General features: G+C 36.8%; 1 pseudogene; it reads left to right on the forward strand.

The window, feature by feature from the left end:
• The first annotated feature begins 42,967 nt into the window (after window positions 1–42,967).
• On the forward strand, window positions 42,968–101,704 carry LOC120882889 (annotated as a pseudogene).
• The last annotated feature ends 42,475 nt before the right edge of the window (window positions 101,705–144,179 follow it).

Consider the following 144,179-nt stretch of genomic DNA (forward strand, 5'->3'; position numbering starts at 1 on the left):
TTTTTAGTCTCCTCAAGAGGTTCTTTAATTCTTCCTCACTATCTGCATATCTGAGGTTATTGATATTTATCCTGGCAATCTAGATTCCAGCTTGTGCTTCATCCAGCCCAGCATTTCACATGATGTACTATGCATATAAGTTAAATAAGTAGGGTACAATATACAGACTTGATGTACTCCTTTCCCAATTTGGAGCCAGTCTGTTGTTCCTTGTCCAGCTCTAATTGTTGCTTCTTGACCTGCATACAGATTTCTCAGGAGGCAGGTAAGGTGGGCTGGTATTCTCATCCCTTGAAGAATTTCCCAGTTTGTTGTGATCAACACAGTCAAAGGTTTTGGCATAGTTAATAAAGCAGAAGTAGATTTTTTTCTGGAACTCTGTTGTTTTTTCAGTGATCCAACGGATGTTTGCAATTTGATCTCTGGTTCCTCTGCCTTTTCTAAAACCAGCTTAAACATGTAGAATTTCACGGTTCACATACTGTTGAAGCCTGGCTTGGAGAATTTTGAGCATTACATTGCTAGTGTGTGAGATGGGTGCAATCGTGTGGTAGTTTGAACATTCTTTGGCTGTCTTTCTTTGGCTTTGAAATGAAAACTGACCTTTTCTAGTCCTGTCGCCATTGCTGAGTTTTACAAATTTGCTGGTGAATTGAGAGCAGCACTTTCACAGCATCATGTTATAACATTTGAAATAGCTCAACTGGAATTCCATCACCTCCAGTAGCTTTGTTCGTAGTGATACTTCCTAAGGCCCATTTGAATTCACACTCCAAGATGTCTGGCTCTAGGTGAGCGATCACACCATCGTGGTTATCTGTGTCATGAAGATCTTTTTTGTGTAGTTCTTCTGTGTATTCTTGCCACCTCTTCTTAATATCTTCTGTTTCTGTTAGGTCCATACCATTTAATATTCCCTTGGTATCTCTAAATTTCTTAAAGAGATCTCTAGTCTTTCCCATTCTATTTATTTTCCCTCTCTTTCTTTACATTGATCAGCGAGGAAGGCTTTTTTATTAAGCATAATACTTTCCAGGTTTATACTCTTGGTTACAAATGGCAAATTTGTTTATGCATATGAATATTATATAAATGATTAATAACAAAATGAATAATATTCATTTGTATAATATACATTTATATATACATGTACATGTCTAGACATTATCTAAACACCAATACCATTTCATTTTTATCCATTCATATGTTTACTGACAAATTGCTTTCATATCTTGGGTATTGTAATTAATACTGCCATGAACACAGGGTGCATATATCTTTATGATTAAACGTTTTTGTTTTTATTTATTTTATTTATTTATTTATTTATTTATTTTTGCTATATATCCAGCAGTGAAATGCAGAGCCATATGATACTTATGGGCTTCCCAGGTGGACTAGTGGTAAAGAGCCTATCTGCTAATGCAGGTGACATAAGAGCTGAGATTCAATCCCTGGGTCAGAAAGTTCCCCTGGAAGAGGGCATGGCAACCCACTGCAGTATTCTTACCTGGAGAATCCCATGGACAGAGGAGCCTGGTGGCTACTGTCCATGGGGTCGCAAAGAGTTGGACAAAACTGAATCAAATTAGCACAGCACCAAGAAAAAGAGCTCAAACACACGTGTTACTTCTAGTTTTACATTTTGATGAAGCTCTATCCTGTTTTCCATAGTTACTACACCAATTTACACTCCCACCAATAGTTTACTAGAGTTTCTTTTTCTCTACTTTCTTGTCTTTCTAGCCATTCTGACAGGAGTGATATCTCATTGAGGTTTTATTTTGTATTCCCCTGATGATTAGTGATGTTGACCATTTTTTTCATGTGCTTTTTGGTCATTTTTTTCCCTTTGGAAGGATTGCTATTTCAATCCTCTACACATATGGGTTATTTTTTATGTAGGAATATATGTGTTCTTTAATTATTTTGATTATTAATACTTTGTCAGACATATCTACATATATTGATATCTTCTTTCTTTCAATAGTTATATGGGTTTTTTTGGGGGGAGAGATGAGTTCCTCACTGTGCAAAAGCTTTTGCTTGATTAAATAACTATATTAATATTTATTTTGCTTTTGTTTCCCTTGCCTGAGGAGCTGGATCCTATATATAGAGAGATATGATCTATGTCAGCCCCACTTACAAATATTTCTCTTGATGTCTAGTTGTCTTTTTACTTCTTTAACAGTGTCTTTCACAGAGCAGAAGTTTTAATTTTTAATAAATTCATTTATTGATGTTTATATCATGGATTATCATTTTGGTTATGTAGCTGAAATGTTAGTGCCAACCTCAAGGTAACCTGATATTTTCTTTTTTTTTTTTTCTATTAGTTTTATAATACTGAATTTATTTTTTAAGTATTTTTTTATTATACTTTATTTTACTTTACAATACTGTATTGGTTTTGCCATACATCAACATGAATCCACCATGGGTGTATGTGAGTTCCCAATCCTGAACACTCTTCCCCATACCATCTCTCTGGGTCAACCCAAAAGCAACCTATAAACTATTGTTCCAAGTCATTTTTTTATGAAGACTGTAACAACTTTGCTTAAATTATTGATCAGTTGATTGATGACTGGCATGTAGACTCCAAGAAAAAAAAGTACTATTATTGAAAGGAATTGTGTATGTGTATGTGTGTTTTAACCAGATACTGGGCAGTACATTGCTGGGCACTTTATTTAATTCAACTGACCTGTTAGTATATTATTTTGCACTTCCTACCTAAGCTCTCTTCAATATGGTAGCTTTTTATAAACTATGAAGCTGGGTAATGTCACTCCTCCAACTTTGCTCTTCTTCCTCAATATAGTATTCATTATTTGGAAACCGTTTGCCCTTCCGTACAAATTTCAGACTCTTTGTGTCTAAACCCACAGAAGAGCTTGCTGGTATTTTGACTGAGATTGAAGTTTCATTTTAATCTGGCTAGGAGTTGAGCTGTATTTAGCGTTTCTTATAACTGTGGTAAAGACTTAAACTCCTCTTGTCTTCTGATATTTTTTCCCTTGTTTCTTTGATTCTCTAACTACCCCTCTTCTTTAGACTGAGTCTTCATCTTATAGGTCTCTTTGTTTGTTTGTTTTTGGCTGCAGTTCAGTTATACTGAAGCTCTATAGGTGTGGTAGTAACATGTCAGAAGTGTAATGTTCTATAACCTTATGATTAAATCTCAGGACTTGTATTACTGGGCTCCACTTTTCACAAATGTTTCTCATCATTTATTTATTCTTTTAGTTAAAACAGAAACGATAATGTATACTGGGCAAGGTAATTTTCTTTCACCCTGGTTAAGTATCAGTTCAGTTCAGTTGAGTTGCTCAGTTGTGTCCAACTCTTTGCGACCCCATGAATCGCAGCACGCCAGGCCTCCCTGTCCATGACCAAATCCCGGAATTCACTCAGATTCATGTCCGTCGAGTCAGTGATGCCATCAAGCCATCTCATCCTCTGTCATCCCTTTCTCCTCCTGCCCCAAATCCCTCCCAGCATCAGAGTCTTTTCCAATGAGTCATCTCTTCACATGAGGTGGCCAAAATACTGGAGTTTCAGCTTTAGAATCATTCCTTCCAAAGAAATCCCAGGGCTGATCTCCTTCAGAATGGACTGGTTGGATCTCCTTGCAGTCCAAGGGACTCTCAACAGTCTTCTCCAACACCACAATTAAAAAGCATCAATTCTTCGGTGCTCAGCCTTCTTCACAGTCCAACTCTCACATCCATACATGACCACTGCAAAAACCATAGCCTTGATTGACAGACCTAAGTCTGCAAAGCAATGTCTCTGCTTTTGAATATGCTATCTAGGTTGATCATAGCTTTCCTTCCAAGGAGTGTCTTAATTTCATGGCTGCAGTCACAATCTGCAGTGATTTTGGAGACCCAAAAAATAAAGTCTGACACTGTTTCCACTGTTTCCCCATTTATTGGGCATGAAGTGATGGGGCCACATGCCAAGATCTTAGTTTTCTGAATGTTGAGCTTTAAGCCAACATTTTGCTCTCCTCTTTCACTTTCATCAAGAGGCTCTTTTAGTTCCTCTTCAATTTCTGCCATAAGGGTGGTGTCATCTGCATGTCCGAGGTTATTGATATTTCTCCTGGCAATCTTGATTCCAGCTTGTGCTTCTTCCAGTCCAGCGTTTCTCATGATGTACTCTGCATAGAAGTTAAATAAGCAGAGTGACAATATACAGCCTTGACGCACTCCTTTTCCTATTTGGAACCAGTCTGTTGTTCCATGTCCAGTTCTAACTGCTGCTTCCTGACCGGCGTACAGATTTCTCAAGAGGCAGGTCAGGTGGTCTGGTATTCCCATCTCTTTCAGAATTTTCCATAGTTTATTGTGATCCACACAGTCAAAGGCTTTGGCATAGTCAAGAAAGCAGAAATACATGTTTTTTTCTGGAACTCTCTTGCTTTTTCTATGATTCAGCAGATGTTGGCAATTTGATCTCTGTTTCCTCTGCCTTTTCTAAAACCAGCTTGAACATCTGGAAGTTCACGATTCACGTATTGCTGAAGCCTGGCTTGGAGAATTTTGAGCATTACTTTACTAGCATGTGAGATGAGTGCAATTGTGCGGTAGTTTGGGCATTTTTTGGCATTGCCTTTCTTTGGGATTGGAATGAAAACGGACTTTTTCCAGTCCTGTGGCCACTGTTGAGTTTTCCAAATTTGCTGGCATATTGAGTGCAGCACTTTCACAGCATCATCTTTCAGGATTTGAAAGAGCTCTTCTTGAATTCCATCACCTCCACTAGCTTTGTTCATAGTGATGCTTTCTAAGGCCCACTTGACTTCACATTCCAGGATTTCTGGCTCTAGATGAGTGATCATACCATCGTGATTATCCAGGTCATGAAGATCTTTTTTGTACAGTGGAGAGGTCTGACAGAATGTGGTCCACTGGAGAAGGGAATGAAAAACCACTTCAGTATTCTGGCGTTGAGAACACCATGAACAGTATGAAAAGGCAAAATGATAGGATACCAAAAGAGGAACTCCCCAGGTCAGTAGGTGCCTCATATGCTACTGTAGATCAGTGGAGAAATAACTCTAGAAAGAATGAAGAGATGGAGCCAAAGCAAAAACAATACCCAGCTGTAGATGTGACTGGTGATAGAAGCAAGGTCCATTGCTGTAAAGAGCAGTATTGCATAGGACCCTGGAATGTCAGGTCCATAAATCAAGGCAAATTGGAAGTGGTCAAACTGGAGATGGCAAGAGTGAACGTCAACATTCTAGGAATCAGCAAACTAAAAAGGACTGGAATGGGTGAATTTAACTCAGATGACCATTGTATCTACTACTGTGGGCAGGAATCCCTCAGAAGAAATGGAGTAGCCACCATGGTCAACAAAAGAGTCCGAAATGCAGTACATGGATGCAGTCTCAAAAATGACAGCATGATCTCTGTTCATCTCCAAGGCAAACCGTTCAATATGACGGTAATCAAACTCTATGCCCCAACCAGTAATGCTGAAGAAGCTGAAGTTGAATGGTTCTATGAAGACCTACAAGACCTTTTAGAAGTAACACCCAAAAAAGATGTCCTTTTCACTATAGGGGACTGAAATGCAAAGGTAGGAAGTCAAGAAACACCTGGAGTAACAGGCAAATTCGGTCTTGGAATGTGGAATGAAGCAGGGCAAAGACTAATAGAGTTTCACCAAGAAAACGCACTGGCCATAGCAAACACCCTCTTCCAACAACACAAGAGAAGCCTCTACACATGGACAGCACCAGATGGTCAACACCGAAATTAGATTGATGATATTCGTTGCAGCCAAAGATGGAGAAGCTATATACAGTCAACAAAAACAAGATCAGGAGCTGACTGTGCCTCAGATCATGAACTCCTTATTGCCAAATTCAGACTGACATTGAAGAAAGTAGGGAAAACCGCTAGACCATTCAAGTATGATATAAATGAAATCCCTAATGATTATACAGTGGAAGTGAGAAATAGATTTAAGGGCCTACATCTGATAGATAGAATGCCTGATGAACTATGGAATGAGGTTTGTGACATTGCACAGGAGACAGGTATCAAGACCATCCCCATCGAAAAGAAATACAAAAAATCTAAATGGATGTCTGGGGAGGCCTTACAAATAGCTGTGAAAAGAAGAGAAGTGAAAAGCCAAGGAGAAAAGGAAAGATATGAGCATCTCAATGCAGAGTTCCAAAGAATAGCAAGAAGAGATAAGAAAGCCTTCTTAAGCAATCAATGCAAAGAAATAGAGGAAAAGAACAGAATGGGAAAGACTAGAGGTCTCTTCAAGAAAATTAGAGATACCAAGGGAACATTTCATGCAAAGATGGGCTCAATAAAGGACAGAAATGGTACGGTTAAGTATGGTTCTGGTTAAATTTTTACTATTGCTGATTGGGACTTTGTTATGGAAAACATTATTGGAATGTATTTTTAAAAAACTGTTTTTCCCCTTACCTCTGCCAGAAACACTTTTCTCCCCCCTTGGCTCTTATCCATGAGAACCTGGAGATGCCTGAGTAATTAAGCTGCTAAGCCATGGGTGCTAAAGTAAGAAAAATAAATTCTACACTTAAATTTCATGAATATATTAAATAAAGCTTCTGGTAACAGAATGCTAGACTTTATTGTCATTTATCCTTTGTCTTAGAAATTCAAATTTTCTTTTTATCTCATTTTTGCATATTTTCAAAATTATATTAAAATTATGTATTTTTTATCTTCATCTCTAATCTTAAGCATTTATTGAGTTTGTTTAATAGTTTAATGGTTCTCTTAACTTATTTATTATATTCCTTCACAATATAATATTTAACAAAAAGCACATATGTGGTATACTGGAAAGCCAATTTAAAAATCCATTGAACTAGAATTTTAAAAATATTCTTCAAGTGAGGGATTCCAGCCTAAATTATTAATTATTTAATTTTCATCATTGATTGCTTTTTCAACACAACAACTGATATATACAGTTTTAATACATCACTTCAGTTCAGTCACTCAGTCGTGTCCAACTCTTTGAAACCCCATGAGCTGCAGTACATAGGGTCTCCCTGTCCATCACCAAATCCCCGAGTCCACCCAAACCCACGTCCATCGTGTCGGTGATGTCATCCAACCATCTTATCCTCCGTCATCCCCTTTTCCTCCCACCTTCAATCTTTCCCAGCATCAAGGTCTTTTTAAATGAGTCAGCTCTCCACATCAGGTGGCCAAAGTATTGGAGTTTCAGCTTCAGCATCAGTCCCTCCAATGAACACCCAGGACTGTTTGCCTTTAGGATGGACTGGTTAGATCTCTTGCAGTCCAAGGGACTCTCAAGAGTCTTCTCCAACACCACAGTTCAAAAGCATCAATTTTTCAGCACTCAGCTTTCTTTATAGTCCAAATCTCACATCCATATATGACTACTAGAAAAACCATAGCCTTGACTACATAGACCTTTGTTGACAAAGTAATGTCTCTGCTTTTTAATATGCTGGTCACAACTTTTCTTCCAAAGAGCAAGCATCTTTTTATTTCATGGCTTCAATCACCATCCACAGTGATTTCGGAGCCCAGAAAAATAAAGTCAGCCACTGTTTCCACTGTTTCCCCATCTATCTGCCATGAAGTGATAGGACCAGATGCCATGATCTTCGTTTTCTGAATGTTGAGCTTTAAGCCAACTTTTTCACTCTCTTCTTTCACTTTCATCAAGAGGCTCTTTAGTTCTTCTTCACTTTCTGCCATAAGGGTGGTGTCATCTGCATATCTGAGGTTATTGATATTTCTCCCAGCAATCTTGATGCCAGCTGGTGCTTCTTCCAACCCAGCATTTCTCATGATGTTCTCTACATATAAGTTAAATTAGCAAGGTGACAATATACAGCCTTGATGTACTCCTTTTCCTATTTGGAACCAGTCTACTGTTCCATGTTCAGTTCTAACTGTTGCTTCCTGACCTGCACACAGGAAGAGTATATATATACTCTCAAGAGGCAGATCAGGTGATCTGGTATTCCCATCTCTTTCAGAATTTTCCACAGTTTATTGTGATCCACACAGTCAAAGGCTTTGGCATAGTCAATAAAGCAGAAATAGATGTTTTTCTGGAACTCTCTTGCTTTTTCCATGATCCAGCAGATGTTGGCAATTTGATCTCTGGTTCCTCTGCCTTTTCTAAAACCAGCTTGAACATCTGTAAGATCACGGTTCATGTACTGCTGAAGCCTGGCTTGGAGAATTTTGAGCATTACTTTACCAGCACGTGAGATGAGTGCAATTGTTTGGTAGTTTGAGCATTCTTCAGCATTGCCTTTCTCTGGGATTGGAATGAAAACTGACCTTTTCCAGGCCTGTGGCCATTGCTGAGTTTTCCAAATTTGCTGAAAGAGTGCAGTGCTTTCACAGGATAAAACATTTTTATTCTCACTTATAATCTATATACTGAAGCTATTTACAAAAGAAAGGCATTATGCAAATAGAAAAAAGACATAAGAATTATTAAAGGCTTACTCTGTGTCAGGAGCTTTTCCAAAGTTGTCTGTAGGTTTACATGGTTACTTGTCACAATAAATCCATGAAAAGATAAAATTTATATATGAGAAAATTGTAAAACTGAAACAATGGTTCCCCAATACTATTTTTCCTAACTAGACAGTTAGGTACAAAGCCTTCAGTTATTTGAAGCTAGTTATATCCATTTAATTATGTCCTAACCAATGTAATTTAATAATCAGTGATGTTCTAAACTTGCTGAAAAGGAAATCATTTACCATCTCATTGCTCTTTCCAAGTCTTCAGGTTGAAAAGCAGACTTTATTAATCTAATTTTGACCATAAAAAATGGAACAATGTCTCACCAGATTAAAAAGAGAGAGAGAGAGGGAGAAAGAGAGAGAGAATATTGTGAAAGCCCTAATTGAGCTGATTTGTCATTCATATGGTCTGCTCAGAATTGCTTTTAACTGCAGAATTTTATATAACTGAGAAAGATTATCTTGCTAAAGTCACTGCAATTCTTGTACGTTCATTACCATATCTCAGCTTATACCTTAAAATACTGTTCTAGTTTGCCCACTGAGAACGTGAGAGGAATGGAAACAAACAAACAAAAAAAAAATCAAAACACAGAAGTTTAACTGAAAGCCTAAGCTGTACACCATATTTTCTAAAGTGATGGTAAACAAATGATACTTCTTTCCATACTTTTACAACATTCTTGTTCTTTCCAACCCCACTGTGCATGCAAACACTAAACATATTTCTAAACATATTTTGAAATTAGTTTTTAAGCAAACCTTGATATCAAAATCATGAGAGTTCATGGGAAAGAAGCATATTTCTTGTGATTCTAGAAATTCTTAAAATGCTTCATTTGAGGTTATAAGTCAATTTCATTTCTAATCAGCTTTTCTAATTATGTGATTTTTTTTATTATTCTGGATACAAAATAGGTGTGAGGTTTTCTCATAAAGATGAAAGTATACATCCAAATGAATTTGCATTCTACAGATATGGAAACTTAACAGGTGCAAGAAATGATTCAGTTTAAGTTGGTATTACTAGTAATGATGGCACTATGAAAAGTGATCTTTTGAACATATGATAGAAACAACCCCTTTGAAAGAAATGAAAACTCTTCAAATACATAACAAATGAGCTTTGTGTGAGCAGTGTCAAATAACCTGATAGTGTTTTTAGAGTTTTATATTGAAGTTCATCTTTTTTAAAAATTTTATATGCTTCTGAATATAGTTTTAATTTGTATAAGCAAGACTAAATATTGATGAATAAAAATTAATTTTATAATTCAAATACATATATTTAAATTTTTTCACAACAATAAGAAGTATTTTGCTACACTCTTTCCTCTACAAAAATGTTCACATGTATTTATTATATTTAGCCTATGTTTTATTCTGTTTAGACTATTGTAGACCATGGATGAAGAGTTTGTTAAATATTCTAATTGTCAATATTTTAGGCTTTGCAAGCCATATAGTTTTTGCTGAAACTACTTAATTCTGTCAATATAGTGTGAATACTTCCATAAATCATATATTTTTAAATAGGTATAGAGATCCTCAGCAGAATTTTATTTACAAAATTAGGTAGTGGTCTATGAATCATATCTGTTGATCTTTGATTAGATGAGTGCTTTTCAATAGAATTTTCTGGAAGGATGGAAATGCTATATGACATGTTGTGCAATGTGGAAGTAACTAACAACATTTAGCTATTGATCACTAGAAATCTGTAATATGCTAAGAAACTAAATTTTAAATTTTATTTGAGGCAATTACTTTAAGAATAAATAAATAAAAATATATATAGTGTATAGCTTATGCATATTAAACTTTAATGAATAGCATATTATTTTTACTTATTACAGTTATTTCTATCATTGATAATAAAAAAGACTATTTAATGAGAGAAGATATTTGCAAATAATAATTTTGATTGAAAAATTAATATCCAAAATATATAAAGAACTCATACAACTCAGTATTAAAAAAAAAAAAAAAGAAAAAACACAGAAACACAGTCTGAATAAAAAGATGGTCAGAGAACCTGAAAAGGTATTTTTCCAAAGAAAACACAAAGAGGGTTAACAGGCACATGATATGATGCTCAACATCACTAATTATCAGGGAAATGTAAATCAAAACTATAATGAGGTACCATACCTGCAAAAAGATAATAAATAATGTGTTGCTGAAGATGAGAAGAAAAAATGAACTCATGCACTGTTGGTGGAATTGTAAACTGATGCAGCCATTATAAAAATAGTATGGCCCTTCCTCAAAGTAATTAAAAATTGAAGTACTGTATAATTCCATAATTCCACTCCAGGGTATTTATCTGAAGAAAATGAGAACACTAATTTTAAAAGATATATGCATCCTAAAGCATTATTTACATATCCAAGATGATTTACATATCAACAGATGAATAAGAAGGAATATACGTGCATATATATATATCTTTTTTTTTCCAAAGAAGACATTTAGAGGGTTAACAGGCACACTGTAAGATGCTCAACATCATGTATATAAATATACATGTACATGTGAAAGTCTAAGTGTTAGCCACTCAGTCATGCTCAACTCTGCAAACTTGTGCTCTGTGGCCTGCCAGGTTCCCCTGTCCATGGAATTCTCTAGGCAAGAATACTGGAAAGAAAGTGAAGTGAAGTCACTCAGTCATACCTGACTCTTTGCGACCCCTTGGACAGTAGCCTGCACGAAGCTCCTCCATCCATGGGATTTTCTAAGCAAGAGTACTGGAGTGGGTTGCCATTTCCTTCTCCAGGGAATCTTCCTGACCCAGGGATTGAACCCAGGTCTCCCTCATTGTAGACAGACGCTTTACCCTCTGAGCCATAAGGGAAGTCCAACTTCAAAGCAGCGGGTCAGTGGCACAGCCCTCCCCAACGTGGGGCACAGGCCGAGAAGGCAAAGAGAGAGCATCTGCTGTGTCAGAAGACCAATGGCCCCACTGACGCCCTGAGGCGGGGGACAGGAGACTGAAGGCCAGGGCCAGAGGCTGCCCCCAACCCCTGCCTTCCTCACCCTCCCAGAGGGGCAGGGGGAAAGACAGGAGAGGGGCCCAGTGGACAGACCAAGAAGAGCGGACACCTTCACTGGGAACGCCCATCCCTCGTCCCCTCAGCAACCCTGGAGAGCAAGACCACACCACATCCATCAGTTGAGCCAAGGTGGAGCTAGTCCCATCTCCAAGGGATATTCCCAACTCAGGGATCAAACCTGGATCTCTAGTAGGCAAATGTATATAAATATGTATAAATAGAATATTACTCAGAAGTAAGAAATGAATGAAGCTTTGCCCTTTGTCACAACATGGATGACTTTAGAAGGTGTTATGAATTGTAAAATAAATCGAACAGAGAAAGACAAAACCTGTATGCTTTCACTTATATTGGAAATCCAAGGAATTAAACAAAGGAACACAAATAGACTCACAGATACCAAAAACGGGTTGGTGATTGCCAGACGAGAGTGTTGTGGGGAAGAACACAATAGATGAGAAGGGTTAAGAGGTATAAAATTAACAGGTGTAAAGTAAATAAGTTACAAGAAAGCAATTTACAACATACAGAGTACCATCAATATTTTATAACTTTATATTGAGTATAATCTGTAAAAATAGCAAATTACTATATTGTAAACTTAAGCCTAATATAATGCTGTAAGTCAACTTTGTCAATTAAGAACAGAAAAAAAGTTTATAATATTTTATTAGATCTTTATATTACAAAAGTTTTACAAAATGATTAAACCTATAGACTTTTGAAACTGAGGAGCACAATAAAAACTGTTATGCTATTGTAGATAACTTAGTTTGTGGATTTTGTCTTTTTCTGAGAAATTTTTATCCTGTAGAATAATATTTCTGTGGACAAATTTATTGGAAAAAATATTTTACCACAGTATATTTAAAATACAGTCAGCCTCAGATCAGGTTTCCCATGTGACACAATGGTAAGGAATCTGTCTTTCAATGCAGAGAATATAGGCTTGACTCCTGGGTCAGGAAGATCCCCTGGAGAAGGAAATGGCAACCTACTTCAGTATTCTTGCCCAGAAAATTCCGTAGATAGAGGAGACTGACAGGGTTGGACACAACTGAGCGGCTGAGCATGCACATAGCTTTAATAACAAAAATCCAAATAAAATTAGTTTAAGCAATGTCAACATTAGGGAAATCAGAATGTTTTGTTATCAATAACAAAGGCTCAACATTATTTTCAGAGTTTTAATTCCTTTCTTTTTTCAAATTGTACTTTTCAGTATTTTTTTTTCTATGTAATTATTCTCTAGGTCTCAAGAAAAACTACTGCAACCACATGCATAACTTAAATCATCTGTATACTTGTCTTGTTAGTCAGGAGAGTAGTAAATTCTATTAAAAAAAAAAACAAGGAAAATTCCTAAGAATATTATCAATATACTTCCCTTTAGAAATATTGCCCGAATTATCCCATGTGCTTTTAGATATTTTTTCACACCACCAAGTGGAATTGAATTCCATAATTAGACTATAACAATTGCAATTTCCCTCTTGAGTTAGGGTCTAGGTTGCAAATATCTTATATTCACTAAATTTTGAATATCTGAAAAAAATTGGATTTTGTTAACAGAGAGTGGCAAAATTTTGTTAATGATCAACACAAATTATTTTCAACAACTGAATATTTAGGAAAATAAAAATTTTGAAAAAAGATAACATGCTATCCTGTGTAGTAAAATTCAATGTACAAGGATGGAAAATAAGCTATGTCAGAAAAAAATAGATTACTTATTTGCTATAATTAGGAACTTCTATTAATTCATTTGATGTAATATAAGTTGGCTTTAGTAAATCAGTTGACAACATGTCTCAAAAAAACTTACGAAGAAATTAATTGAAAATGGCTTGGATGTGAACACTGTCACTTGGACTGAAACTGACTAAAAGACCATAAACAGAAATTAATGATAAATGGCATTTAGGAAGTAATTTCAGTTTAGAAAAATTAACATTTTGCAATGGCACCCCACTCCAGTACTCTTGCCTGGAAAATCCCATGAACAGAGGAGCCTGGTAGGCTGCAGTCCATGAGGTTGCTAAGAGTCAGACACGACTGAGTGACTTCACTTTGACTTTTCACTTTCATGCATTGGAGACGGAAATGGCAACCCACCCCAGTATTCTTGCCTGGAGAATCCCAGGGACAGAGTCTATGGGGTAAGCACAGAGTCGGACATGACTGAAGTGACTTAGCAGTAACAGCAGCATAAATACCACAAATACCTTTATAATTAACAATTATATTATTTTTTCAATGTTTTTTTGAAAACATTGATTTTTCAACTAATGTTTTTATCAATGTAAATAACACATTTTTGAAAGAAATTATAAGTAAATTAATTCAAAGAGTTTTAACATTATTTTTATGGATGCTTAAGCTTGTGATAGAAAATAAGCTAAAGAAAGATGCCACACAGAGTTTTTATTCTCCCAAAATGCTACAACTGTGAACATCCTTTCAGGGCTTAAGTTTATTATATTTATGGCTTCAAAGACATTTCCCTGAGAAAGGCTCTTTTCCTGTAAGTCAAAGTGTCAGTATCATTGAAAGAAGATGTTATTTAAACCTACCAATTTTTCTTTCTTGAGGTAGTTTTCTTACATGTACTTTTACATTTTGTATTGCAATTCAGTTGCTAAATATTGTCTGTGCAGACTGTGTGCTTGTCTTTCCTTTATTATTTATTGTACTAGCCATGCCAAAATCAGTTAGAATAACTAAATGAAAGACAGTCTATGCATTTATGGCAATTATAAAGAAAACAGCTATAGATTTCTTAGATAAATTCTCAACATTTTTGTTTAACAGTTGCTTACATGGTGCTTACTATTTGCCTGGCATTGTTCTAAGTTTTTTTATAATGTCTCGTATATTGATACAATAGTAATTATAATGGTATTTAATAATAAATATTTCATCATTTACAACAATTCAGAACTTTTACATTTTCTTCATTCTCTCCATAAACTCTGCTAGACAGCCTGGGTTTCAGTAGTCAGTCACAGAATAACTGAAGCTTGGTTGATGAAAAACACTATGAAAACATCATACTGGCTTGACAACTTCAGGACCTTCATACATATAGAAAAAAATCGATTTGTTTTATTCTTTTTTTTTTTTTGCTATATGTAAAAAAAGGTGATAGTGTATATATATTCTACAAACAAGAACCAGTCATAAATATAGAAAACAAACAGGTGGTTGCCAAAGGGGAGTGGGTAGGAGGACGAGAGGAACAGGTGAGAGAGAAATAAGAGGTATAAGCTTCCAATTACAAAATAAATGTCATGGGTATGAAATGAACAGTGTGGAAATAGAGATAGCTATTATATATTTTTGTATGGTGACAGATTATAATTAGACTTACTGCGGTCATCATTTGAAATGTAGAGAAATATTAAATCACTAGGTTGTGCACCAAGAACTAAATAGTGTTGTAGGTCAGCTACACTTCAAAAAGCGGGGGGGAGGTGGGAAACAAACAAACAGAAAAAGAGATTAGATTTGAAGTTACCAAAGATAGTGGGTAGAGATAAGGGAATTGAATGAAAGTAGCTGATTCCTGGGTCTGGGACAAACCCCTGGAGACAAAAATGGCAACCCCGTCCAGTATTCTTGCCTGGGAAATCCCATGGACAGAGGAGCTTGGTGGATTTGCAAAAGAGTTGAACACAAGTTAGAGACTAAACAACAACAACAAAATCAAAAGTATGAATTTCCAGTTATAAGATAAATAGGGTACAACATGGTTAGTGTGATTAATATTTATGTATATATATATACTTATGAAATTTGTTGAGACAAAATTGTAAGATTTCTCATCGTAAGGAAATGTTTTCTATTTATTTTATTCTGTATCTGTATATGATGACTGTGGTTCACTAACCATTATTGTGGTAATCATTTCACGATGTATGCAAATCAAATCATTATGGTGAATACCTTAAACTTACACAGTGTTATGTGTCAATTACATAGCAAAATAACTGGAAGAAAAAAAATCATAGATTTTGAATAGATTAAAAAAGATACAGCTAAACACAAATTAAAAACAAAAATAAGTTGAAATATATGGTGAAAGACTTCCAACCACAAGGCATCTTCATGGTTTAAGCCCAGGTGGATACTAAGCCACAATATCTGAATTATATAACTGAAGAAGAAAGTGAGAGAGCAGGACAAAGAAGGACCCATTCTGACCGAGTAAGCCCCATTTGGGAGCCTTTCCAAGGTCTTAAAATACTTTTATTTGAAATTAATAAGTCATAGCTTTGTCACATAGTCACATATAAAGGAGGTTGACAATATAGTCTTTTAGTCTGGGATACATTTCCTAGCTAAAAATCAGGATTTTCCTTCTCTAGTTAAGATGAGATGGTGCTTTGTTAGGAAATTAATAATCTCTGAAATGAAACATAGTATAAGCTGAAATGTTAAATGGGTGTGAAAAATGCTAATAATAATGTTAAATAATATATTTTCTTAAAATATAACTCTGATCATGTTCACACCCACAACAGTTTTTAAAATGTGGCTATTTTTGAGGCTGAATAACAACTGGAAAACTAGAAAAGCTTTTGGTATAATTCAGTCTGAAGCCACAGGCCTGGGAATTGGGTCACTGGTGTTAAGTACCGGAGTTTGAAAGCCCAGTATTCAGGAGCTGCGATGTCTGAAGGCAAGAGAAGATGGATAGCTCAGCTCAAGGAGAATTTGCCAGTTTTAGATTTTTTTGCTCCTTTCATGTCCCAAGGGATGGAATGATGTCAGCCTATATTGCTGAGGGTGAATTTCTTCACTCAGTCTACTGAATCAAATACTGAAATCCTTTTCAGAAATACTCACACAGGCATATCCAGAAATAGTGTTGACAGGACTTGGCATCCCTTAGTGTGGTCAACTTGACACATAAAATCAACCATCACAGGGACAATTCATTCAATGAAGTGAACACTACTCTGATACTAAAACCGCATGAAGATATTGTAAGAAAACAAAGCTAAAGTTAAATATAAATATAGATGCCAATATTCTTAATAAAATCTTAGCAAATTGTGTTTAACAATACAAAACAGCAACAAAAAACCCCCAAAATGTCTTGACTAAATATGGTTTATTTCATGAAACCAGATTGTTAATTGGTACAGTGATAAGCCAGAAAGTGGAAGCAAAACACATCAAAATAATTCACATACATACACAAAGTATAAAAAAAAATAGATGACATGTGGATAAGTATAGTTTGAATCAATGATATGCAGAAAATTGATATAACTGCAGAAGTAAAGCTTAAATTGATTGTTTTGTCATAATGAATTATCATGTTTCTAACAGTGGTAGATATCTATTCTCTTACTGTGATCAAATATGCCAGTTTTGCCTTAATATTATGCTCCCCTTTCTACATAGTATTAAATTTTAGCCTATGTTGGCATCTGAGCTAAATATCTCAGTCACCTTTGGAGCATGATATGACTGTTTAGCTAATATCTGGTAACACGTCCATTAGGTTTTCAATATCCATATTAATTAATGTTGTGAATTCACATACAAGGTTTCTGCAATAGAGTAGACTATTTTGATGAGATGGTTGGATGGCATCACCGACTCAATGGACATAAGTTTGAGTAAACTCCATGAGTTGGTGATGGACAGGGAGGCCTGGCGTGCTGTAGTCCATGGGGTCGCAAAGAGTCAGACAGGACTGAGGGACTGAAATGAACTGAATTTTTACTTACGAGCAAGTAATATCTGTGTTATTTCTGTACCCACTTTTTACCCTGGAGTGGGCAGAGAAAGAACTAAATATATAAGTGGTCTGTGTTTTAGGATAGAACCACTCAAAAAACTGAATTTGGAGTATTTACATAGAATAAATTACCCTTCCCTTTCTGAGAGAATCACCTTGGAAACTTAATGGGCGGAATCTTTCTTTGAACACTGATATGTCACCAAATATCTCCAGATAGAAGATGAGGATGTGTGCTTAAGACACATTTGTGATGCTTCTATGATTGTTGTTCTGAAAAATCTTTGAATATAAACAAATATGCGTGTACTAAGTCATTTCAGTCATGCCCAACTCTTTGTGACCCTATGTACTATAGCCCACCAGGCTCCTCTGTCCATGGGATTCTCCAGACAAGAATACTGGAGTGGGTTGCCATGCCCTCCTCCAGGGGATCTTCCTAACCCAGGGATTGAACCCAGGTCTTCTGTATTGCAGGTGTATTTTTTACCAGCTGAGCTACCAGAGAAGCTCACTCATATATTTAATTACATCATATCCCAGAAAATTCTATTTTGGCATATTCCTGTCTGGAAAGAACAACCCAGGAACAAACCTATGTCTCTTATACCTCCTGCATGGGCAAGCGGGGTTCTTTACCACTAGTGACACTTGGGAAGCCATCTGCAGGTAATCTCTCTGGGGTCTTTAGTATCTATATTGCATTTTTTAATGTATTTATTTTTTAATTGAAGGAGAGTTGCTTTACAAAATTTTGTGTTTTCTGTCAAACCTTAACTTGAATCAGCCATCAGTTCAGTTCAGTCACTTAGTTGTGTCTATTTGTGACCCCATGAACCACAGCACACCAGGCCTCCCTGTCCATCACCAACTCCCAAAGTCCACCCAAACCCATGTCCATTGAGTCGGTAATGGCATCGAAACATCTCATCCTCTGTCATCCCCTTCTCCTCCTGCCCAATCTTTCCCAGCATCAGGGTCTTTTCAAATGGGTCAGCTGTTCACATCAGGTGGCCAAAGTATTGGAGTTTCAGCTTCAGCATCAGTCTTTCCAATGAACACCCAGGACTGATTTCCTTTAGGATGGATTGGTTGAATCTCCTTGCAATCCAAGGGACTCTCAAGAGTCTTCTCCAACACCACAGTTCAAAAGTATGAATTCCTTAGTGCTCTGCTTTCTTTATGGTTCATCTCTCATATCCATACATGACCACTGGAAAAACCATAGCCTTGACTAGGCAGATCTTTGTGGGCAAAGTATTGACTTTGCTTTTTAATATGCTGTCTAGGTTGGTCATAACTTTTCTTCCAAGGAGTAAGAATCTTTTAATTTCATGGCTGCAATCACCATCTGCAGTGATTTTGAAGCCCAGAAAAATAAAGTCATCCACTGTTTCTACTGTTTCCCCATCTATTAGCCATGAAGTGATGGGGCCAGATGCCATGATCTTAGTTTTCTGAATGTTGAGCTTTAAGCCAACTTTTTCACTCTCCTCTTTCACTTTCATCAAGAGGCTCTTTAGTTATTCTTCACTTTCTGCCATAATGGTGGTGTCATATGCTATCTGAGGTTGTTGATATTTCTCCCAGCAATCTTGATTCCAACTTGTGCTTCCTCCAGCCCAGTGTTTCTCATGATGTACTCTGCATATAAGTTAAATAAGTAGGGTGATAATATACATCCTTGATACACTCCGTAGGTATACATATAGACTCACCCTTGTGAACCCCCCTCCCATCTCCTTCCCAATCCCACCCCTCTAGGTTGATACAGAGCCCCTATTTGAATTTCCTGAGATATACAGCAAATTCCCATTGGCTATCTATTTTACATATGGTGATGTAAGTTTCCGTGTTACTCTCTCCATACATCTCACCCTCTCCTCCCCTTTCCCCATGTCCATAAGTCTATTTTCTATGTCTGTTTCTCCATTGCTGCCCTGTAAATAAATTATTCAGTACCATTTGTCTAGATTCCATATATATGCATTAGAATACAATATTTATTCTTCTCTTTCTGACTTACCTCACTCTGTGTAATAGGTTCTAGTTTCATCCACCTCATTAGAACTGACTCAAATGTGTTCCTTCTTTTATGGCTGATTAATATTCCATTGTGTATATGTGAGAGGGTAACAGGCAGGAAGGCCAGGGGTCTCCAAAGGGAGGAAACAGGCTGTAAGTGTCAGACATTTTTTTATCTCTCCTTTCAACAGCAGGAGGTAAAAAAATACAAGTGTCAGATTTTTTCCTTCTCCACACAAAATAAAAAGGAGCTTTCTCAATAGAAATGTTTTTCTTATACTATATTAATGAAATTATATATTTGATTTGGAATTTGCCTTTCCTCAAAATGGTTCCAACTAAAACTAACATTTCTGTTTTTTCCTTTTCTCAAACATAGGGCTGAGAATAGCTCAACAAACCAGTATTCATATCAATTGTTTTATGGTTTGGGAATGACACACCTCGTGCCATACTATCTCAAAAATGCTTATTGTGGGAGAGAGGCCTGGTGAAACTCCATCAGGCTTGAGATGTCTCTCTTATCTGATTAAGAGCTTTCTAAAAGACAAAAACAAAAAGCTTGCTAAAACTACACCAAAGCATTTGACTGTGTGGATCATAATAAACTGTGGAAAATTCTGAAAGAGATAGGAATACCAGACCACCTGACCTGCCTCTTGAGAAACCTGTATGCAGGTCAGGAAGCAACAGTTAGAACTAGACAGGGGACAACAGATTGGTTCCAAATAGGAAAAGGAGTACGTCAAGGCTGTATATAGTCACCCTGTGTATTTAACTTATATGCAGAGTACATCATGAGAAACGCTGGGCTGGAAGAAGCACCAGATGGAATCAAGATTGCTGGGAGAAATATCAATAACCTCAGATATGCAGATGACACCATCCTTATGGCAGAAAGTGAAGAAGAACTAAAAGAGCCTCTTGATGAAAGTGAAAGAGGAGAGTAAAAGTTGGCTTAAAGTTCAACATTCAGAAAACTAAGATCATGGCATCTGGCCCCATCACTTCATGGCAAATAAATGGGGAAACAATGGAAACAGTGGCTGACTTTTATTTTTCTGGGCTTCAAAATCACTGCAGATGGTGATTGCAGCCATGAAATTAAAAAATTCTTCCTCCTTGGAAGGAAAGTTATGACCAACCTATACAGCATATTAAAAAGCAGAGTCATTACTTTGCCAAGAGAGATCTGCCTAGTCAAGGCTTTGGTTTTTCCAGTGATCATCTATGGATGTGAGAGTTGGACTATATATAATGAAAGCTGAGCACTGAAGAATTGATGCTTTTGAACTGTGGTGTTGGAGAAGACTCTTGAGAGCCCCTTGGATTGCAAGGAGATCCAACCAATCCATCCTAAAGGAAATCAGTCCTGGGTGTTCATTGGAAAGACTGATGCTGAAGCTGAAACTCCAGTACTTTGGCCACCTGATGTGAAGAGCTGACCCATTTGAAAAGACCCTGATGCCGGGAAAGATTGAGAGCATGAGGAGAAGGGGACGACAGAGGATGAGATATTTGGATGGCATCACTGACTCGATGGACATGGGTCTGGGTGGACTCCAGGAGTTGGTGATGGACAGGGAGGCCTGATGTGCTGCAGTTCATGGGGTCGCAAACAGTTGAACACAACTGAGAGACTGAACTGAATTGAAAACTCGCAGAGGGGCACTCTCTACCCCTTTCTGATGTCTATATCAGAACCTTTCTCTGTCTCTTTTCTTAGTTTAATAAAACTGCTAAATAAAAGCTCTCAAGTGATCAAGCCAGGTCCCTGGTTGGTCCTGAAGCTTTTTTTTTTTTTTTTCTTCTTCAGAGATTACAAATCCAACATGACTCACCATAAGCTATCATCTGTACCACAAATTCTTTATCCATTCATCTGTCAATGGACATCTAGGTTGCTTCCATGTTCTACCTATTGTAAATAGTGCGGTAATGAACAATGGGAAATGTGTGTCTTTTTCAATTTTGGTTTCTTCAGGGTTTATGCCTAAGAGTGAGATTGCTTGTTCAAATGGTGGTTTTATTTCTAAATTTTTAAAGGAATCTCCATACCGTCTTCCATAGTATCTGTATCAATTTACATTCACACCAACAGTATAGGAGCTTTCCCTTTTCTCCACACCCTCTCCAGCATTTATTGTTTGAAGACTTTGATGATGGCCATTCTGACTGGTGCAAGGTAATATCTTATTGCAGTTTTGCGTCTCTCTAATAATGGGGGATATTGACCATCTTTTCACGTTTGTTAGCCATCTGTGTGTCTTCTTTGGAGAAATGCCTGCTTAGGCCTTTTTCTCACTTTTTGACTGAGTTGTTTGTTTTTCTGGTATTGAGTTGTATGAGCTGCTTGTATATTTTGGAAATTAGTCCTTTGTCACTTGTTTCATTTGCTATTATTTCCTCCCATCCTGAGGGTCATCATTTCACCTTGCTTATAGTTTCCTTTGCTGTGCAAAAACTTTTAAGTTTAATCAGATCCCATTTGTTTACTTTTGTTTTTATTTCTGTTACACTAGGACATGGGTCATAAAGTATCTTGTTTTGATTCATGTCGTCAAAATCAGAGTGTTCTGCGTATGTTTTCCACTAAGAGTTTTATAGTTTTTGGTCTTACATTTAGGTCTTTCATACATTTTGAGTTTATCTTTTTGTATGGTGTTAGGAAGTGTTCTAATTTCATTCTTATACATGTAGCTGTCCAGTTTTTCCAGCACCACTTACTGAAGAGGCTGTCTTTGCCCCACTGTATATTCTTGCCTCCTTTGTCAAAAATAAGGTACCTGTAGGTGCATGGGTTTATTTCTGGGCTTTCAATTTTTTTCAATTGGTCTATGTTTCTGTTTTTGTGCCAGTACCATACTGTCTTGGTGACTATAGCTTTTTAGTATAATCTGAAATCAAGAAGTTGATTTCTCCAGCTCCATTCTTCTTTCTCAAGACTGCATTGGCTATTCGGGGTCTTTTGTATTTCCATATGGATTGTGATATTTTTTGTTCTACTTCTGTGAAAAATGCCATTGGTAATTCAATAGGGATTGCACTGAATCTGTAGATGGCATTTGATAGTATAGTCATTTTCACAATACTGATTCTTCCCTCCAGGAACGTGGAATATCTCTCCATCTGTTTATGTCATCTTTGATTTCTTTCATTAGTGTCTTATAATTTTCTGTGTACAGTTCTTTTGTCTCCTTAGGTAAGTTTTTTCCTAGATATTTAATTATTTTTGTTGCAATGGTGAATGGGATTGATTCCTTAATTTCTCAACCTGATTTTTCATTATTAGTGTATAGAAATGCAAGTGATTTCTGTGTATTGATTTTGTATCCTGCAACTTTGCTAAATTCACTGATTAGCTCTAGTAATTTTCTCATACTATCTTTAGGGCTTTCTATGTACAGTATAATATCATCTGCAAACAGAGAGAGCTTTACTTCTTTTCTGATCTTCAGTTCAGTTCAGTTCAGTTACTCAGTCGTGTCCAGCTCTTTGCAACCCCATGAATTGCAGCACGCCAGGCCTCCCTGTCCATCACCAACTCCCGGAGTTCACTCAGACTCACTTCCACCGAGTCAGTGATGCCATCCAGCCATCTCATCTTCTGTCGTCCTCTACTCCTCCTGCCCCCAATCCCTCCCAACATCAGAATCTTTTCCAATGAGTCAACTCGTCATAAATCCTTTTATCTTTGTTTTCTTCTCTGATTGCTGTAGCTAGGACTTCCAGAACTATGTTGAATATAGTGGTGAAAGTGGACACTTTGTCTTGTTCCTGATCTTAGGGAGACCGCTTTCAGATTTTTACCATTGAAAATAATGTTTGGTGTAGACTTATCATATAGAGCCTTTACTATGTTGAGGTACATTCCTTCTATGCTCATTTTTTGAAGAGTTTTAATATAAATAGGTGCTGGATTTTGTCAAAGGCATTTTCTGCACCTATTAAGACTATCATCTGGTTTTTAATCTTTCAATTTGCTAATATGGTATATCACATTGCTTGATTTGTGAATATTAAAGAATGCTTGCATACCTGGAATAAACCTAACGATCCTGGTGTATAAGCTTTTTATATGTTGCTGAATTCTGTTTGCTAATTGGCCTTTAGTTTTCTTTTTGTGTGTTGTCTTTGACTGGTTTTGTTATCAGATTGATGGTGGCCTCATAAAATGAGTTTGGAAGTGTTCCGGCACTGTAACTTTTGAAAGACTTTTAGAAGAATAGGCATTCTTTAAACATTCTCTAAATGTTTCATAGAATTCTCCTGAAAAGGCATCTGGTCCTGGGCTTTTGTATTTTGGGAGATTTTTGATCACAGCTTCAATTTCAGTGCTTGTAATTGGGTTGTTCATAATTTTTATTTCTTCCTGGTTCTGTCTTGGAAAACTGAACTTTTTGAAGAATCTGTCCATTTCTTCCAGATTATCCATTGTACTGACATATAGTTGTTCAAAATAGTCTCGTATAATCCTTTGTATCTCTGCATTGTCTGTTGTAATCTCTACTTTTTCATTTCTAATTTTGTTGATTTGATTCTTCTCTCTTTTTTCCTTGATGAGTCTGGATTAAGGTTTGTCATTTTTGTTTATGTTCTCAAAGAACCAGCTTTTACTTTTATTAATCTTTATTATTCTTTCTTTCATTTCTTTTTCATTTATTTCTGCTCAGATCTTCATGGTTTCTTTCCTTCTACTAATTTTTGGATTTTTTGTTCTTATTTTTCCAACTGTTTTAGGTGTAAAGTTAGGTTGTCTATTCGATATTTTTCTTGTTACTTGATGTGGGATTGTATTGCTGTAAATTTCCCTCTTAGAACTAATTTTGCTGCATTCCATGTTTTGAGTTGTTTTTCATTGACTTTGTTTCCAGCATTTTTTTTTTAATTCACTTTTTCTTTCTTCAGTAACCTATTGGTTATTTAGAAATGAATTGTTTAATCTCCACCTGTTTGTGTTTTTCACATTTTTTCCTTGTAATTGATATCTAGTCTCATATTGTTGTGGTCAGAGAAGATGCTTGTTACAATTTCAATTTTCTTAAATTTACTGAGGTTTGATTTGGGACCCAAGATGTGGTCTATCCCAGAGAATGTACCATGTTCACTTGAGAAGAAGGTATCAGTTCATTTCAGTCACTCAGTCCTGTCCAACACTTTACGACCCCATGCACCAAAGGACTCCAGGCCTCCCTGTCCATCACCAATTCCCAGATTACACCCAAAGTACTGTCCACCCAAACCCATGTCCACTGAGTCAGTGATGCCATCCAGCCATCTCATCCTTTGTCATCCTCTTCTCCTCCTGCCCTCAATCTTTCCCAGCATGAGGGTCTTTTCCAATGAGTCAGCTCTTCGCATCAGGCCAGAGTACTGGAGTTTCAGCTTCAGCATCAGTCCTTCAAATGAACAACCAAGACTAATCTGATTCAGAATGGACTAGTTGGATCTCCTTACAGTCCAAGGGACTCTCAAGAGTCTTCTCCAACACCACAGTTCAAAAGCATCAACTCTTCTGCACTCAGCTTTCTTCACAGTCCAACTCTCACACCCATACATGACCACTGGAAAAACCATAGAGTTGACTAGACAGACCTTTGTTGACAAAGTAATGTCTCTGCTTTTTTAATATGCTATCTAGATTGGTCGTAACTGTCCTTCAAAGGAGTAAGAGTCTTTTAATTACACGGGTGCAATTACCATCTGGAGCCCAGAAAAATGAAGTCTGACACTGTTTCCACTGTTTCCTCATCTATTTGCCATGAAGTGATGGGACCGGATGCCATGATCTTCATTTTCTGAATGTTGAGCTTTAAGCCAACTTTTTCAGTCTTCTTTCACTTTCATCAAGAGGCTCTTTAGTTCTTCACTTTCTGCCATAAGGGTGGTGTCATCAGCATATCTGAGGTTATTGATACTTCTCCTAGCAATCTTGATTCCAGCTTGTGCTTTTTCCAGCCCAGTTTTCTCATGATGTACTCTGCATATAATTTACATAAGCAGGGTGACAATATACAGCCTTGACCTACTCCTTCTCCTATTTGGAACTAGTCTGTTGTACCATGTCCAGTTCTAACTGTTGCTTCCTGATCTGATTACAGGTTTATCAAGAGGCAGGTCAGGTGGTCTGGTATGCCCATCTTTTTCATAATTTTCCCACTTTATTGTGATCCACAGAGTCAAAGGCTTTGGCATAGTCAATAAAGCAGAAATAGATGTTTTTCTGGAACTCTCTTGCTTTTTCCATGATCCAGAAAATGTTGGCAATTTGATCTCTGGTTCCTCTGCCTTTTCTAAAACCAGTTTGAGCATCTGGAATTTCACCATTCACATACTGCTGAAGCCTGGCTTGGAGAATTTTGAGCATTATTTTACTAGCGTGTGAAATGAGTGCAACTGTTCTGTAGTTTGACCATTCTTTGGCATTGCCTTTCTTTGGGACTGGAATGAAAGCTGAACTTTTCCAGTCCTGTGGCCACTGATGAGTTTTCCAAATTTGCTGGCATACTGAGAGGAGCACTTTCACAACGCCATCTTCAGATTTGAAATAGCTCAACTGGAATTCCATTACCTTTACTACCTTTGTTCGTAGTGATGCTTTCTAAGGCCCACTTGACTTCACATTCCAGGATGTCTGGCTCTAGGTAAGTGATCACACCATCGTGATTATTTGGGTCGTGAAGCTCTTTTTTGTACAGTTCTTCTGTGTATTCTTGCCACCTCTTCTTAGTATCTTCTGCTTCTTTTAGGTCCCTACCATTTCTGTCCTTTATCGATCCCATCTTTGAGTGAAATATTCCCTTGGTATCTCTAATACTATTGAAGAGATCTCTAGTCTTTCTCATTCTATTGTTTTCCTCTATTTCTTTGCACTGATTGCTGAGGAAGGCTTTCTTATCTTTCCTTGCTGTTCTTTGAAACTCTACATTCAAACGGGTATATTTTTCCTTTTCCCCTTTGCTTTTTGCCTCTCTTCTTTTCAGAGCTATTTGTAAGGCCTCCTTAGACAGCCAATTTGGTTATTTGCATTTCTTTTTCTTGGGAATGGTCTTGATTCCTGCCTCCTGTACAATGTCATGAACCTCCATCCATAGTTCATCAGGCACTCTGTCTATCAGATCTAGTCCCTTGAATCTATTTCTTACATCCACTGTATAGTCATAAGGGATTTGATTTAAGTCATACCTGAATGATTAGTGGTTTTCTCCACTTTCTTCAATTTCAGTCTGAATTTGGCAATAAAGAGTTCATGATCTGAGCCACAGTCAATTCCTGGTCTTGTTTTTGCTGACTGTATAGAGCTTCTCCATCTTTGGCTGCAAAGAATATAATTAATCTGATTTCAGTGTCAACCATCTGGTGATGTCCATGTGTAGAGTCTTCTCTTGTGTTGTTGGAACATGGTGCTTGCTATGACCAGTGTGTTCTCTTGACATAGCTCTATTAGCCTTTTGCCCTGCTTCATTCTGTATTCCAAGGCCAAATTGCCTGTTACTCTGGGTGTTTCTTGACTTCCTACTTTTGAATTCCAATCGTGTATAATGAAAAGGACAAAATGTTGTCCACTGGAAAAGGGAATGGCAAACCACTTCAGTATTCTTGCCTTAAGAACCCCATGAAGAGTATGAAAAAGCACAAAGATAGGACACTGAAAGATGAACTCCCCAGGTCAGTAGGTGCCCAATATGCTACTGTAGATCAGTGGAAAAATAACTCTAAAAAGACTCAAGGGATGGAACCTAAGCAAAATCAACACCCAGTTGTGAATGGGACTGGTGTTCAATGCTGTAAAGAACAATATTGCATAGACACCTGGAATGTTAGGTCCATGAATCAAGGCAAACTGGAAGTGGTCAAACAGGAGATGACAAGAATGAACATCGACATTCTAGGAATCCATGAACTAAGATGGACTGGAATGGGTGAATTTAACTCAGATGACCATTGTATCTACTACTGTGGGCAGGAATCTCTTAGAAGAAATGGAATAGGCATCATAGTCAACAAAAGAATCTGAAATTAAGTACTTGGATGCAATCTCGAAAATGACAGAATGGTCTCTGTTCGTCTCCAGGGCAAACCATTCAATATCACGTTAATCCAAGTCTATGCCTCAACCAGCAATGCTGAAGAAGCTGAAGTTGAACATTTCTGTGAAGACTTATGAGACCTTCTAGAACTATTACCCAAAAAAGGAAAAAGGTGTACTCTTCTGCATTTGGATGGAATGTCCTGAAGATACCAATGAGATCCATCTCATCTAATGTATCATTTAAGACTTGTGTTTCCTTATTCATATTCTGTTTTGATGATCTGTCCATTGGTGTGAGTGTGGTGTTAGTCTTCTACTATTATTGTGCTACTGAAAATTTCTGTTTTTTATGTCTGTTAGTGTTTGTCTTATGTATTGAAGTGCTCCTATGTTGGGTGCATAGATATTTACAATTGCTATGTCTTCCTCTTGTATTGATCCCTGATCATTATGTAGTGTCCTTCCTTACATCTTGTAACATTCTTTATTTTAAGGTCTATTTTGTCTGATATGAGAATTGCTACTCATGTTTTCTTTTGCTTCTGATTTGCCTGGAATATATTTTTCCAACCTCCCACTTTCAGTCTATATGTGTCTTTGGGTCTGAATGGGTTTCTTGTAAACAGCATATATATGGGTCTTGTTTTTGTATCCATTCACCCAGTCCCTGTCTTTTGGTTGGAGCATTTTATCCATTTACATTTAAAGTAATTATTGATATATGAATTCCTGTTGCCATTTTCTCAATTGTTCAGGGTTGATTTTGTAGTGAATTTTTTTTTTCTTCTTCTTCTTCTTCTTCTCTTGTATTTCTTAACTATATAAGTCCCTTTAACTTTTGTTGTAAAGCTGGTTTGCTGGTACTGAATTGTAAGTTTTGCTTGTCTGAAAAGCTTTTGATTTCTCCATCAATTTTAAATGAGATCCTTGCCAGGTAGAGTAATATATAGATTACTATAGAGTATAGATTTTTCCCTATAGATTTTCCTATAGGGAAAAATTTCCCTATAGATTTTTCCCTTTCTGTATTTTAAATATATCCTGCTGTTCTCTTCAGCCCTGCAGAGTTTCTGCTGAAAGATCAGTTGTTAAGCATATGGGGTTGCACACGTATGTTACTTGTTGCTTTTTCCTTGCAGCTTTTAATATTCTTTCTTTGTGTTTAGACTTTGTTTGTTTGAACAGTATGTGTCTTGGTGTGTTTCTCCTTGGGTTTATCAAGTGTGGGACTCTTTGACCCTCTTGAACTTGATTGACTATTACCTTTTCCATGTTGGGGAACTTTTCAACTATAATCTCTTTAAAAATTTTCTCATACCCTTCTTTTTCTCTTCTTCTTCTGGGACCCCTATAATTTGAATGTTGACGCATTTGATATTTTCCCAGAGATCTCTGAGACTATCCTCATTTCTTTTCATACTTTTTACTTTATTCTGCTTTTCAGAAGTTACTTCCACCATTTTATCTTCCAGCTCACTGATTCATTCTTCTTCAGATATTCTGCTATTGACTCTTTCTAGAGTATTTTTACTTTCAGCAATTGTGTTGTTTGGGTCTGTTTGTTTATTCTTTAATTCTTCTAGGTTTTATCAATTGTTTCTTGCATTTCCTCCGTTTTGTTTTCCAACATCTTTTCTATCATTATTCTGTATTTTTTCAGGTAGCTTGCCTATTTCCTCTTCATTATTTGGACTTCTGTGTTTTTAGTTTGTTCCTTCATTTGTGTAGTATTTCTCTGCCTTTTCATTATTATTATTTTTTAACTTATTGGGTTTGAGGTCTCTTTTTCCAAAGATTCATGGTTGACTTCTTTCTTTCTTTTGGCTTCTACCCTCCTAAGGTTGCTCCTGTGGTTTGTGTGAGCTTCATATAGGGTGAGATTTTTGTAGAGGTTTTTTTTTTTTTTTTTTTTTTTGTATGTTTTGTTTTCCTCTGATGGGCAAGGCTGAATGAGGTGGTAATCCTGTCTTTTGGTGATTAGGTTAGTATTTTTGTTTTGTTTGTTGTTTAGATGAGGCATTCTGCACAGGATGCTACTGGTGGTTGGGTGATGCCAGATCTTATATTCTAGTGGTTTCCTTTGTGTGAATTCTCACTATTTGATACTCACAAGGGTTAGTCCCCTGGCAGTCCACTAGACTGCTCCTACCCCCAAAGGCTCAGGGCTTAATATCCCAGATCACAATGCTGCATGAAAGATGAATCTTTAAACCCAGGTCTGACTGTATCTCATACGCCTTGTAACTTTCAAGTGTTTCCTTCAAATTCTGTCCAGAGGGTGCCATGTGGGGACTGTTCAGGCCTCCCCATTCTTCTGTTGGATGCTCTTTGAGGTGGCATAGAGCTGCCCTAGAATCTTTGAGTTTTGTTTTCCTCTTGGATGTGTCAAAATTGTGAGCCTCCCATTAAGATGTGTATCGAAGGAGCACCACCTGGGATATGGCTTCTATATTGTTTTAAATTAATATGTTAAGTCTCACTCTTTTGGTCTAGCTCTCAAGTTTCAGCAAAACCTGGTCAAAAAGACCTAAACACAGAAATGCAAAAATATTTGCTCATATTACCACATGGGGAAAATAAGTTATATTTTCAAAATTTTGCTTATAACATCATGAAAGGTGCACATCCTGAATTTTGCTTTCTTATCTTTCATAGTAACAAGATCTAAATATGATAGCTGGCATGTTGCCAGTCATGTGGATAGTCATGTGTAGAAGTTTCATAATGAAGATGGAAGAACAGCAAGTTTGCATGAATCTGGCCACTGCTCTGATTTGTTTGTTTGGCAGATGAAATAAAGCAACTATTTTATTACATCTCAATATTTTGTAATTCAGTGACATGAACAGATCTGCTGGCTAATTCTTCTTCTCTACATGATTTTGACTGAGTTTTAATTTCTGTGGCTGGTTTTATATGGAAAATTCAAGATATTGTTTCTACTGAACATAAAAATCATATTCATGCCACTAAATATAGATGGATCACTATGACAGACTGTAGTGGTATCTTTGAAGATTCTCCAGTCACATGATCTATTCATTCTTTCTTCCCTTTCAATCTGAGTGCTCTCTGTAACTGCTTTGCCTGAAAAATATGGCAGAATGAACATTGTACCAGTATTTCTGCATATGTTCTTCCTACCAGTCTGTAAGACTTCCTTCCTGAAGCTTTCAGTTCCTGTGTGAAAGGTTCAGGTAGCTTATAGAAAGAACATGTGTAGAGATACTAAGACTACATGCAAAGAGAGCAGGAACCAGGTTTACAAGTCTTTCTGCTAAGAGGCTAGTCATTTAAGTGAAGGCATTACTGATTCAATGAAAATGAATTTGAGCAAACTCTGGGAGGTGTGAAAGACAGAAAAGTCTGGCTTGTTGTGGTCCATGGGGTCACAAAGAGTGAGACATGACTTAACAAATGAACAGATACACACAGACACACACACACACACACAGACTCTATAGATAGATAGATAGATAGGTAGATATAGATATAGATAGAGAGAGAGAGGTAAAACTTTTCATAGGTTGGGGATTTTACTCTATTTGAATGTAACATAAATAGCTGATTTTATTGCCTCAATTGTTTAGTGATCATACCACATATTTGGTATTGGTCTCAGTGTTATTAACACCATCAGGTTAAAATAAAGTAATAAATAACTTGATTACTTATGACCAACCCAGATAGCATATTCAAAAGCAGAGATATTACTTTGCCGACTAAGGTCCATCTAGTCAAGGCTATGGTTTTTCCAGCAGTCATGTATGGATGTGAGAGTTGGACTGTGAAGAAGGCTGAGCACCGAAGAATTGATGCTTTTGAACTGTGGTGTTGGAGAAGACTGTTGAGAGTCCCTTGGACTGCAAGGAGATCCAACCAGTCCATTCTGAAGGAGCTCAGCCCTGGGATTTCTTTGGAAGGAATGATGCTCAAGCTGAAACTCCAGTACTTTGGCCACCTCATGCGAAGAGTTGACTCATTGGAAAAGACTCTGATGCTGGGAGAGATTTGGGGCAGGAGGAAAAGGGGACGACAGAGGATGAGATGGCTGGATGGCATCACTGGCTCGATGGACATGAGTCTGTGTGAACTCCGGGAGTTGGCGATGGACAGGGAGGCCTGGCGTGCTGCGATTCATGAGGTTGCAAGGAGTTGGACACGACTGAGCGACTGAACTGAACTGAACTGAACAATGCTGTTAAAGTACTGAACTGAACTGAACTGAAAAGTGCTGCACTTTATATGGCAGAATATTTGGAAAACTCAGCCACAGGAATGGAAAAGGTCAGTTTTCATTTCAATCCCAAAGAAAGACAATGCCAAAGAATGTTCAAACTACTGCACAATTGCACTCATCTCATATACTAGCAAAGTAATGCTCAAAATTTTCCAAGCTAAGCTTCAGCACTACATTAACTAAGAACTTCCAGATGTTCAAGGTGAATTTAGAAAAAGCAGACAAAACAGAGATTAAATTGCCAACATCTGTTGAATCAAAGAAAAAGCTAGAGAATTCCAGAAAAAACATCTACTTTTGCTTCACTGAAGATGTTAAAAACTTTGACTGTGTGGATCACAACAAATTGTGGAAAATTCTTCAAGAGATGGGAATATGAGACCAACTTATCTATTTCCACTTAAATGTGAAGTGTAGGTATACCTTAATTTTTTATATTTCTTCCATGTTTTGGACAAGTTATAATTTGCATTTCGTTATTACCATCCTTTAAGTAATTAACTAATAAAATATGTTAAAATAATTTTCATAATTATTTAGGAGAAAATTTATTTATCAAAATAAAGATCAAATAAAAGCCAACAGGCAAGATGTATGATAATAGTATAAATGAAAAGGAGCTGTTATACAATCTCCTATATTTCATCACATCATCTACACTGTATTTTTAAGTTTGGTTAATATTTTACTTCTGCAACACTTATGAACTTTATACCAATTTCTTAATATTGATGAACCAAAATGTAAATTTTCATCTCATTTTTTAAAAAATTGAAGTATAGAGAATTTCAGGTGTATAGCGAAGTCTTCAGTTATACACATAGAGTCTTTTCCATAGTAGACTATTATAAGATACTGAATATAGTTCCTGTGATATACAGTAGCCCTTTCTTCTTTACTTTATATAGAGTAGTGTGCATCTGTTGGGCTTCCCAGATGATGCTAGGGGTAAAGAATATGCCTACATTGAAGGAGATATAAGAAATGTGGGTTCAATCCCTGGGTCAGGAAGAGCCCCAGGAGAAAAGCATGGCAACCCACTCCAGCATTCTTCCTAGAGAATCCTGTGAACACAAGAGCCTAGCGGGCTATGGTCCATAGGGTCACAAAAAGTCAGACATAACTGAAGCAACTTAATATGCACACAGTGTGCGTCTGTTAATCTAAAACTGCTTATTTATTCCTCTCTCACTTCTTTCCCAATCAAACAGATTTGTTTCCTATGCCACTGAGTGCATTTCTGCTTTGTAAATATGTTCATTTGTATCTTTTTTTTTTTTTTTAGATTCCACATATAAGTGTTATCATATGATATTGGTCTTTATCTCATCTTTTTTAGACTGAGGTGAAATCAATATAACATAAGAGTAAGAAATTAATATACCACCAGAGTGAAGAAAATATCATTTTACATATTCACAATGTTGTTTAATACACAGTCTACAGTGTTTTATCTGATAAATTCATTCAATCATCATCTTAGCTTTCTGGATTTTATTTGTCATAAAGACATGCTATGCATTATCAAAATGTTTTATTGCATTAACTGAGATGGTTGCGTTTTTTTTTTTTTTTTCTTCCTCCTTTTTGTGCTATTGTGTTCTTTTTAAAAGTATATTTCTATAAATAGTGCACTGGGACGACCCAGAGGGATGGTACAGTAAGGGAGGAGAGAGGGGGTTCAGGATGGGGAACACATGTATACCTGTGGCAGATTCATGTTGATGTATGGCAAAACCAATACAATATTGTAAAGTAATTAACCTCCAGTTAGAATAAATACATTTATATTTTTAAAAAATTATATTTCTTAATTTTCAAATTTTATTAATTTTTCAAATTTTTTCTATAATTTATGTCTATCCTCCAGCTTTCAAAGTATATTATTCTTTTGTGGCCTAACATATGGTCTGTCCTGGAGAATGTTTTTGGGTGTCATTCAGAAAATTAAGACCCTGGCATCTGGTCCCATCACTTCATGGCAAATAGATGGGGAAACAGTGGCTGACTTTATTTTGGGGGGCTCCAAAATCACTGCAGATGATGACTGCAGCCATGAAATTAAAAGATGCTTACTCCTTGGAAGAAAAGCTATGACCAGCCTAGACAGCATATGAAAAAGCAGAGACATTACTTTGCCAACAAAGGTCTGTCTAATCAAGGCTATGGTTGTTCCTGTAGTCGTGTATAGATGTGAGAGTTGGACTATAAAGAAAGCTGAGCACCGAAGAATTGATGCTTTTGAACTGTGGTGTTGGAGAAGACATTTGAGAGTCCCTGGGACTGCAAGGAGATCCAACCAGTCCATCCTAAAAGAGATCAGTCCTGGGTGTTCATTGCAAGGACTGATGTTGAAGCACCTGATGCAAAGAACTGACTAATTAGAAAAGACCCTGATGCTGTGAAAGATTGAAGGCTGGGGGAGAAGGGGACGACAGACGATGAGATGGTTGGATGGCATCACTGATTCACCTGACATGAATTTGGCTAAGCTCTGGGAGCCGGTGATGGACAGGGAGTCCTGATATGCTGCGGTCCATGGTGTCACAAAGAGTCGGACACGACTGAGTGACTGAATGGAATGGAAGAAGAGTATGTATTCTGTGCAATTGGGGGGATGTATGCTATGTATGGGGCTTCCCGGGTAGCACTAGTGTTAAAGTACTTGCCTGCCAATGCAAGAGATATAAGAGGCTAGGGTTCCATCCCTGGGTCAGAAAGATTCCCTAGAGGAAGACATGGCAACACACTCTAGTTAGTATTCTTGCCTGGAGAATACTAAGGACAGACAAGCCTGGAGGCTACAGTCCATATGGGCATAAGGAGTCAGACACAACAGAAGTGACTTAGCATACATATATCCATGTTTTTCATGTATGTTTGTTACATCTTGCTGTTAATGAATAGTTGTTCAGTCATGTCCAACTCTTTGGGACCCCATGGACTGCAGCACGCAAGACTTCCTGTCCTTCACCATCTCCCAGAGCTTGATCAAATTCATGTCCATTGAGTTGGTGATGCCATCAAATCATCTTACCCGCTGTTATTACCTTCTCTTCATGCCTTCAATCTTTCCCACCATCAGGACATTTTCTAATGAGTCAGTTTTTTGCATCAGGTGGCCAAAGTAATGGAGCTTCAGCATCAGCCCTTCTAATGAATATTCAGGATTTATTTCCTTTAGGATTGACTCATTTAAGTTTGTTGCAATCCAAGGGACTCTCAAGAGTCTTCTCTAACACCACAGTCCAAAAACATCAATTATTTGTTTTCATACCATTCGTAGTGTTCTCAAGACAATAATAATCAAGTGGTTTGCCATGAACAATGTGAAAAGGCAAAAAGATGTGACACTGAAAGATGAGCCCCTCAGGTTGATAAGTGCCCAATATGCTATTGGAGATCAGTGGAGAAATAACCGCAAAAGAATGAAGAGATGGTGCTTTATAGGCCCATGGATCAAGGCAAATGGGGAGTGGTGAAACAGGAGGTGGCAAGAGTGAACATCAACATTTTAGGAATCAGTGAACTAAAATGGACCAGAATGGGTGAATTTAACTCAGATGACCATTGTATCTACTACTGTGGGCAAGAATCCCTTAGAATAAATGGAGTAGCCATTACAGTCAACAAAAGAGTCTGAAATGCAGTACTTGCATGCAGTTTAAAAAATGACAGAATGATCTCTGTTTGTTTTCAAGGCAAACCATTCAATATCACAATAATACAAGCCTATGTCCTGACCAGTAATGCTGAAGAAACTGAAGTTGAATGATTCTATGAAAACCAGAAGACCTTCTAGAACGAGTACACCAAAAAGATGTACTTTCATAATAAGGGACTGTAATGCATAGGTAGGAAGTCAAGAGATATCTGGAGTAACAGACAAATGTGGCCTTGGGGTACAAAATGAAGAGGGTCAAAGTCTAACATTGTTTTGCCAAGAGAATGCACTGGTCATAGGAAACACTCTCTTCCAACAACACAAGAGAAGACTCTACATATAGATATCACCAGATGATCAATACCAAAGTAAGATTGATTATACTGTTTGCAGCCAAAGATGGAGAAACTCTATTCGGTCAGCAAACACAAAACCAGGAGGTGTCTGTGGCTCAGATGATGAACTCTTTATTGCCAAATTCAGATTTCAATTGAAGAAAGTAGGGGAAAACCACTAGGTCATTCAGGTATGACCTAAATCAAATCCCTTATGATTATAAAGTGGAAGTGATGGATTCAAAGGATTAGATTTGATAGAGTGCCTGAAGAACTATGGACAGAGGTTCATGAAATTGTACAGGAAGGAGTGATCAGGAACATCCCCAAGAAAAATAAATGAAAAAAACAAAATGGTTGTCTGAGGAAGCCTTACCAATAGCTAACAAAGGAAGAGAAGCTAAAGGCAAAGAAGAAAAGGAAGTATATATGCATTTGAATGCAGAGTTCCAAAGAATGGCAAGGAGAGATAAGAAAGGCTTCTTCAGTGATCAGTGAAAAGATATAGAGGAAAACAATAGTATGGGAAAGACTAGAGTTCTCTTCAAGAAAATTAGAGACACCAAGGGAACCTTTCATAGATGGGCACAATAAAGGACAGAAATGGTATGGACCTAATAGAAGCAGAAGATATTAAGAAGAGGTGGCAACAATACACGGAAGAACTATACAAAAAAGATCTTCATGATCCAGATAACCATGATGGTGTGATCACTCACCTAGAGCCAGACACCTGGAATGTGAAGTCAAGTGGGCCATAGGAAGTACCACTAACAACAAAGCTAGTGGAAGTGATGGGATTCCAGTTGAGCTATTTCAAATCCTAAAAATGATGCTGTGAATGTGCTACATTCAATATGCCAGCAAATTTGGAAAACTCAGCAGTGGCCACAGGACTGGAAAAGCTCAGTTTTCATTCCTATCCCAAAGAAAGGCAATGCCAAAGAATGTTCAAACTACTGCACAATTGCACTCATCTCATATGCTAGCAAAGTAATGCTCAAAATTCTCCAAGAAAGGCTTCAACAGTACGTGAACTGTGAACTTCCAGATGTTCAAGCTGGGAATTAGAAAAGGCAAAGGAACCAGAGATCAAATTGCCAACATCTGTTGAATCACTGGAGAAGTAAGACCATTCCATAAAAACATCTACTTATGTTTTATTGACTACACCAAATCCTTTTTCTGTATCGATCACAAGAAACTGTGGAAAAATCTTAGTTCTAAATAGGAAAAGGAGTATGTCAATGCTGCATATTGTCACCCTGCTTATTTAACTTATATGCAGAGTATATCATGTAAAATGTTGGGCTATATGAAGCACAAGCAGGAATCAAGATTGCCAGGAGAAATATCAATAACTTCAGATATTCAGAAGGCACCACCTTTATGGCAGAAAGTGAAGCAAAATCAAAGAGTTTCTTGATGAAAGTGAAAGAGGAGAGTGAAAAAGTTTGCTTTAAACTCAACATTTTAAAAACTAAGATCATGGCATCTAGTCCCATCACTTCATGCAAGTAGATGGGTAAACAATGGAAACAGTGACAGATTGTGTTTTCTTGGGCTCCAAAATCACTGCAGATGGTGACTGCAGCCATGAAATTAAAAGGCACAAGCTCCTTGGAAGAAAAGCTATCACCAATCTAGACAACATGTTAAAAAGCAGAGACATAACTTTGCCAAGAGAGTCCATCTAGTCACAGCTATAGTTTTTCCAGTAGTCATGTATGGATGTGAGAGTTGGACTATAATGAAAGCTGAACGTCAAAGAATTGATGGTTTTGAACTGTGGTGTTTGAGAAGACTCTTGAGAATCCTTAGGGCTGTAAAGATATCCAACCAGTCCATCTTAAAGTAAATGATCCCTGCATATTCATTGGAAGGACTGATGCTGAAGTTGAAGCTCCATACTTTGGCTACCTTATGTGAAGAACTGGCTCATTTGAAAAGATTCTGATGCTAGGAAAGATTGAAATTGGGAGGAGAAGGGGACGACAGAGGATGAGATGGTTGGATGGCATCACCAACTTGATTGACATGAATCTGAGCAAGCTCTGGGATTTGATGATTGACAGGGGAGACTGGCTTGTGGCAGTCCATGGGGTCACAAAGAGTCAGACACGACTGATTAATTGAATTTAACTGAACAGCCTTCTTTATCGTCTAACTCTCATATCCATGCGTGGCTACTGGAAAAACCATAGCCTTGAATAGATGAAACTTTGTTGTCAAATTAATGTCTCTCTCTTTTTTTTTTTTTTTTTTTAATATGCTGTCTAGGTTTGTCATAGCTTTTCTTCCAAGGAGCAAGCATCTTTTAATTTCATGGCTGCAGTCACCATCTGTAGTGATTTTGAAGCCCAAGAAGAGAAAGTCTCACTGTTTTCATTGTTTCCCCATCTATTTGCCATGAAATGATGGGACCAGCAAACTCTTACATCTAGTTGGCTGAACGTTCCATTAAATTGCAAGTGTGGGTAATCCAACTCATATTTGTTGAATAGTTTCAGAAGTTAGAATTCGAAGATCAAGATGTCAGCCATATTTTTCCCTTTTAATAGCTGTCAGGAAGAATCACTTCAATACCTCTACCTTTGCTTCTGTTTGCTGGACATCTCTGGTAATTTTTGTCTGGAGAAGTATTTTTCATGTTGACATTTTCCCACTACATATGTATCTGTATCCAAATTCCTTTTTATTATGGCAGGAGTCATATTGGAACAGGGGCTCACCCTACTCAACTTAACTAACTGCATTTACAGTGATAATATTTCCAGGTAAACCCACTATCTGAGGTATGGGAAATTTGGACCCTGTACATATTCATTTTGGAGGTGACACAATTCAACCTATAACCAAAAGATCTGTCCAACTTTCAGGTTTCTTATTGTCAAGAGTTGGGATAGGTCGTCAGAGAGTTGAGTCCCTCTACAGTTGAAGTGTCCTTCAGGGTTTTGTGAAACATTCTTGGTGGAATCCCTGGACCAATTAGCAGGATCTGAAGCTAGTTATCGAGTTTCAGGCATAAATTGTGATGACCACTACCTCCTTTCCCTAATCTTATCTCTCTCCAGACTGAGTAGCCTGATTCACACTGATCTTCTCAGTATTGTGCTTCTGATGAAAAGGGACACTTTGGGCCAAATCCCACAAACCTTGGATAGCTGGAATTTGCTGTCACTTTATCCTGTGAAGTCAGAGACCATGAAATATCTCTTGGCACTGAGCTGTGCTGCCTCAGAGGAAGTGTGACCAACATAAGGAAAAACTATTTTTGTCTTCTTCAATGTATCTATTCTCATATTTTTTTCCACTGAGAAAGTGGAAACTCTCAGGTAGATTCCCAGGTCCCTATAACAGTATTCTCATCCATGTTGCTGTTGTTTGGTCAGCAAGTCATGTCCAACTCTTTGTGACCCCATAGACTGCAGCATGCTAGGCCTCCTTGTCCCTCACCATCTCCTGGAGCTTGCTCAAACTCATGTCAAATTGATTTGGTGATGCCATCAAACCATCTCATCCTCCAAAACCCTCTTTTTATGCCTTCAATCTTTCCCAGTATCAAGGTATTTTCCAATGAGTCAGCTGTTTGCACCAGGTGGCCAAAGTATTGGAACTTTAACTTCAGCATCATCCATTAGCATTTGCTAAAATTATCTCTCTATGGACTACAACTTCCTTTTTTACCATCTAACTGAATAAATTCTTAAATTTCTTTCAATGATGTTTTTTAGTTTTCCTTATACAACCCTTAAATCTCTTTCATTAAATTTAATCTTCCTCTTGCTAATCTTTAGATGCTATTGTTAATGTAATTTTTACTTAATATACTTTTCAATTTTTTAGTGTGGATATATTCCAAATTTCAGGTTGATCTTGTACTTTACTACTTTAATTTGTTTTATTAGCTCTAGTTTCTTTCCTGTGAATTCTTTAGTATATTCTATATACCTAGAGTCATGTAATTTGTAAGTAGATATAGTTTTCCTTATTTATTTCCTTTTTAGGTAGTATTTAATCCCTTTTTCTGCTGTATTGTTCTGGCTGAACAAGTACAAGTTTAAACAGCAGAGGTGGAAGTGAGTAGTATAACCTTATTCCTGATTTTAGGGGAATTTTTTTTTTAATTCTTTCAGATTTGAACATGATGTTATGAATGTGTTTCTTTTTTATTAATGCCTTTATCATATTTAAGTTCTCTTCTATTCCAAGTTTTCTGGGTTTTTATCATAAAATGGGGCTGTGTTTTATCAAATACCTTTTCTGTCTCAATTTAGATAATCATATGGATTTTCCCTTAATTCTATCTATGTTGAATATTATATGGATTATATTCTTGTGTTGAACTACCCTTGCATTCCTGGGATAAATTATACTTGATCATGTTTAATAACCCTTTTAAAATGCTGTTGAATTTATTTTGACATATTTTGTTGATGATTTTTACAACTATATTCATAGAGGATTTTATGTAATTTTCTTTTCTTGTGATTTATCTGTCTTGATATCAGGGTAATACTGATTTTAAAGAATGGGTTAGAAAGTGATTCCTCTTTTTCATTCTTAAATGAATTTGAGAAGGATTGTTGTAAATTTATCTTTAAGGTTTTGGTAGCTTTTTCCAGTGAAGATCTCTGTTCTTGGACTTTGCTTTGGTTTGATGTATTCGATTGCATATTTAACTTGTTTAGTTGTTATGAGATTCTGAGATTTTCTATTGCTTCTGGAGCCTTCTATACTTCAAGAAATGTATCTGATTTATTTAAGTCATTTCATTTGTCAACATACAATTGGTTACATAAATTTCTTATAATTCTCTTTATTTCTATAAGATCCATAGTAAAATCCCCACTTTGGTTTCTGTTTGCAGTTTTCCAATCTTTGTTTTTACTTCATCTTCTTAGCTAAAGGCCTGTCAATAAGAGCCAGTCTTCAGTATAATTGATTCTTTAACTGTTTTCTTCTATTGTCTGTGTAATTTCTCTATAATCTTTATAATTTTCTTCCATCTTTGGCTTTCATTTAGTTGGTTCTTTTTCTAGTTACATGAGATATAAAATTAGATTATTGATTTACTGTTTTTCTTTTTTTTAATGTAACCATAAAGTGAAGTGAAAATCACTCAGTCATGTCTGACTCTTTACAACCCCATGGACAAAAGAGTTCATGGAATTCTCTGGGCCATAATACTGGAGTGAGTAGCCTTTCCCTTCTCTAGGGGATCTTCCCAACCCAGGGGTTGAACCCAGGTCTCTCACATAGCACGCGGATTCTTTACCAGCTGAGTCACAAGGAAAGCCCAAAAATACTGGAGTGAGTAGCCTATCCCTCCTCCAGGGGATCCTCCCGACCCAGGAACCTAACCAGGTTCTCCTGCATTACTCATGGATTCTTTACAAACTGAGCTATCAGGGAAGCCCAAAGTAACTGACAGCTCTAAATTTCCTATAGAATATTGCCTTTACTGCATCTCTTAAGTTTTGATGTGCTATGCTTTCATTTGTCTTTAGGTGTTCTAATAGCAAGTGAAAATTTCACACAAAGATGGGCACAATAAAGGACAGAAATGATAGAGAGCAAGTAGAAGAAGATATCAAGAAGAGATGCAAAAAATGCATGGAAGAACTATACAAAAAATATCTTAATGAACTAGATAACCATGATGGTGTGGTCAGTCACCCAGAGCCAGAACTTAGGAGTATGAAGTCATGTGCGCCTTAGGAAGCATCACTATGAATAAAGCTAATGGATGCAATGGAATTGCAATAGAATTATCCAAAACCCTAAAATATGATGCTATCAAAGTGCTGCGCTCCTAATATGAATATTGCACTCATGCCCCATGCTAATAAGGTCATGCTTAAAGTCTTGCATGCTAGGCTTCAACATTACATGAACCAAGAATATCCAGTTGTCCAAGCTCGGTTTAGAAAAGGCACTGGAACCAGAAATCAAATTGCCAACATTTGCTGGAGAAGAGGGCATCAGAGGATATGATAGCTGGATGGTATCACCGATGCAATGAACATGAGCTTGGACAAACCCCGGGAGATGGTGAGAGACAGGTTGCAGTTCATGGAGTCGCAAAGAGTCAGAGACAACTGAACGATTGAAGAACCACATTCTAATTTTCTGTGTCATTTCTTCTTTGACAGCTTCATTGTTTAGCGATGGGTTCCCTAATTTCCACATTACCTGTTTGCTTTCTAATTTTTCTTCTGCTGGTTCCTAGATTTATTCCATTGTCATCTTTGCATGATGAAAATACTTTGCATGATTTTAATCTTTTAGAATTTATTGAGACTTGTTTTGTGGCTTAAAATCTGGTCTATTCTGGAGAGTATTCTATGTACATTGATAAGGACATGAAATCTATTGTTTTCTAGAAAAAAATATATATGTTTATTAGGCCTAGTGCATCTATAATATTGTTTAAGCCCTTAATTCTTTATTGATCTTCTGTCTAGATGCCTTTATTGAAAGTGATATGTTGAAATTTCCAACTATTGCTGTAGAACTATTTTTCCTTTCAATTCTTTCCAAGTGTGCTTCATATATTTGGGATATCTGTGTTTTGTTCACATATGTCACAATATATTTTTGCTAATACTTAATGATTGTTTATTGAGCAATCCTCTCAATAGATTGCTATAGATTTTGTATTTGATTATAGAATTTTAAAACTGATTCTATCATTTTATGCCAACCTAAAAGTGGAAGAACCAAGTCCAAGAGCAGCCTTATCCACCAATTTTTATGATATCACTGGACTACCAGTGTAGGTTTTTAAATTACTCATTATTAGTATTTTTTGAAATTGTTTTTTCCCCAAAAAAATTGGAAAACACTTTCTGTGAGCTCAGATCAATTATTTAAAAAATTACATTATATATTCCTTTTGAAAATTGGAATGGTGACCTTTGTATTTGCAATATGTCTAAAATTGTTATCAAATTTCCTTGAATTTAACAGAATAGACTAAAATCATCATGAAAAAAGATTTAAAGGACATTTCTCTTAATATATATGTGATGTCAGACCTTGATTCCTTCTAGTATAGTTTGTCCTTTGACTTTTCTTAAGCTAATTTAATGAATTATGCAGAAGTTTCTCCTCTTAGCTCCTATATATAAATTGAATATGTTTCTATTAGATCCCTTGCCTCATTTTTAGTATGATTTTAGTTGTATTACACATTGAATTGAAGGAAAATGTCTTATATGACACTTGACTTAGTTTTCCATAAAGCAAAGGCAGATGATCAGTAAACATCTTTGAATAATTGAAAGCAGGTAGTAAAATATACCTTTTACTATTTATTTTACTTCTAGCAGAAATGGCCGAGAGGAGCTACCCTGCTTCTAAGGCCAGGGGCTGCAGCCAAGAGGAGCCACCTAGTGCCCGAGGTGAGGGGCAGTGGCCCTGAGGAGCCACACCACAACCGAGAGCAGGAACAGCAGCTGGGAGGAGCAACCAGAGGAGCGGTGCCTGTGCGGGCACAGGAGGGCTGAGGGGAGCTATCTCATGTTGAAGGTCAGGAAATGCGGCAGTAAGGAGATACCCCTCTTCCAAGATAAGGAGCACTGGCTGTGCTTTGCTGGAGCAGCTGTGAAGAGATACCCCACACCCAAGATAAGAGAATCCCAAGTAAGATGGTAGGTGTTGCAAGAGGGCATCAGAGGGTAGACACACTGAAACCATACTCACAGAAAACTAGTCGATCTGATCACACTAGGACCACAGCCTTGTCTAACTCAATGAAACCAAGCCATGCCTGCCAGGCAAACCAAGACAGGTGGGTCATGGTGGAGAGGTCTGACAGAATGTGGTCCACTGGAGAAGGGAATGGCAAACCACTTCAGTATTCCTGCCTTGAGAATCCCATGAACAGTATGAAAAGACAAAATGCTAGGATACTGAAAGAGGAACTCCCCAGGTCAGTAGGTGCCCAATATACTACTGGAGATCAGTGGAGAAATAACTCCAGAAAGAATGAAGGGATGGAGCCAAAGCAAAAACAATACCCAGCTGTGGATGTGACTGGTGATAGAAGCAAGGTCTGATGCTGTAAAGAGTAATATTGCATAGGAACCTGTGAATCAAGGCAAATTGGAAGTGGTCAAACAAGAGATGGCAAGAGTGAACGTCGACACTCTAGGAATTAGTAAACTAAAATGGACTGGAATGGCTGAATTTAACTCAGATGACCATTCTATCTACTACTGCGGGTAGGAATCTCTCAGAAGAAATAGAGTAGCCATCATGGTCAACAAAAGAGTCCAAAATGCAGTACATGGATGCAGTCTCAAAAACAACAGAATGATCTCTGTTTGTCTCCAAGGCAAACCATTCAGTATCACAGTTATCCAAGTCTATGCTCCAACCAGTAACACTGAAGAAGCTGAAGTTGAATGGTTCTATGAAGACCTACAAGATCTTTTAGAACTAACACCCAAAAAAGATGTCCTTTTCATTATAGGGGACTGGAATGCAAAAGTAGGAAGTCAAGAAACACCTGGAGTAACAGGCAAATTTGGCCTTGGAATGTGGAATGAAGCAGGGCAAAGGCTAATAGAGTTTTGCCAAGAAAATGCACTGGTCATAGCAAACATCCTCTTCCAACAACACAAGAGAAGACTCTACACATGGACATCACCAGATGGTCAACACCAAAATCAGATTGATTATATTCTTTGCAGCCAAACGTGGAGAAGCTCTATACAGTCAACAAAAAAAAGACCAGGAGCTAACTGTCACTCAGAACATGAATTCCTTATTACAAAATTCAGACTCAAATTGAGGAAAGTAGGGAAAACCGCTAGACCATCCAGGTATGACCTAAATGAAATCCCTAATGATTACACAATGGAAGTGAGAAATAGATTTAAGGGCCTAGACCTGATAGATAGAATGCCGATTGAACTATGAAATGAGGTTCTTGACATTGTACAGAAGACAGGGATCAAGACCATCCCCATGGAAAAGAAATTCAAAAAAGCAAGATGGCTGTCTGAGGAGGCCTTACAAATAGCTGTAAAAAGAAGAGAAGTGAAAAGCAAAGGAGAAAAGGAAAGATATAAGCATCTGAATACAGAGTTCCAAAGAATAGCAAGAAGAGATAAGAAAGCCTTCTTCAGTGATCAATGAAAAGAAATGGAAAAGAACAGAATGGGAAAGACTAGAGATTGTGTCAAGAAAATTAGAGAAACCAAGGAAACATTTTATGCAAAAATGGGCTTGATAAAGGACAGAAATGGTATGGACCTAACAGAAGCAGAAGATATTAAGAAGAGGTGGCAAGAATACACAGAATGGTACAAAAAAGATCTTCATGACCCAGATAATCATGATGGTGTGATCACTCATCTGGAGCCAAACATCTTGGAATATGAAGTCAAGTGGACCTTGGAAAACATTGCTATGAACAAAGGTAGTGGAGGTGATGGAATTCCAGTTGAGCTATTTCAAATCCTGAAAGATGATGCTGTGAAAGTGCTGCACTCAATATCAACAGTGGCCACAGGACTGGAAAAGGTCCGTTTTCATTCCAGTCCCAAAGAAAGGCAATGCCAAAGAATACTCAAACTACCACACAATTGCACTCATCTCACATGCTAGTAAAGTGATGCTCAAAATTCTCTAAGCCAGGCTTCAGCAATACATGAACTGTGAACTTCCAGATGTTCAAGCTGGTTTTAGAAAAGGCAGAGGAACCAGAGATCCAATTGCCAACATCTGCTGGATCATGGAAAAAGCAAGAGAGTTCCAGAAAAACATCTATTTCTGCTTTATTGTTTATGCCAAAGCCTTTGACTGTGTGGATCACAATCAACTGTGGAAAATTCTGAAAAAGATGGGAATACCAAACCACTTGACCTGCCTCTTGAGAAATCTGTATGCAGGTCAGGAAGCAGCAGTTAGAACTGGACATGGAACAACAGACTGGTTCCAGATAGGAAAAGGAGTACGTCAAGACTGTATATTGTCACCCTGCTTATTTAACTTCTATGCAGAGTACATCATGAGAAACGTTGGACTGGAAGAAGCACAAGCTGGTATCAAGATTGCCGGGAGAAATATCAATAACCTCAAATATGCAAATGACACCACCCTTATGGCAGAAAGTGAAGAGGAAGTAAAAAACCTCTTGATGAAAGTGAAAGTGGAAAGTGAAAACGTTGGCCTAAAGCTCAACTGTCAGAAAACGAAGATCATGGCATCCGGTCCCATCACTTCATGGGAAATAAATGGGGAAACAGTGGAAACAGTGGCTGATTTTATTTTTCTGGGCTCCAAAATCACTGCAGATGGTGATTGCAGCCATGGAATTAAAAGACATTTACTCCTTGGAAGAAAAGTTATGATGAACCTAGATAGTATATTTGAAAGCAGAGGCATTACTTTGCCGACTAAGGTCCGTCTATTCAAGGCTATGGTTTTGCCTGTGGTCATGTATGGATGTGAGAGTGGACTGTGAAGAAGGCTGAGCGCCGAAGAATTGATACTTTTGAACTGTGGTGTTGGAGAAGACTCTTGAGAGTCCCTTGGACTGCAAGAAGATCCAACCAATCCATTCTGAAGGAGATCAGCCCTGGGATTTCTTTGGAAGGAATGATGCTGAAGCTGAAACTCCAGTACTTTGGCCACCTCATGCGAAGAGTTGACTCATTGGAAAAGACTCTGATGCTGGGAGGAATTGGGGGCAGGTGGAGAAAGGGACGTCCGTGGATGAGATGGCTGGATGGCATCATGGACTTGATGGACATGAGTCTGAGCGAACTCCAGGAGATGGTGATGGACAGGGAGGCCTGGCGTGCTGTGGTTCATGGGTCGCAAAGAGTCAGACACCAGTGAGCGACTGAACTGAACTGAGTCTATTTATACAATATTTAAGAGGTCAAATTTTCTTTATTTATATTTTAAAATTGCAGTTTTTCTTTGACATTTTAAAATTATGCCCCATAATTATCCACCGTAAGAATAGTGCTGTGTTTTACTTTGTTTCAAGTATTGTGTTCTACAACAGCAGGAACTAGTTTAACAATTTTCCTAAGACTTCATTTGGTTTCAAAATCATTCTAATAATTGTATCTATCTGGTTTGCAAAAATAGAAGGAACTGATAATATCATTAAACTTAAAGAACTTAAAACATAATGGTAAGCAGCATTGAATTCTGCTCATCATAAGTCACTGAAACTTGAGAAAGATCAACAGGTTTGAATCTCTATAGCACTTATTTCTTGATCACTGGATTCCTAGTGCTAAGAACTTCAACATCAACTGTGAAAAAATTCAGAAACCTTTACCGTAGAGAGGCATTAGAAATCAGCTATATGTTTAGGTTTAAAGTGGAGTCCACTTGTTTGCTATGTTTTCTGCAAATATACATTAAAGATGAGGAGAAGGGGGTGACAGAGGATGAGATGTTTGGATGACATCATTGACTCAATATACATGACTTTGAGCAAATCCCCAGAGATAGTGAAGGACAGGTAAGCCTTGCATGCTGTAATCCATGGGGTGCATTGCAAAGAGTTGGTCATGATTGAGGGACTGAAGAACAACATTAAATAGAACACTACCTCATATTTATATTAATTTTCAATTTGCAAAGCATTTTGACATGCGGTGATTGTTGCTGTTGTTTAGTTATAAGTTATGTCTGACACTTTTAAGACCCCATGGACTGTAGCCTGCTAGGCTTTTCTGACCATGACATTTCCTAGACAAGAGTACTGGAGTGGGTTGCCTTTCCATTCTTCAGGCTATCTTCCTGCCCCGGGATCCAACTCTCACCTCCCACATTGGCAGGTGGATTCTTTACCATTATGCCACCAAGGAAGCCCCATGGGATAATTATTTTCTCTTTTTGCCATTCACATGAACTAGTGGAGATAGTATATCATTTTATGAGTAGAGGACTAATCCTCTCAAGTAGAAAATGTAATGGACATGATTATACTCATTCTACATGATGTGTCAAATCTAGACTTGTTTTCCAACCTTTGCTTTTTCTTTTTTTGTATATATTCTACTCTAGCAAGATATGTCACAGTCTGTTAAAGGAAGCTTGTAACCAAAATTTTCAGTACGCAGTGTGAGACAAAGAAGGTTAAGGGTAAAATCGTGTTTGTCACATTGAATCTATTTTCAGTGTATAAAATAATTTCATATTTAATAATACTTTAAAAGAAAACACTTTAAAAATACATTTAAATGTACATATGTACATTTTAAAAAGCTAGACATTTGTTACAGTATTTCTGGATTACTCTGTCCTGCAAAGACCCAGAGAGATGTTGTGGGGAGGGGGGTGGGATGGGGGTTCATGTTTGGGAACGCATGTACACCCGTGGTGGATTCATGTCAATGTATGGCAAAATCAATACAGAATTGTAAAGTAAAATAAAAAATAAATTAAAAATAAATAAATAAAAAGAAATTTTTAAAAGGCATTTTAATAAAAATGATCTTTGTTTCTCTAAAAGAAATATAAGAATCAGAACTTCTTGACCTCAAACATCAGTGCATTTTTAGAAAATTATCACAATCTACAATTTTGAAATTGTTAAATGAAAATGACAAATTGAATAAAAAGACTCCTGTCTATAGCTTTCAAAAGTAAATTTACAATTAAATTTTAGAGGATTTGAGATAATTTGGTAACTTCCTTTTGTATCACAAACCGCCTTTCTTTAAGATTTTTTATTACTTTATTTTTAAAATTTTCATTAAGACATAATTGACAAAAAATTTATATTAGTTTCCGGTATGCCATATCGTATACTGCTTGATATGTGTATACATTGCAAAGTGATCATTTCAATACTTGTACTTAACATCTGTCACTATACAGACTTAAAAGATTATTTTATTTTATGATAAGAACTTTCAAGTTTGACTTTAAAGAATATCTTTTAAAAGCAAAAGAGATTAGTTGAGATTACTAATCTGGACAGGAGAAACGCCAGTGGAAATATAAACTATCATTTTTACATATGAGAATATGCTATTGAATATTTTTTCTTCTACTTAAACATTACTTCTTGGACAACTCAGGATATCTAGTCAAAAATGAAAGTTAAAGTAGTAGGAAAGTATATAAACTATATTCTGTTCTTTAATCAACTGAAGCAAATGTACATTTTATATACATGCATCTTACTGAACCAGTTTTCCATACAAGTGAATTTGTGTAAAATGTTAGTTTCAAATTATTGTTTACTATATCAAAAGTATTTTGATAAGCAGAGTTTACTGTAACCATAAATCAAAAGTACATTTCAAGAAAATATTAAAATATTGTGAAATAAATTACCAGAGTCCCCAAAATTGCAATTATGCAGTATCTTGAGATCACATAGTAATGCTTAATATTAGATATTCTGCTATTTTTGTCCATGAATTAAATTATTTTAGATTTACTGTGCTATTTAAATGTAAATATTGATATTAAATGTGACTTTATCTTTTGGCCTTTTAATCCCATTTTCTAATCAAAAAGTAATTCATAAATATATAATATAGGAATAGAATTCCAATATTCAAATGCTACATAAATATCTCTTATGTTGACTAAATTTTTACATGCCTTGTGATTTGTTTTATCCATGATTTATTTTTATATTAATTTAATTTATGCTTAACTAAACACCATTAATACAATGATGAAGAAAAACATTTTAAATATATTCATAATATTCAAAATGTTTGCAAAGATTCTTACACATTTGCAAAAAATACTAATTGTAAGGGAAATAAGCATTTATTAATCTACCAGTAGAACCCAAGCTTTACAGATGCATACCCAAGCAAATAGATGGGGAAACAGTGGAAACAGTGGCAGAGTTTATTTTGGGGGGCTCCAAAATCACTGCAGATGGTGATTGCAGCCATGAAACGAAAAGACGCTTACTCCTTGGAAGGAAAGTTATGACCAATCTACACAGCATATTCAAAAGCAGAGACATTACTTTGCCAACAAAGGTCCATCTATTCAAGGCTGTGGTTTTTCCAGTGGTCACGTATGGATGTGAGAGTTGGACTATTAGGAATGCTGAGCACCGAAAAATTGATGTTTTTGAACTGTGGTGTTGGAGAACACTCTTGAGAGTCTCTTGGACTGCAAGTGGATCCAACCAGTCCATGCTAAAGGAGATCAGTCCTGAGTGTTCATTGGAAAGACTGATGTTGAAGCTGCAACTCCAATACTTTGGCACCTGATGCGAATAGCTGACTCATTTGAAAAGACCCTGGTGCTGGGAAGGATTGAGGGCAGGAGGAGAGGGGGACCACAGAGGATGAGATGGTTGGATGGCATCACTGACTCAATGGACATGAGTTTGGGTAAACTCCAGGAGTTGGTGATGGACAGAGTGGCCTGGCATGCTGTGTTACATGGGGTCGCAAAGAGTTGGACATGACTGAGCAACTGAACTGAACTGCACTGAGTACACAAGTACTTGCCTAAAACTGTATACTTTCCATTTGATTGTTTTGATCAGTCACGTTAAGGAAACACTGCTATTTCCATTTTATGTCATCAAAAAACACGGTCTCTGAGGTAAGATACAACATCTTAAAAATAAAATGAAGTAGGAAAGTAAAAATACAAATATGTATATGATTCATTTCCCACTTTGTTACTCCTCAAATACTCATGTGCCTTTGTGTTTATTTGAAACATCTGCTTACTCAGGTTCTCTGAGAAGTTTAGCAATTAACCATTTATTGACCATAAGTTGATTTGTTAATCAATATTTTAAAATAATGTTTTTAAATTTTATATAATATAACATCTTCAAGACCCAAGTTATGCACTAATTTAAACTGAAAGTGAAAGTAGCTCAGTCAAGTCTGACTCTTTGAATACTGGAGTGGGTAGCCTTTCCCTTCTCCAGGGGATCTTCCCAACCCAGAGGTCAAACCCAGGTCTCCCACATTGCAGGTGGAGTCTTTACCAGCTGAGCAACAAGGGAAGCCAAAGAATACTGGAGTGGGTAACCTATCCCCTCTCCAGTGGATCTTCCTGACTCTGGAATCAAACCAGGGTCTCATGCATTGCAGGTGGATTCTTTACCAACTGAGCCTGATTTAAATTTAACTTTCCACTAATGTTACCCAATTAGCAAATGTTTACTTAATTCTAATTTATTTATATTTCCTTAATTAAAATATTAAGTTCTAGAATAGTTTTGCTTGTTGGAATTCTTGGAAGCTAAAACACTTTGGCTGAGCAAGGCAGTTTGCCTCAGATTTTATTAATTTTATTTTCTAGATTGGAATCTTTTGAATTCTTGTCATGTCAAATATTATATGCCATCTATCAGAATGATATGTGAAATTACAGAAATGGTATTAAAGTTATGTGATATTAAAATTTTTTCTGTTTAAATCCTCAACATTTTATTTTTAGAGGGAATTTATTTTCTAATTCTTTTGTCATTCTCTTTTGGGAGGGAATTATCATATTTGATCTACATCGTTCATTATTTAAGTTTTTTTCTGGTATTATTTTGACACCTAATGTAAGAATCTTACAAAACTGAAAATATTTATACTGTATCTCATATTCTAATTTAATTTCATGTTTTCATACTATATCTTGCAGGGAAGAGTTTTCACTAGTGGGTTTAAATATAGAAGAGTTCAAAGTAAAAACATTTAAAAATTGGGTTATCGTTTATTATTTATACCATTGTCATCTTTTTGAGTTCTGAAATAATATACAACCAGGGTCTATTAAATGTGTTTTTAATATACAACAGTCAGAGTGTGTGCATTTTCATTTAAAGAATAAATAATTGTGTTGTTACTATTGAGAGAAGTTTGGTTTAATAGAAAATATATGTCCATATCAGGGACATAATTATTTGTATACGAATAAAATGTTACAGAATAAATATTGGTATATTGTTGCTAAACAAAATCTTGATTTTTGAAATATGGCACAAAGTAGGAGAATTGAGATTTACTCTGTACAAGAAATCTATCAATCCTGTCTTTGTATGTAATAATTCTGGGACTTTCAACACTAAATATGATGAATGCTTTTTTAGTCAGGAAGTAGCTAATCTGTGACATGCCTTCTGTGTAATTTTTTTGAAGTTAAAAATTAAGGCATAAATTGCATACAGGGAACTGATCAGATCTTGTTTTACATTTTTTAGTTTTGGCAAATAGTATAATTTTTTAATCCATCAGTTCAGTTCAGCTCAGTCGCTCAGTCGTGTCCGACTCTTTGCAACCCCATGAATCACAGCATGCCAGGCTTCCTGTCCATCACCAACTCCCGTAGTTTACTCAAACTCATGTCCACTGAGTCAGTGATGGCATCCAGCTATCTCATCCTCTGCCGTCCCCTTTTCTTCCTGTCCCCAATCCCTCCCAGCATCAGGGTCTTTTGCAATGAGTCAACTCTTCACATGAGATGGCCAAAGTAATGGAGTTTCAGCTTTAGCATCGTTCCTTCCAATCAACACCCAGGACTGATCTTCTTTAGGATGGACTGGTTGGATCTCCTTGCAGTTCAAGGGACTCTCAAGAGTCTTTTCCAACACCACCATTTGAAGCATCTGTTCTTTGATGCTTAACTTTCTTTAAAGTCCAACTCTCACATCCATAAATGACTATTGGAAAAACCATAGTCTTAGCTAGTCAGAATTTTGTTGGCAAAGTAATGTCTCTGCTTTTTAATATGTTCTCTAGGTTGGTCATAACTTCCTTCCAAGGAGTAGTTCAGTCGCTCAGTTGTGTCCGACTCTTTGCGACCCCATGAATCGCAGCACACCAGGCCTCCCTGTCCATCACCATCTCCCGGAATTCACTCAGACTCACCTCCATCGAGGCTGTGATGCCATCCAGCTGTCTGATCCTCAGTCGTCCCCTTCTCCTCCTTCCCCCAATCTCTCCCAGCATCAGAGTCTTTTCCAATGAATCAACTCTTTGCATGAGGTGGCCAAAGTACTGGACCTTCAGCTCTAGCATCATTACTTCCAAAGAAATCCCAGGGTTGATCTCCATCAGAATGGACTGATTGGATCTCCTTGCAGTCCAAGGGATTCTCAACAGTCTTCTCCAACACCACAGTTCAAAAGCATCAATTTTTGGCGCTCAGCCTTCTTCACAGTCCAACACACACATCCATACATGACCACAAGAAAACCATAGCCTTGACTAGATGGTCCTTAGTCAGCAAAATAATGTCTATGCTTTTGAATATACTATCTAGGTTGGTCATAACTTTTCTTTCAAGAAGTAAGCGTCTTTTAATTTCATGGCTGCAGTCACCATCTTGAGTGATTTTGGAGCACCCAAAAATAAAGTCTGACGCTGTTTCCACTGTTTCCCCATCTATTTCCCATGAAGTGATGTGACCAGATGCCATGATCTTCATTTTCTGAATGTTGAGCTTTAAGCCAACATTTTCACTCTCCTCTTTCACTTTCATCAAGAGGCTTTTTAGCTCCTCTTCACTTTCTGCTATAAGGGTGGTGTCATTAGCATATCTGAGGTTATTGATATTTCTCCAGGCAATCTTGATTCCAAATTGTGCTTCTTCCAATCCAACGTTTCTCATGATGTACTCTGCATATAAGTTAAATAAGCAGGGTGACTATATACAGCCTTGATGTACTCCTTTTCCTACTTGGAACCAGTCTGTTGTTCCATGTCCAGTTCTAACTGTTGCTTCCTGACCTGCATACAGATTTCTCAAGAGGCAGGTCAGGTGGTCTGGTATTCCCATCTCTTTCAGAATTTTCCACAGTTTATTGTGATCCACATAGTCAAAGGCTTTGGCCTAGTCAATAAAGCAGAAACAGATGTTTTTCTGGAACTCTCTTGCTTTTTCCATGATCCAGCAGATGTTGGCAATTGGATCTCTGGTTCCTCTGCCTTTTCTAAAACCAGCTTGAACATCTGGAAGTTCACAGTTCACCTATTGCTGAAGCCAGGCTTAGAGAATTTTGAGCATTACTTTACTAGCATGTGAGATGAGTGCAATTGTGCAGTAGTTTGAGCATTCTTAGGCATTGCCTTTCTTTGGGATTGGAATGAAAACTGACCTTTTCCAGTCCTGTGGCCACTGCTGAGTTTTCCAAATTTGCTGGCATATTGAGTGCAGCACTTTCACAGCATCATCTTTCAGGATTTGAAAGAGCTCAACTGGTATTCCATCACCTCCTGTAGCTTTGTTTGTAGTGATGCTTTCTAAGGCCCACTTGACTTCACATTCCAGGACATCTGGCTCTACATGAGTGATCACACCATCATGATTATCTGGGTCATGAAGATCTTTTTTGTACAGTTCTTCTGTGTATTCTTGCCACCTCTTCTTAATATCTTCTGCTTCTGTTAGGTCCATACCATTTCTGTAATTTATTGAGCCCATCTTTGCATGAAATGTTCCCTTGGTATCTCTAATTTTCTTGAAGAGATTCTTAGTCTTTCCCATTCTGTTGTTTTCCTCTATTTCTTTGCATTGATTGCTGAGAAAGGCTTTCTTATCTCCTCTTGCTATTCTTTGAAACTTTGCATTCAGATGTTTATATCTGTCCTTTTCTCCTTTGCTTTTCACTTTCTTTCTTTTCACAGCTATTTGTAAGGCCTCCTCAGACAGCCATCTTACTTTTTTGCTTTTTTTTTTTTTTCCCCATGGATATGGTATTGATCCCTGTGTCCTGTACAATGTCATGAACCTGATTCCATAGTTCATCAGGCACTCTATCTATCAGATCTAGGCCCTTAAATCGATTTCTCACTTCCACTGTGTAATCATTAGGGATTTCATTTAGGTCATACCTGAATGGTCTAGCGGTTTTCCCTACTTTCCTCAGTTTGAGTCTGAATTTTGTAATAAGGAACTCATGTTCTGAGTGACAGTTAGCTCCTGGACTTGTTTTTGTTGACTGTATAGAGCTTCTCCATGTTTGGCTGCAAAGAATATAATCAATCTGATTTTGGCGTTGACCATCTGGTGATGTCCATGTGTAAAGTCTTCTCTTGTGTTATTGGAACAGTGTGTTTGCTATGACCAGTGTGTTCTCTTGGCCAAACTCTATTAGCATTTGCCCTGCTTCATTTTGTATTCCAAGGCCAAATTTGCCTGTCACTCCAGGTGTTTCTTGACTTCCTACTTTTGCATTCCAGTCCCCTATAATGAAAAGGACATCTTTTTTGGGTGATAGTTCTAAAAGGTTTTGTAGGTCTTCATAGAACCGTTCAAACTCAGCTTCTTCAGAATTACTGGTTGGGGCATAGACTTGGATTACTGTGATACTGAATGGTTTGCCTTGCAAAGGAACAGAGATCATTCTGTCGTTTTTGAGATTGTATCCAGGTACTGCATTTTGGACACTTTTGTTGACCATGATGCCTACTCCATTTCTTCTAAGGGATTCCTGCCCACAGTAGTAGATATAATGATCATCTAAGTTACATTCACACATTCTAGTCCATTTTAGTTCACTGATTCCTAGAATATCGACGTTCACTCTTGCCATCTCTTGTTTGACCACTTCCACCGTGCCTTGTTTCATGGACCTAACATTTCAGGTTCCTATGCAATATTGCTCTTTACAGCATTGGACCTTGCTCCTATCACCAGTCACATTCACAACTGGGTATTTTTGCTTTGGCTCCATCTCTTCATTTTTTCTGGAGTTATTTCTCCACTGATCTCCAGTAGTATATTGGGCACCTACTGACCTGGAGAGTTCCTTTTTCAGTATCCTATTATTTTGCCTTTTCATCCTGTTCATGGTGTATTCAAGGCAAGAATACTGAAGTGGTTTACCATTCCCTTCTCCAGTGGATCACATTCTGTCAGACTTCTCTACCATGACCCACCCATCTTGGGTGGCCCCACAGGACATGGCTTAGTTTCATTGAGTTAGACAAGGCTGTGGTCCTGGTGTGGTTAGATTGACTAGTTTTCTGTGATTATGGTTTCAATGTGCCTGCCCTCTGATTCCCTCTTGCAACACCTACCATCTTTCTTGGTTTTCTCTTACCTTGGACATGGGGTATCTCTTCAGGGCTGCTCCTGCAAAAGGCAGCCTGCTCCTTACCTTGGATAAGGGGTATCTCCTCACCGCTGCCCCTTATGACCTTGAATGTGGAGTAGCTCCTCTAGACTGTCCTGCACCCACGCAGCCACTGTTCCTTGGTCATGGGGTTGCTCCTCTCAGCTGCTGCCCCTTTCTAACAATAGGCAATACAAATTGTTATAAATAAAAAATAACTATATGAATAAAACTTCTTTCTGTGTGGGAAAACCACCTTATCAATTAAAAGTATAATACTCAAGAGTAATCCTAAATTCCCTTCATCTCTAGGAAACTTAGATGCAGTGATCTTTACATGAATAGAAAATATTATTAGGATGAATAGACTACCAGTAGATGTTTGTTGTTTAAACAAGTTTCAATTGCATTTTTAACCAATGATTACCTATTCTAAATCTTAATGGAGATTAAATTTACAATGAATTATTGCATTTCTGTTCATCAGTGATATTGCTTTGCAGTTTTCTTTTTTATGTAGTATGTTTTGTCTAGTTTTGTTATCAAGCTGCTGGTGGTCTCATAGTATGAGCTGGGGTATATTCACTCTTCTGCAATTTTTTGGAACAGTTTAAAAATGTTTTCAAAGAATTGCACCATTTTTTTCTTTGACATAATAGTTTAATATCTATTAAATTTTTATGTTATCACTTTCTAGAAAATTGCATCCCTTAGTTGGTGAGCAAAGCATAAGTTAGTTAATTGTCATGACTCCCTGTTGGTGAAAACAAAATGAGAGGCCCAAAATGAAGTTTCTTATTCTAAGTCCCATATCAGGAAACTTAAGCTAACTGCAGTTTCAGGTCTCCTAGAAGTAGCATCTTCAACCAATCAATTACCTAATCAGCAGAGGTTGTGTCATTTGCCTGATAGACTCCAGCCCTCTCCTAAAAAAAACTAACCTTGCCATAACAAACCAATTTGTTTCCTTAGTGTAGCTTCTTTGTTCCTTCCTCCTTGTATAAAATTCTCTCATTTCATACAGTTTCTAAGAGTGTTTTTCTAGGTTGACTGCTGTCCAATTCATGAATCACTGAATAAAGTCAATAGGATTTTTAAAGTGTATTCCAGTTATTATTATTATTTTTTTTTTTTACACCACTAGCCTTTCTCTGTCTTACATTTAAAAAAATCAGTATTTGAGCAACAGAAACCAAAAAAACAAAACCACAAATCAAGGTAAGATAAAGCTGTTGCTATTGTTTAGTCTCTTAGTCATGCAGTAGAGTGCTGTTTTTCTGAGAAGTTCAAAAACTCAAGTATGCTCTCATTCACAGAAGAAAATAACTATTTAATTAGAGGAGTACTGAGCTATCGATAACACTTCCTCTTTTGAGGATGTTACCTGCTGACATTTCAATTTATCATTAGTTAATATTTTTCACTGTTTTAAAGACTAAGAATGGAGTACTACACTAGAATTATTCAATTTTCTTTATTCATTCATATCTCAGGCTTTCAGTATCTGGTGTGTACCTGTCATATTCTAAAGTCTGACTTTATCTCTGTCATCTGTCATTGAAAACCTTACAATTAGAAGTACGGGAATATTGTCAGCACATTGCATATGTGATACACTACAGATATACATAGGGATGTACAGCAGGGCAGAACATAGAAAACTCAGACTGTACCAGCAAATTCTTAGAAAGAGACATACTAGGTATATATTAAGAAATGACTAAGAGTTCATCAGAGAAAGAAAAGGGAGAGGGACTATATCTTTGCTTCTATGCCTCTTAAAAAATGTGAAGAAACTCCTATGTTTTATATTTCTGATCACAGAAAAATAATCTAATTAAATAGGTGACATGGAAAAAAGGGATAAATTATGTCTGATAACCTATTTTTTATGAATATTCATGTCATTTACTTTTTTAAATAAAAGATATCACACAGTCATACTGCTTTTTGTGAGCCCTTGTCATATAAATTTCTGCTCTGATGAAGTATTAGAAAATTTCCTTTCATTTATCTCTTTCCCTAGATCCCTGTGTGTAAAACACCTTAAGGGCTCAGCTGAGAAAATAGAAATGTAGATGAACATTACCATGGTATTACCTGCAAATGTTTTCTTTGAAATCACAATGGAATTTGGTGACTTTGATTAACTCATGTACTGGAAAATTTTTTTTGCAGTCTTCAATTTGATAAATATTCTCATTTGTGTAATTTCTTACTTTTTTCCTGTTTTCCAACTTTTCTTATAAACATGAACACTCCATCTAGCATTTTCTCACCCATATATGTATTCCATGAATTAAAATTACTCATTAATGTGTTCATTTTATTATTTCCTTCTATTACTTTCACTTGAAATGGATTCAAACTTGTAAAACAGATACAAGAGCCTTACAAATAGTCTCAAACCTTTTATCCCAGGTACCACAAATGTTAGCATATGACTTTACATCTCTCCCCTCCCACCTTTCTCTTTCTCCCTCTCTTCTCCCTCCCTTCATGGTGCAGACACAGAATGAGTTGTTCTAGAAGTGAAATTTATAATTTAAATATGATACTTTATCACATCTGTATACTGTATGCATTGCCTACTCTAAAAATCAGAGGATCCGCTCATCTTATTATGATGCAAAACTCTCCATCAGAAAGCCAATATCCCAAATCTCATTTAAGTTATACCTGCTGTCCCAACAAAGTATCTTTTCTTCTCCATTTTAGGATTTTTTTTTATTTTAAGTGAAAGATAAAAAGCCAAAATAAATAAAAATGATGGGGTTAAGGGATGATTCGAATTTTTTTTTACTTTGTTTGTATTTTAAAGTAGCTTTATTGAGATAAATACCATAGTTACATACCATACTATCAGTTCAATCAGTTCAGTCTCAGCTCACTCAAACTCATGTGCATTAGGTCGGTGATGCCATCCAACCATCTCATTCTCTGTTATCCCCTTCTCCTGCTTTCAATCTTTCCCAGCATCAGGCTCTTTTCAAATGAGTCAGTTCTCATCAGGTGGCCAAAGCATTAGAGTTTCAGCTTCAGCATCAGTCCTTCCAATAAATATTCAGGACTGATCTCCTTTAGGATGGACTGGTTGAATCTCCTTGCTGTCCAAGGGACTCTCAAGAGTTTTCTGAAACACTACAGTTCAAAAGCATCAATTCTTTGGCACTCAGCTTTCTTTATAGTCCAATTCTCACATCTGTACATGACTAATGTAAAAACCAAAGTTTTGACTAGATGGACCTTTGTTGGCAAAGTAATGTCTCTATTTTTAAATATGCTGTCTAGATTGGTCATAGCTTTTCTTCCAAGCAACAAGTGTCTTTTAATTTCATGGCTGCAATCACCATCTACAGTGATTTTGGAGCCCACCAAAATTAAGTCTCTCACTGTTTCCATTGTCTCCCCATCTATTTGCCATGAAGTGATGGGAACAGATGTCATGATCTTCATTTTCTGAGTGCTGAGTTTCAAGCCAGCTTTTTCAGTGCCCTCTTTCACTCTCATCAAGAGGCTCTTTAGTACTTCACTTTCTGCCATAAAGGTGTTGTCATCTGAGTATTTGAGGTTATTGATATTTCTCTCAGCAGTCTTGATTACAGCTTTTGCTTCATCCAGCCCAGCATTTCTCATGATATACTCTGCATATAAGTTAAATAAGCAGGGTGACAATATACAGCCTTGATGTACTTCTTTCCCGACTTGGAACCAGTCTGTTGTTCCATGTCCGGTTCTAACTGTTGCTTCTTGACCTGCATACAGATTTCTTAGGAGGCAGGTCAGGTGGTCTGGTTTTCCCATCTCTTGAAGAATTTTCCACAGTTTGTTGTGATCCACATAGTCAAAGACTTTGGCATAGTCAATAAAGCAAAAGCAAATAGTTTTCTGGAACTCTCACTTTTTTGATGATCCAGAGGATGTTAGCAGTTTGATCTCTGGTTCCTCTGCCTTTTCTAAATCCAGCTTGAACATCTGGAATTTTACAGTTCACGTACTGTTGAAGCCTGCCTTGAAGAGTTTTGAGAATTACTTTACTAGTGTGTGAGATGAATACATACTCACACTCCTTTAAAAAAGGAAAAGAAAGTGAAAGTGAAAGAGTGGAAATATGTAAGTATACTGTTTTATACTTATTTCCATGATCATATTTACTTGTCCTCTATTTTTAATGTGGATTTGAATTGCTATCTGGTGTCACTTTTTCATTCTGAAAACTTCTTTTTTTGGCTAATAAATCTTTTCTAGTGTTACATTTTCTCAATTTCTGTTTATTTGGGAAGTTCTTTACTTTTCCATCATTATTTATAACAGAGATTTACACTATATAAGTTTACATAAGGGGTTTGTTTGTTTTGTTTTTCCTTTCAGTACTTTTAATATGCCTTCTGGCCTCCTTTCTGTGTGAGAGATAAGCTGCTAATTTAATGTGGCTTCTTTCAATGAGTTGCTTTTCTGTTGTTTCAGGATTTTTTTTTTTTTTTTTTTTTTTGTCTTTCAACATTTTTCCTATGATTAGTCAAGACTAGAATCTCTTTCATTTATCCTACTTAGAGTTAGTTGAGATTCCTTCATGTGTGGATTAATGTTTTTCATATAATTTTGGAAATTTTCTGTTATTATTTATTCTTTTTTTTTTTCGGCTCCTGTTTCTCTCCTCTGCATCTGGTAAGCTTTCTCTGAGGCTTTCTGAGTAATTGTTATATTGTTTCTTTTGTTCACTTTGCAAAATATCTATTGATATATCTTCACATTTGCTGTTTCCTTTTTCTGTTGATAGAAATACACTATTTAAATTTCAGAATTTCAATTTGATTCTCTTTCATATTTCTTTCTTTTTGCTGACATTTTCTACGTGATAAGACACTGTCATTATACCATTCTATACACTTGTACACATAGGTTCTTTTAGTTTTTTGAATATGTTTATAATCGACCACCTGACCTGCCTCTCGAGAAACCTATATGCAGGTCAGGAAGCAACAGTTAGAACAGGACATGGAACAACAGACTGATTCCAAATGGGAAAAGGAGTACATCAAGGCTGTATATTGTCACCCTGCTTATTTAAATTATATGCAGAGTACATCATGAGAAACGCTGGGCTGGAAGAAGCACAAGCTGGAATCAAAATTGCCAGAAGAAATATCAATAACCTCAGATATGCTGATGACACCACCCTGACGGCAGAAAGTGAAGAGGAACTAAAAAGCCTCTTGATGAAAGTGAAAGAGAAGAGTGAAAAAGTTGACTTAAAGCTCAACCTTCAGAAAATGAAGATCATGGCATCTGGTCCCATCACTTCATGGGAAATAAATGGAGAAACAGTGGAAACAGTGTCAGACTTTATTTTGGGGGGCTCCAAAATCACTGCAGATGGTGACTGCAGCCATGAAATTAAAAGACGCTTACTCCTCGGAAGGAAAGTTACGACGAACCTAGAGAGCATATTGAAAAGCAGAGACATCACTTTGCCAACAAACGTCCATTAGGTCAAGGCTATGGTTTTTCCTGTGGTCATGTATGGATGTGAGAGTTGGACTATGAAGAAAGCTGAGCACTGAAGAATAGATGCTTTTGAACTGTGGTGTTGGAGAACACTCTTGAGAGTCCCTTGGACTGCAAGGAAATCCAACCAATCCATTCTGAAGGAGATCAGCCCTGAGTGTTCTTCGGAAGGAATGATGCTAAAGCTGAAACTCCAGTACTTTGGCCACCTCATCCAAAGAGTTCACTCATTGGAAAAGACTCTGATGCTGGGAGGGATTTGGGGCAGGAGGAGAAGGGGATGACAGAGGATGAGATGGCTGGATGGCATCACTGTCTCAATGGACATGAGTCTGAGTAAATTCCGGGAGTTGGTGATGGACAGGGAGGCCTGGCGTGCTGCAATTCATGGGGTCGTGGAGAGTCAGACACGACTGAGTGACTGAACTGAACTGATAATAGTGATGGCAGTATTTTGTCTGCTAGAACAAAGCATGTTTTGTATGCTTTCTTAAGGGCAGTTTCAGTTGCATGCTTTTGTCACTGTTTATGGGTCATACTCTCCTGTTCCTTTGAATTTCTCATGAATTTTTTGTTGAAAATGAACATTTTAGTTACTGTTTACAAGTAAGTCTGGAAATAACTCACAAACTCTGTGGCTTATTCTTGTGGTTTGCATGTTTATTTTTCTTTAGTGATTTGGTTGATTATATTAATGATATATATTATCCCCATAGTATAGAGTCTCCAATGTTGCTTCTCAAAAGGTTCAGCCATGAATGTGTGCAAAGCTACTCTAGAATAATAATGGCTTTTTCACAATTCTCTTGGAATGTCTCTTTCATCAACTGTTCTGTTAAGGTGCCTGCTTGTTGCCATTACACCCAATTGTCTACTAATTGCTTACTGCTTGTCATATGTTTTGTTGCTGTTTATTTTCTAAATGCCCTCAATAATGAATCACTTTATAATGTATTATACATAGTATAGTACATAGTATTATGTATAACATATACTGAATCATATATAATATGATATAATTTATATTATTGTATATTTATTGATACAGTTAAATCCAGGCTCCTTCCCAGGGGTAGTATTTGAGGTCAATATTTAAAACTTGATCCAAACTCATCTTCTAGTGATTTCTTTTCCTTGTTCTCTTTGGTAAATTTCTGAATGTTCTCTGGTTTCAGTTTTGGTTCTCATGAAACTACCAGCTTTGCCTTAGTTGTTTATCACCAATATAGCTATTATTTTCAACAATACTCATATTTTTGAATTTCCCCCAAACTCCATCCCTAAAGAAGTCTGTTCCTGGGAGAGCTATTTATAGACATATTTATTTTTATGTTTGGCTTCTCCCAAGAGAAAAGATCTTTTTACTAGTCTCCAGGCCTAGGAGCAGAGACTGCTATTGAAGTGATATCCTTTTCGGTGCCCTGGATACAGTGAAAGTATCTGGGATTCTTGACTTGCTCCATACGCCATGGAACCTTTATTCCATCCGAAGTTGAAGCATGGGAAATCAAGATAAAATATTTTCAGTCTTCTCTCCTTGAGAAGGGTTTCCCTTGTGGCTCAGATGATAAAGGCTCTTTCTGCAGTGCAGGACACCCCGGTTTGATTCCAGGGTCAGGAAGATCTCCTGGAGAAGGGATTGGCAACCCATTTGGGTACACTTGCCTGGAGAATTCCATGGACAGAAGAACATGAGCTACAGTCTGTGGGATTGCAGACGTGACTGAGCAACTAACACTTTCATCTTTTGAAAAATCATTGCATTCTGCCCTACTAATGAAAGCTGGGTGGAGGAGTGAAGCCTTGCCAGAGTCCAACTCCAGCAGCCAGGGATTCAACCTGAAGAGGTGAATGGTGTCGGCGAATTAGACAGCCTCTCAGTTTTCTATGGACTGCCTGTTTATTTTAAGTTTAAGATTCTCTTTTATACTTTTACAAAAACATTAGGCCAGAGGTTTGACATTTTCAGTTCCCCCTCTCCCAGATTTATTATCTCCATAAATCATTGTTGCTCTTCAGGGTTCCTGCTTCAGTGATTTTCTTGGAATCAGCCTTATCATCTATTCTCTACCTCTTCTAATGTGTCCTATAGTTAACTTGTGATTACATTGTAACTCATGCTACATTCTTCAGTTTACTACTTATCTTCCTAAATCCTGTTTGCCCCTAACATCCTGAGCTCACTGTCTCTTAAAAAGGCTTCTAGCTATAGTGTCTCTAAAAATTCCTACCTTATATAAGCTATAGTAAAATATGCTAACTTTACAACATTCCTTAAATCTTTAACTTCTAACTATTTTAATTATTTATAAGCCCTAAATTCAGTAAACTCCTTTGCCATAAACATTCTCCTCTCAAATAGGCTTCAGATATCAATCTCTCCCATGGCCTCAAGGTACGGCCTATGTGCTCATCCTGGAACACCATTTTGTAAAAGTCCTTAAACAAATGTCAGTGATTAACTTTATGAATTATTTTCTGAGCAATGCTGCAGAAGGCTTTGTGCCTTCTCGTGCTCCTCTCAAGAACAATAAGCACCTTAATATTCCTTTTCAGTCAACTCAGCTGAGGAGAGGAAAAGACAAGTCAGAATTACAAGGCCTAACTCCTTCATCCCGGGATCCGTGCCTGCAGAATGAGGAGAGGGGGCCTGGGGCCATGCCTCCATTTTGTCAGTAATGCCTAATGCAGCTCCCGACAAAGCCTCACCTCTTTCATTCTCTTCCTGAAAAGAGATCAGTGTTGAATGAAGATGGAGCCGTGTCTTATTGTACTCTGAAAGTTCTATAGCAGAAATGTAGGAGCAGAGTATGTGGGTCTTGAGTCAAATGGCAAGAACTGTCACTCTTTTTATCAAGATATAGAAGATTTTCCAGAATAAATATTTCTCAATTTATTTATAATTTATTTTACTCATTATCTTAGACATATAAACTCCAGTACTCTTGCCTGGAAAATCCCATGGACAGAGGAGCCTGCTATGCTGCAGTCCATGGGGTCGCTAAGAGTCAGACACTACTGAGCAACTTCACTTTCACTTTTCACTCTCATGCATTGGAAAAGGAAATGGCAACCCACTCCAGTGTTCTTGCCTGGAGAATCCCAGGAACAGAGGAGCCTGGTAGAAGGCCGTCTATGGTGTCGCACAGAGTTGGACACGAATGGAGTGACTTAGCAGCAGCAGCAGCAGATATATAAATCTTAAGATAATTTTCAGAGACTAAATTTTGCCTTTTAAAGTTATTTTTAAAAACAAATCATGGTTGTCTGAGTGAGAACAGAATTTATGGAGTTTCGTATACTACCACCCTGCAAATATCATATGAAGGTGGTTGTTGTGTATTTCATGACACATGGGCCAAAAATGTAAGAACTTGAGAAAATTGACCACCCACCCACCCCGCCGCCAAAAAAAAAAAAAAAAAAAAGTGTATTGAGAAGTAACAGTCCAAGTAGAGGGAATAGCAAGCACAAAATCCCTCAATGCCCTTTCTGATTTGTTCACAGAATAGAAAGGACTCCTGCATAAATGTAGAGGAGTGGCCAATAAATATATATTTAATTTTCCATGATGATGGTAAAGTGAATGCACTTATTTAAATATCTTGAACCACCAGCTCCATACCAATCTATTCCATATCTATTTCTACTTATATATTCTGTACTAAAATTACTTCCATTACTTCAGACTCAGTGTGTCTAAAGCTAATACCACATGTTAAAAATTACCTATATGTTTTGAGGTCAGAGTAAACACAACTAAAATTCATTCTTCTTTCATATGTCCTATTCTAATATCATTTGTCTCAATTCCTCAACTCATTTTAAGCTTTTATTATAGTTATCATCTATTATTTCTCTTTCAGGTAAAATGACTTGGGACAGTTTCATTGGATTAATTTAATTGCCCAGAAAGTTAATATCAGTGTTTATATTTATAAGGTGTTTAGAGGTTAAGATTACTCTTTCCAGAAGTTTGGACTTAAAAAAATGCATATTTTTATAAGTTAGCTAGTATCAGCAATCTCCATAATGGCCCAAGGATGGGACTATTTCATTTATGACAACATTGCTTTGTTATCTATGGGTTTTTCTACTCCTTAAATCACATGTAAGCTATAAGAATATAGTAGACTGTTAATAAAGGTTTATTTTGATGCTATAGAGGCACATCTTCATTCTTCAACAAGATATAATATAATTGCTTTAAGGGAACAAAAGAAATAGATGGTGAGATAATAATAGCATTTAATCCAACCTTATAGTTTTACAAATGAGATAAAACTAAATTGTAGTGTTTGATATCATCAACAACTTGAAAACCTTATTTCTCTACACTCTCTGAAATTAAAAGTCACTGGGGCATAAATCTGGACTACCATGATGTAGAAACCATAATTACATTAACATATAGTTGAAATGTTTCAATTAAACCCATTAAAAGAACTAGCTTGGGAAGTTTCCCATCACTGTCTTATTGAGTTTGAACTTTCCAGACAAATGTAATGAGTAGCTTTAACTATTATTCAGCAAGAACTATTGATACAACACCCCACATTTCTCACTTCTGGAAAAGTAAATAGATAGGTTGAGAAATTTGCATGATAGAAAAATGAAAATGTTATACTATCTGATTTTATTTATTTGAAAGTTTTAAAAAGGCAAGGATGGAACCCAGTCTTTTCTGGGAGACATGATTCACGCCTAATTGAGGTTCATTTTCAGAAAGTTCAGTCACTGGGGAAGAAATAAATCTACTTTAGAGTAATCTCTTATGGTAACTTGAATCCTCGCAAGATCAGAAGCTGCTGAAACTAAGTAAGCTAGTTTCCTTTAATGGCATTTAAGTCAGTGAGAAGACAGAGGGAATAAGAAAGATATATTAGTAAACTCTCCATCCCTGAACACAAAGAAAAAATTTCACACAGTTTATCCTTGCAATTTGTCATGCATACTCCTCCATGTAATTTGACAGTGATGATTATGTGACTCAAATAGTAAATTCACCCTTGGCCCATTATGTATATAACTCACCAAAACTATTTTGGTGAAAATGCTTCTTTGTATTTTAAGGATTTTCTTTCACACAATCTTCAACATAAGGCAGATTATAACATTCTAAAATTAATTTTGAATGTGTAGTTATTTATTTTACTGTGAATTATTGATGAAAACCAAACTCTGCTTTTGAGTAATGGGAGACACTATTGCACTATTTGCTTTTTTCTGAATATTAATATATAATTACTTATTCCCATTGAATTAGCTACTCATATCACTATAATACAATTGATTCTTATTCTCTTTTTCATCTTTTTCCCCTTCCCACAGTAAATTTTATTGATTTCTTGGAAATAATGAAGCCTCAATCAAGCACAACACTTACTCCTTAACAGTGTACCTCCATGCTCCATCTCTATGGAAGTGAAAACTTATATGTATATAATAAATAGAAGTAAACAGAGCATCAAAGTAATAAGTGCACATTTAAGTAAGGGTTTTCTGTTTTGTTTTGTTTTGTTTTTGTCTTAAAAACTTTAATCCTAGTATTAAGCTGTAGAAGTTTCTTCAGGTTTCAGATATATCTACCTTTGAAAGCAGGCTATAATTTACAGTCTAGTTTTATTCCAAGACTTCTTTATCACTACTTATGAGAAACCTGAAACATATTTTCACCATATGACGAATGGCATTTTACAATGGTTAATTTCCCAAGTCAATCTTCCATGTTCAACTGCCATATTGTAGCTAAAATACATTTTAAATTAAAAATAATTATTATTAGAATGCATTTTCCAGGGCAAAATGATCTGAAAGTCAACCATTCTCAAAGACTTGTAATTAAATTGACTAGAAGCACTGCTATGTTTGGAGTGATGTGAGTTTGATGTATGATTATTGTTTGGTCACCATTAGTTGGACTTGCTTGAACTTTCTGAATCAAAAGCTATTCTTCAGGATGGACAGCATCAGATCTGACAAATAAAGTGCTTGAAATTTGTTATTGTCCTTATGACAAGAAAAAGATATACCAACTGAAAATCTGAGGCTTTTCTTAGACTCATCAGATAAGTATATCATTGATGTAGCTCAACAAATCACTATTACTAAAATTTTGAAAGATAATCATATTCAGAGGGAAACTGATCCTGAATTTTATTACCTACAGCAAAAGCTGCTAGAATCAACAGGATAGTAACTAAAATGTCTATTTTAGAGAATGACTGCAGGTTTAGTGAACACTAGTGTGAGAATGAGAAATTCCTATACTGGCATGGTGGATTTTATATAAGGATACTCAGCAGTTTCCCATGAAGTGGATGTCAGAAATATGTCTTTATGACATTGGTCAAAGTGAGGGGGAAAGTAGTATTTGGAAAACCACCTAGATTCTTCTCCCTATTAAAGTTCTAATCTTGAGGGGGAAAGACTTCCACAAATGGAAATTCTGAAACCTTACTGCACTGTGAAAATGTGATTCTGTCTCAGTCCTTATCTCACCAAAGGAGGGAACATTCAACAGAAGAAAAGGCTTTCATTTTCTACAGAAAGTAGATGTGAAATGGAACAGAGATCAGGGGATAAAAACCTGTACACGTGGAAGAGCTGCAGAAATCCTAGTGAAAAACCACACACTTGAGAAACAGTCCATAAAAAGATGGAGACAAAATCATGGAATTATAGACAATTCCCTCCTACTTTCTATGAAGCCTCCAAGATTCCTACAAAGCCTCCTACTTCCTATGAGCCCTCAGGATTATAACTAAGAATTGTAGCTAAAAGAAATGTCAGACATAAACTCTCTCTAAGGATCTGTACAAGCTGAAGCCTTAAAATGTAAGGAGATGAATATAAGGACTCTAAAGGAATTTGATATCTGTTGTCTATGTGCCTATAGTATACACTCACATAGCCCTATTCTTAGCCAGATTAACATAAATCCTCATGCTGAAATATTTAAATCCCCATTACTTTACATAACATGTCAGCTTCAATGAAAGAAGAAAAATTCAAGGCATGCTAAAAGGCAAGAAAAAATCTTCTGAAAAAGTAAAGCAACTAATCAGAGCCAGACTCAGATATGACACATGTAGGAATGATCAGAAGAAATCATTAAAATTACTAAGGTAATTGTTCAAAAAGAAAAAAGTAAAAAACATGACAGGTTATGTTGATAATGTAACAGATGAAAACACTAAGAAAGAGTCAAAGGAAATTTTAGAAATTAAAAATACAGTTACATAACTGGAAATTGCCTTGGACAGATTCATTAATATATTCTACATAGCTGAGGAAACAGTAAGTGAACTTGAGGACAGAGTAATAGAAATTTTACAAACGGAAATATAAAGAGAAATATGAATTAAAAGTAAAATTAAATAAGGAAAGATAATGAACAGAACATCCAAGAACTGTGGGAAAATCATAATAATTAAAGAGGCAAAACATACAATTGGAATACCAGAAAAGAAGAAAGAAAGTATGGAAGAAATATTTTAATTCATACATCCAGTTATAAATTAGTAATTAGTAAATAAGTAATTGAGTAATTGCTAATTAATGACAGGCATTAAGCTATAAATTCAATAATCTAAGAGAACATGAAAGACTTAATAAAAAGGAAAAAAAATACATAAGTGGTATACCATATTCAAACTGCAGGGGGGAAAAGAGAAATTATTGAAAGATAAAGAAAAATAGAATATTCATTCTTTGAACTTTTAATTTTATATTGGAGCATAGTTGATTAACAATGTTGTGCTAGTTTCAAGTGTATAGTGAAATTATTCTGTTATACATGTAATATATGTATTTATTCTTTTTGAGATTCTTTTCTCATTTAGGATACTCATTTAAAGATAAATAAGAATAAGAATTTCAGCAGACTTTTCATCAAAAACCATGCAGAAAAACAAAAAAAGGAATCTGGGTTGAAACATTTTGTGTAAAAAAAAAAAACAAACAACTAGAAATCTATATCCAATCTATATCAGTGAAATTATCCTTCAAAAATGAAGAAGAAATAAAGACTTGGGAAAAAAATAAAAGAAGTATTTCTAGCAGACTTGTTCTGCAAGAAATGTGAAAGGAAGTTCTTCAGGCAAAAAAAAAAAAAAGAAAAAAGATATGTCAGAAACTTGGATCTACATAGAAAAGAGTGTTGCCAAAGGTATAAATGAAAACATAATAAAGTCTTTCTTTCTTATTCTCTACTGATATAAAAGACAGCTGTTTGTTTAAAGCAGTCTAGTAACAACATATCAAGAATGTAGAATCTATGGCAATTGATATAAATGACAGTAATATCACAAGCTCTCGGACAGAGGAAGTGAGGATAAATGCTTAAGGGTAATTGAAATTTTGCTGTGCTTAGTCGTTCAGTTGTGTCTGACTTGTTGAGATCCCATGGACTGTAGCAGGTCAGGCTCCTCTGTCCATGGGGATTCTCCAGGCAAGAATACCGAAGTGGGCTGCCATGCCCTTCTCCAAGGCATCTTCCCAACCCAGGGACTGAACACAGGTTTCTTGCATTGAAGTCACATTCTTTACCATCTGAGACCCCAGATTGGCTTTGGGATAAAAAAGCAATGTGTGTATTTTCAGACTTGATTATAGCCAATTATAAAGACTTTGCCTGTCATGTCTTAAAAGCCAAAGCTTCCTTCTCCACCCTGAACTTGGTGCACAACTGCATTTCAGTCTCTGAAGAGAGTTGCAGGAGAGTCTGAGGCCCCCAGGCAGTCAGGTTCTTCATATTCTCCATGGCACTTTCTGACTCAGTCCCAAGTGCTTTCCACTCCTGTCCACTCCCCCCTCCCACCCCCACCCCCCCCAACCCGGGCCTCTGCCACCCGACTCAGGGTCCTTCTCCTAGGCTCTCAGCAGTAAGCCAGTCCCCACAGCTGAGCGGGTCCATCTGAGGAAAGGAAAGGCTGAAGCTGGGCTTCCTTGGTTTTAGCCTCTTGCTTATTCCTCATTGCAGTAAATGATTAAAGACTTAAGTTTCCTTTGTTAGCTTGTTGTTTTAGTTGGCTTCTCCGACATCTGTCAGCTAGGTTCCTTTTAGCTCAACTCAGCTGAGGTCCTGACAGTTGCAAAGAAAGTGTTATAGTGAGAAGGGCCGGTGCACATACATTATGTAAACACACGTATTGTAATTTTAGGACAACCATTAACGTAGATTTAAGGAAAACGAAAAACTAAATAATACACAAAAGGAAAATGTTTAAAAAAAATAGAATCAACCAAAAAGTTGGAGAATTTGAAACCTCTCTGTTACAAATTGATCGATTAAGCAAGCAGAAAACCAGGAAGGACAGAGTTGACCTGAACAGAACTATGGACTAACTTGATCAAACTAACTTTACAGAATTTTCCATCCAACCACAGAAAACACATCTTCTCAAGCATACTTGAAATATTTACAAACGTACATCACATTCAGGCCATAAAACTGAACTGATCTGGGCAGGTTGGTAAGAAAGTCTGAGTGCTCCCACTTTGGGCACTCTCCGAAGCTTCAGACCACAGATACTGTCATCACACAGGGAACATTGCCAACAATCTTATACCCTACGTGCTGGAGAAACCAAAGCCAACCTTTATTTACTGCTTTTTCAAAACATTTTTGGACCTGCTTGGGAGTCAACCATCTTCTCTGTAGAAAGTTTTAGTATGTGAGTGGTAAATATTCCTATACTTTCTTGGTGCATATGTGTTATCATCTGTATTCAAATCTTAAGTATGTCTGTGTGATTTACACACATATAGGGTAAATGTAGAAAGTAACATAATGACCCATAATAGGTAATCAAAAATATAATCCTAAGAAATGTAATGCTTATCTTGGTTTAAAATCAAATGCAATTAAATATTTTTGATTTTCATAAATATTTCCAAAATAGAATTGTGATTTCTCTTTAGATATACTTAACTTAGCCAAGTTTGTAGATGCTTTAAGAATAGACAATTCTTTCCAATTCATTGTATCTTTTCAGATACTGTTGACTTGGTCATTCTACCTTGAGGCCATTTTTTTTTTACCCCCCACTGTTTCCATATATATAAGAAAATCTGTCTGTGGTTCTGAAAATAAAAGTGTTTCTCGTCCAACACAGATTTCTTTGTAAACCTAATAGGAAAGCAGTTGGAAAAAGAGACAGGGGTTCTTTTTTACTTTTCTCTCATCCTCCCTGTTTGATATTTTTCCCTCATGACTTGGATTTATTTTGGTCTTGGTTTGTGATTGCACTCTAATATGCACAGCTCAATTCACCCAGATGGAAAATAGAGCTACCCATGGGGGTAAGAGCACATTTTTTTAGACATTTTTTTTTCAAGGTTTAATGGTTTATATATGCTCAGGATTAACTTTCTTAAACAGTGGTCAGTCAATATTTTCACTGATTGATGTTTTTAAAAAAAAACATATTTCTGAAACTTTATGTCTTAACATCTTATAACCCTTATCGTATGTCATCATGATATCTAGCAGTATCAGTGGAGAACAAAAACTGACAAAAATCATTTCTTGGAAGAGGATATATTTGTGCAGAAATTTGTAGATTGTATGCACTTATTTTATACATCTCAGGTTCTGTGTGCAATTCAATATTCATCTATCATGTTGACACAAGGTTAGCTACTTAGGGTACTAGTTTTTGGACACTTTCAGGAAAGATAAATAATTCCATTTTACATTAACTGAATGTGTTTATGAGCATACCTAACACTACATGCATTCCCTCTTTTTCCCTGTTTGTTTGTAATTGTAAAAGAAAGATCAGCTTGCAACAAATTCATTTAAAATTTAATTTAGAAAGAAGAGATATTCCTTGAGGGGAAATATATTTTAATTCATTATTAGAAACAAATTAGAGAATTCACTTGTGGTGGGGGAAACTTTTATAATTTAATGCTGTAATCACAGTTACTTCAATGAAAATACTATAGCACTCTTACTCTCATCAGACCCTGCCACACATTATAACACCCCCAACTAGATCAAAAGCAAAAGCATCACTATAATCCAGGTTTATGTGATATTTTATTGTAAAATCACACTTCAAAATGTCTCATTTGTATTTTATCTTTTTGATAGTTGTTACCTTAACAGAAACTAGTATAAATGCAATTTAAAAAATAAAAAAAATGTTGTCTTCCTCATGTAGGTAGCTGAATGCACCTACCATCTTTTCCATTTTTCCTTCATGTTTCAGACAGTTATATTACTTTTTCCTCTGGGATCTTAGAAAATAATACTGTGATCTGAATGTATTAAATTTCAGGGGGTAGAACTCAATGATATGTTTCTTTGATGTTGGGCTCTCTTTATATACTATCACTAAGACTTCATTTCTTACTCAGTAAGATCTTCATATTCTTAAGAAGAGCTTGAGTAGTTGTTTTTTTTTTTTAAATAAAGTGAAGCTTGACAAGAAATAGTTGTTTAAATGTCAGTTAACTATTTAATAATTAAAGGAACTTGATCAACTGTAACACTATTTGCTCAAGATTTCACATTAAGACAATTAAAAAGCCTGAAACTAGATAATAGTTTCACAGATATGTTCTGTCCATGTCTCTTTTCCCAAACGTGCTGCTTTGATCACTTTCTCTGCCACTGAAAATCTACATTTAAATAATATAGCATTTTACTTACCATGTCAATCTATGTCAAAACCAATACAGAATTGTAAAGTAAAAATTAAAAATAAATAAATAAATTTAAAAAAAAATTAAATGATAATTTTATCCTCATGTCTTCCCCTATAGGTTTACTGCAACTAAAGGGAAAAAATAGAGAGATAACATGGCATTCATTTAAAATCTCTAGTGCTTTGCATATGATCAGAATTCTCAAATATCACTCAAATATTTGGTGATCTGAATGAAAGTGGTATGTTAATGATATTTATAGAATGCAGTATTTAAATGAAATTGATAAAATAATTTAATTAAATGCCACATGTAATCAGAGTATATTAATCCAGAGTCTCACAAAAAGTACTGTAATTTAAACCATGCCAATTATGTTTGTGTCACTAAATATTTTGTTATTTTTATTACAGCAATGCTACTATAAAAAACAATGACATATTCTCAAAACATCCATTTTAAGGCCATCCTACAGGCAGGATCTCAACATAATTAATTTTTTATTCTTGTATCAAAAGTCCAAAACTATTCATTCTGCAGCAAAATCTTCTCTATGGAGATATATGGTGTATTGACGTACAGGATATAGTGGTTACAGTATGGACATATAGGGAAGAACTGGTTAATGAAATCTCTGGTGAAACAGGTTCATAAATAAAATGTTCAGGTAAAAGTTTTTCCATGTAAATCCCCAGAATCATATCCAGTTAAAATTTCAGTTCAGTTCCGTTCAGTCACTCATTTGTGTCCGACTCTTTGCAACCCCATGGACTGAAGCATGCCAAGCATCCCTGTCCATTACCAAATCCCAGAGGCTACTCAAACTCATGTCCATCACGTCAGTGATGCCATCCAACCATCTCATCCTCTGGCATCCCCTTCTCCTCCTCCCTTCAAACTTTACCATCATCAAGGTCTTTTCCAATGAGTTAGTTCTTCGCATCAGGTGGCCAAAGTATTGGAGTTTCAGTTTCAGCATCAGTCCTTCCAAGTAATATTCAGGTCTGATCTCCTTTAGGATGGACTAGTTGGATTTCTTTGCTGTCCAAGGAACTCTCAAGAGTGTTCTCTAACACCACCGTTCAAAAGCATCAATTCTTCAGTGCTCAGCTTTCCTTACAGTCCAACTCTCACATCCACACATGACTACTGGAAAAACCATAGCTTTGACTAGATGGACCTTTGTTGGTAAAGTATTGTCTCTGCTTTTTAACATGCTGTCTAGATTGGTCATAGTTTTTCTTCCAAGGATCAAGTGCCTTTTAATTTTATGGCTACAGACACCATCTGCAATGATTTTGGAGCCCCTAAAAATAAAGTCTTTCACTGTTTCCATTGTTTCCCTATCTATTTTCCATATTGTAATGGGACCAAATGCCATGATTTTAGCTTTCTGAATGATGAGTTTTAAGCAAACTTTTTCACTCTCCTCTTTTATCAAGAGGCTCTTTAGTTCTTCGCTTTCTGCCATAAGGGTGGTGTCATCTGCATATCTGAGGTTATTGATATTTCTCCCCGCCATCTTGATTCCAACTTGTGCTTCATCCACCCTGGCATTTCACATGATGTGCTCTGCATATAAGTTAAATAAGCAGGGTGACAACATACAGCCTTGACATACTCCATTACCAATTTGGAACCAATCTGTTGTTCCATGTCCAGTTCTAACTGTTGCTTCTTGACCTGCATACAGATTTCTCAGGGGGCAGGTCAGGTGGTCTGGTATTCTGATATCAGTATATAGAAGTTTAATTCTGTAGAGAGGGCATTGTTTATCTTTGATCTGGGAGCTAAGAAAGCTGGTTATATTTTGGGCCAAACATATGAGTTCAAGCAACTTACTGAATCCATTGCAATTTGGTGGACAGGGCACATTCTCCTATGGAAAGTAGGTATAAAGGGTTTGGACATATGCTGCTGCTAAGTCGCTTCAGTCGTGTCCGACTCTGTGCGACCCCATAGACGGCAGCCCACTAGGCTCCCCCGTCCCCGGGATTCTCCAGGCAAGAATACTGGAGTGAGTTGCCATTTCCTTCTCCAATGCATGAAAGTGAAAAGTGAAAGTGAAGTCACTCAGTCGTGCCCTACTCTTAGCGACCCCATGGACTGTAGCCTACCAGGATCCTCCATCCATGGGATTTTCCAGGCAAGAGTACTGCAGTGGGGTGCCATTGCATTCTCCTTGGATATATGGTCAAAGCTTAAATCTTATCTCATACATTTTTGCTTTTCTATAATACAGATGTTTGTAAGTGGAGATAATTATAAATGTATAAATCTATAATTTTGGAAAAGTGAATTTTGAATGCATATCTAAATATTTTACTGAAGTGAATTTATTTACAATTGATTTGCAATTGCTTAAATCTGATAGCATAACAAAGTTACCTTTTTAGCTTTTACAACATCATATTCACTTTTAAATTATTGTGAATATTATTATCTGTTGAGTGCAAGCAGTAGGATACAGAAAGAAATTCACACAATTCAGAAGTATTATTATTGTTATTTTAAAGGACTTTTAAAAAGCAGTTTTAGGTTCACAGAAAAATTGATAGGAAGATGCAGAAATTTCCCATATATCGTCTGTCCCCACACATGTATATTAACCCCCATTACCAACTTCTCCCACTAGAGTGATATATTTATTACAGTTGATAAACTGACACTGCCATGTCATAATCACCCAAAGTCCATAGTTTACATTAGTGTTCATTCAATGTTGTACATTCTACTGGTTTGGACCAATGTATAATGACATGTGTTCATAATCCTAAAATCATACAGAGTATTTCTACTGCCCTAAGTATCATCTGTTCTTTGCCCATGCATCCTGTCTCATCACCTCCTCCCTGACTCTTGGCAAACACTGATCTTCTTCTGGGCTCATAATTCTACTTTCACAGAATGTCATATAGTTTGTAGTCTTTTTAGATTGGCTTCTTTAGGTTAGTAATATGCATTTAAGTTCATCCTTCATTTTTTGTGACTTGAAAGCTCATTTCCTTTTAGCACTGAATAAAATTCCTTCATATATATGTACTACAATTTATTTATGCATTCATCCACTGAAGGACATCTTGATTGCTTTAAGTTTTGGCAAATATGAATAAAACTGTTGTAAACATCATATGCAGGTTTTATGTGGACATCGTTTTCACACTCTCTGGGTAAATACCAAAGAACACAATTGTTGAATTATATGGTAAAACCTTGTTGACTTTTATAAGAAATGGTCAAACTCTCTTCCAAAGTGTCTGAACAATTTTTCATTTCCACCAAGAGTTACCATATCTCCACATTCTCCTCAGCATTTGTTTTTGTCAGTGTTCCAGATTTTAAGCTGTTTTAATCTATGATGTGGAGCACTTTTCCATATACTTATTTCATAACTCTTTATCTTCCTTGTGAGATGTTTGTTAGAGTCTGTGAGCCATTATATTTGATTTCTTTTTCTTTTCTTTTTTTTTTTTGTAATTTGATTATTGCATTCCTACATGGAGGTTTTTTGACATTTATCCTGCTGATGTTCTCAGAGCTTTCTGAATTAATGGTTTGGTATCTTACATTATACTAAGGATATTAGTGTTTATTGGTCTTTTAAATATTCTTTCTCTCTTTTTGTCCTGACATTTACATCATGCATATGATACACCTTTTATTATTGTTCCACAGTACTTGAATGTTCTGTTCTTCTCTCTCTCTCTTTTTTTTTTTTTTTTGTAAAGTTTTTATTCTATTTGCTTTCCGGTTTGGGAGGTTTCTATTGAGATACCCTAGCCCTAAGCTCAGAGACTCTTTCCTCAGCTATGACCAGTCTACTAGTAATGTCATCAGATGTTTTTCTCATTTCTGTTATACTGAGTTTTATTTCTGCTATCTTTTTTTTTTTTTTAATCTCAGAGTTTCCAGCTCTCTGTTTACCTTGCCTATCTGCTATTGTATGACATCTATTCTATTCAAGAGACCACTTAGCATATTAATTGTTTGTTCTTGTTCTTGTCCAGTCACTAAGGTTTGCCTGACTCTTTGGGACCTCCTGGACTGCAGCACTCCAGGCTTCCATGTTCTTCACTATCTCCTGCATCTCACCCAAATTTCTGTTCATCGATCCGGTGATGCTATCTAAACTTCTCATCCTCTGCTGACCCTTTCTCATCTTGCTTTCAGTCTTTCTCAGCATTAGGGTATTTTCCAATAAGTCGTCTCTTCACATGAAGTGGCCAAAGTACTGGAGCTTCAGCTTCAGCATTAGTCCTTCCAATGAATATTCAGGACTGGTTTCCTTTAGGATTGACTGATTTGATCTCCTTGCAGTCCAAGGGACTCTCAAGAGTCTTCTCCAACACCACAATTCTAAAGCATATATTCTTCCACACTCAGTCATCTTTATGATCCAACTCTCACATCCTTAGATGACTACTGGGAAAACCATAGGTTTGACTATATGATCATTTGTAAGCAAAGAAAAGTCTCTGCTTTTTAATATGCTGTCTACATTTGTCTCAGTATGGACCTAACAGAAGCAGAAAATATTAAAAAGAGGTGGCAAGAATACACAGAAGACTTATATGAGGAAGATCTTAATGATCCACACAATGGTGTGATCACTCACCTAGAGCCACACATCTTCAAGTACAAAGTCAGGTGGGCCTTAGCAAGCATCACTATGAACAAAGCTAGTGAAGGTGACAGAATTCCAGCTGAGCTATTTCAAATCCTGAAAGATGATGCTGTGAAAGTGTTGCACTCAATTTTCCAGCAAATTTGGAAAACTCAGCAGTGGCCACAGCATTGGAAAAGGACAATTTTCATTCCAATTCCAACAAAGAGCAATGCAAAAGAATGCTCAAACTACTGCACAATTACATTCATTTCATGTGCTAGCAAAGTAATGGAGAAGGCAGTGGCAACCCACTCCAGTACTCTTGCCTGGAAAATCCCATGGACTGAGGAGCCTGGTGGGCTGCAGTCCATGGGGTCGCTAAGAGTCGGACACGACTGAGCGACTTCACTTTCATTTTTCACTTTCCTGCATTGGAGAAGGAAATGGCAACCCACTCTAGTGTTCTTGCCTGGAGAATCCCAGGCACGGCGGAGCCTCGTGGGCTGCTGTCTACGGGGTCGCACAGAGTCAGACACGACTAGAGCGACGCAGCAGCAGCAGCAGCAAAGTAATGCTCAAAATTCTTCAAGCTAGGCTTCAACAGTACATGAACTGAAAACTTCCAGATGTTAAATCTGGATTTAGAAAAGAGAGAGGAGCCAGAGATCACATTGCCTACATTCGTTGGATCACAGAAAAACAGGAGAATTCCAGAAAAACATCTGCTTCATCTACTATGCTAAAGCCTTTGACTGGATGGATCACAACAAACTGTGTAAAATTCTTAAAGAGATGGTAATACTAGACCACCTTACCTGCCTCTGTGAAACCTACAAGTCAACAATCAACAGTTAGAACCAGACATGTTTCAATGAACTGATTCAAAATTGGAAAAGGGGAATGTCAATACTGTGCATTGTCACTCTGCTTATTTAAATTATATGCAAAGTGCATCACGTGAAATGCCAGACTGGATGAGGCACAAGCTGAAACCAAGATTGCTGGAACAAATGTCAATAACCTCAGATATGCAGATGACATCACCTTTAGGAATCATGTTTTTGAATGTTGAGTTTCAAGCCAGCTTTTTCACTCTCCTCTCACTCGTATCAAGAGGCTGTGCAGTTCCACTTCACCTTCTACCACTAGAGTGGTGTCATTTGAATATCTGAATTTTTTTTCTAATTTTTATTTTTACTTTATTTTACTTTACAATACTGTATTGGTTTTGCCATACATTGACATGAATCTGCCACGGGTGTACATGAATTCCCAATCTTGAACCCCCCTCCCACCTCCCACCCCATATCATCTCTCTGGATCATCCCCGTGCATCCGTCCCAAGCATCCTGTATCGAACATAGACTGGTGATTCGTTTCTTACATGATAGTATACATGTTTCAATACCATTCCCCCAAATCATCCCACCCTCTCCCTCTCCCTCAGAGTCCAAAAATCCATTCTGTACATCTGTGTCTCTTTTGCTGTCTCACATACAGGGTTATCATTGCCATCTTTCTAAATTCCATATATATGTGTTAGTATACTGTATTGGTGTTTTTCTTTCTGGCTTACTTCACTCTGTATAATCGGCTCCAGTTTCATCCATCTCATTAGAACTGATTCAAATGTATTCTTTTTAATGGCTGAGTAATACTCCATTGTGTATATTTGCCACAGCTTTCTTATCCATTCATCTGCTGATGGACGTCTAGGTTGTTTCCATGTCCTGGCTATTATAAACAGTGCTGTGATGAATATTGGGGTACTTGTGTCTCTTTCAATTCTGGATTCCTCGGTGTGTATGCCCAGCAGTGGGATTGCTGGGTCATAAGGCAGTTCTATTTGCAATTTTTTAAGGAATCTCCCCACACTGTTCTCTATAGTGGCTGTGAAGTTTTTGCTCTTTCTCCTGACAATCTTGATTCCAGTTTTTGATTCATTCAGCCCAGCTTTTTGCATGATGAACTCTGCATATAAGTTAAATAAACAGGGTGACAATATACAGCTTTGATGTACTTCTTTCCTAATACTGACCCAGTCAGTTGTTTCATGTCCAATCCTAACTTTTGCTGCTTGACCCACATATAGATTTCTCAGGAGATAGGTGAGGTGGTCTGGTCTTCTCATCTCACAGTTCGTTGTGATCCACAGAGTCAAAGGCTTTAACATAGTCAGTAAAGCAGAAGCAAACTTTTTTTTTTTTTTCCCCAGAACTCCTCATTGTGACCCATCTGTCTTGGGTGGCCCTGCATAGCATGGCTCATAGCTCATTGAGTTATGAAACTCTTTGGATTTGTGATTCATGAAGGTGATTAATCACAGTTGTCTTAAACTTTTCTTTGGATAATTTCAACATCCTTACTACGTTTGATTCTGATTTATTCTTCCCCTTCAAGTTCTGTTTTTCAGGAAGTATTGTTCCTGAAGCTGAAGTTCCAGTACTTTGACCACCTGATGTGAAGAGCCAACTGATTGGAAAAGACATTCTGTTATACCTTATAATTTTCCTTGATAGCCAGACAGGATGGATTGGATAAAGGAACTGTGTAAATTGGCCTTCTCTAATGTTGTGGTGAAGGCACAGAAGAAGCATTTTGAGTCTGAGATTAAGGCTCAGTAGTTTAGTGAGGAGAAATATCAATAACCTCAAATATGCAGATGACACCACCCTTATGGCAGAAAGTGAAGAAGAACTAAAAAGCCTCTTGATGAAAGTGAAAGAGGAGAGTGAAAAAGTTGGCTTAAAGCTCAACATTCAGAAAACTAAGATCATGGCATCTGGTCCCATAACTTCATGGGAAATAGATGGTGAAACAGTGGAAACAGTGTCAGACTTTACTTTACCATCCCTGCCTCTGGACTGTAAAATTCTCATGTTTAATTTTTTTTTTCTTTTTTGTCTACTCCCCTTAGGTGGGAGAGTTTGGCTACCATGGTCTTGAGTTGTTTGTTTGCTTTTTTCCTTTCTCCCAGTTAATTAGGATCTGATAACACTTCTGCAGGCAGGTTAGGTTCTGCTGAACTAGTTTCAGCTGAAAGCAAGCCTTGCTAAGAGTGCTCTGATGTGTTTCTTTTCTCAAGCCTTTTACTAAAGTAGGAGGCAATTTTCTACTGATGTTAATCATGGAAACATTGGTGCGTTCTTGGAGGTAAACCTTATGTTGTGGGCCCACCTAGGATTTGTCCCCCATTCAGCATTAACTCTCAGAACTTTCCATATCTAACCTCCAGCAATATGGCAAATGCAGTTCTAGTTTTCTACTTGGGCACTGGTGACCACGCAGTTTCTCCCCATTTCTGCTTTGGTAAGTTGCTATTCTCTGTATTTATCCATCTGGTCTCCCTTGTAAGCATTACTGTGCCTGTGTCCTCATCTCTATGGGAGATTTTAGAAGGATTGAAGGATTTTTCAGTTGTTTAACTTTTACTTGTTGGACAAAGTGTTGGCTTCTAAACTTCTTACATGCAGAACTGGAAACTCCAGAATTATTATTTAGTAAATTTTCATTGAAATTTTACTGTGTGCTAGAAATAAACTTAGTAGACGGGGATTAAACACAAATAAAACAGACAAAATTTGTATTTTAGGTGCTTATGATTCACTAATGACATTTTAAAAGACTTTTAATATTAAGTGATTCCATTAGAGCTTAAAAGGGAAGCATAAATTGTTACAGAGATGCAAAACCTGATCTTACTGTCAAAGGATAAATTATTTCTACATGGCTGAAATCCTGGTATGTATATAAGCTGACTGATCTCACAACAATCTTGCTATGAACATTGTAGTTCTACTATATCAAGAATGTATGCTGCTGCTGCTGCTAAGTCACTTCAGTCGTGTCCGACTCTGTGCAACCCCATAGATGGCAGCCCACCAGGCTCCCCCATCCCTGGGATTCTCTAGGCTAGAATACTGGAGTGGATTGCCATTTCCTTCTCCAATGCATGAAAGTGAAAAGTTAAAGTGAAGTCGCTCATTTGTGTCTGACTCTTTGCGACCCCATGGACTGCAGACTACCAGGCTCCTCTGTCCATGGGATTTTCAGTATATTAAATTAAAATACCAAAAAGAAAATAAAACAGATAGAACAACTTTCCTATAGACAACCAAGTATAATGCAAATGAAAATTCAAATCTTAAAACCTCTAGCTGTTTTGAGCCTATTTTCTATGGTCTGAATGCTTACATGCCATCAAAATTTATCTGTTGAAATCTTAACTTTCAAAGGTGATGGTAGTACGATCTTTGGGAGGAGTTTAAATCCTGATGGTGGAAATATAGTAAATTGGATTGAATTGTTTTTTAATTTTATTTTTACTTTATTTTACTTTACAATACTGTATTGGTTTTGCCGTACATTGACATGAATCCACCACGGATGTATACGAGCTCCCAATCCTGAATCCCCCTCCCACTTCCTACCCCATATCATGTCTCTGGATCATCCCCATGCACCAGCCCCAAGCATCCTGTATCCTGTATCGAACATAGACTGGCACTTTGCTTCTTACATGATAGTATATGTGTTTCAATGCCATTCTCCCAAATCATCCCACAACATTATTCCTCCCTCATAGCTCAGTCAGTAAAGAATCTGCCTTCAGTGCAGGAGACCTGGATTCAATCCCTGGGTTAGGAAGATCCCCTTGAAAAGAAAATGGCAACTCACTTCAATATTCTTGCCCAGAAAATCTCAAGAGGAGCCTAGTGGGCTGCAGTCCATGGGGTCACAAAGAGTTGGGCACGACTGAGTGGCTAGTATTTTCTTTATTTTTCTGCCATGTAAGGACCCAATGAAAAGTTTCACTTAAAATGATGGCACACTAATCTTGGATTCCCAGCCTCCAGAACTGTAAGAAATCAGTATTTATTGTGTATAAGCTACTTAATCTGTGGCACTTTGTTATAGCACCTCAGGAACTAAGACAGTATATAATCTATATAAATTTAAGTAAATTGTCATAATAGTATGGTCTTTTTCGGGCTAGCACATAATCCATGAATCATGAGAACCTAAAACAATTGTTTATCAATATTAAACAGAAGTGAGTACTTAACAGAAAGATCCAGTTCAGTTCTGTTGCTGATTCAAGTCCGACTCTGCAACCCCACGGACTGCAGCACACCAGATTTCCCTGCCTATCACCAGCTCCTGGAGCTTGTTCAAACTGATTTGCATCGATTTGGTGATGCCATGCAATCATCTCATCCTCTGTTATCCCCTTCTCTTCCTGCCTTCAGTCTTTCCCAGCATCAGGGTCTTTTCGAATGAGTCAGTTCTTCACATCAGGGGGCCAAAGTATTGGAGCTTTAGCATCAGTCCTTCCAATGAATATTCAGGATTGATTTCCTTTAGGATTGATTGGTTTGATCTCCTTGCAGTCCAAGGGACTCTCAAGAGTCTTCTCCAAGACCACAGTTCAAAAGCATCAATTCTTTGGCGCTAGGCTTTCTTTATAGTCCAACTCTCACATCAATACATGACTATTCAAAAAACCATAGCTTTGACTATAGGGACTTTTGGCAGATTGGAAAATAAATTTAATTTTTGCTACATTTGCAACTGGCATTCAGACTTTCTGTCTGACCTCAAAAATACTATTAATATGTTAAAAATATTTGTCTATTCTATAATAAATTGCATATTAATACTGACTCTACTGTGAAGGCAATTTATATGATTCAACCAATATATTTCTGTTAAATGCTCAGAAGACAGAAAAATCACATTAAGATAGTAGAAATAACTCTGGAATTTTATTTTCTCATCAAGAAAGGAGGTTTATGTGGTATATATATATATATATATGCTTTAAGAATCCACTATAAAAATCACTAAATGCTCACCAAAGGTCACATGACAAAGATTTTTATTTTGAAGATAAATTTATTATCACATCAGTACTGTTGAAAAGAAGAAAGAAAGAGGAAGAGATGAAGGGGGAGAGAAGGAATTAAAAACCAAGCACTATCACAGCAGATTATATCACTGTATGGAAATAAAGAAATAAATGAAAATATTATCAAGGCACCCAATTTAATATAGGTGCCTATGAGGTGACTGACTTATAGAAAGAAAGTCGGGAGTAAAACCATAATTAAAACTTATTGTGTTTGACTTTGACCAACACTCTTTATTTCTTTAAACTTTAAATTCCTCATTCGAAATGAGAAGTGATTTTGCAGTCCACAGAACTGTAAAGCTAAAAAAAATGAGATGTTTGGAAAAATCCATCAACATATTGAGTAGCACACAGTTGAGGTTCTATAAATGCTTGATTATTTCTTTCTTAATCAAACAGTTAATGACAGTCAAAGGAGCTGGAACTTGGGAAAAAATATAAAAATATGACAAAAATAAGGAAACAGACAAATTAAGAAAAAGTAGAACACCCTACATTACTGTATTATTTTTTATAACTAAACTTGATAAAACTATCTCAGTATGATACCTCCGATGGATGTGACTATGCCCTGGGTAACATGTTTCCTGGAAATATTAAAGAGTTATTAAAGAGTTATCGCTTATATTAACGAGTTCTTCAGCATAAACACATCTGTTATATCTTAATAATGTAAGTATAATAATGATGATGTAAGTAACTCACCATAGCCATTATCTAGGATCAGATCATTTCCTTTTATCTATGGGAGTGAAAAAAGTTAAAGGGCTTGAAAATCATAATTAAAAAATATGAATCTAGTGGCACAGCTTTCAATTCTTGGGCTATGAATAAAAATAGTAAACTAGTTTTAAATAGTTATGATAGTTTATCAAGATGCAGATCTTTACAAGACTTCCTCACTGATCCACCTCAGCCTCAGTGAGGATATGGGGACCTGTACCTAACTGATTATCCACTGAATTAGAAATGTAAGTATGTATAGACTTATGTTGTTTCTGATAATTATTTTTTATATACTTAGTTTGGGGAATAGATTGTTTGGGGAATATTTATAATTTAAACAATAAAAGCCTGGGGACCTATAAATAAATTTCATCTAAGTTTGGGAGAATGAACTAGTCAGTTCCAGGGACTAAGGGACCACTAATCTCTCTGAATTAAATCCATCACTGTACAGCTTTGGAAAAGTTTGCTATGCATTTAAATAATCATAAAGATAAATGTTTTGATATTTCACTTGGTAGCTTAGGGTTCAGAAAGTAAAATTAAGCTAAACTACATATTGAAGTTTATCTCATTTGAGCTTCTCTCCTAAGATTATAAAAATAATTTGTTAATCTGCCAATTTCTGTAGTTACGAGTACACTTTTCTTATGAAATATTTTGATTATTCATTTTTAATCATGCTATATTAAAGCATATACAAAAACAGGGAAAAATAGTCTTTTTAACATGCACTGCCATATTTAATCCAATTACTAGCTGAGTTGGCAACTGGATGGAGAAGGCAATGGCAACCCACTCCAGTACTCTTGCCAGGAAGGTCACATGGATGGAGGAGCCTGGTAGGCTGCAATCCACAGGATCGCTAGGAGTCAGACAAGACTTCACTTTAACTTTCATGCATTGGAGAAGGAAATGGAAATCCACTCCAGTATTCTTGCCTGGTGAATCCCAGGGACAGGAGAGCCGGGTGGGCTGCCCTCTATGGGGTCGCACAGAGTTGGACATCACTGAAGCAACTTAGCAGCAGCATGGTTTTCCAGTAGTCATGTATAGATGTGAGAGTTGGACTATAAACAAAGCTGAACACTGAATAATTGATGCTTTTGAACTGTGGTGTTGGACAAGACTCTTGAGAGTCCCTTGGACTGCAAGGAGATCCAACCAGTCTATCCTGAAGGAGATCAGTCCTGGGTGTTCATTGGAAGGACTGATGTTGAAGCTGAAACTCCAATACTTTTGCCACCTTATGCGAAGAGCAGACTCATTTGAAAAGACACTGATGCTGGGAAAGACTGAAGGCAGGAGGAGAAGGGGATGACAGAGGATGAGATGGCTGGATGGCATCAATGACTTAATGGACATTAGTTTGGGTGAACTCTGGGAGTTGGTGATAAACAGGAAGGCCTGGCATGCTGAAGTTCATGGGGGTGCAAAGAGTCAGACATGACTGAGTGACTGAACTGAACTGGACTTTTTAATTAAATTTTATTGGAGTATAGTTGATTTACAATGTTGTGTAAGTTTCTGCAGTACAGCAAAGTAAATCATATATATATATATTCCCTCTTGTTTTAGATTCTGTGTTTGTTAGTCCCACAATCATGTCTGACTTTATGCAACCACATGGACTATAGCCCACCAGCCTCCTCTGTTCACAGAATTCTGTTTCATTAGAAGAAATCTGTATGTTGAAATAGTGTACATTCCCATGCTTAAATATTCTTTACCAAGAATGCTTGAATTCTCATCAAACACAAAACGTTTAAGCATATGCCTCATCTTCTTATGAAGCCTATTACTTTAATTATTTCTGGGAAATTTCTGAATAACTGGGAAAGAAAAGAAATTAATTTTCTCTTATTCATTGGGTTTTGGTATAGGTAGCAAATTTCATATAAGGTGGAGTTTGGGAAAGCTGTGTATTCAGAATACAAAGAAGAAATCTTATATTTTCTCAGTTATTCCAGAAGTTGTGACCATTGTAAGAAGAGAAGGCTGAATTAAAGGAATAATAGTATCTATGTAGAATATCTCTTTATTGTGAACTAATGTTAATTTAAAAGGAAAGGTGGTATCTTGTACAGAATGTTTCAGTGACATAGGAATCAAGCATCTTACCTTATTCTATTAAATGTGTTACTAGGTTGCAAGCTTGGAACTGGCAAGTCAGTTAACTTTTGATCCTTATTTTTTTATATGTAAGGTAATAGCCTGAATTGGATTTTATAAGCCTTTAACAATAAGAAAAATCAGATAATTCTAAAAATTAAATAATATTATCCTTTATCAATTCCAAAGGAAAAAAAAGCAAAAAGTACTGGTTATACTTCATCTGTGCACAATCTAAGAAAGATCACTAAGAAAATAATGTCTTTTGCACTAGACTTGTGATTTTCTTCATTGCATTTTGAAACCTTAAAAAAATTATTTATAGATTTACAATTATGGAAATCCACTAACATGTAGCATTTACACATGTTGTATTTTATTTGCAATACATAAAAGGAGGGTAAAGATTCTTGCCTTGAGAACCCCATGAATAGTATGAAAAAGCAAAATGATAGGATACGGAAAGGGGAACACCCCAAGTTGGTAGGTGCCCAATATGCTACTGGAGATCAGTAGAGAAATAATTCCAGAGAGAATGAAGGGATGGAGCCAAAGCAAAAACAATACCCAGCTGTGGATGTGACTGGTGATAGAAGTAAGGTCCAATGCTGTAAAGAGCAATATATCATAGGAACCTGGAATGTTAGGTCCATGAATCAAGTCACATTGGAAGTGGTCAAACAGGAGATGGCAAGAGTGAACATCAACATTCTAGGAATCAGCGAACTAAAATGGACTGGAATGGGTGATTCTAACTCAGATGACCATTCTCTTTACTACTGTGGAAAGGAATCCCTTAGAAGAAATGGAGATGCCATCATGGTCAACAAGAGTCCGAAATGCAGTACTTGGATGCAATCTCAAAAACGACAGAATGATTTCTGCTCATTTCCAAGGCAAACCATTCAATATCACAATAATCCAAGCCTCTGCCCCAAACAGTAAAACTGAAAAATCTGAAGTTGAACGGTTCTATGAAGACCTACAAGACCTTTTAGAACCAACACCCAAAAAAGATATACTTTTCATTATAGGGGACTGGAATGCAAAAGTAGGAAGTCAAGAAACACCTAGAGTAACAGGAAAATTTGGCCTTGGAGTACAGAATGAAGCAGGGCAAAGACTAATAGAGTTTTGCCAAGAGAACACACTGGTCATAACAAACACTCTTTTCCAACAACACAAGAGAAGACTCTTCACATGGACATCACCAGATGGTCAACACTGAAATCAGATTGATTGTATTCTTTACAGCCAAAGATGGAGAAGCTCTATAAAGTCAGCAAAAACAAGACCAGGAGATGACTGTGGCTCAGATCATGAACTCCTTATTGCATAATTCACACTTAAATTGAAGAAAGTAAAAAAACCACTAGACCATATAGGTATGACCTAAATCAAATCCCTAATGATTATACAGTGGAAGTGAGAAATCGATTTAAGGGACTAGATCTGATAGATAGAGTGCCTAATGAACTATGGACTGAGGTTCATGGTATTGTGCAGGAGACAGGGATCATGACCATCCCCATTGAAAAGACATGCAAAAAAGCAAAATGTCTGTCTGAGGAGCCCTTACAAATAGCTGTGAAAAGAAGAAAAGTGAAAAGCAAAGGAGAAAAGGACAGATATAAGCATCTGAATGCCAAGTTCCAAAGAATAGCAAGAAGAGATAAGAAAGCCTTCTTCAGCGATCAATGCAAAGAAAAAGAGGAAAACAACAGAATGGGAAAGACTACAGATCTCTTCAAGAAAATTAGAGATACCAAGGGAATATTTCCTACAAAGATCACCTCAATAAATTACAGAAATGGTATGGACCTAAGAGCAGCAGAAGCTATTAAGAAGAGGTGGCAAGAATACACAGAAGAAATGAACAAAAAAGAGCTTCATGACTCAGATAATCACAATGGTGTGATCACTCATGTAGAGCCAGATGTCCTGGAATGTGAAGTCAAGTGGGCCTTAGAAAGCATCACTATGAACAAAGCTAGTGGAGGTGATGGCATTCCAGTGGAGCTCTTTCAAATCCTGAAAGATGATGCTGTGAAAGTGCTGCACTCAATATGCCAGCAAATTTGGAAAACTCAGCAGTGGCCACAGGACTGGAAAAGGTCACTTTTCATTCCAATCCCAAAGAAAGGCAATGCCAAAGAATGCTCAAACTACCGCACAATTGCACTCATTTCACACACCAGAAAAGTAATGCTCAAAATTCTCCAAGCCAGGCTTCAGCAATATGTGAACTGTGAACTTCCAGATGTTCAAGCTGGTTTTAGAAAAGACAGAGGAACCAGAGATCAAATTGCTAACATCTGCTGGATTATTGAAAAAGCAAGAGAGTTCCAGAAAAACATCTATTTCTGCTTTATTGACTATGCCAAAGCCTTTGACTGTGTGGATCACAATAAACTGTGGAAAATTCTGAGAGAAATGGGAATACCAGACCACCTGACCTGCCTCTTGAGAGATCTATATGCAGGTCAGGAAGCAACAATTAGAACTGGACATGGAACAACAGACTGGTTCCAAATTGGAAAACGAATATGCCAAAGCTGTATATTGACACCCTGCTTATTTAACTTATATGCAGAGTACTTCATGAGAAATGCTAGGCTGGAAGAAGCACAAGCTGGAATCAAGATTGCTGTGAGAAATATCAATAACCTCAGATATGCCGATGACACCACCCTTATGGCAGAAAGTGAAGAGGAACTAAAAAGTCTCTTGATGAAAGTGAAAGTGGAGGATGAAAAAGTTGGCTTCAAGCTCAACATTCAGAAAACGAAGATCATGGCATCTGGTCCTATCACTTCATGGGAAACAGTGAAAACAATGTCAGGCTTTATTTTTTGGGATCCAAAATCACTGCAGATGGTGACTGCAGCCATGAAATTGAAAGACGCTTACTCCTTGGAAAGAAAGTTATGACCAACCTAGATAGCATATTGAAAAGCAAAGAAATTACTTTGCCAACAAAGGTCCCGTCTAGTCAAGGCTACGGTTTTTCCAGTGGTTGTGTATGGATGTGAGAGTTGGACTGTGAAGAAAGCTGAGTGCTGAAGAATTGATGCTTTTGAACTGTGGTGTTGGAGAAGACTCTTGAGAGTCCCTTGGACTGCAAAGAGATCCAATCAGTCCATCCTAAAGGAGATCAGTCCTGGGTTTTCATTGGAAGGACTGATGTTAAAGCTGAAACTCATACTTTGTCCACCTCATGTGAACAGTTGACTCATTGGAAAAGACCTTGATGCTGGGAGGGATTGGGGGTAGGAGGAGAAGGGGATGGCAGAGGATGAGGTGGCTGGATGGCATCACCAACTCGATGGATGTGAGTCTGAGTTAACTCCAGGAGTTGGTGATGGACAGGGAGGCCTGGAGTGCTGCAATTCATGGGGTCGCAAAGAGTCAGACACAACTGAGTGACTGAAGTGAACTGAACTGAAAGCCTTTAACTGTGTGAATTGCAACAAACTGTTTAAAATTCTTAAAGAGATGAGAATACCAGGCTACCTTCACCCTGCCTCCTAAGAAATTTGTATGCAGGTCAAGAAGCACCAGATAGATACAACCACACATGGAACAATGGACTGGTTCCAAATTGGGAAAGGCATATGTCAAGACTGTATATTATTACCCTGTTTGTTTAACTTATATGCAGAGTACATCATGCAAAATGCTGAGCTGGATGAAGCACAAGCTGGAATCAAGATTGCTGGGAGAAATATCAATAATTTCAGATATGCATATAACACCACCCTTATGGCAAAAAGCAAGAAGAACTAAAGAGCCTCTTGATGAAAGTGAAAGAGGAGAGTGAAAAGCTGGCTTAAAACTCAACATTAAAAGACCTAAGATTATGGCATCTAGTTAAATAACTTCCTGGCAAATAGATGGGGAAGCAATGGAAACAGTGAGAGACTTTATTTTCTTGGGCTCCAAAATCACTTGTGTTAGTTCGAGAAGATCTTGTAAGTCTTCATAGAACTGTACTACTTCAGCTTGTTCAGCATTACTGGTAGGGGCATAGACTTGCATTACTGTGCTATTGAATGGCTTGCCTTGAAAAGATCAGATATCATTCTGTAGTTTTTGAGATGGCATCCAAGTACTGCATTTCAGACTCTTTTGTTGACTATGAGGGTTCCTCCATTTCTTCTAAGGGATTCTTGCCCACAGTAGTAGATGTAATGGTCATCTGAATTAAATTCACCCATTCCATTCCATTTCAGTTCACTGATTCCTAAAATGTCAATGATCACTCTTGCCATCTCCTGTTTTACCACTCAAAATTACCTTGACATGGACCTAACATGAACCTAACAAGGTTCCTACACTCTATAAAGAGAATTCAGGGTGGAGTTCTAGTAAATATAAGGACACAGGCAGCATTTTGAGTCTCAGATTATTCAAGAGGGAGGTCTAGATCCTTCAGTGATTGTCAAGTGACTAAAAGGAAGGTTTGATGATATGGAAGGGGGTGTCTGTGACAATAAAGATTGCCATGGTGACAGATGTGGCTTTGAAAAATTTGAATAAGGTGGAAGCAATCACTGGAGTGACAAATAGATGAAGATGTTTGGTCAAAATCATTTCTACCAAGTTAATATTTTTAATAGGAACTTTTTTCTAAATATAACACTGGGGTTAACTGAGAAATATGACTTTTAATTGAGGCAAAAGTTGTCTCCTACATGTTGAAAGTTTTGTTGATGTTGAGATGGGAGAACTTATTATAGGAAACATCAATCTTATTTGTTTTTATACTCACTTGGCTCCATTACAAAACTATCCTGTTCATTTTACAAAAGACAAAGAAAACAAACAAAAAAAAACAAAACACTTGATATCTTCTACTCAAACAACATTCTAAAACTTGCAGCATTTCTCTTGTGGATCTTGAATCAGATTTACTCACATGGTCAAGGAGAGTTTTTGAGAGCCAAGAAGGAAAATGCAAAATATGGTCTCTGCCAACAATATCCAGTCTCCTTGCTATTAGCACCAACAAGAGAAATTTGGCAGTGCCAATCTATAAGGAAGCCAGAAATTTTTCATAATGGTCTGAAGATCGTCCTTACATAATTTATGGTGATGCTGATAGTCGTTATCAGGTTTGATAGTTAGAATGTGGATGGGACATGTTAGCTACTCCTGGAGGCATGGTAAACATGAAGGAAAGAGAAAATATTAAAGTTCCACAAAGGTATTGGGTAAAGTGAATCTGATACTGATATGAGATGTAAAGCTCAAATACATAGAATATTTGAACAAGATAGTATGTTACTGAAGAAAGTTTACCAAAACATTTTTAGCACTCCTTTTCCTAAGAAAATACAAGTACTTGCTCATGATTTCTTGATGAAATCACAAGTATCTCTTTTTGGTTGTAGGAATGTTGGCTCTACCTTTGAGAATGTGAAAGTGAAGTTGCTAGGTCTTGTCCGACTTTTGCGACCCGACCCCATGGACTGTAGCCCACCAGGCTCCTCTGTCTATGGGATTCTCCAGGCAAGAATACTGTGAGTTGCCATTTCCTTCTCCAGGAGATCTTCCCAACACAAGAATCGAACCCGGGTTTCCCACATTGCAGACAGACGCTTTACCATCTGCTCCACCAGGGAAGCTACCTTTGAGAACATCACATCAAAAGAGTCGGATAAACAGATGCATCAGGAAAGAATTTCTTGACCTTTAGTGTTTGTGGAGCCCCAAAAGGGTACAGGAAAGAATGATGCTAAAGATGAAACTCCTGTACTTTGGCCACCTCATGCGAAGAGTTCATTCATTGGAAAAGTCTCTGAGGCTGGGAGAGCTTTGGGGGCAGGATGAGAAGGGGACAACAGAGGATAAGATGGCTGGATGGCATCACTGACTCGATGGACGTGTCTGAGTGATGGAGTTGGTGATGGACACGGAGGCCTGGCATGATGCAATTCATGGGGTCGCAAAAGTTCGGACACAACTGAGCGACTGAACTGAACTGAAAAGGGTACAGATTCCCTGGAGAATTTTTTAAACCATGATGGACATGCTTGAACCAGGACTTAGGGAGAATAATCTTAAAGAGATGATGAAGAAAACTTCACAAATTCCTCTTAGGGAAAAGCCCATTTCTAGTGACCAGAGCAATGGAAGTGAGAGGACTGGACATTTTCAATGGGAAACAAGTTATCAATTTTGATTTTCAGAATTGTATCACTCTTCATCCTCCTCACAAAGCCGGTTGTCTTGCTCTTCACAGTGTTTGCACAGCTCACTGGTGGGCAAGGTATGAGCTAAGAGGCTGGAAGAATACTCAAGGAACTGTAGGAGCTGCAGACACATTTATTCTCTTCCAGCAGATGCAGCAGGCATAGCAGCAGCCATAGCATAAGGTAACACAACCCAACCTCTCTCCTGGCTGTTGCAGCGGCCATAACAGCATTCTCACCTGGTTGACGCAGCAGCTGTATTCCCTCCTCTTGTGGCTGAACCAGCAGACACGGCTGTGATGCAACAGAAAGGCCACCACTTTCAGTTGGAGCCCATATATTGGGACAGCATAAAGTAGCTCATGAGCATGTGAGTACCTTGTGACTGGCATGCACAGTGCTACAAGTGCTCTCAGCTTTTACATAGTCATTATTTGCAAAACATGGGGGAAGACAGCCTGAACTCACTTGGCTAATTTGGCTAATTTGCTTTCTCCCTAGAAGAATGATATTGAAAGAAAATATGTATTGTCTTTACTGTACAGGATGTGTAGGAAATCTTGGCCTTGCCAGCTTGTTCTTTAACTAAAGAATCATAAATATGACCAAAGATTTGTTGGATCTTTTTTGTGGCAACTAAACAAAAAGTGCCCCTGTCATTTGAAAAGGTGGCATATCAACACTTCTACAAGGGGAGCAGCCATAGACGTTAGAAGAGTAGTAGATTCTGAGGCAGATTTGTGCCAGAGGTTATCAACATAGTCGTGTTGCCAGCAATTCCAGCTTCAGTAGCAGCTGTGCCAGCAGGAGTGGAGGTGGTGGAGGCAAACACAAGCAGCTGTAGAGAATTTGGTGGGCGTAGTGATGGAGGTTTTGAACATTGATGGATATGGAGGAAATTATAACTGCTGGGGGATTGACTGGTGGGGCAGCTGAGCCTACTTTGTAGTAGTGCTGTGCTGTGCTTAGTTGCTCAGTTGTGTCTGACTCTTTGTGACTTCATGGACTGTAGCCCTCCAGGCACCTCTGTCCATGGGGATTCTTTAGGTGAGAATACTGGAGTGGGTTGCCATGCCCTCCTCCAGGGAAACTTTCCAACCCAGGGGTCAAACCCAGGTCTCCCACATTACAGGTGGATTTTTTACCATCTGAGTCACCAGGAAAGTCCACGGATACTAGAGTGGGTAGCCTATCACTTCTGCAGTGGATCTTCCCAACCCAGGAATCAAATCAGGGTCTCCTGCATTGCAGGTGGATTCTTTACCAGCTGAGCTACCAGGGAAGTCCATATATGGAAACAACATGTAATTTAGCCAGAGTATACATTGTGTTGGTGCAAAAACTTGTATCAAATTGCCAACTGTGATACTCCACTGATTCTCTTTTTAAGGGAACACAAGTTCACAAGAGGAGATGAAAGGAGCAATCAGCAGCCTTGTTCAGAAGGTAATTTGAAGACTTCTACTGTTATAGTGTGTATTAACTCTCATTCCCCCTAAACCCATCCTAAATTGCTTTCATAATTTGTTGACTGCAAATCATCTGGTTGTTTGTCATGAATGTGTTATTTTGATGTCCTATTAGCTCAGTAATGCTTAAGATAACTTTTTTGATAAAATACATTTATTGTACTTGAGCTAAAATTTTTGTAAATCTATGTTTCAAACTGAACCATACAAACAACTTAAACTTATGTATACACACGAAACTCTATTCACTATTTACATATGTAAAGAGTCAGTTCAGTCAGTTCAGTCTCTCAGTCGTGTCTGACTCTTGAGACCCTATGAATCACAGCACGCCAGGCCTCCCTGTCCAACACTAACTCCTAGAACTCACTCAGACTCACGTCCATTGAGTCAGTGATGCCATCCAACCATCTCATCTGCTGTTGTCCCCTTCTCCTCCTGCCCCCAATCCCTCCCAGCATCAGAATCTTTTCCAATGAGTCAACTCTTCGCATGAGGTGGACAAAGTACTGGAGTTTCAGCTTTAGCATCATTCCTTCCAAAGAAATCCCAGGGCTGATCTCCTTTAGAATTGACTGGTTGGATCTCCTTGCAGTCCAAAGGACTCTCAAGAGTTTTCTCTAATACCACAGTTCAAAAGCATCGATTCTTTGGTGCTCAGCTCTCCTCACAGTCCAACTCTCACATCCATACATGACCATGGGAAAAACTATAGCCTTGACTAGACGGACCTTTGTTGGAAAAGTGGTGTCTCTGCTTTTCAATATGCTATCTAGGTTGGTCATAACTTTTCTTCCAAGGAGTAAGAGTCTTTTAATTTCATGGCTGCAGTCACCATCTGCAGTGATTTTGGAGCCCCAAAAAATAAAGTCTGACACTGTTTCCACTGTTTCCCCATCTATTTCCCATGAAGTGATAGGACCAGATGCCATAATCTTAGTTTTCTGAATGTTGAGTTAAGCCAACTTTTTCACTCTCCACTTTCACTTTCAGCAAGGGCTTTTTAGTTTCTCTTCACTTTCTGTCATAAGAGTGGTGTCATCTGCATCTGAGGTTATTGATATTTCTCCCGGCAATCTTGATTCCAGCTTGTGCTTCTTCCAGCCCAGCATTTCTCATGATGTACTCTGCATATAAGTTAAATAAGCAGGGTGACAATAGAGTAGACTGTATTTATTATAGTAAACTTTTCTTTTAAGGATATTTGATTTCCCAAATATATCATTTTAGAGAACAGCAGATATGAATATTATATATTAGTATATTTAGTAAGGTAGAATATATTCTTAAAATGCCTGATCTCTGGATATTCAATTTCAAGTGACTGGTGTTTACAGAAACAAGCTCAAGAGGAAAAAAAAAAAAAAAACTATTATAGAAGAATGAAAAGAAAAAAAAAGATTTATTGTGAGATTTAAGGGAAGGAGGTAAAAACTTAATCATGAGCTAAAAGTTGACCAATGTCTTTATTCTGTTCACATACACCCTACTAACCATATTTAGAGCTTAAATTTCAAAAATTCTCTCTTAAAAGATACTTCAAAAATATGTCAGCTTCAACTGTCATTTTAAGTATTAAAAAATAAAAATAAATTCCACTAAGCAGAAGTTAAAAGAAAGGAAAAAATAAGAAAGCCTCACAAAACATGATCAATATATTGTATTGGTTTATGCTGCTTTTGTATCATGAATAGATAGAAATATGTCTTCTTTTACTCAATTTTTATTGTCACTTTTTAGTCAAACATGTTTGGTATGTACACTGAATTATTTTTCTGCTGAAAGTTGCCCTTTTCTATGTTTATATTAGAAAACAAAAATATAATTTTCATTATATATAGTTAAAACTGGAGACTGCGAAATCTAAAATCAAAAAATATTTTTATACTTATTTACTTTCTAATTAGGATGGAAATGTATCTAAAGAACCTTAACTTAATTTGAGTAATTGGAAGAGAAAGAGATATTGCAGAAAGGCCCAGAAAATGCCCTAAGTCAATTCTACTGCTGGACTGAGAGCATAGGACCACTGGGCAGCAGCATTTCTCACAGGTTCACATTGAAATGATCCAGTGTATTACAAGCTATATATATGTTAGTAAGTTCTGCACTCTTTTCCCAAGAGAATAAGTAAAAAAGAAAATAAAAAAGCTGTAAGCTACTTACGTCACAGTTGTCACTGTCATTGCAAACTCTTTACTGTCTGAGCCACCAGGGAACCCAATCTCAATATAGTAAAAACAAATGTTTTTCCTTTGTTGTTGTTTTTGTTTTTACTATAATATCATAATAATAAGAGTAAAAGATACAGTTTTGCTATGAGATCCCAAAGAAACAACAAAAAAGGAATTACATAAAGTTAAATAATCAACTGATATTTAGTATCAATTTGATAAAATGTTCTTGCTTTAATTTAGGACATAATTGTTTCCCTAACAATTACACTGCAATGTTAGGTAAATCCAACAAAGTAGTAATAGACATGAAAACAATTTTTTCCCAATTTTATGTGTATATTTTGATATATATTCTACTAAGGTCATGAGCTTTTTCTGTGAGTTTGAATGATCCATAGACTTGGCTTGAATTGTGGGTGAACTAAATATATATCTTCAAACTTGAGAATAATACATTTTTCACTTACCAAGATACAATTTAAAAATTAATAGAAACACACAAGGAATAGAATGGACACCTCATAAAAGGACAATATAGATCAATGGTTCAGGATAAAGATGAACTGGGTGTGAATCTCATTTCTTTTTTCTTACATACAAGCATAGACAAGTTACATATTATCTTGCATTTCAGTTTCCTCATTTATAAAAGGAAGATAGTAATATCAACCTCATTACATTTTTGTGGATTTTAAATAAGCTGATGCATATGAAAAGATGATAACAGAGTCACGTATATTACAAATGTTTGATATTAGGCTATTCCAGACTTCCCTTATTATGGCAAATATTTGGCAAATACAAATTTCCCCAAGTAGTGTTCACTGGTTGATTATATTCTTTGCTTCTAAGTTATTTGCTTTAGTTTTTTTTTTTTATCATATTTATTATAATATGTTCCCCCTCTATATGGCGATAATTTTTTAAATTGTAGATTCAGTATTACTTAAGTGTATCATATATAGAAAATCTACAATTCAATGTGATGATTAAGATATCTTTTCATATACATATATAGGTTTCATTATAAATAAGAGATTATCTCAGGTAAAAATTACTGCTGTGCAATGTAAAATAGCTGAATGGATAAAGTGTATTGAAGATTTTTAGTCCAAAATTTAAAAAAAAAGGAAGGAAAAATAAGGTCTTATATCTCTAATTTGTGTCTATGGACCTTAAATATAATGATAAAATTGATATATTTATAAGATTAAGAAATTAGAAATACTGAAAGTGTTACTCAGAATTATACTACACTAAAACCCTTGCTCTGATTATAAATATATCTTATAGACAGGTAAATAAATGATTCTAATTTTTTCAAATATCAGAATTTTAACAGAATGAAAAAACAGCATAACATGAATATGCCATCTCATCTCACAAGACAATCTATTCAGATATTTAAATATATAGTTACATTGGGAATGATTCAGTGAAATATATGTATGGCCTATATCAGATTCTTATACTGGGAAAACATAACACCTTGTGATATACAAAATCATTCATTAATCAAATTTCATGGAAACATCCTATTTTATAGTAACATTTCAGCTTTGTGAGAAAAAAATTAGAAAAAAATTTGAACACTGTTAATATTAACATCTCCCCTCGTAGAAATAATCATCATTTCATTCCTCCAAGTATAATGAACATTTGCAGAATATTGAGTTGCTAAATTAACAGTATTTTTTGGTTCAAGTATAACTTGAACCAAGATGTGAAAGTTCCATTTCATATCTGTGCTTAAGAGAGCTTAAGCCCTATTGCATTAAGGTAATATATGATCTAGGCATTATTAATATCAAGTGATAAGTTGATATATAGTCAGTTCAGTTCAGTTCAGTTCAGTCATTCAGTCACGTCCGACTCCTTGCGACCCCATGAACCACAGCATGCCAGGCCTCCCTGTCCATCACCATCTCCCGGAATTCACTCAGATTCACGTCCATTGAGTCGGTGATGCCATCCAGCCATCTCATCCTCTGTCGTCCCCTTTTCTTCCTGCTCCCAGTTCCTCCTAGCATCAGAATCTTTTCCGAGTCAAATCTTCTCATGAGGTGGCCAAAGTACTGGAGTTTCAGCTTTAGTATCAGTCCTTCCAAAGAATCCCAGGGCTGATCTCCTTCAGAATGGACTGGTTGGATCTCCTTACATCCAAGGGACTCTCAAGAGTCTTCTCCAACACCACAGTTCAAAAGCATCAAATCTGCAGTGCTCAGCTCTCTTCACAGTCCAACTGTCACATCCATACATGACTACTGGAAAAACCATAGCCTTGACTAGATGGACCTTTGTTTGGCAAAGTAATTTCTCTGCTTTTCAATATGCTGTCTAGGTTGGTCATAACTTTTCTTCCAAGGAGTAAGCGTCTTTTAATTTCATGGCTGCATCACCATCTGCAGTAATTTTGGAGCCCCCCAAAATAAAGTCTGACACTGTTTCCACTGTTTCCCCATCTATTTGCCATGAAGTGATGGGACCAAATTTCATGATCTTCATTTTCTGAATGTTGAGTTTTAAGCCAACTTTTTCACTCTCCTCTTTCACTTTCACCAAGAGGCTTTTTAGCTCCTCTTCACTTTCTGTCATAAGGGTGGTGTCATCAGCATATCTGAGGTTATTGATATTTCTCACTGCAATCTGGTTTCCAGTTTGTGCTTCTTCCAGTCCAGCATTTCTCATGATGTACTCTGCATATAAGTTAAATAAGCAGGGTGACAACATACAGCCTTGACGTAGTCCTTTTCCTGTTTGAAACCAGTCTGTTGTTCCATGTCCAGTTCTAACTGCTGCTTCCTGACCTGCATATAGGTCTCTCAAGAGGCAGGCCAGTCGGTCTGGTATTCCTATCTCTTTCAGAATTTTCCACAGTTTATTGTGATCAACACAGTCAAAGGCTTTGGCATAGTCAATAAAGCAGAAATAGATGTTTTTCTGGAACTCTCTTGCTTTTTCCATGATCCAGTGGATGTTGGCAATTTGATCTCTGGTTCCTCTGCCTTTTCTAAAACCAGCTTGAACATCTGGGAGTTCATGGTTCACGTATTGCTGAAGCCTGGCTTGGAGAATTTTGAGCATTACTTTACTAATATGTGAGATGAGTGCAATCGTGCGGTAGTTTGCACATTCTTTGGCATTGCCTTTCTTTGGGGTTGGAATGAAAACTGACCTTTTCCAGTCCTGTGCAGCACTTTCACAGCATCATCTCTCAGGATTTGAAATAGCTCTACTCAAATTCCATCACCTCCACTAGCTTTGTTTGTAGAGATGCTCTCTAAGGCCCAGTTGACGTCACATTCCAATATGTCTCTTTTTTTATTGTGCTTCACTCTTATGAGGTTCACATATAATGCATTTTATACAAATTGAAGGTTTGTAGCAACCTTACATATAGCAAGTCTCTAGGTTCCATTTTTCCCGCAGTATTTCTTCATATATCACTTGGTCACCTTCAGTAACAGTCAATAGTTCAAACTTTTTTATTATTATTATATTTCTTATGATGATCAGTAATCTTTTTATAACTGTAATTCTAATCAGTAATTCTAATTATTTTGAAATGTCACGAATCACACCTGTAAGACAGTGAAATTAATAAATGTGTGTGACAGTCTGTTCCTGCTGCTGCTACTGCTGCTTTTAAGTCGCTTCAGTCATGTCCAACTCTGTGCAACCCCATAGATGGCAGCCCACCAGGCTCCCCCATTCCTGGGATTTTTCAGGCAAGAACACTGGAGTGGGTTTCCATTTCCTTCTCCAATGCATGAAAGTGAAAAGGGAAAATGAAGTCGCTCAGTTGTGTCCAACTCTTAGCGACCGCATGGACTACAGCCCACCAGGCTCCTCTATCCGTGGGATTTTCCAGGCAAGAGTACTGGAGTGGGGTGCCATTGTCTTCTCTGGACAATCTGCTCCACTGACCAGTAATTCCTCATCTTTCTTCCTCCCCTAGGCCTCCCTCTTCCTGAGATGCAGCAATATTGAAATTGACCTATTAATAATCTTCCAATGGCCTTTAAGTGAAAGGAAGAGTCATACATCTCTCAGTTTGAATTGAAAAACAATAAAGGATTCAGTTAGTGATAAAAGCATGTTGAAGGCTGAGACAGGCCAAAATCTAGACCTTTTGCATCCTACAGCTAGCCAAGTTGTGACTGCAAAGGAAAATTTCTCAAAGGAAAAATAAAAGTACTACTCCAGTGAACACTTGAATGATAAGAAAGCAAAACAACCTTCTTGGTAATATGGAGAAAGTTTTAGTGATGTGGATAGATTAAACCAAATGCAACATTCCCCTTAACTCAAAGACAGTCCAAAGCAAGATCCTAACTCTTCAATTGCATGAAGGCAGAAATAGCTGAGGAAATTGCAGATGAAAAGTTTAAAGCTAGCAAGAGTTTGATTCATGAGCTTGAAGGAAAGTTATCTCCAAACATAACAGTACAAGGTGAAGTAATAAGCACTGATATAGAAGCCTCACCAAGTTATTCAATCAAGCCAAGATAATTAAGATGAATACACTAAGCAATGTATTTTCAGTGTAGATAAACTACTTTATATTATAAAAAGTCTCCATCTAGGACTTTCATAGCTAGAGAGAATAAAGCAATACCTAGCTTCAACGTTTTAAAAGACAGCCTGACTGCTAATGAAGTTGTTGACTTTAATTTGAAAACACTATTTATTTGTGCTTAGTTGCTCAATTGCGTTTGACTCTCTGTGGATCCATGGACTATAGCCTTCCAGGCTCCTCTGTCCATGGGATTCTCCAGGCAAGAATACTGGAGTGAGTTGTGATGTCCTCCTCCAGGGGATCTTCCCAAACTAAGGATCGAACCCAGGTCTTCTCTTGCATTGAAGGTAGACTCTTTACCAATAGCATCACTATTCATTTATTATCATTCCAAAAATCTTAGGGTCCTTGAGAATTATACTAAATCTACCTTTCCTGTGATCTATAAGCAGAATAAAAAAGCCTGGATAATAGTACATCTATTGACAACATGGTTTATCACATATTTTAAGCTCTCCATTGAAACCTGCTGCTCAAGAAAAAAAATCTCTAAAATACTACTGTATATTGACAGGATACCTGGTCAGCAAAGAGCTCTGATAGAGATGTACAAGGATATTTTATTTTCATTCTTGCTAATTCAGCATCTATTCTACAGCCCACGGATAAAGGAGTAATTAGCCTTTCAAGTTTTATCATTTAAGAAATGAATTTCATAAGCCTATAAGTGGCATATGTAGTGATTCTTCAGATGGATCCAGGCAAAGTAAATTGAAAACCTTATGGAGACAATTCAGCATTCTCGGTGTCATTAATAACATTCATGAGAAGATATCACAGTATCAACATTAACAGCGATTTGGAAGAAGTTGATTCCAACCCTTATGGATTATTTTGAACTGCTCAGAATTTTGGTGGAGGAAATAACTGTAGATAAGGAAGACAAAGCAAACATACACACACAAAATAATTACAAGTAGAGCCTGAACATATGACCAAATTTCTAAATACAAACTCATGACAAAATTTTAATGGATGAGGAGTTGCCTCTTATAAATGAGCAAGAAAAATGTTTTTTTTTTTTTTTTTTAGACAGAATCTACTCCTGGTGAAGACAGTGTGAAGATTATTGAAATCACAACAAAGGATTTAGACTATTACTCTTAGTAATGGTAAGTAGCAGGTTTTGAGAGCACTGACTGTAATTTTCAAGAAAAGGGTTTCAAGGAAACCCATCTACCATGGATTATATGCTATCAAACCATACTGTGTGCTACAGAGAAATAATTCACGAAAGAACAAAGTCAATTAATGAGGCAGAATTTATTGTTTTCTAATTTGAAGAAATTGTCACAACCACCCAATCTTTAACAACCAACACTCTGATCAATCAGCAAACAACAACATCGAGAAAATTAACTACATCTAAAAATACAGGTATATAATTTCAATGTAGATATCATTTATATCATATGTGTGTGTGTGTGTGTGTGTGTATATATATATATATATATGGTAATCTATGCATGCATACATGCTAAGTCACTTCCGTTGTGTCTTATTTTTTGCGACCCTTGGACTATAGCTACTCAGGCTCCTCTGTCCATGAGATTCTCCAGGCAAGAATACTGAGTGGATTGCTCTTTCCTTCTACAGGGAATCTTCCATACCCAGGGATCGAACCTGGGTCTCCTGCATTGCAGACAGACTCTTTACCATCTGAGCCACCAGGTAAACCCAATGGTAAAGAATCTGTCTGCAATGCTAGAGACCCAGGTTTGATCCCTCGGTCGGGAAGATCCCCTGGAGAAAGGCATGGCAACCCACTCCAGTACTCTTGCCTAGACAATCCCATGGACAGAGAAGCCTGGAAGACTACACTCAATGAGGTCACAGAGTTAGACGTGACTGAGCGGGTCACCAGAGAAGCCCTCAATTTAGTTTAATCCAGAGTAAAAGCCAGAATACTTACTGATCATTATAAGAACACAAGATATTTAGTAGTGCCTTTCCTATTGAATCAGAATTGGAGCCAAAGAAATGCCCAAACTAACCCACATTCATAAACAGCCAGTCAAAAGCAGATTTCATTAGGACTAAAGTGAGCAAGACATATGACCAAATTTTCCAGGCTCAGTAAAAATACCAGGGAGGAAAAAAACCTGAGCCAGTGTGGAAGTGAGGGAGACACAAGTTCACAGGCAGTGTAGTGTAGTCAAATTGTTCAGGGTCTGGTGTCCAAGCTTTGAGGAGGAGCATGGTTTGCTCTCCCATTAGCATCATATGTATGTGTGTGAGTGTGTATGTTCTCCAAAAGGAGAGATTGAAAGTTTATTCATCACCTGAATTTTAGTCAAACAGAAACAAACCTTTATAAAAGGTTTAAAGAAAACCTTTATTTGAAGACTTGATTCTGGAAAATATAAGGAATTTGTATTATACTGTTTTAAAAAATGACAAAGAAAAAATTGATGAAGTAGTGACTCCTGTAGGGTTAAAAATTGGAGCCCAGGAAGCATGACATTCTGATTTATAAGTTCAAATCAGTGTCATTTGCAGTCAATGGCTCCCATATCCCATTCCTGGTTCCCTGGATATCATAGCTGTGAGAATTAAGAAAAATATGATGCCCTTGACTCAGAACATCACAAGTGCTTGACTCTGTTTCACTGAAACCCAGGCAACTAAAGCGTTTGTGTGTGTGTGTATGTGTGTTTGTTTTTTTTTAATGACATACGTAAGTGAAGATACTGCTTCAGTTATTACCTTTGTTCCCATAACATTTGCAGCTGATGCTTAGGCTTTGACTTAGAATAAGCCAAAACATTTCATTCAAAATAAAATTGCTCATATGTGTGATCATACAAGTAGAAAGAACATAAAGAAGCTTATAGTAGCAAATGGATAGGCCTCCTTGGAGCCACCCAGGATGGGTGTATCCAAAAGAAGAAGAGCCAAGAACTGATGAGCAAGAGATTGAGAATATGACCCCTAAACCTGTGCTCCAGGAAAGAAACAATGGTCTTCGATTGCATTTGTTCAATTATTCACTAGTGCAGTTCAAAGGGGAGAAAATTTTTTTGTCTTGGGGCCCAAATACATTTCTGTTGAGGTTTTTGTAGTGGGTGCCTATAGTCTGGGCTTTCCTGGGGACTCCATGGTAGAGAATCCACCTACCAGGGCAGGAGACTTGAGTTTAGTCCCTGGGTCAGGAAGTTCCCCTGGAGAAAGTAATAGCAGCCCACTCCAGTATTCTTGTCTGGAAAACCCCATGGACAGAAGGAGCCTCACAGGCTATGGTCCATTGGGTCGCAAAAGTGTCAGACGTGGCTTAGCAACTAAAACAACCACGACAGACTTTAGGTTTCTCAGCTCCATGGGATGAACCTCCCCAGCCCCCTACATGGCATGCTGTAATCTATAAAACCTGTATCTTCTCAGAACGGAGCTGGGAGATCTAACAAAGGACTTCTGGAAATGTACAAATAATGAAACACCATTAAGACTTTCTGCTAAAAGCCACAACATTGTGCAGTTTGTCATCCTGCCCACGATTATATCACTCAATTTTAAAACATGCTTATGTATGGCAAAACCAATACAGTATTGTAAAGTAAAATAAAGTAAAATAAAAATTAAAAAATAATAATAAAACATGCCTATTATGAAGGTTACTCTTGGATCAAAACACCCAAGTGAAATGCATCAGTTTGTCAAAAGAATGAAGCTGTTAAACCACATGATCCCTCTCTTGAGACCTTAATTTAGGAAATGAAAGAGCACATCTTTACGTGGAAAAAAAAAAAAAGATTGTGGAGCATGCAGAAAAGCAAAGAACTCTTGGAAAAAAATAAGTGGCTAATACTATAAACAGATTATTTTCTTTATAGTAAATAAAGAAAAAAAAATTGGGCTTCCCAAGTGGTGCTAGTGTTAAAGAACCTACCTGACAATGCTCGAGATATAAGAGACATGTGTTTGATCCCTGGCTTGGGAAGATGCCCTAGAGGAGGGCATGGCAACCCACTCCAGTATTCTTTCCTGGAGAATCCCATGGACAGAGGAGCCTGGTGGACAACAATCCATAGCGTTCAAAGAGTTGGACCCAAATGAAGCAAACTAGCATACATGCACCATAAGTAGACTCTTTTCTTCATAATAAATTAAAACAAACAAACAAAGCTCTAACGCAGGGATTAATACTGGGGAAATTTCTGCATGCTGCAATATCTCTGTGCATTCTCTTTGAATAAAGTTGATCCATATAAGTATCTTTTAAAAAGAAAACTTAAAAATGCCAACATTCTCTTGCTCATCTCTGAGCAACAGAATAGAGAATTGAAGAGATATAGAGCAGGGATAAAAACAATAGGAAAGCCAACAGTCCACTGTGTGTTTCTAGGGCAGAAGAAGTGAATATTTCAACAGGGCAAATGTATACCCCAGAAGTGAGTAGAACTTGAGCTGCTGTTATTTCTCCCAGAGGACTGTGGGCAAATTATGAACACAAACAACATGAACTGTGGATGCCTGAGGGCAGAAGTTCAAGGCATTCCTATAAAAGGACTCGGTCAAATTAGGTCTGCATAGATAGAATTTCTCCAGGTCCTCCAAAGAACTTCAATGTTAATCTTGGATTGCATAACACAAAGGACATGCATGGACAATTAATGTCAACTAGAGTGTCAAAAATAGCAAAGTAAAATAAAGCAGGTGTCAGTTGGATAAAAAGATGCTTTTTTTTCCCAGCTCTCTTCAATCTCCTCAATAAGTTTGAAAAATGTAGCCTTAAAAAGGAAAAGTACAAAAAGTGATTTAAAGTTAAACATAAACTTCCTTTTTTATTTGCACCATTTAAAGTCTCAGAAAAAAATAAGAATTGGGCTGTGTCTTTGGAGGAGGAGAAAAATTAATTAGAAAAATATTATTTATTTAAAACTTCTAAGTGATCAGATAATTTTGATATCTGCTCAAGATACAGTTTACAGATAAATGTGGAGACTTGACAGGGCCTAATTACATTCAGTAGATTAAAACCCATGTCATTTATACCCACTTTGATATACTAGCTACCATATTTAGAACATTCTTCAATAGTTACATTCATTTTTAATAGAGCTGTATTACTTTTGTTGTTCAGTTGCTATATCATGACCAACTCTGCAACCCCATGGACTGTACCATACCAGCCTCCTTTGTCCTCCACTGTATCCAGGAGTTTCCTCAGATTCATGTCCATTGAGTCAGTGATGCTGTCTAACCATCTCATCCTCTTTTGCCCCTTTCTAATTTTACTTTCAAGATTGCCAGTAGAAATATCAATAACTTCAGATATGCAGATGACACCACTCTTATGACAGAAAGTGAAGAGGAACTAAAGAGCCTCTTGATGAAAGTGAAAGTGGAGAGTGAAAAAGTTGACTTAAAGCTCAACATTCAGAAAATGAAGATCATGGCACCGGGCCCCATCACTTCATGGGAAATAGACGGGGAAACAGTAGAAACCATGTCAGACTTTATTTTGGGGGGCTCCAAAATCACTGCAGATGGTGATTGCAGCCATGAAATTAAAAGATGCTTACTCCTTGGAAGGAAAGTTATGACCAGCCTGGATAGCATATTGAAAAGCAGAGAAATTACTTTTTCCAACAAAGGTCCCGTCTAGTCAAGGCTATGGTTTTTCCAATGGTCATGTATGGATGTGAGAGCTGGACTGTGAAGAAAGCTGAACGCCAAAGAATTGATGCTTTTGAACTATGTTGTTAGAGAAGACTCTTGAGAGTCCCTTGGACTGCAAGGAAATCCAACCAGTCCATTCTAAAGGAGATCAGTCCTGGGTGTTCATTGGAAGGACTGATGCTGAAGCTGAAACTCTAATACTTTGGCCATCTCTTGCGAAGAGTAGACTCACTGGAAAAGACTCTGATGCTGGGAGGGATTGGGAGCAGGAGGAGAAGGGGACGACAGAAGATGAGATGGCTGGATGGCATCACCGACTCGATGGACATGAGTCTGAGTGATTTCTGGGAGTTGGTGATGGACAAGGAGGCCTGGCGTGCTGCTATTCATGGGGTCGCAAAGAGTCAGACACGACTGAGCGACTGAACTGAACTGAACTGAACTGAATTTTACTTTCAGTCTTTCCCACCATCAGGGTCATTCCAGTGAGTTGGCTCTTCATAACAGGTGGCCAAAGTACTGGAGTTTCAGCTTCAGCATCAGTCCTTCCAGTGAATATTCAAGACTGACTTTTAGTATTGACTGGTTTGATCTCCTTGCAGTCTGTGGAACAGACAAGAATCTTCTCCAGCACCATCAACTGAAGGTGTCAATTCTTTGTCACTCAGCCTTCTTTAAAGTCCGACTCTCACATCTGTACATGACCACTGGAAAAACCATAGTTTTGACTATAAGCGCCTTGGTTGGCAAAGTGCTATCTCTACTTTTTAATACACTGTCTAGGTTTGTCACAGGTTTGCTTCCAAGGGGAAAGTGTCTTTTAATTTCATGGCTTCAGTTACCATCATGTGATTTTGGAGTCCAAGAAAGTAAAATATGTCACTGTTTCCCCTTTTACCCGATCTATTTGTCAATGAAGTGATGGCACCATATACTGTGATCATAGTTTTTTGAATGTTGAGCTTTAGGCTAGCTTTCTCACTCTCCTCTTTCAAGAGGCTCAAAGTTCCTGTTCATCTCTGCCATTTTTGTGGTTCAGTTCAGTTCAGTCACTCAGTCAAGTCCGACTCTTTGTGACCCCATGGACTGCAGCATGCCAGGCCTCCTTGTCCATCACCAACTCCTGGAGTTTACTCAAACTCATGTCCATTGAGTCTGTGATGCTATCCAACCATCTCATCCTCTTTTGTCCCCTTTTCCTCCCACCTTCAATCTTTCCCAGCATCAGGGTCTTTTCAAATAAGTCAGTTCTTCACATCAGGTGTCCAAGGTATTGGAGTTTCAGCTTTATTATAGTTTCCTTATAGTGGTATCACCTACATATGTGAGGCTATTGATATTTCTCCCAGCAATCTTGATACCAGCTTGTGATTTATCCAGCCTGGCATTCCACATGATTTACTCTGCAAAGAAGTTAAACAAGAAGAGTGACAAAATATATCCTTGTTGTAGTCCTTTCCCAATTTTGAACTAGTCTTTTATTATAAGTCTGGTTCTAACCATTGCTTCTTGACCTGCATACAGGTTTCTTTGGAGGCATAAAGTGGTCTGGTATTCCCATCCCTTTAAGAATTTTCCACAGTTTGCTGTGATCCACACAGTCAAAGGCTTTGGCACAGTAAGGGAAGCAGAAGTAAATGTTTTGTTTTTTCTGGAACTCTGTTGCTCTTTCTATGATCCACTAGATGTTGGCAATTTAATCTCTGGTCCCTCTTGTGGCTCAGTTGGTAAAGAATCCACCCACAATGCAGCAGACATGTGTTTGATCCCTGTGTTGGGAAGATCCCCTGGAGAAGGGAAAGGCTACACACTCCAGTATTCTGGCCTAAAGAATTCCATAGACTGTATAGTCCATGGGGTTGCAAAGAGTCAGACAAGACTGAGCAACTTTCACTTTCACTTTCCCTCTGTCTTTTCTAAATCCAGTTTGTACATGGAGAAGTTCTTTGTTTACATGCTGTTGAAGCCTACCTTGAAGTATTTGAGCATTACCTAGCTAGCATGTGAAATGAGGACAATTGTATGGTAGTTTGAATATTCTTTAGCATTGCCCTTCTTTAGGATTTGAATGAAAACTGACCTTTTCCAGCCGTTATGCCACTGCTGAATTTTCCAAATTTGCTGGCAAAGTGTAGCACTTTAATAGCATCATCTTTTAGGACTGAAATAGCTCAGCTGGAAATTGATCACCCCTGTTAAAAGTGATAAAGAGATACTTTGATAGTCTGAACAGAGGGATAACTGCTTCTGACCCAAAGAGAGGAGGCCATGTTGCATACTTCAGGCAATGCAAGTTTAGATACTTTCAGATCCTCAGAATATAGACATGTATCCTGGTTAACTTCATATAACTTCCTAGTTACAACCAAAGTCCTGAATACTTGGGTGGCTTGTGTAAGAGCATGGGAACTTTGAGGCTTCTCTAAGTAGGCTGAAGAAGTGACAGGGGAAAAAAAATGGAAATTTCAAATGATGTGTGCTACTGTGCAACAACTGTACTATGTGGAGGATTGCTAGAAATCTAACAGACTCTTTGAATGGTGCTAAGATTCTTTTTTAACCTATTTCAAAGTTAAAATAAGATTAGTACTGCAGTAGATATTGAAGGGGGTTCCCTGGTGGCTCAAATGATAAAGAATCACCTGCAATGCAGGAAACCTGGGTTCAATCCCTGGGTTAAGAGGATCCTCTGTAGAAGGGAACAGCTACTCACTCCAATATTCTTGTCTGGAGAATCCCATGGACAGAGGAACATGACAGGCTAGTCCATTGGGTCACAAAGAGTAGGACATGACTGAGTGACTAGCACTCATTCATTCATTCATTCATTCATTCATATATTTAAGATATAAACATTTTTGTTCTTGATAATAAAACATGTTTTTCAGAAGTTTCAGCTATGTACAACTATTTATGATTCAGTAAAGTAGTTAGTTCTTTTCTGTCTTGCATGATGATTCTGTTCTCAGAAGTTCTACAAATGTCAACCAGAGGTAGTTGAAGGAAAAATCCACATCTTACATTCTCAGAGAAATTTACTGTGAAATCCTGACTTGATTCCTACTTGGTGCTTTCCACTGGACCAATTTTCACTTGAAATTCTAGTCTTGAGCTCTAAGCAGTTTGGTCCTTGTTGATTCTCCTGGGTTCCCTGGAACCCCTTTAGTCTTGTTGAGTCAATAGTTATTCTTAAGCAGAGAATATAAAGCCCCAGGCCAAAATAAGATAGAAAAAGCAAACAGGAAAAGCAGACAAACAAACAAACAAAAAAAAACCTGGCACATCTTTCTCTCTTGTGATTTTATTACTTCATGCACTAAAGTGCACAAACTCAGTTCTCATGAAATGAGAAAACTCTGAGGGCAATTTGTATTTTTCTTTCCCTCTTTTTATCTTATTTCCATTATAGTTTTTCTATTTTAGTAATGTCAAGGGGATTATTTGCAATAAGTATTAATAAAATATATGTCATAAGTAATTATAATCTAGGCAATATGTTTCACTTAAAATGTGATATATCTTAGAATTATTATATATTTTCTCATGTACAATTTTGATATAATAGACTCTTGAAAGAAGATTATGGTGGTCTCTTGGTTTAATCTAATGGCAATATAGTTTGCAGAAAGACAATGGCTTCCCATCACTAGTAGAATGAATACTATTTGGTAATAGATCAAGTATGAGATATGAAAGAAAAGTAAAATTTAATTCCTTCTTAAGTAGTTGGTTTCTTAAGGATGAAGAGATTAAGTTGTTTGTGCTAGGATTGAATTAGATACACAAATACATTTGAAAAATAGGCAATCAACTCAGAAAAGCATTAAGAGAGAAACACACTTACCAAATTATGGTATAGAGGTGACATTCAAAATCAAATTCAAAAGAGATGTAAGAGTTTGCCTAAGGAGAGAGAAAAAACAGAAATTTGTAGATGCTAAGGACTTGGGTTGAATAACTGAATAATTAGTGATCTGGTAGGTTCTGACTGCTAATATATATAGTCTTTTTAATATTATTCAAGTCTGGAGAGTTTTCAGGTCAGATTGTCTTTTAAGAAAATCAGAACTCGGAATTCTTCCTATTTTAAGGATTTTATTTCTTACTATTGCTATATTTAAAAAGAATGATTAGGTTTATTTTACATTATAGCAATCAACATTTATTTCATCTTTACTTAGTTTTCAGTTTATAGCTACCATGAAAGAGTTTGCATAATTTGATTCTTTTTTTTATTTCTACAGCATGTAATTGTGAAGAAAAGATACTACTTTACATATATTTGTGAAATGTTAGATTTTTAGATATTTAAATGAAAGTGAAAGTGAAAGTCACTCCGTCATGTCCCACTCTTTGGGACCACATGGACCATATAGTTCATGGAATTCTGCAGGCCAGAATACTGGAGTGGGTAGCTTTTCCCTTCTCCAGGGAATCTTCCCAACCCAGGGATCAAACCCAGGTCTCCCATATTGCAGGAGGATTCTTTACCAGATAAGCCACAAGGGAAGCCCAAGAATAATGGAGTTGGTAGCTTATCCCTTCTCCAGCTGATCTCTCCAACCCAGGAATCAAATCGGGGTCTCCTGCATTGAAGGCAGATTCTTTACCAACCGAGTTATGAGGGAAGCCTTTAGATATTTAAGGTGTATTTAATTTAGCATAAAACAATTAATATGAAGTACTGTTAATGATACAAGTTCTTAAACTTTGATGTAAGCAGCAATAAGGTAACCAGATACAATTTTACCTGGATGTTGAAGACATTTGTTTTTTTAAAAAATGGTATGTTTGGAAATAAATTTCCAGTAAAATTCCATATTCTCTTTACAGTGTTGCTGAGAGGTATAGGGAGATTAACATTAGTGAGTAAGAAAGAAAGTATATCCTTAACAATTAAGGGATGGTAATAGCATGAGGCACACCTGAGTTTATGTTATGAGATAAGTTATTAAACAATCTCCTTTGGAATGCCTTGAATAATTATTCCATACATTTTCTACCCTGGCCAGTGTCACTCTTAGAAACTAGAAACTCTGAATTTTCACTAGTAATTCTGGTTAACCTGCATAGAATCATCCACAATAAATATTCATTACAGCCAGAGTTAGAAAAAAAAAGAAGAAGAAAAAGATGTTTCCAAGGTAATAATAATATAGGGACAGGAACAGAAATAGGGTTTAGTTCTTTATGTGTCCTTCTCCATTTTCTGTCACTGGAAAGGAGACTTTTTATAAATGAGACTCTGTTACAAACCTCTCTGTGTAACAAAAGTAGGGGTGACACAATCCAGCATTTCCTGTACCAATCTTTTATATTTAACTTGTTATAGCATTTCCATATTTGATTTCAGAGTAGCAAAAATATAGATAATAGTCAAATCTAAATTACAATTCTAAAACAACCAAATTTTTTTATTCCTCTGGTCATATATGCTTGATTTATCCTATTGGGTTTCTTGGATTTTGTTTTGATTCTTGCTGTTAGAGAGTCAAACAAATTCATGAGTATTTTATTTTTATTTATTTATTTATTTTTAAAAAATTTTTTTATTATTTAAATTTATTTATTTTTTATTTTACTTTACAATTCTGTATTGGTTTTGCCATACATTGACATGATCCAGATGACAAATTCTCCCAGATAGGACAAATCATATATTTGGTAACTTTTTACCCTTTGGGAAACTATCTTTAACTTTTTTTTTTTAATTAATATTTATGGATTTCTCTATTTCATATGCATTTAAGTGACAACTTCTAATTTTGTCTTTTATTTGGAAATCAATAATTATTGTATGTATTGCTTTGATACAGGGCATTCTGGAATATGGTAAAATTAAGTCGGCTACTTGGTTACTGTTTTACCATTACATCCTGTTTTATTTTTATAGCAAATAACTTTTATTATTTTATTTCAAATAAGAGCAACAAAACACAAAAGATTTAAAATCAGTACTCAGTTTTAAAAAAAATTAACATTTTACTCATAATTTATCCTATGAGAATGTATAAGATTGCATGATTAATAGAAGACTTGGGAAAAATTTCTCTAAACATTTTTATCAAACATATCAATTCACAAAAGATAGTCATACTAATTCAAAATATGAGTTTAGTTATTTCAATATGGGTGCCTATGCCTTTGTGTGTGCTTTTTAAATCCAAGTTAACAAATGTACTATTAAAGTAATAAAGACATGTTCAACAAAAATTACAGCTTTGCTTAATAACTAAATCATACATTTTATTTTTCTGAAATATTTCGACATATGTCATACAAATTTAACTTGAGGCTTCCTTTGTGGCTCAGCTGGTAATGAATTCACCTGAAGCGCAGAAGACTTGGGTTCAGTCCCTGGGTTGGGAAGGTCCATCGGAGAAGGGGACCACTACCTACTCCAGTATTCTGGCCTGGAGAATTCCATGGACCATATAGTACATGGAGTCCAAAGAGTAAGATAGGACTGAGCAACTTTCACTTTGGCAGGCTACCTTTCATGGGGTTTCAAAGAGTGAGATATGACTGAGTGACTAACACACACACACACGAGTCATGTTATTTTAATGTTGATACAAAATTTTAAGAAATTTTAAGAAAATATGGTATTGGTTAATGAAATTATGAAGGAATAAATCAACAAAACATGTTCTTACTATAAAGTCACTTTTCTCATTTGTCACACAACTTCATTTTTTTCACAATAATATAGTGTATTCTTATAAATATTTCACACAAGGTGGGAATATAATGAAGGTGAAATTGGATCAGCTCAGGCTAATCCTAAAGAAAATCCAATTGATTAATATCTTGTTACATGTCTTTGTTTATATATATATATATTTACAAATCATTTCAGTTCAGTTCAGTCGCTTAGTCGTGTCCAACTCTTTGCAACCCCATTAATTGCAGCACGCCAGGCCTCCCTGTCCACCAACTCCCAGAGTTCACTCAGACTCACGTCCATCGAGTCAGTGATGACATTCAGCCATCTCATCCTCTGTCATCCCCTCTTCTCCTGTCCCCAATCCCTCCCAGTATCAAAATCTTTTCCAATGAGTCAACACTTCGCATGAGGTGGCCAAAGTACTGGAGTGTCAGCTTTAGCATCATTCTTTCCAAAGAAATCCCAGGGCTGATCTCCTTCAGAATGGACTGGTTGGATCTCCTTGCAGTCCAAGGGACTCTCAACAGTCTTCTCCAACACCACAGTTCAAAAGCATCAATTTTTCGGTGCTCAGCCTTCTTCACAGTCCAACTCTCACATCCATACATGACTACTGGAAAAACCATAGCCTTGACTAGATGGACTTTAGACGGCAAAGTAATGTCTCTGCTTTTGAATATACTATCTAGGTTGGTCATAACTTTTCTTCCAAGGAGTAAGCATCTTTTAATTTCATGGCTGCAATCACCATCTGCTGTGATTTTGGAGCCCCAAAAAATAAAGTCTGACACTGTTTCCACTGTTTCCCCATCTATTTCAAATGAAGTGATGGACCAGATGCCATGATCTTCATTTTCTGAATGTTGAGCTTTAAGCCAACTTTTTTGCTCTCCTCTTTCGCTTTCATCAAGAGGCTTTTTAGTTCCTCTTCACTTTCTGCCATAAGGGTGGTCTCATCTGCATATCTGAGGTTATTGATATTTCTCCCAGCAATCTTGATTCCAGCTTGTGTTTCTTCCAGTCCAGCGTTTCTCATGATGTACTCTGCATAGAAGTTAAATAAGCAGGGTGACAACATACAGCCTTGATGCACTCTTTTTTCTATTTGGAACCAGTCTGTTGTTCCATGTCCAGTTCTAACTGTTGCTTCCTGACCTGCATACAGATTTCTCAAGAGGCAGTCAGGTGATCTGGTATTCCCATCTCTTTCAGAATTTTCCACAGTTTATTGTGATGCACACAATCAAAGGCTCTGGCATAGTCAATAAAGCAGAAATAGATGTTTTTCTGGAACTCTCTTGCTTTTTCCATGATCCAGCGGATGTTGGCAATTTGATCTCTGATTCCTCTGCCTTTTCTAAAACCAGCTTGAACATCTGGGAGTTCATGGTTCACGTATTGCTGAAGCCTGGCTTGGAGAATTTTGAGCATTACTTTACTAGCATGTGAGATGAGTGCAATTGTGCAGTAGTTTGAGCGTTCTTTGGTATTGCCTTTCCTTGGGATTGGAATAAAAACTGACCTTTGCCAGTCCTGTGGCCACTGCTGAGTTTCCAAATTTGCTGGCATTTTGAGTGCAGCGCTTGCACAGCATCATCTTTCAGGATTTGAAATAGCTCAACTGGAATGCCATCACGTCCACTAGCTTTGTTCATAGTGATGCTTTCTACGGCCCACTTGACTTCACATTCCAGTATGTCAGGCTCTAGATGTGTGATCACACCATCATGATTATCTGGGTCATGAAGATTTTTTTGTACAGTTTTTCCGTGTATTTTTGCCACCTCTTCTTTATGTCTTCTGCTTCTGTTAGGTCCATACCATTTCTGTCCTTTATTGAGCCCATCTTTGCATGAAATGTTCCCTTGGTGTCTCTAATTTTCTTGAAGAGATCTCTAGTTTCCCATTCTGTTCTTTTCCTCTATTTCTTTGCACTGATCACTAAAGAAGTCTTTCTTATCTCTTCTTGCTATTCTTTGGAACTTTGCATTCAGATGCTTATATCTTTCCTTTTTTCCTTGGCTTTTTGCTTCTCTTCTTTTCACAGCTATTTGTAAGGCTTCCCCAGGCAGCCATTTTGCCTTTTTGCATTTCTTTTCCATGGGGATGGTCTTGATCCCTGTCTCCTGTATAATGTCACAAACCTCATTCCATAGTTCATCAGGCACTCTATCAGATCTAGTCCCTTAAATCTATTTCTCACTTCCACTATTTAATCATAAGAGATTTGATTTAGGTCATACCTGAATGGTCTAGCGGTTTTCCCTGCTTTCTTCAATTAAAGTTTGAATTTGGTAATAAGGAGTTCATGATCTGAGCCACAGTCATATATTGGTCTGTTATTTCTACACAAACTGGATAACTATACAAACATTATTTTATATCTTTCCTTTTACCTAAAGAGTTTCAGATTATTATAGCTGACACTAATAGTTATGTGTATGCTGCTGCTAGTGCTGCTGCTAAGTCGCTTCAGTCATGTCCAACTCTGTCCGACCCCTCAGACTGCAGCCCACTCCCTCGTCCCTGGGATTCTCCAGGCAAGAAGACTGGAGTGGGTTGCCATTTCCTTCTCCAATACATGAAAGTGAAAATGAAAGTGAAGTCGCTCAATCGTGTCCGACTCTAGCGACCCCATGGACTGCAGCCAACCAGGCTCCCCCATCCATGGGATTTTCCAGGCAAGAGTGCTGGAGTGGGGTGCCACTGCCTTCTTGTTATGTGTATAGTGATTGCTAAATATACTAAGGCAAGTATTTCAGGAAAATTATCTTTTACTGCAAAAATGCCTGCTATTTAATTTTAAGTATGTTTTATTCTGTTATGGCTGATGTAAAAAGTGAAAGTGTTAGTCTGTCAGTCCTGTCTGACTCTTTGTGACCCCATGATCTGTAGCCTGCCAGGCTCCTTTGTTCATGGGATTCTCCAGGCAAGAATACTGGAGTGAGTTATTTCTTCATCCAGGGATCTTCCTGATCCAGGGATCAAACCCGGTTCTCCGGTAATGCAGGCAGATTCTTTACCATCTGAGCCACTAAGGAAGCCCTATTACAAATCATATTGGGGGCTTAATAGAATAAATCATAACTAAAGAGGGGAACATATGTTTGCCAAACTTAAGCTTGAGATACTTCTTTCTAAGATCACAATTTACTATCTATAAGAACTGTAAAGCCATTCATTGTTGATGGGAATGCAAAATGGTACATCCACTTTGGAAGAAAGCTTGGTGATTTCTTACCAAATTAGATACCCCTTATTATATAATTAGATAATTTTGGAGAAGAAAATGGCAACCCATTTCAGTATTCTTGCCTGGAGAATCCCATGGACGGAGAAATTTGGTAGGCTACAGTCCACGGGTCGCAAAGAGTCGGACACGACTAAGTGACTTCACTTTCACTATTATATATTTCAGCAATTAAGCTCCTTGGTATTTACCCAAAGGGCATAAAAATTTATGTTCACACAAAAACCTGCACGTTTTTTATTGCTGCTTTATTTATAATTGCCAAAACTTGGAGGAAACCAAGATTTGCTGTAGGTGAATGCCCAGTAAGTGAAAGGAAGAATAGTGGTACACACAGGGAATAGATACCGCACTATTAATAAAAATAAATGAAATATCAAGCAATGCAAGGGATGGAATAATCTTAAATCCATATTTCAAGTGAAATAAAGCAATCTGAAAAGTCTCCCTATATATGATTACAATGATATTCCAACTAAATCCTGTAAAAGCAAAATTATGGAGACAGAATAAAGATAAATGGTTCACAGGGTTGGGGTGAGGGTGGAAAGAAGCAATAAGCAGAGAGATCAAAAAAATATTTTGTGTGATTCTATAATGGTGGGTTCATGTCACTCTGTTTGTTTAGACCCACAGAATGTAAAATATCCAAGAATGAACCCTAATGTAAGCTGTGGACTTTGGATGATAATCATGAGTCTGTGTGGGTTCATCAATTTTATCAAATGTACCACTCTGGTGGGAGATGCTGATAACAGAAGAGACTTTGAATGTGTGTGAGCAAGGTATATATGGGAATTATTTATACCTTCTAAGACTTTTGCTGTAAACCTAAAGCTGCTTTCCAAAAATAAAGCAGCAAAAAAGAAAGAATTCAGGATACATTCTCTGTGCTTTGCCATGGGATTACACCCAAAGTTATGGAAAGAGAAGGTAAAATTATCAGCATTTATTGGGAATCAGTTTCCATTTAGTGAATATAAATTTATTACAATACTTATTTAAAATTAGGCTTTTTAATTGTATCATTGATTCATTTAATTATGATATCTCCTTATGAGAAGACCATTTCTGAAGAGAAATACCTTTAGATAACTGAAATTGGAAAGAAAGATGATACCTTATTTTTAATCTCCAATAAGGCTTTTTTTCCCTTTATGCATAATCTCTGATTCTTCAGGAGTTATCTGATGGGTATAGGGAGAAACACACTTTAAAATAGCTTTCTATTGTATATGTCAATAAATGCAACTAACAAATATTCAGCTTAAGATCTTTTTATTACAGAATTGTATAGTTTGCTGCTCTTATTTCCTCTGCCTCTGAACACAAAACAAGGATGAGAAGGTACACAAAATGTTATATAAAGACACAGAATATCAGAACTAATTGTCAAGACCAAACAGGAAGATGGTCAACATCAATGAAAACTAAATTTCTAAAAAAGCCATCACTTAAATGAGTATGATTTATTCACCATTCTTTTGAAAATGGAATTTTTTCAACTCTGCCAGAATGTAAGGGTAAAAGGTATGTAGGCGAAAGACCTATAAATGAAATGAAAGCTGTACGAAAAAAAAAAAAAAAACCAAAAAACCTTTCTTCTTAGATACACTTGTTCTCACATGACCTCCTAATATGTAGCTCCAGAGTCATACAATAGCTTGTATTACAGAGAAAAACATAGTAAGTTGTCATTTTCATGTTCACATGGAGGGGTGTTATATTCCAATAATATATAAATTTGAGAATGGTGTCTAATCTCTTTTTAATGTTTAAATGGTATCTAATTTATTTTTCTAATTAAATTTTAGTAGTATTAATTATATTCAAAGAAAGATAAAATTCTGCTCTACCTTTAGATCAATATATGGCTGATGCTATGTAGAAAAAAAATTTTAATGAATAGAGATATTCTTGAACTACTAAAGCAAATCTACTGATATTCATAAGTTGCCCATATCCATTTAATTTGATAGAATAATGTAAGATAACAGAGTATAGTTTATGTGTTGCTAGAAAAATGAACAGATCAGAGGCAATTGTCAGTCCAGCTTAAGTCTGAAGTCTGAGAGTTATTAGGTACAAAAGAAAGCTGGCAGGAAGAATCTCCTGCTTCAAAACTCACTGATAGGGCTCTATCAGGATGGAAAAGTGTGCAAAAGTGAACTCAAGTAAAACTTCAATGGTGCCTAGAGTATGGGAGACATAACTTTATACATGCATTTGAAGTCAAAGAATGCAACCAAATCACGCACATCATGATCTTCACTACGCAGAAATGCTTTGTGAAGCAAAGATCAAAGGATGCCAGATCATATTGTGAAATTATTTCCTGAAAGCAAGTAGGGAGAAACTAAATAAATTAAAAATAAGAACACCCTGATGATCACAGCGATGTTTTGAATGTGGATATGTAAATCTACATATGACATGAACAAGTGAAGGGAATATTCTATTTGCTTAACAAGATTCCATTTCCTTTTTGTGTGTGTTTATGGCAATACATCACATTATTATTTGAATAGTGTTGTCCACTTGTCAAAATTACCTCTGGTTCTATCCAAAAATATATTCTCCTAGTGATTGCTTCTTTGTCATATTCACTTTTTGAAAACATTGTAAGTTTTTCTGAACACAGTCACTTCACTTAATGCTTTGATAAGGTGAGAAAAACGATGAACAGGGCCACTCAGGTATTTGTAGAAGCCATTCTGAACACCTGCTGAGAGAACTAGCATGCTCTCAGATTAAAGTTTTGCAAAAGCTATAACAAAACAAATGTAAGTTAAGTCAGTGTACTGTTGAGTAGAGAAGTAATTGAAGAACTACTAATGATGCAGGCTCTTACTGCAAAATTAACTGAGTAGTCTCGTTCACCGTGCCATGGAGAAGATTTTCTATATAATTTGACAGACTCAGGTAACAGAATGGGTTCAATCTGACAAGCAACACTTCTGTGGTACTAAGCAATCAGTTCACTCACAAACTGACTCAGCTTTCATTTGGAAACACAAAGATCAAATCTTGCTTGGAGAAAAGACTGCAGCAAGTATGAAGACATTACAGGGTTACAATTAAACTGTCTGAGTTTCTACTCAGAGATCAAAGGTCATAGGAATTACAGTGGCATGGCATTGACAATGCAGAAGAATTGCAGTTCTTCAGATCTGTTAAAATGCAGGTAATAGGGGAACATTGAAATAAAATGATTATATATTTTCTAGAATTTTTCAGAGACCTTTTTTCAAGTATATAATCATTGTGGTATCAGTTTAAATGTAACACAATGTCCCTCACTGGCTGATGTAGCCCAAAGTCTTCTGGTTACACATGCATTTCAGAAAAATAATATTTCTAGATTATGTTTCTTAGAGTGAAGAATCTGTTTTCTGCCAAGCTTGTAATTGACATGGTATTCTTCAATAGAAATATAAAAACATACCAGAGGCCTTTAAAGGTAAGCAATGATGAAAATCAACTTTTCAATATTTGGGAAAAGGATTCAAAAGGCAGAGATTATTGTCATGTAGACTGAGACATGTGATATGTAGTGGGGAGTAGAAAGATATGAACAAGAGGGCTTACTGAGAGTTGTGTGTGCTTGTGTGTTTGTGATCAGTTGCTCAGTCATGTCCAACATTTTGTGACCACATGGACTGTATCCTACAAGGCTCCACTGTCCATAGGATTTCCCAGGCAAGAAGACTGGAATAGGTAGTCATTTCCTATTCCAGGGGATCTTTTTGACCCAGGGATTACATTCACATCTCTTGCATCTCCTATATTGGCAGGTGGATTCTTTACCACTGCGGATCCTCTGAAATAGGTAAGTCAAGGAAAAACAAATGCATATCAAATAAAAAACAGTCATAAATGCAGAACTGTTCTTAGTAGAGAATGTTCATATCAGATTGCTTATTGATTACCATATTTAATGGATACCAAAGGGTAGTATGTAGCAGAATGTTCTCAAGTTCATAGAAAACACTAACCCCATCCTACTCCCCAACTTTATTTTGCTTCATAACAATTATCACCTCATAATATATAAAGAAGGCTGAATATCGAAGAATGAATACTTTTGGACTGTGGTACTGCAGAAGACTCTTGAGAGTCCCTTGGAGAGGCAAGATCAAACTAGTCCATCCTAAAGGAAATCAATCCTGAATATTCATTGGAAAGACTGATGCTGAAACTGAAGTTCCAATACTTTGGCCACCTGATGAGAAGAACTGACTCATTGGAAAAGACTCTAATGCTGGAAAAGATTGAAGGCAGGAGGAGAAGGGGACAACAGAGGGTGAGATGGTTGGGTGGCATCACTGACTCAGTGGATGAGTTTGAACAAGCTTCAGGAGATGATGCAGGGCAGGGAAGCCTGGCATGCTGCAGTCCATGGGGTCGCGAAGAGTCAGACACTACTGAGCAACTGAACAACAAATACTTAGCCATATGCAACAACCTTTAGTCTCCATCCTCTCTGCCAAAACCTCACTGGATATTTGTTTTATTCTTCTCTCCCTCTCTACTCTTCTAAGGCTACACTAGTTTCCTTTATGATTAATACACAGGCATGCCCTCTCCCTCCTTGGAGTATTTGCAGTTGCTGTTCATTTTATTTGAAATGTTCTTTCCCTGGATATTATATCACTTAATGCTTTGCAGGTATCTATCAAGATTGGCCTGAGGGAAAGGAACATTTTTAATGTTACAAGCCACTCACTCCCTTCTTAGTGAATTCTATATATATATTCCTAGATTTTTCATTTTTTTAAGGATTCTCTGGTGGCTCAGATGGTAAAGAGTGCTTGCAATGCAGTAGACTGAGTTCCCATCCCTGAGTTGGGAAGATCCCCTGGAGGAAACATGGTCACCCATCTCAGTATTCTTGCCTGGAGAATCCGATGGACAGAAGAGCCTGGTGAACTACAGTCCATGGGGTTGCAAAGAATGAGACATAACTGACTGACTAACACAGAGATTAAAAAAAAAATGTGGATTCTAATATATTTATTTTATTGAAGTATAGTTGACTTAAAATAGCTCAGATACACAACAAAGTGATTCAGTTATATATAAACACATGTATTATTTTTTCCAATTGTTTTCAATTATAGGTTATTACAAGATCTTGACTGTAGTGCCCTGTGCTATACTGTAAACTTTGCTGCTTTTGTTTTCAGTTGCTCAGTTTTGTTCAATTGCTCAGTCGTGTCTGACTCTTTGTGACCCCATGGGCTGTGGCCCTGCAGGCTTCCCTGTTCTTCACTAACTCCTGGAGCTTGTTCAGTCTCATGTCCTTTGAGTCGGTGATGCCATCCAACAATCTCATCCTCTGTCGTTCCCTTCTCTTTCTGCCTTCAATCTTTCCCAGCATCTGGGTCTTTTCCAATGGGTCAGTTCTTCACACCAGGCAGCCAAAATATTGGGACTTTCAGTTTTAGCATCAATCCTTCCAATGAATATTCAGTACTGATTTCCTTTAGGATTGACTGGTTGGATCGCCTTGCAGTCCAAGGGACTCTCAAGAGTCTTCTGCAACACCACAGTTCAAAAGCATCAATTCTTCAGCACTCAGCCGTCTTTATAGTCCAACTCTCACATCCATACATGACCACTGGAAAAACCTAACCCTTGACTAGATGGACCTTTGTTGGCAAAGAAATGTCTCTACTTTTAAATATGGTCTTTGTTGCTTGTTGAGTATCTTTTTTTTTTTTTTTTTTTTTAGAAATCTAGTATTCTATTCATACAAGTCAAACAAATGGAATCAAAGTGTCAACTTTTTAGCTAGGCAGAAGTTTGTAAGGTTTCAAATATATATAATATTATGCTATGTATACCATATATAAATATATAGATACTAAGTTATCCTACAATGTTTGATAAAGATTTGAGAAAGAACATTAAAAAGGAGAGATGGAGAAATTGGAAAACGTAATCTAAATGAATTAGGAGCTGCTGCTGCTAAGTTGCTTCAGTCGTGTCCAACTCTGTGCGACCCCATAGACAGCAGCCCATGAGGTTCCACTGTCCCTGGGATTCTCCAGGCAAGAACACTGAAGTGGGTTGCCATTTCCTTCTCCAATGCATGAAAGTGAAAAGTGAAAGTGAAGTTGCTCAGTCGTGTCCGACTCCCAGCGACCCCATGGACTGCAGCCCACCAGGCTCCTCCGTCCATGGTATTTTCCAGGCAAGAGTACTGGAGTGGGTTGCCATTGCCTTCTCCGGAATTAGGAGCACTGAATATGAAATAGAAAGGTAAACAAACTAGGTAAAAGTAAAAGATCATAATGCAGTCCAGTTGTTTTTAAACATGACTTCTCATTACAAACATATGTGGAGCTTAGAAGGAAAAAGAAACACCTGGGCATTTGTATGTTACAGAAAATTCTAAGATAATTCTGATATACATCTGCATTTTAAAAAGTGATTACAGTTTTTTCTACTAAGTGGCAGTTGGGCAATATAAAATTCTATTATTTTTTGCTAACCAATCATGATACAATGGTATGAAGTTAATAATAGTTACATAGTCACAATAGTAAAAGATGTTTATCAGTTTTCACAATCAGTAGCTGGACAAACATAAAAGATAATTACAATTGCAAGCCATAATGGAAATACGATTAATCTACCAATATAAAATAATTACAATTTGGGGGGATAAGTAGAATGATGTGTTAAGTTGAAGTGCATGCCTGCACAAGTTCTCATCCACCCAGTCTATGTCTTTTGCTTGGTGCATTTAATCCATTTATATTTAAGGTAAATATCAATATGCATGATCCTATTACCATTTTCTTAATTATTTTGGTTTTACTTTGTGTACTTCTTTTCTTTCTCTTGTGATCCCTGCCTAGAGAAGTTCCTTTAGCATTTGTCATAAAGCTGGTTTCAGTTCAGTTCAGTTCAGTTCAGTCGCTTTGTGACCCCATGAATCACAGCACGCCAGGCCTTCCTGTCCATCACCAACTCCCAGAGTTCACTCAGACTCACATCCATCGAGTCAGTGATGACATTCAGCCATCTCATCCTCGGTCATCCCCTTCTCCTCCTGCCCTCAATCCCTCCCAGCATCAGAGTCTTTTCCAGCGAGTCAACTCTTCGCATGAGGTGGCCAAAGTACTGGAGTTTCAGCTTCAGCATCATTCCTTCCAAAGAAATCCCAGGGCTGATCTCCTTCAGAATGGATCGGTTGGATCTCCTTGCAGTCCAAGGGACTCTCAAGAGTCTTCTCCAACACCACAGTTCAAAAGCATCAATTCTTCAGCGCTCAGCTTTCTTCACAGTCCAACTCTCACATCCATACATGACCACAGGAAAAACCATAGCCTTGAGTAGATGGACCTTTGTTGGAAAAGTAATGTCTCTGCTTTTCAATATGCTATCTAGGTTGGTCATAATTTTGGTGGTGCTTAATTCTCTTAAATTTTCCTTGTCTGGAAAGCTTTTGATTTCTTTATCAAATCTAAATGAGAATCTTACTGAGTAGAGTATTTTTGATTGTAGGTTCTTCTCTTCCATCACTTTAAATATACCTTGCCATTCCCTTCTGGCTTGTAGAGTCTGTGTTGAAAAATCAGCTGACAATCTGAGAGTTTCCTAGTATGTTGTCATTTTTCCCTGTTGCTTTTAATACTTTATCTTTGTCTTTGATTTTTGTCAGTTTGATTACTGTGTGTCTCAGTGTATTCCTCCTTGGGTGTATCCTCCCTGGGACTCTCTGTGCTTCCAGGATTTGGCTGGCTATTTCCTTTCCCATGTTAGGGAAGTTTTCAGCTATTGTCTCTTCAAATATTTTCTTGGGTCCTTTCTCTCTCTCTTCTCCTTCTGGGACCCATATACTGTGAATGTTGGTGTATTTAATGTTGTCCCAGAGGTCTCTTAGGCAGTCTTCTTCTTTCTTTTTTTTTTTTTTTCCATTATTTTTTCTATATTCTGTTCTAAGGCAGTAATTTCCACCATTCTGTCCTTCAGGTCGTTTATCTAGTTTTCTGTTTCAGTCATTCTGCTATCGATTCCTTCTAGTGTATTTTTTTTTTTAATTTCTTCTAGGTCTTTGGTAAACACTTCTTACATCTTCTCCATTCTGTTTCCAAGATCTTGGATCATCTTTACTATCATTATTCTGAATTATTTTTCTGGAAGGTTGCCTATCAGCACTTTAGTTGTTTTCCTGGGATTTTATCTTATCCCTTCATCTGGGGGCATCACTCTCTGCTTTTTCATCCTGATTAACTTTCTCTAATATTGTTTTATTATAGTCATCTGTGGGATTGTGGTTCTTCTTTCCTCGTCTGTCTGTTCTCTGGTGGATGAGGCTAAGAGGCTTCTGTTAGCTTCTTGATAGGAAGGGAAAACTGGATCTGCTCTGATGGGCAGGTCCATACTCTAAACTTTAATCCAATTATCTGCTGATAGGTGGAGTTGCCTTCACTCCTTGTTAGTTGTTTGGCCTGAGGTGACCTAGTCCTGGGGTCTGCCTCCTCTCTGGTAGAGTTAATGGCATCCTCCAAGAAGACTTACAACAAGCAGCATCCCCCATGTCTTCTGCTGCCAGAACTCCATCCCTGTGCTAAGCCCCTGCTAACTCATGTCTCCCCATGAGACCTTCCATCACTAGCAGGTTGGTCTGCTTCAGTCTCCTATGAGGTCACTGCTCTTTCCCCTGGATCTTGGTTTGTACTAGGTTTTGTTTGTGTCCTCCAAGAGTGGGGCCTCTGTTTCCTCCAGGTCTGTGGATGTCCTATAATTGAAACCTACTTCCTTTAAGATTTGATTCCTGGGAGATTCACAGTCCCATTGTCAGATCCCCAAGCTGGGAAGGTTGATATAAATCTCAGAACTTTCAAAGCAGTGGGAGAACATCTTTGGTACTACTGTATTCCAGTCTGTGGGTCACCCACCCAGCAGGTATGGGACTTGATTTGATCATGATTGCACTCTTTCTATCATCTTATTCCAGCTTCTTCTTTGTCTTTGAACATGGGATATCATATTTTGGTGAGTTCTAGCATCCTCCTCTCTATGGTTGTTCAACAGTTGCAATTTTGGTGTTCTCACAAGAGATGAGAGCAAGCCATGGTAGCCTTGAGGTTAGGCAGGCAGGCAGGCTAGGGTTCAGAGGTCAGAAGTTCGAATCCCAGGCCTAACCTTTGGACTTCCCTGGTGGCTCAGATGGTAGAGCGTCTGTCTACAATGCAGGAGACCTGAGTTCGAACCTTGGGTTGGGAAGATCCCCTGGAGAAGGAAATGGCAATCCACGCCAGTACTATTGCCTGGAGAATCCCATGGACAGAGGAGCCTGGTAGGCTACAGTCTATGGGGTCGCAAAGAATCGGACATGACTGAGCGACTTCAGTTCAGTTCAGTTCACAAGAGATGAGAGTAAGTCTTTCTAACTCATCACCTTGAACCAGCTCCCTGAGACTTGCTTATTAACCCCTAGATATTTTTTATGTAGTAGCTTTTATCATTGAAAATATATAATTTGGATATTATTCTAGATGTCATACTACATGAATATTTCATAAGTGCAGGTATTTTGTCTGTTTTGCTCATTGCTAACAGGTGATGCTAATAGTGTCCATGTTAAGCATATAGCAAATTGTCTGTAAACATTGCTTGCAGAAATATATTCACATTTCATAAGAGTTGTATACGTGTAACTATCTTTCTCTCAATAATAAAATCTTTCAGATAGGGATGTATTTTATTTGTTTATTTCAGGCTTAGTTTTCTGTTATATGAGACCCACACGAATAATTATTTAATATACAAGTTTTATTGGCAGACACTGCAAACTAGCAATATGTGGTTCCATTATGAACTTCATTTGACTTTGATAATATTGACTTAAATAATTTATTTATTAACCAATATTTATAAACAAAGATATTTCAGTTTAAACTCCATGTATTACATAGTAAAACTGGACTTCTTTCACTCATGGTACTAATCTATTACTGTGAACTATTAGCTGCCTAATCTAGAAAAAATCATATGCTCACTAGTTAAAAATAGCCTCCCTCCCCAACTCGTTTTATTAATTTATATTCTTTGTCTTGTTTTCTTGATATTTTAGTTTGTAATATCTGGTATAATTAATTGAAAACTTGAGAAGAAAGCAGAAATATTATTTTCACTATGTATTTTCATCTCCTCAGGAAAATTGGTTTCAAATTATTTCTATTTTAAAATGGAATATAATTACTTGTTGATAGAAAAACTTTACTTGCTATGTTAACATGCATATTTTGATAATATTTATAATTATTTTCTGTTTGTCAATTAAGTATATTAGTTAATTCATACATTATTAACTTCAGCTTCCTAAATTAATTAAATCTAAAACATTACAAAGAGTCTTGTTGTTTTTGATTAGTGAATGGTCTTAAGAAAACCTGGACAAGAAACACAGAAGCAGAGCATTAGGATTTGGAGGCTGGAAAACATGAAGCCCAGAGGTTGGTTAACCTGATGCGTTCTTCAGTGTTGGTATTTCTTTCAACTCATTTTAGTGGAAATATAATGCTATGACATTTGTTAAGAGTAAGCTGAAAATATATTAGAAATATTTTGAAAGTGTAATGAGAAGATATCTATATGTTCACTAGCTAAGTGAACTTGAAGGTAGGCCAATCCTTTTCCTGGCTCCATTTCAGACTTAATATCTGTATTAGAAATTTTCTAAGACTTTGATTTTACCTCTAGAAAGCTGGAAACATTCAAAGAAATGATGTAAATTTCACTGTATATCTGCATGTTTATGTTATTGTGTAGATACCTGTACAATGTTTGAAATTTGTTGATGCCATCATTCTAAATTGTGGCAGGTTGCAGACAATCACCTTGCTTTATACTCACATGATCTCTTATTAGTAGGGAGAGAGAGAGAAGGCATGCACATTCTGGTTCCTCTTCTTTTAAGAAACAAATCCTATCAGAGCAGTACTTCCCTCTTACGATTTCATTTAACTTTAATTATTTTCTTACTCCAGATGTACGCACACTGGTGGTTTGGGCTTCAACATACTAATTTTGGAAGTGCACATACATTCAATCCATAGCACAAAATTTAAAGTTTGTAGTAAAGTTGATTAGATAAGTTATTCCAAGATACAATACATCTTGAAAAGCAGTTAGCTATTACAATTACATATAAAATTGTATTCTGATTAAGAAATATTGTTTAGAAATTTTTTTGTTCAAATATAACATTATAGGAGTGTACATATGTAGTTTAAACATTTCTATTTTGTTATACTGATTGCATACATGCTAAGCTTCTTCAGTCATGTCTGACTCTTTGCGACCCTCTGGACCATAGCCCAGCAGGCTCCTCTGTCCATGGGATTCTCCAGGTCAGAACACTGGAGTGGGTTGCTGAAGGGTGAAGATCCCTTCAGGGGATCTTTCTGACCCAGGAATTGAACCCGTGTTTCTTATGTATCTTGCATTGACAGGCAGGTTCTTTACCACTAGCACCACCTGGGAAGCCCTTTATTATATAAATCTTATTTATAAAAAATGTCCTATCCTTAGTTTGAAACTATAACCATATTTTTTGAAAAGTATTTTGACATCTCTATGATAAATAGAGATGAATCAACCTGTATTTATGATATGAAACTTAAATAGAAATATGACTTTACATGACAATATTTTAAACCACATGCCTAAGGTCATTTCAAAGTAGTTAAGTGAAATACAACAGATTTTAAATACTTCCTTCAAAATAAGTAATCTTATATTCATTAATAGTAGTCCTTATTTCATAATTAAGAAAAAAGGTTATTTCATAATTAAGAGAAAATAATATCAAATGGTTCAAATATAAATTAAATTATTGACTATTATTTACATTGTGGAAAGAAAGCTAGAATAGTAGTTTCAAATATAAATACATACTTGTGTCATAATAATTAACAAAATAGCTATGGAACTTATGTTTATTTAATAGGTATAGGTAATGTTTGAAAGGAGTGTCAGAGAATATATTATTCCTATAATAAATATTGAGAAGAAAAGTAAGCCTATTACTCCACCTACACTGCACACCGAAATTGGTTAATATACAGGTGGTGGTGAGAAAAATAGAATTTGGGGAGACAATGAATCCCTTTACAAGAAGGGAGATTATTACTGCTTTCAAAAAGAAAAAGGAATATAAAAAAAGAGAAGTTAAAGTCAAATATGAAAAAGGGAAGAAAAGTTAAAAGAAAAGCAAGAGAGGTCAGAAGCTGAAAGGATGAGAGACCTGGAGATTTACTATGAGCCACTGCAAATTATAAAATACACATGAGTAAAAAGGTTTTTGAGCTTAATTTTTCATTGAAGTATTTCCCTTTTTCTACCTGGAGGATATAGTTATAAAGATGTTTCAAATAAAATTTGTTTTTGTTGTTGGATATGTATGTATGTGCACTTGTATGTTATAGGTAGATTGATGAAAAGATAACATACTGGCATGATTCCGTAAGTGATATCAACATGTTCCAGGTTTATTTAGGTTACATGACACACAAGCCAAAAATTTCCAGATGGCAGGGAATTGTTGGTTAGCAAAAATAATTAAGAAGTACTAAAACTGGATAGAAACACAGAGAATTTATAACTGGCAGGTCAAAAATAGATCAAGAAAAATATTATAAAATCAAAATCCACTGTCAAAGCTGCCTAAGTTATGACTCCACCCTTTTCCCATTCCAGTTTTCTTCAATCCTTTGTTTTGTTGATCTTGTAACTTATATTTATTTAATTTAAGTAATATTGTGGAGGGAGTCTATAGACAAAATGAATTGTGCTGATCAGAGAAATGGACATTTCAGAAATTTATGGACAGATGACTGGGGAGAACTATCCCAATTTACTGTCAATGAATTAGACCTTAAAACTTTGGCAAAAAGTAAGTAAATGGAAAGGAAAGAAGCTAAAAGTAATTAACCTCCAATTTAAATAAATAAATTTATATTTTAAAAAAGAATATTTGAAGTTGACTATTCTATCACTTCATTGGAGGGGGCTTAAAAGCAGGATTGTGGAAAACAGAATTTTTTCCCCCTTATGAACAGTTTATGGATTTTGATTAGTATTTATTACACCTGGCTAAAAATTTCCTCTAACTATGCCATGATTTTTAATATAATTATATATTTTTAATAATTAAAGATTATTTAAAAATTGGCATTTATTTTGATTAAGTGTTTGACACATTGAATAACTGATTTCAGAAAGCAGGTGTCTTCTCAATAGCTACTCTTTTTTTTAAGATTGTATTAGTTTATTGATTACACATGATAATGGATGATAGACATTTCATTCTCATCTGTAACTTTATCTGGTATTGTTATTTCTGTTCACAGCAATGTCACTAAACTATGATGAGACTGAATTAAAAGAATTCTAATGGTGTCTTTAACAGTCCTAATCAGATAGAGTAGACTGGAGAAAAAAGAAAAAGTGGATGAGTGAAGGATTTTAAAAACTGCTGAACATGTCAAATCCTCTTGATTTCCTGGAGAATAGCTAGAAAGAGATGTAGAAGCAAGAGATTCTTCAAAGTCTTATCTTTTGACTTCTTTATTCTACTAACAGAAATTAAGATCCCTAGCCAGAGAACATAGAAAATTATCAAAATTTTAAAATGCCACAATAGAGGATATTGGCAAATTTATCTAATATTTTCCCTGGAAAAAATGTTATCTTTATTGTCTTAGTCAAGAAAAAATTCTGCCCTCTGTCCTGGAGGGAGACATTATGTCTTCCAAAGATGTGTACTATAGGAACATTTTTGATCAGTGTCACTTGAGACTTACCAAGTTGTAAGACACATGAAGAGCTGTTCCCCAGTGAATAAATCTACCATGAATATGAATGTGGGTAACCGCCCTTAGAGAAATATTGGAATTCATAAGAAATCTAGAGATTAGGATTACTATGTTTGGCTAAAGTTTTCAGAGATAATTCTTTCTGCCTTTAAAACATGTATATTTAATTAATTATATATGACCTATGTGTGTTATGTTAATAAAATAACTCACTTAAATAAATCTTTAAAAATAATAGAAAGAAAATCTAGCATCTGAGAATCAACCATCTGAGAAATTATCTGCAATATATATCACAAAAGTAATATTTTTATTTTTATATAAGTGGAGTATTCATAAGACCTAAAAATTCATTCATGAATACTAACTTCCATGTTACATAATCTCAGTCTTATTAGAAATTAATGAAATGGATATATAAATAATAAATCATCACTCAAAGTTTCAAATATATATATATATTTTTTAGAAAGATGGTAACAATAACCCTGTATGCAAGACAGCAAAGAGACACAGATGTATAGAACAGTCTTTGGGATTCTGTGGGAGAGGGAGAAGGTGGGATGATTTGGGAGAATGGCACTGAAACATGTATAATATCATATATGAAATGAATCACCAGTCCAGGTTAGATGCATGATGCAGGGTGCTTGGGGCTGGTGCACTGGGATAACCCAGAGAGATGGCATAGGGAGGGAGGTAGGAGGAGGGTTCAGGTTGGGGAACATGTGTACACCTGTGGCAGATTCATGTTGATGTATGGCAAAACCAATAAAATATTGTACAGTAAAAAAAAAAAAAAGATTTTTTTAAAGTTTAATACTCAAATGTATCAGACAGATAAATCTCTCTTACAATCAATACAACTGTATATCATTACAGGTTATGAGAACATTTCATAATTAATTAAGAATCTTAAGTAGTATGCTTTGAACCAGTATTTTTATTTCTATAATATTCTATTTATTTTATATTAAAAATGTTCAAAATGATATATGACATATAATCATATAATCATCTAAAGTTGTGAGAAATTTTAAACAATATTATGTACAGCAATAGGGATTGGTTTAAAATAGTTATTAAGAGAAGGGTAAGCATACATAGAATGCTTTGTATTTTATAAGCAAAGTGTGTGTGTATGTAGTTTATTTAATCAGAATAATAATGTATATAGATAAATATAATTATTTTTATGTTAAAGGAAAGAAATCAGGTTTGGAGAGATTAAATTACATGCCCCGAATATATGTGCTGAAGTTGGAAGTTTATCCCAAGCTTGTAAGACTTCAAAACTTGTGTTTTTGAGTATCACAAATAATTCAATCTTTAAGATAAAATGCAATACAATTCTAGAGAAAAATTTGGAAAAATCGACACAACCTATCAAATAAAAGTAAGCAATTGAAAGTATAGAAAGTAAATGTAATCATTTTTGTATTTATATTCAGAAATACAAATTTATATTCAGAAATACAAATTCTGAATTTATATTCAGAAATATTTTTGCTATTTAATTCTGGATGTCTAGACTATATGGTCTTAAATATTATTATTTTAATAAAACTCATAATAAGATGACATATATTTTCAATTAAAAATTATTATTCAGTTTGAATAAAACAATGTATACAATGAATAAATGATCAAATGCCAAGTAGTATCTGAATCAGGCAAAGCAATTAGCAAATAATTTCAACAGTGAATATTCCACTAATAGGGTTAAACATTTGTTTAAAGATGATGACCTAGTTTCATTGGCATCATCACTGCATGTAAACAGTGTGATTATTCTCACAAATATTGTAGAATTGTGCACATTTTAAACTTCACAGCAGGACTCTGTAACCATGGCAGAAAGTCCTTCTAAAATGAACTGTATTTCTTTCCCAATAGAACCACAAGTAGACAAATGAGGATAAAATGAATAATCATGGCTTCCATAAAATAGTGGTAATGTTAATTTAGTGTAATTTAAGAAATATCTCTCCAGGAAATTTCTGAGACAAAACAAAAAGAATTTGCCTGGAAATCATTGCAAAGTATAAAAAGCGGGATAAATATTTTAGTGTCAGAATTAGAAATGTAGAATTTGCCAATTTTTAAACCAGATATACATGTTTTAAACTTTGCTAGCATGAAACTTTTAATAAAGTTTTAAATTATATTTTCTTTTGACTTTAGTAAAATGAGAGTAGCACATGGATTTTTCATGAGAACTTGACTTTGTAAACTAAGTATGTGTGATTAAACATGCATTGTATTTGTTAAAATTTTGAAAATTTAAAAGAAAGTAATTGAAATGACTTCTCTGTTGCAAACGTTTTCTTTTAAATTCACATAATGTTAAGAAGAGGTCAGTTCAGTTCAGTTCAGTCGCTCAGTTGTGTCCGACTCTTTGAAACCCCATGAATCGCAGCACGCCAGGCCTCCCTGTCCATCACCAACTCCTGGAGTTCACTCAGACTCACGTCTATCGAGTTTGTGATGCCATCCAGCCATCTCATCCTCCGTCGTCCCCTTCTCCTCCTGCCCCCAATTCCTCCCAGCATCAGGGTCTTTTCCAATGAGTCAACTCTTCTCATGAGGTGTCCAAAGTACTGGAGCTTCAGCTTTAGCATCATTCCTTCCAAAGAAATCCCAGGGTTGATCTCCTTCAGAATGGACTGGTTGGATCTCCTTGCAGTCCAAGGGACTCTCAAGAGTCTTCTCCAACACCACAGTTCAAAAGCATCTCTTAGAGAAAACAAATGTAATTATGGTATACGCATAGAAAAGTAGAAATATGCTAAGCAAGGACTCATTGATATAGTGAATATTAAATTAGAAGATAAACTAATATGTATGTTGGATGAATACTGAAGAAGAATGCCCATGAGAATAGCACTCCTAAGAGTGGCAAAATTAATATTTCATCTTCATTGCATAATAAAGATTTATTTAATCTTTTGTATTATTTCATTATTTTGATAATTTTCCTGAGAAGCAACAAAAAAAATGGAAATGCACCATTTGGGGTTTTCTTCTTCTTCTTCTTCTTTTTTTTTTTTTTTTACCATCAACAACTATGAAAGATTTGTAATTCTCCTACTTACAATCTAACTAATTGGTCTACTACCATTTTTTTGAAAGTAACAGAAAACAGGAAACTCCTGGTCACAGTTAGAAGACATTATCACTAACAGAAATAGCAAAAGACACAGCATCAGCATCCTGGGAGTTAGTTTCTGGAGCCTTAATTCCCATGGAGTGGTATGAAGAAGATCTTGCATACTCATTAAATGGAATGACAGAGGAGAAATCTTGATCTTAGGAGGTTCAAACATTTTGCTCTGTAAGGTAAGCATGCCCACTTTCCATTCTGGAGAGAGACACTACCTTTATCTTCCCAGTTGTTTGCTATAAAAACTCCTCACCCCGTGGACTGTAGCCCACCAGACTCCTCCGTCTATGAGATTCTCCAGGAATCCTGGAGTGGGTTGCCATTTCCTTCTCCAGGGGATCTTCCCAACCCAGGGATCGAACCCAGGTCCTCCCACATTGCAGGCAGATGCTTTAACCTCTGAGCCACCAGGGAAGCCCCCTCATAATGATAAGCAACATTAAAGGTAATCAGTACATCTTATCACAAAAAGTGCTGAAAATATTTTCTTCTCACTCCTATAAATTGAAAAAAAAATTCATTAAGATTTTGTATTTTTTTTAAAGAATTTTTATTCTAATTTAATTCATTAGGTATGAGTCTACCATTTGGGGGAAATCATTAATATTTAATCAAAATATGTGACTTTGTTCTGAGTTCATATTTTTAAAACTACTACATTTATATATTTCATAAATGAATACATTTTACATTTTACATAGTTTTTTTTTTTTCACTGTTAGAATGCAATAACAATTTTATAATACATGCATGACGGGAATTTGGCTGGATAATATCTAGTCACGGCTATGGTTTTTCCAGTAGTCATGTACAGATGTGAGAGTTGGACTGTGAAGAAAGCTGAGCACCAAAGAATTGATGCTTTTGAACTGTGGTGGTGGAGAAGACTCTTGACAGTCCCTTGGACTGCAAGCAGATCCAACCAGTCCATTCTGAAGGAGCTCAGCCCTAGGATCTCTTTGGAAGGAATGATGCTGAAGCTGAAACTCCAGTACTTTGGCCACCTCATGCGAAGAGTTGACTCATTGGAAAAGACTCTGATGCTGGGAGAGATTGGGGGCAGGAGGAGAAGGGGATGACAGAGGATGAGATGACTAGATGGCATCATCAATTCGATGGACATGAGTTTCAGTGAATTGCGGGAGTTAGTGATGGACAGGGAGGCCTGGCGTGCTGCAATTCATGGGGTCGCAAAGAGTTGGACACGACTGAGCAACTGAACTGAACTGAACTGAACTGAATATAAGGCAGAGAATAATTTGAGAGAATATGAGAAAATAATATACAAATATGTGAAATATTTGCCAACTCCAACATTAACTAAGAATGTGTCCTTTGATAAGTCACAGAATAAAGCTGTCTTTTATTTATCTATAAAACATGAAAAAATGGAACAGATGATCTCTAAAGACCCTTTAATATCAAAGAGTTAATAAAATATAAAGTATGCTAGATGTTTATATAGAAATTGCAGTTTTATTCACCCATGTAATTTCATTTCAACTCAGGAAAAATATATGTAAGTAGACTACTATGAATACATAGAGAAGCAAAACCTGAACATTCTTCTCAAGGAAATTTAATGTATGAGGGAACAGCACTGCCATAAAATTGTGCAGGTGGTGTATCACATAAAGCTAGACTGCCACTGAATGGAATTCCCTATAATTGTGCATTATACAACCTAAGAAACTACATAAACTAGTCTATATTGGCTTTCTATTGCTGATTAAGAAGTTACCATGAACTTAGCACCTCACAGAAACATATCTGTTGTCTAACACTTGGTGGTTCAGAAGTCCATTCCTGGCTTAGCTGGGTTCTCTATTTCTGGATTAATTAGATAGCTGCAATTAAGGTGCTTCTTGTATCATGTTTTCATCATAAGTTTAACTGGAAAAAGATCTATTTTCAAGTTCTGTCACTTTCTTGGTAGAAATCATCTTCATGTGATTGTAGGACTGAGGTCCCCATTTTCTTGCTGGCTTTTGACTGAGGTTCATGCCAAGCTCCTAGAAGCCACGATAGTTTCTTGCCATTTGATCTTCTCATAAGCCCTCTCACAACAGGCAGTTTATTTCTTCAAGGCAGCAAAGGATTTCTGTTCTGTTAAGACAGAATATTCTAAGACATAGCTTACCAGAGACATCCCATAACTTTATATTTCTAGCATAGTCAGTGAATGACTTGCCATCACTTTGGCCTTATCCTGTTGGCTGGAAGTAAGTCACAGGTTCCACCCATAATCAATGACACAAAAACATGGCAATCAAGATGCAGGGATTATTGGGAGAGAGGAGTCAATAGATTCTGCTCATTTCACAACTAAAGAAAAATAGTTATGTTATTGATATTGAGAATCTATGGCACAAAACCCTTATAAGTGTGAAATATTGCTGATATTAGTTTAAGGAAGTTTAAAAACACATATTCACACACAAATGTGTATGTTCGTAAACACAAAGTGGTATAATTTTTAAAAGTTGTGTAAAGGAAGCACATATTTAAGTTAATATTTTCTTTGATGATGTGAAAATGAAGTGAGACAGCAAATGACAATAGGCTGTTAAATTGACTTGCTTATCAACTGTATAAGTAGAAAGTTATTCCAAATGACAAGCATTGTTATACTTTCTTTGAGAACACTAAACATCTCCATGCCCATGATAATAGCTTATGCAGAAACTATGGTGTTTCAAATCAATTGTTAGCATTAAAAAGTACTCTGGCTAAGTGAGAGAAAAAGATGCAAAGGCAATTCAATTTAAAAAGGATAATCTTTTCAATAAAATATCATGGAACATTTGTGTGTCCATATCTAAAACAATGTACCTCAATACATACCTCACATTCTATAGAAAAATTAATTGCATATGGACCATAGAACAAATTGTAAAATGCAACACTATAAAACTTTAAGTAGAAATCAAAGAAGAGAATGTATATGTGACCATGGCTTTGGTGATGCACTTTTAGATGCAATATTTAAAGTCCAATAATTTTTTTAAATGAATGTTATAAATAAAACCACAAACATTTCAACTTATCAAAATTAAAACAAAACATTTGCTTGAAGAAACACTGTTACAAAAAAGAAAAGCAAAGTCACAAACCACAAAAAGAAATTTGGGATCTCATACTTAATAATGAACCCATGCACATATAAAAAAAAAATCTCTTCAAAATAATCAATAAGGGAACAAATAGAAGAACAATATAGGTGGGCAAAACGCCTGTACAGACCTTTTACTAAAGCAAATGCAGTATTAGCAAATAAGTATATAAAATAGGCTCAATATCATTTATCATTATTAAAATGTGAATTAAAACCACAATGTAGCAACAAATAGTCACCCATTTGAATGATTAAAATATGTAGCACTAACAATAGCAAGAGCTTCCCTGGTGGCCCAGACAGTAAAGCGTCTTCCTACAATGGTAGAGATCTGGGTTCAGTCCCTGGGTTGGGAAGATCTCCTGGAGAAGGACATGGCAACCCACTCCATTATTCTTTCCTGGAAAATCTCATGGAGAGAGGAGCCTGGCAAGCTACAGTCCATGGGTTTGCAAAGAGTCAGATTCAACTGATGTGACTGCAAATGCTGATGAAGAAGCAGAGCAACAGAAATTATCATTAATGTCTATTGGGACACAAAATGATGCATTGTCTTTGGAAAATGCGGTTTGGTAGTGTTTCACGGAGAAGGCCAGAGAAGGCAATGGCACCTCACTCCAGGACTCTTGCTTGGAAAATCCCATGGACGGAGGAGTTTGGTAGGCTGCAATCCATGGGATCGCAAAGAGTCGGACATGACTGAGTGACATCACTTTCACTTTTCACTTTCATGCATTGGAGAAGGAACTGGCAACCCACTCCAATGTTCTTACCTGGAGAATCCCAGGGAGAGGGGAGCCTGGTGGGCTGCCATCTGTGGGGTCGCACAGAGTCGGACACGACTGAAGTGACTTAGCAGCAGCAGCAGCATGAGTTTGAACATAGACTTATCATATGACTCAGAGATTGCACTTATGTAACAGGAATGAATTGGAAATTCCTTTAACATAAATCCCACGCATGGCTGTTTATAACAGCTCCATGCCTAATTATAACATTAGAAGCAAACAAAAGTTCTTCACAAATAAACTAACAAAGTCATCCCTTCATGGCAAATAGATAAGGAAGAAATGGAAACAGTGATAGATTTTATTTTCTTGGGCTCCAAAATTACTGTGGATGGTGACTGCTGCCATGAAATTAAAAGACATTTCTCCTTGGAAGAAAAGCTATGATAAACCTGGACAGCACATTAAAAGGCAGAGATATCACTTTGTTGACAAAGTTCAATATAATCAAAGCTCTGTTTTTTCCAGTAGTCATGAATGGATGTGAGAACTGGATCATAAAGAAGGTTGAGCACCAAAGAATTGATGCTTTCAAACTGTGGTGCTGGAGAAGACTCTTGAGAGTCCCTTGGACAGCAGTGAGATCAAATCAGTCAATACTAAAGTAAATCAGTCCTGAATATTCATTGGAAGCACTGATGATGATGCTGAAGCTGAAGCTCCAATTCTTTGGCCACCTGATGCAAAGAACTGACTTATGGGAAAAGAGCCTGAAGCTGGGAAAGATTGAAGGGGATGGCAGAGGATGAGATTGCTACATAGCATCACCCACTCAATGGATATAAATTTGAGCAAACTCCATTGGATAGTGAAGGACAGTACTTCCTGGCATGCTGCAAACCATGGGATTGCAAAGAGTCAGACACAGCTTAATGACTGAATAATAACAATATCTATACTAGGGCTTCGTTGGCGGCTCAAATGTTAAATAATCTGCCTGCAATGTGGGAGACAGATTCTATCCAGGGGTTAGGAAAATTCATTGGAGAAAGGAATGGCTACTCACTCCAATATTCTTGCCTGGAGAATTCCATGGCGGGCTACAATTCATGGGGTTACAAAGAGTCAGACATAACTAAGCAACTTTCACTTTTCACTACACAATGTAATATTATTCAGAAATATTTTTATAAATGCACTGAACTATTATTTCACAGAAACATATGGCCGAATTTTAATGCAATTTATTAACAGAAGAAAGACAGATACAAAATGATACATATTGTGTTTTCAGTCACATGATATCATAGATAATGCAAAAATATAGGGATGAAAAAAAATTCAGAAGTTCCCAGAATAGTTAATTGCCTATAAAAGGAATTCATAGTAGGATTATTAGGGTGATGAATAGATAACTTTCTGCATTTCTCAAACAATAAGCAATTGTCCATCACAAAAATTGTAGTTTGACATATAAAAATTAAATATGCACACCTGATAATGAGGATCACAAGATGCAATCCATACTGTGACAGATTAATCAAACTCTCATGCATTTATGACGCAATCTCATTGAAGGGCATGGGTGGAGAGGAACTGACCTATTTAACTTTGGAACAATGTTGATTTGACTAGAGATTCCAATGCCAAAGGCAAAGAGAACTTTGTACTCTAGTTGATAATTTCTTTTTCTCTCATGAACAGCATTTGACAAGACTAAAAAAGTACTTTCTGTAAATATTATTGTCAAAAAAAGGAAATAAATGGACAAGAATGAAAATCAAGTTTCTATCTGTAAGAAAATGGAGAAATGGCTGATTCTAGGACTGATGAAAGGGAAATATAAGATGAAACTAGAAAGAAGAAAGATAGCACTAAGTCGTGTCCGACTCTTGAGATCCCACAAACTGTAGCCCACAAGGCTCCTCTGTCCATGGGATTCTCCAGGGAAGAATACTGGAGTGAGTTGCCATTTCCTTCTCCAGGGTATCTTTTTGACCCAGGAATTGAACCCACGTCTCCCTTATTGCAGGCAGATGCTTTGCCGACTGAGCTAACTAGAGCACTTTGTATTGCCAGAAAGCAGGGGATTTCTCAGTAAGCCAAGAGTTGGGAAGGTGAAAAGAATATAAGGTCCAACCTAAAAGAGTTCTTAATGGCCAAAGCTCAAACAACTTGTGCAGTAAAATAATTTTCTAGTAGTAGGTTATTACATTCTGTTAGTTTTCTATGAATACTGTAATAACACAAATTTAGAGGCTTAAGCCAATACAGATCATCTTACATGTCTGAAGGTCAGAACTCAACAAAGGGCTCATTAGCTGAAAATTGAGGTGTTGGGAAGAGGTCGAATTATTTTTAGACTAAAGGGAATAATCTGTTTCATTGACTTTTCCAAATTCTTGAGATTATTTACATTCTTTGACTAGTGGCCTATTTCCTCCAATTTCAAAGCCAGCAGAGTTGCGTTCCAGAAGCTATTCTTCCTGGAGAAGGAAAAGGCAACCCACTCCAGTGTTCTTGCCTGGAGAATCCCAGGGACGGAGGAGCCTGGTGGGCTTCCATCTATGGGGTCACACAGAGTCGGACACGACTGAAGTGACTTAGCAGCAGCAGCAGCAGCAGCAGCAGCAGCTATTCTTCCTAAGTCTTAACTTCCTCTGACAACAGTCAAGAAAAGGTACTCTACTTTTAAGAAATTGTACTGGAGGAATAAACTCACAAAGATAATTCAGGATAATCACATATCCTTAAGGTCCTTAAACTTAACCACATCTGCAAAGTCTGTTTTGCCATATAAAGCAACATTCACAGGTTCTAGAAATTAGGATCTGGACATATTGGTGGAGTCACTATCCTGCCTACTACTAACATAAAATATAAAATAAATATGCATGATTCTATGATGATATAAGGAGAAGACAATGGCAACCCACTCCAGTACTCTTGCCTGGAAAATCCCAAGGTTGGAGGAGTCTGGTAGGCTGAATTCCATGGGGTCTCTAAGAGTCGGACACGACTGAGCAACTTCACTTTCACGTTTCACTTTCATGCATTGGAAAAAGAAATGGCAACCCGCTCCAGTGTTCTTGCCTGGAGAATTCGAGGGATGGCAGAGCCTGGTGGGCCACCATCTACGGGGTCACATAGAGTTGGACACAACTGAAGCGACTTAACAGCAGCAGCAACAGCATGATGATATAAATGAATTCATAAATATCTGAGAAATGGGCAAATATTTCTCATATAAGAATTCCAAATAATAAATATAGATACTCCCCTCTAAGAGGTAGAGCCTTTAGATGAGCTAGACTTAATGACTAATTTCTAAAGAATAAAATATATATGGAGGAATATTAAAAAAAAAAAAAAGGATCTCCTGGAGAAAGGAAATGGCAACACACTCCAGTATTCTTGCCTGGAAAATCCCATGGACAGAGGAGCTTGGCAGGCTACCATCCATGGGGTCGCAAGAGTTGGATATGACTTAGTGACTAAACCAGCACCATTAAAAAAAAAAAAAAAAAAGTGAAATAGAGAAGCCTGCAAATCTAATTAAGTGATCGAATATAACATCATTATTTGTAAGTCAAATTTATATTCTCTCTGTTATGACATATAGAAAAGGCATTTCACCTCTGTGGTATTCTTCTTCAGTATTCATAATTCTAGTCTAATTGTGAGAGAAACATGAGAAAAAAACAGACTGAGATCATTTTATAGAATATCTGACCATTACTCATCAAAACCATATTTATGATTATTTCCTCACTGTAACATATCTGATTTATCTATCCTCAACATTTCTCTGTTGGAATAAACTGTTGATGTAAATCATATAGTTTCTAAAATCCTTTTTTTGAAACTCCAAATTAATTTTGGAATTGTTTTGTTTGGGTACATAATCACACAATATATGATATGGGGGAATAAAATAACAAGTGTATTAAAACTTTTCACCTTGTATTGACTATGTACATATGCTACTAAAGAACTTTTATCTTCGTGAGATAAGTTCATAAGCATTTTCTCTCTAATGTCAAGCAACAAGATGTATTTCCTTCAAACCTCATTAGACATTTGACCACCACAAAAAGAATTAAAGTATATTTAACAATTAGAATAGAAAACTTGCAATTTCTATCTTGCATGCACAATATAAAAAGCTACAAAGATGTCCTTAGTTAGTTGACTGTACTTAAAGCTTCCCCCCAAAAAATGTCCTTTTCATTTTAGGGGACTGGAATGAAAAAGTAGGAAGTCAAGAAATACCTGGAGTAATAAGTAAATTTGGCCTTGGAGTACAGAATGAAGCAGAGCAAAGACTAATAGTTTTCCCAAGAGAACACACTGGTCATAGCAAACATCCTCTTCCAAAAACACAAGAGAAGACTCTACATGTGGACATCACCAGATGGTCAATACCAAAATCACATTGATTATATTCTTTGCAGCCAAAGATGGAGAAGCTCTATTCAGTCAGCAAAAACAAGACTGGGAGTTGACTGTGGCTCAGATCATGAACACCTTATCACCAAATTAAGACTTAAAGAAAGTAGAGAAAACCACTAGGCCATTCAGTTATGACCTAAATCAAATCCCTTATACAGAGGAAGTGAGAAAAAGATTCAAGTGGTTAGATCTGATAGAGTGACTAAAGAACAATGGATGGAGGTTTCTGACACTGCACCTGAGGCAGGGATCAAAGAAATGCAAATGGTTATCTGAGGAGGCCTTTCAAATAGCTTCGAAGAGAAACAAAAGGCAAAGGAGAAAAGGAAAGATATACCCATTTGAATGCAGAGTTCCAAAGAATAACAAGGAGAGATAAGAAAGGCTTTCTCAGTGATCAATGCAAAGAAATAAAGGAATGAGAGTAGAATGAGAAAGACTAGAGATTTCTTCAAGAAAATTAGAGATATCAAGGGAATATTTCATGCAAAGATGGGCACAATAAAGGACAGAAATAGTATGGCCTTAACAGAAGCAGAAAATATTAAAAAGAGGTAGCAAGAATACATGGAAGAAATGTACAAAAAAGATCTTTATGACCCAGATAATCACGATGGTGTGATCACTCACTTGGAACCAGATATCCTGGAATATGAAGTCAAGTGAGCCTAGGAAGCATCATTACAAACAAAGCTAGTGGAGGTGATGGAATTCCAGTTGAGCTATTTCAAATCCTGAAAGGTGATGCTGTGAAAGTGCCACACTCAATATGCCAGCAAATTTGGAAAACTCAGCAATGGCCACAGGACTGGTAAAGGTCAGTTTTCGTTCCAATCCAAAAGAAAGACAATGCCAAAGAGTGCTCAAACAACCACACAATTTGACTCATCTCACACACTAGCAAAGTTATGTTCAAAATTTTCCAAGCCAGGCTTCAACAGCACATGAACCATTAACTTCCAGATGTTGAAGCTGTATTTAGAAAAGGCAGAGGAACCAGAGGCCAAATTGCCAACATCTGTTGGATCACCAAAAAAGTGAAAGCATTCCAGAAAAACATCTACTTTTGCTTTATTGACTATGTCAAACCCTGTGACTGTGTGGATCACAAGAAACTGTGGAAAATTCTTCAAGAGATGGGAGTACAAGACCACTTGATCTGCCTCCTGAGAAATCTGTATGCAGGTCAGGAAGTAACAGAACTGGACATGGAACAACAGACTGGTTCCAAATCTGGAAAGGAGCACGTCAAGGCTGTATATTGTCACCCTGCTTATTTAACTTTTATGCAGAATGCATCATGTGAAATGCTGGGCTGGATGAAAGATGAGCTGGAATCAAGCTTGCCGGGAGAAATATCAATAACTTCAGATATGCAGATGACAACACCCTTATGGCAGAAAGTGAAGAAGAACTAAAGAACCTCTTGATGAAAGTGAAAGAGGAGAGTGAAAAAGTTGGCTTAAAGTTCAACATTCAGAAAACTAAGATCATGGCATCCATCCCATCATTTCATTGCAAATAGATGGGGAAACAATGGAAACAGTGAGAGACTTCATTTTTGGGGATCAACAATCACTGCAGACAGTGACTACTGTCATGAAATTAAAAGACACTTGCACCTTGGAAAAAAAGTTATCACCAACCGAGACAGCATATTAAAAAGCAGAGACATTACTATGTCAACAAAGATCTGTCTATTCAAAGCTATGGTTTTTTCACTAGTCATGTATGGATGTGAGAGTTGGACTGTAAAGAAAGCTGAGAGCCAAATAAATTATATTTTTAAACTGTCGTGTTGGAGAAATCAAGTAGCACTGTTGGAGAAGACTTTTGAGAGTCCCTTGGACTGCAAGGAGATCCAACCAATCCATCCTAAAGGAAATCAGTCCTGAACATTCATTGGAAGGACTGATGCTGAAGTTGAAACTGCAATACTTTGGCCACCTGATGCGAAGAGCTGACTCATTGGAAAAAACCCTGATGCTAGGAAAGATTGAAGGCGATAGGAGAAGGGGCTAACAGAGGATGAGACAGTTGAATGGCATCAGCAACTCGATGGGCATGGGTTTGAGTAAACTCTAGGAGTTGGTGATGAACAGGGAAGCCTGGTGTCCTGCAGTTCATGGGGTCAGACACAACTGAGCAAATGAACTGAACTGAAAGCTTCCCAATGTTTGTAGACTGGTTATTTTTAAAGGTTGCATGTGGAATCAGCCAGTGACATTGATGTTTTCAGGTGTTTCTTTTCCCGTTTGTGTACTCAAGGATATGCAATAGCTTACTGGGCCTTTGGTTAATCAAGTGTTATTGTTGGCCTCTGTTTCAGTGTTTCATTGGGAGATTTCCATTCTAATCAAAATAAATAGGTTGTTTCATAACAAAAGTGATCTTATTGACAGATCCTAAAAGTGTTAAATGAGCAACCTATCCAACAAATGTTGTGTTCTAATTTAAAATCATTGCAGCCCTGGAGCCTTGACATGGAGTTATTTGTTATAATTTTTTATTTAGCTAGTGTAAACTACTCATTATTTCTTCTTGATTTTGGCTTTATTTATAATTATTAGCACAATTGTTACATTTATATTTGCATCTTTACTCTGAAGAAAATATAACACAAAGAAAACTATTTCTGTTTAATTATTTATTTCACACTTGATAAACTGGTACTTGGGTATTTTAGTAGTTAACAGTTATGAGTGTTTTAAATAATTTCTGTAATTTATCAAAGTCATTGTATATAAACTTTT

The sequence above is a fragment of the Oryx dammah genome, unplaced genomic scaffold (genome assembly GCF_014754425.2).
Source record: "Oryx dammah isolate SB20612 unplaced genomic scaffold, SCBI_Odam_1.1 HiC_scaffold_24, whole genome shotgun sequence".
Classification (NCBI taxonomy): domain Eukaryota; kingdom Metazoa; phylum Chordata; class Mammalia; order Artiodactyla; family Bovidae; genus Oryx; species Oryx dammah.